Source organism: Cotesia typhae, unplaced genomic scaffold (assembly GCF_013202065.1).
Source record: "Cotesia typhae breed Kobodo isofemale line unplaced genomic scaffold, CoteBio_Ctyphae contig_59, whole genome shotgun sequence".
In the NCBI taxonomy this organism is placed as follows: Eukaryota; Metazoa; Arthropoda; class Insecta; order Hymenoptera; family Braconidae; genus Cotesia; species Cotesia typhae.
In genome coordinates, this window is record NW_027423761.1 from 709,078 (window position 1) to 853,256 (window position 144,179).

The 144,179-nt window shown below is 31.4% G+C and overlaps 14 protein-coding genes and 1 pseudogene across 16 annotated transcripts; 10 read left to right on the forward strand and 5 right to left on the reverse strand.

Annotated features, from left to right (window-relative positions):
• Positions 1-41,096: 41,096 nt before the first annotated feature.
• Positions 41,097-42,604, reverse strand: LOC141532282 (uncharacterized). Its single transcript, XM_074250558.1, has 5 exons — positions 42,319-42,604; positions 41,951-42,151; positions 41,764-41,871; positions 41,535-41,686; positions 41,097-41,468 (listed from the first exon to the last, which is right to left on the reverse strand). The coding sequence occupies exons 2-5, from the start codon at positions 42,045-42,047 to the stop codon at positions 41,268-41,270; spliced, it is 558 nt and encodes a 185-aa protein (XP_074106659.1). The 5' UTR covers positions 42,048-42,151; positions 42,319-42,604; the 3' UTR covers positions 41,097-41,267.
• Positions 42,605-42,739: 135 nt separating this feature from the next.
• On the reverse strand, positions 42,740-45,077 carry LOC141532281 (uncharacterized). The gene is made up of 7 exons (XM_074250557.1): positions 44,462-45,077; positions 44,308-44,397; positions 43,889-43,928; positions 43,648-43,823; positions 43,340-43,566; positions 43,110-43,268; positions 42,740-43,033 (listed from the first exon to the last, which is right to left on the reverse strand). The coding sequence occupies exons 1-7, from the start codon at positions 44,516-44,518 to the stop codon at positions 42,847-42,849; spliced, it is 936 nt and encodes a 311-aa protein (XP_074106658.1). The 5' UTR covers positions 44,519-45,077; the 3' UTR covers positions 42,740-42,846.
• Positions 45,078-49,696: 4,619 nt separating this feature from the next.
• Positions 49,697-60,646, forward strand: LOC141532239 (uncharacterized). Of its 2 annotated transcripts, XM_074250483.1 has the most exons (9): positions 49,697-50,322; positions 50,690-50,834; positions 50,915-51,052; positions 51,154-51,344; positions 51,423-51,661; positions 52,311-52,727; positions 52,796-53,020; positions 60,339-60,444; positions 60,528-60,646. In XM_074250483.1, exons 1-8 carry the CDS (start codon positions 49,762-49,764, stop codon positions 60,376-60,378), a joined length of 1,956 nt encoding a protein of 651 aa, XP_074106584.1. In that variant the 5' UTR covers positions 49,697-49,761; the 3' UTR covers positions 60,379-60,444; positions 60,528-60,646. The 2 variants fall into 2 exon arrangements, with proteins under 2 accessions (XP_074106584.1, XP_074106583.1); XM_074250482.1 differs by lacking the exons at positions 60,339-60,444; positions 60,528-60,646 and having other exon boundaries at positions 52,796-54,212.
• On the forward strand, positions 60,402-64,687 carry LOC141532389 (mast/stem cell growth factor receptor Kit-like). The gene is made up of 16 exons (XM_074250719.1): positions 60,402-60,444; positions 60,528-60,655; positions 61,108-61,321; positions 61,395-61,549; positions 61,622-61,766; positions 61,836-62,159; positions 62,231-62,533; positions 62,599-62,753; positions 62,859-62,994; positions 63,077-63,190; positions 63,270-63,433; positions 63,557-63,692; positions 63,781-63,885; positions 63,960-64,190; positions 64,258-64,413; positions 64,487-64,687. Exons 1-16 carry the CDS (start codon positions 60,402-60,404, stop codon positions 64,552-64,554), a joined length of 2,577 nt encoding a protein of 858 aa, XP_074106820.1. The 3' UTR covers positions 64,555-64,687.
• Positions 64,688-66,933: 2,246 nt separating this feature from the next.
• LOC141532390 (uncharacterized) lies at positions 66,934-67,588 on the forward strand. The gene is made up of 4 exons (XM_074250720.1): positions 66,934-66,981; positions 67,049-67,176; positions 67,238-67,492; positions 67,559-67,588. The coding sequence occupies exons 1-4, from the start codon at positions 66,939-66,941 to the stop codon at positions 67,586-67,588; spliced, it is 456 nt and encodes a 151-aa protein (XP_074106821.1). The 5' UTR covers positions 66,934-66,938.
• Positions 67,589-67,591: 3 nt separating this feature from the next.
• On the forward strand, positions 67,592-81,444 carry LOC141532391 (uncharacterized). Its single transcript, XM_074250721.1, has 3 exons — positions 67,592-67,916; positions 67,994-68,044; positions 81,407-81,444. The coding sequence occupies exons 1-3, from the start codon at positions 67,682-67,684 to the stop codon at positions 81,442-81,444; spliced, it is 324 nt and encodes a 107-aa protein (XP_074106822.1). The 5' UTR covers positions 67,592-67,681.
• A 7,630-nt stretch (positions 81,445-89,074) lies between these two features.
• On the forward strand, positions 89,075-92,406 carry LOC141532198 (uncharacterized). Its single transcript, XM_074250426.1, has 4 exons — positions 89,075-89,251; positions 90,840-90,998; positions 91,130-91,383; positions 91,511-92,406. The coding sequence occupies exons 1-4, from the start codon at positions 89,230-89,232 to the stop codon at positions 92,279-92,281; spliced, it is 1,206 nt and encodes a 401-aa protein (XP_074106527.1). The 5' UTR covers positions 89,075-89,229; the 3' UTR covers positions 92,282-92,406.
• A 130-nt stretch (positions 92,407-92,536) lies between these two features.
• On the reverse strand, positions 92,537-94,806 carry LOC141532197 (uncharacterized). 2 transcript variants are annotated; one of them, XM_074250425.1, is made up of 2 exons: positions 94,638-94,806; positions 92,537-93,971 (listed from the first exon to the last, which is right to left on the reverse strand). In XM_074250425.1, exon 2 carries the CDS (start codon positions 93,939-93,941, stop codon positions 92,709-92,711), a length of 1,233 nt encoding a protein of 410 aa, XP_074106526.1. In that variant the 5' UTR covers positions 93,942-93,971; positions 94,638-94,806; the 3' UTR covers positions 92,537-92,708. The 2 variants fall into 2 exon arrangements, with proteins under 2 accessions (XP_074106526.1, XP_074106525.1); XM_074250424.1 differs by having other exon boundaries at positions 92,537-94,014.
• Positions 94,807-108,653: 13,847 nt separating this feature from the next.
• On the forward strand, positions 108,654-109,297 carry LOC141532254 (uncharacterized). Its single transcript, XM_074250510.1, has one exon. It carries the CDS (start codon positions 108,674-108,676, stop codon positions 109,217-109,219), a length of 546 nt encoding a protein of 181 aa, XP_074106611.1. The 5' UTR covers positions 108,654-108,673; the 3' UTR covers positions 109,220-109,297.
• A 67-nt stretch (positions 109,298-109,364) lies between these two features.
• LOC141532255 (uncharacterized) lies at positions 109,365-110,062 on the forward strand. Its single transcript, XM_074250511.1, has one exon. It carries the CDS (start codon positions 109,381-109,383, stop codon positions 109,972-109,974), a length of 594 nt encoding a protein of 197 aa, XP_074106612.1. The 5' UTR covers positions 109,365-109,380; the 3' UTR covers positions 109,975-110,062.
• A 9,775-nt stretch (positions 110,063-119,837) lies between these two features.
• LOC141532171 (chitooligosaccharidolytic beta-N-acetylglucosaminidase-like) lies at positions 119,838-122,028 on the reverse strand (annotated as a pseudogene).
• Positions 122,029-124,176: 2,148 nt separating this feature from the next.
• Positions 124,177-127,561, forward strand: LOC141532279 (RNA polymerase II-associated factor 1 homolog). Its single transcript, XM_074250555.1, has 5 exons — positions 124,177-124,424; positions 125,070-125,162; positions 125,227-126,013; positions 126,106-126,358; positions 126,448-127,561. The coding sequence occupies exons 1-5, from the start codon at positions 124,354-124,356 to the stop codon at positions 126,822-126,824; spliced, it is 1,581 nt and encodes a 526-aa protein (XP_074106656.1). The 5' UTR covers positions 124,177-124,353; the 3' UTR covers positions 126,825-127,561.
• Positions 127,562-129,395: 1,834 nt separating this feature from the next.
• Positions 129,396-130,011, forward strand: LOC141532316 (uncharacterized). Its single transcript, XM_074250606.1, has 2 exons — positions 129,396-129,631; positions 129,704-130,011. The coding sequence occupies exons 1-2, from the start codon at positions 129,429-129,431 to the stop codon at positions 129,999-130,001; spliced, it is 501 nt and encodes a 166-aa protein (XP_074106707.1). The 5' UTR covers positions 129,396-129,428; the 3' UTR covers positions 130,002-130,011.
• Positions 130,012-130,835: 824 nt separating this feature from the next.
• Positions 130,836-132,657, forward strand: LOC141532259 (adenosine deaminase 2-like). The gene is made up of 3 exons (XM_074250517.1): positions 130,836-131,060; positions 131,163-131,757; positions 131,832-132,657. The coding sequence occupies exons 1-3, from the start codon at positions 130,904-130,906 to the stop codon at positions 132,574-132,576; spliced, it is 1,497 nt and encodes a 498-aa protein (XP_074106618.1). The 5' UTR covers positions 130,836-130,903; the 3' UTR covers positions 132,577-132,657.
• Positions 132,658-135,310: 2,653 nt separating this feature from the next.
• Positions 135,311-137,654, reverse strand: LOC141532325 (uncharacterized). Its single transcript, XM_074250615.1, has 2 exons — positions 137,513-137,654; positions 135,311-136,407 (listed from the first exon to the last, which is right to left on the reverse strand). The coding sequence occupies exons 1-2, from the start codon at positions 137,558-137,560 to the stop codon at positions 136,045-136,047; spliced, it is 411 nt and encodes a 136-aa protein (XP_074106716.1). The 5' UTR covers positions 137,561-137,654; the 3' UTR covers positions 135,311-136,044.
• Positions 137,655-144,179: the final 6,525 nt, after the last annotated feature.

Genomic DNA, 144,179 nt, shown 5'->3' on the forward strand with positions numbered 1-144,179 from the left:
ACCCGCAACGGGTGTGTCTGGATATAGATGAATGGCTTCACCTTCTAGAACGAATAAATATATATGGATATGGATATGGATATGTATTTATTTATATGTGATGGCTATGGTATTTATTGAGCTATCAATGAATGCTCGACATAATAACCCACAGGTTTTTGGCCCTTTGATCTCGCCGCGGTTAAATATTCATGTCCTCTGATTGAATACGATATGATTTTTTGGGTGAGGGCTCAAAGCAGTGATATATTTCAGATTATTTTTTATTTTCATACTTATTATCGCGGCAGTTGAAATTTTATGGTTTTTATGCAGTATTTTTAATTAAAAATATGCGATTAGATTAAATTAAAAAAAAAAAAAATTTTGTTAATGTTACAATAAAATACTGAATTTTATAAAACAAAAATATCAAATTTCAGTTTTTCGAATTCAAGATAAACCAGTTACAGTTGCAGAAAAATGAATGATACTGTGGAAGAATTTGAACGATTATTCAATCCTTCAGCTACGGATGGCTACGTAAATTCACATTTATTAGCGAATGATTTGCTTCAATGATTTTGAAGCATGATATCATTCTGTTCTAAATTATTTTGAGAAATTCACACTATTTATAGACAAATAAAGCCGACCATTCATTTTCGAAAAGATTTCAAAATCATAACATTCGATCATTACATTATAAAAATCAAATGAATAAAATTACCAGATTATTGGTAAAATGATCAATAATTTATATCTAATGTGTGCTATTTCCATTTCATACAAGTAAAATTTGTTACTTTTCCTTTTAGTTAGTTTTAAAACAATGCAGAGAGAATTAGACTAAGTATTAACAAAGCCTAAATAGTGCAAATCGCATATAAAACTAATGATCAATTAGTATCGCACAGATGAAAAAATACACAATGACTTTGATGGCCTAAATAAAGAAGTTTTTAAATTATCAGATGAGCAAATTTTGATGAATAATTAAACATTATTGTGAAATAGTCACTTGTATATTGTAAATGACAATAATGAATGGTGAAATTTGTTAATTTTTTGCATTAAAAGAAGTATTTAATAATTCAAAGATTTTTTAATCAAAATAATCGAGTGGAATTTTAAATGGTACTTAATTACTCGATCTACCAATCTTTAAGTGGGAACTTTAGACAACGCTTCACCACCTAGCGGCCGTCGCGGAACTATTCGTTTTATAAATTATTTTTTTCATAGATTAAATTAAGAATTTTGTAATAATTGTAATTCCAATTAGTTCAATGAGAAAAAATATTTCTATTGTTTGATACATTGGCTCAATATAAGTACATAAATTCATATGAATTAGAGAATAATCTGCTTCGATGATTTTAAATCCAGCAATTTCTGACCAAAATTGATTGGAAAAAGTTTTATTATTTATAAACGAATAAATTCGCCTATCAATGTATTAAAAATTTTTTAAGCCGTCACTGCTGAAATGAAACAAATTAAATTAACCACTCATTGGTAAAATATTAAATAAATTATGTCAAAAATGGGTGTTACTTCCATTATGCACAAGTAAAGTTTGTTTCTTCTCGTTTTAGTCAGTTCGAAAATAATGAGCCTCTATCGATAACAACAACTAATACATAGAGGGAACCAGTTGAAAAAATCATAAATCTTAGAGATTTCGGTGTGATTATAAGAAAAATTTTTTTTCTATTCAACCATTGAAGATTTATCGCTTAAAAATTAGAAGTTAGGATTGTAATGGAAAAAAGCGTTGGGATAACATGAAATTATTTATACCTAATGTGTGCTATTTTCACTACAGCCAAGTAATGTTTTTTACTTTTCATTTTGGTCAGACTTAAAATTATGAGTCTAAAATAATTCCGAAATTATTTAGCGTTGACTAATCTAGTCACAAGACGAAAAAGTAAAATCTTAGAAATTTTTCTAGTACTTTAATTATCATTAAGAAACTCTAAGAATTAGTTAAAAAATACGCAATTACTTCTATTAAAAGAAATAATTAATAATTCAATTAAAACAATCGAGTGGAACTTTAAATGGTACTTAATAATTTGATCTACCAATTTTCAAGTGGAAAGTTTAAACAACACTTCGCCACCTAGCGGCCGTCGCGGAACTATTAATTTTATAAATTATTTTTTTCATGGATTAACTTAAGGATTTTGTAATAATTGTGATTCATATTAAGTTCAATGAGAAAAAAAATTTTTTATTTAATAATTGAAGATTCAAAGCTTAAAAATTATAAATTAAGATTGTGATGGAAAAAAGCAATACCTAAAAGCTCGATACAAAATAATTTAGGTGATGCTTTTACTGGCTGATTTTAGTGAGAGCTTGTCCCGGCCCAGTGAGTTTAATTCGAAGATTCCAAACGAATGGTTCCGAGACTCCAGTACTCAAGCATATATACAATATATAGTAGACGTTTAAAGGACGGTGAGACGTGTACGGGACTAAAACGGGACCGTGGATAAATTTTAGCAGGATGGAAACTCTGGGATGAGTTAACGCCGCGATGGGGTCGGAAAAGAGCCAGGGGGTGAGTGCAAGGGGATGAGACGAGGACTAAGCGTGCTCGAGACAGCCTCGATACCCTCGGATAAACGCTTACGCGAATCGACTTTGACTTGCGACACTAAAATTAAAATTCAATTACGCCAAGCGTGCGCATGACGATTTATTTAATTGATTTTTTTTTATAATTTTATTGACTGTATTTATTAAGATTCGGTTTTTTTTTATCGATTATTTATACAAATTTTACAATTATTACAGAATTCTTAATTTTAATCCTTAAATTATTGCAGAAAAAAAATTTTTACAGCAAATAGTTCCGTGACGGCCGCTAGGTGGCGAAGCGTTTCGTAAATTTCTCACTTGAAGATTGCTAAAAAAATTTATTAAGTATAATTTAAAGCTTCATTCGATAATTTTAATTGAAAAATCTTTGAATTATTAATTATTTCTTTTGATGTAAAGAACTAACAAATTCCAACATAAATTATTGCTGCTTATTATGAAAGAGTTACTCTTCAAGATCATGGAAGTCATTGCATATTTTTTCATTAGTGCGATATTAATTCTTCAATAGATATTTAGTTATAAATTCATTTGAATTTGCAGTATTTCCTCTTTACCAAAGAGTTTTATTTAATAAATGAATGTTAAAGATATCTATAAAATTTTAATCTTCCTCAACCTAATCAGTCTATCCATTTTAGTAAAAATATTAATATTATCTCAATATTATAAGTTTGATAAAAAATAATAAGAACTAAATTTCACTTGACAGTAATGGAAGTAGCACACATTGAGTACAAATTATTCAATATTTTACTAATGAATTCAGTACGGAATATTTAGTATATCTTCAACAAATTTTAATTAATTGATATCGGGGTTTGTTCCATCATCAATTTTTACAAAATTAACAATAATTAATTTACAATAATGCACGATTATCTTTACGGTTTGAAATCACGAAATGAAATTTCTTTCATACGCAAGTTTATGTTGTTGTATCAATTTATTTACGGCAATGATTATATTATCAACACACATGATAAGATAATAAAAAGAAATACAAAATCATATGTAGCTGATAGCGTTTACTAATTTTTTCTATAAAATTTTTCTTGTCGAAACAAAATTTTTTTAAACTTAAGAATTTTTTGTCTTGATTCAAGACAATAAAACTTATTTTTTTGGCATAAGAATTTTTTTTCTTAAATCAAATAAATAATTTTTTTTTGTAAATAAATAATTCAAATAATGAAAGTCAAGATCAGAAAATCGTATTTGAATCAATTTTTTTTTTTATTTTAGCGTATGACTTAACTTTTTACTCAAAATAAATTAAAATAATTAAAATAAAAAATTTTAAGTAAAAATATAAGAAATAATTTAATTTTTTATTTAAGATATTTATAAAATTAAAAATGAAGTAAATATTTATTTTCATGTAACAAGACTTTGTTTATATTAATATAATTTATTTAGAATAAAAAAATTATTTATTAAACTGTAGCAAATATTTTTTTCTCTCAAATAAATGAATAAAAATTTTGTTACTAAATTTAGTACTCCGTACTAAATATATTGATTGTATCAGAAAAAAGTAACTAATTTAATTAATTATACCCTTTTTTTTTTTTGTTTTTTTTTTTGTACATATATTGGAGTAAATCTCTTTGAGGCGTACAATAAGCTGCTTAAATTGACAGGGCTTTTTGCATATAACACACGATATTAATATAAACATTATTACGGGTATTGAATATAAAACGTTAATATAAACCGCGAAGGTGAGAAAGACCCTTCGATATTAAAAAGTTACAAGGCACAAAGATATAACATCTTTCTACCCCACAAGATCTCACCCTCTTTGTACTTTATGATTCCTTTATGTATACACACGTATATATATATATATATATATATATATATTTATGTACGGCATGTCTCTGTGGAGCAACTTGAGCGTCAAAGAGACGCAATTTCTATTCCCATTTACCGAGAACGGGAACGGGAGCACTCATTTTTTTGTGTTGTCGCGTTATAACTCGCGCAATAGTAAAGTAATAACTCAAGCGGTTAAATTATTATGTATCGGCGCTGCTTGGCGGAAAAAAATAAGAAAGAGAGCCGGAGGGGGGTGTAATGACGTAATACACAGTCTGGGCTGAAGAAAGTTGGAAGCTAGGATCAAAGTGAGGATTGATTACAAAAAGGCGAGATAAAGTCGATGGAAAATAATCAATAAGGCTTTAAATTAGTGGGCGTAACTCATAGCGCATAGAGCTGGCAATTAAAAGTAACGCGAGTGCAGGATGCATTCGGGGATGGAGGGTGGGGTAGATAAGAGTGACCCATAAGAAAAATCGACGTTATAAACCGACGCCTCAATGCACTGTTAAGGCACCCCTTCTATTATTTTTTAAACCGTCCTGTTCATTTACTCTTTCACCCACTTGTGTGTTATCCAACTCGCCCCTCGAGCGCCCCGAGTCCTCGCACTGTAGATCTAACGGTGGACATTGCGTGCCGGGTGGTATACTGTTAATCTCGATAAAAGTTTATATGCAATCGTATATACCACGAACGCAAGAGTATTAATAACGACATGTGTGCAAAAAACCCGTTTTATACCACTAGTTTTATTAATTATTTATTTATTGATCTAAGGACGCTATACTTTTACTTTACACTATCAAATGGGCCATTCCACGGATAATCGACCACTTTTAATCTGATTGTTTTTATAATTATTATTGTTATCGGTTTTGCGGGAAAAAAATGTTTTTCTGGCTTATTGGAAATTTTTCATCGTAAATTTTCCAATTTTTTTTTTTTCTAGAAAAAAGTTACCAATTTTTTATAATAATGAATTTTTAGCATGCTTTTATTAAATTGGCTCTATTTTTATACAATCTTAAAAAAAAAAACTTCAAAATTTTCCAAAAATTTTTTTTTCTTAATTAAATTTGAGGAAAATTAAAATAAAATCTTAATTTAAGAACACATACATTAAAAATCTTGTTGAGTAGGTAAAATGTTTGTTACAATGTTAAAAATATATGAAATGTAAACTATTTTACCAAAAAAAAATTGCTTTAATCCAAAAAAGCCAAAATTTCTTTCAAATGACCTTGAACAAGCATGTCCATTTTGAACTGCTGATATCTCGAAAACAGTGCAAGATATCGAAAAACCCAAAGAACACTTTTTTGTAAGGCGGAAAATTTGCAAGCTACTCACCTTCGGACAAATCGATTGCCCAAGTGATTCAAGCAGTGGAGCCCCTTGAAACAGCAGGTGCGATCTTGATATAAAATAATAGTTTTTTACAATATTTATGTTTTGATAGATAAATAAATCAAATAGATAACGTAATGTATAAGTAGTAAATAAAAGTTAAGTAACATTGTTGTGTTGTATAGCAGGTGAAATCGATCGTCGGCAAATTCTCCGCAATGTATTGAGTAGTTTATTGCTTTCATGCATTTGCATGCTAAACAGTTTGCGTGTTACCGAGTAATATCAACCTTCTGATATCATATACACGAGTTTTGCGGTATAAGAATGGCCTTATTTTAAAAATATATATGTATATTCGGTATTCGATATATTCTTAGACTCCGGCGACACTTATCGCTGATTTTATCGCTGAAAATTCAATAAATTAAAAAACAAATAATTGTTCCCTTTCTACGCTGTTGCATAAAAAAAAATAAGAGAAATCGATTGTAAAATTCTTACGGAAGAAAAAAAATGTAAGAAATGTGTTAAATAAAAAATACGGAATGTAAAATTCTTGAAAAAAAAATTCCGTTTTTACGATTCGACTTTTGCGAGTGACGTTCGTAAAAGTGTGATGCGAAAGAAATGGTTTGAGGGTAACAGGAAAAATGGGATGAGAGGAAGGGAAAATAGAAAAAATTGTATGAGATAAAAAAAAAAAAAAAAAAAAAAAAAACGTGAGTTACGGAGGCGTCTAGATGCAATGGTAACTTTCATAGTATATCCAAGAGAAGATACATAATACATGTACGAATAGACGGTTGAGCTTGGATCTAGAATTTTCTCGTAGAATTCATGAAATATAAGAAAATAAAGGAATTGAATAAATAAAAATATAATAAATGACGCTATGGATTTTTTTTTGAAGAAAATAAGGATGATGGATGGTTGTTATTATTATTTTTAGACCAGGTGATTTTTTATAAAAAATTTTTCACTTGAAAATTTCGTCAAATTTTAAACGGATAAAAGTACCTCAATAATTTTTTGTAGAGAATTTTATAAGCTAACAAACGAGTCCTTAAAAGATCTTGTAATAAATTTAATTAAGATCAACAAATTGGAAGAAAATTATTAATTTCTAATTAAATTAATTAACTAGGGCATTAATTAAATAGGGCGCGGATTAATGAAAGCAAACTATAAAAAATCAATAGTCATTAAAAAATAATATAATGGATAAAATGTATTTAAATATTTAATTATTTTTTATCAACTCGACGGTGCGTGCACACACGCGACATTTGTGTGCACGTGTGACGTCATAATACACCTAGTGGCCGCATATGTAAATTAAACATTAACTACCGGAATATATATCTATATTATATACAAATATGAATATATATTGATACGGTTGCTGTAGGTACAAGCTGGGACATGCGGTACCGCTTTTAAATTGCTCCGTTTGATTGGTAGCAGTCCATTAATCGTTATTATGCTAATTTATAAAAACATGCATCAAACGATAAGGGGATAAGTATTTTCTGTTTTGCTGCATTTATTTATAATTAATAAATGCACTTTTCTTTTTTTAATAAATTCACTGTTTCTGGAAAAAATTATTCGGGTTTTAAATTTTTGAAAATTTTTATTAAAATCTCACTTTTGAATCAAAATATTCATATATTTAACGCGCAAGATTGAAAAAAAATTTTTGAGACAGAATTTTGTATTATAGTTCCGCGGCGTCCGCTAGGTGGCGAGAGGTCGCTCAAAGTTTTCACTTGTAGAACTGTAAAATAAGGAATTAAGTACCATTAATAATTTTCTTTCTGCAGAAATAATGTGAAAGTATTTGTCGATAATTTTAAGAGAATTAAATGTAATATTAATTAATATTAAATGAATGAAATTTAAAATTGATTTTTGTCCAATTAAATGCACTTTTCATAATGTCGTAAAATAACCAATTTATTTCATTTTAGTTAAATCACGAAACTGTCTTTAAACATTTATTTAAGAATTAACATTTTTGTTTTAATATCTTCAATAAAGTATTTTTTCCAAATCATTTTCATCAATCGACTTAAATTGTTAATTTTAATCCTCTTCAAATTATTTTTCGTTATTGCATGCATAGGGTTCCATAGATATATTTTGTGAAATAATATACATTTAAATTTTTTAAAAAATTACAAATCCTTAATTTTGTTCTTTTGGTAGTTTTCGACTTTTTCAATAACATAAGTTATAGATTTCTTTTTCATTTCTTGGCTCTATCACCAATTTAGATAAAAAAATTTAACAGTGTCATTTTCTCTTCGACGCATGTTTTTCTATACTTTAAAATTTAGAATTCAAGTCATTTAAAATTTTTAACCCTTTGTGCCGTTTTAGATTGACTATGTTCCAATAAAAATTCTCGCTTATGGTAAATATTGTATCTTTTGGCTCAAATAGATTTTATTTTGAACTATCTTTAATCATTGCACTCACTAATTATTAAGCAAACGATTTTTTGGATAAAATTGAAGAGAAATTCACTTCCCTTAATTTAAAGAGTTACCTTAGTATAATTTTTTATTAGCTCGGCTATTTTCTATGTTCATAAAATTGCACTGCCCATCTCCAATAATTTAATTTACCAATTATTGTTGATTTGCAAAGATGGAATAAAAAAATTTACCATTTTTGACTCTGGGAATCTTGAAAGATAATTAACTTTCTTGTTTTTCTTTTAATATAAGATTGTCGATATAATATTTCTTGTTAACTTAATAAAAAATGAATCAACTTCAATAACAATGTTCAATTTTTCACCAAATTTAACATTACTTTGATCCGTAGAGCGTAGTATCACGATCAGTGCGTCAAGCCCAGTACACGTTCAACATATATGTAATAATGTATTTATACGCGTAAGCGTAATAATAATATTCTCATTCAAATCATTATCCAAATTTCTCATTTAAAAATTGTCATTATAAAAAAATTCAGCTGTATTGAATTTCTTTTTTGATAATAGTCAAATTTTTCCACTTTTGATAGAATCTTATGCACATAGGATAGTTAATCTGTTCATTTTTCATCACAGTGTTGAAACGTTTGAAGAGATAGACCCACGAAAAATTTCTCTCTCTCTCTCTCTTATTATTAAAATCACTTTTCACATTTTCATTTAAATGATCTTCCAAAAAATTTTTGTAATGTTTCGATTAATTCTTCGAGTACCAGATCCATCAACGTCATCCATTTGATGTTGAGACACCAACAAAATTACTTACTTGGAGGTTAAAAAAAAATGCACATGCGGTCTGAAAATATTATTAACATAATATCAATTAATAATAAGCTAATACCTCAAAAATTTTTCTAGCCACTAATTTTTAGATGGTAAAATTATTTGCTGCTATCAATATCATTCCAGACAATTAATCAAATTCAGTGCGATTAAATGCAGCTTTGTAAAATAGCAGATTATAGAATAGTTTAGTGACCGCCGCTAGGTGGCGAGAGAAAGTCAAAAGTTTTCATTTGCAGAGTGGTAGGCTAAGCTTATAAGTACCGTGCAGATTTTCGATTCTACACTTCTTATACCACTTTTAATATTGTACAAGATAAAATACTCAAGGTATGTTAACTCGATCATCAATTATTTTTTATTAGAATTATGAATTGCAAATTACTCTGGAACTTATAAAACATTTTACTATTTATTAAGCTATGTAAAGAATTTAATTGACATTTTGTAGAATGTTGAAGAATTTTATTGAACAATCGTGATGTTGCATCACAATGTTTAAAATGTGAATAATAGAATTAATTTTGTTTATATTAAAAACTTTTGAACACTCAACGATTTTTATTAGCTTTGCTTATGAATTTGAGAAATTCAAACGTATTTATTTTCTGAGTATAACCTGTAAACAATGAATGAGTTGACGCTTGTTAGTTTCAGAATTGAGTTAAGTGAAAGTCTCAAAAGTGACCTCGAATTATTTCAAAATTTCATGATATTCATCGTAACATTGAAAAACATTCATTTTTTCGAAGAAGGTTGTATAGCTTGTGACTTTTTTAATTTTTTAAAAATATTAGTCAGCAATCTCTTCATTTATCCTCAAATGTTTTTAATGTTTTTCTTTAATGAACGTCTGCATCACTTTTTGATTCTTAATTTGATGGTAATGAAATTTTTTGGTATATTCAATAGTCTTATCCATACAAGACATTTATCATGTTTATTATTTATCGCAGATTTAAAATCCCAAAGCGATAAGCTCATGAAAATTTCTTCTCTTTTGCTGTTGAAAATAAATTTTCACTTTATTATTTAAATGATCTTCGTAAAATTTTTTGAGTATCGTTATCATGATCTTTGCTTGTAAGATCGATCAATGTCTTTTCTGTTTGAAATCAAGACACCAAAAAAATCACTGTCCTGGAGGTTAAAAAATACAAATGTGTTCTGAAATTATTATTTAAACAATTCTATAAATTAATAATAAGTTAACTCCTCAAAATATTAAAAACTTTTTTTGGTCACTGATTTTTTTGGGTGGTGAAATTATTTGCTGTAATTATTACCGTCATCGTTTTTATCTGATCGAAATTTTTCAAGACCATTAATAAAATTCAGTATGATTAAATACAACTTTTTAAAATAGTTCCGTTACAACCGCTAGGTGGCGAAAGGTTGTCAAAACTTCTCATAGGTAAAAAAGTAAATTGAATGCTTAAGTGTGCTTTGGAATTTTAATTTTATTATTTTTTTATACGATATTTCTTAAATAATTTTTTCAATAATCTTAACAAGATTTTTTAATATTAAAAATATTTAAATGCGACTTAAAAGTTTTTTTAGAACTTTATACAATATTCAACTGTCGAATAAAGATAAAGTGAATTTTGTGAATGATGTTATTATTTCTGAAAATAAATTTTAAAATATATTTTAATGGGAAAAAATACTTCTGATAAAATTTTACTGATGTGCTATTTAATTGCTAATAGCTTTTAAAATTTGTCACATCTTAACCGGCATTTTGAGACGATCTTTTTGGTCAGCTTTAATCTCTATTTTCCTTATTTCTTCTACCATTTCAGAAAATTGAAAACTAAAAAGTGAATGATCAATTTAACATTAATGATTGCACGCAATTATAGAAGAATTTTTAAATACCTCTCTGTTGACTCTTCTATTGAATTTCCGGGGTAGTATTTGCACCGCTTGGTAGGACACTAATAACAGAAAAAAATTACAATACTTGTGTAATTTTTAAAGTCAAATTTTTTCAAATTTTTTCAAATTTTATATTTTTATCTTTTACATCATTTATTATGAGTTTTGCTGATAACTTATTCTTGGACGCAAAATTAATCAATATCTTAAAGGTTGCGGAGCAGAGTTCTAACGAATTTTATCAACTGCTGATTTAACAAAATGAAACGCTCATTGGTAAAAATTTCGTTATTAAGTTCATCTTTGGCACTACCTTTCATTCAATTTATTTGAAAATGCGCTCACTTACTTTCAAAGAATTAAATTCATTAAATTCATATTAATTGAAACATAATTCCAACATCAGCAGGGTGAGCAATCAAATTGATTTCTGGATGAAATTGTGATACAATTTTATAAGAATTTTTCGTTTTTGTTTAAGCTTTAACAAATATTCATTTATCTAGTCTCTGAAGAATTTATCAGTACGTTTTATTTAATTCTTTCTATTGCGGCAATGTTGACTCCAAATGATTTGTTTCAAAGTTTCCTTTGGGTAACACAAAAGAATATAAATTCCAATATGATACTTATAATTTAGAAATTAGTTCGGTGTCCACCGCTAGATGGCGAGAAGTGACACGAAGCTTTCGTAGGCAGAGTTGCAATTTGAGTAATCAAGTACCATTGCAAGTTTAAATTTTATTATATTCTTCACTGGATACTTATTTTAAATTTTTAGATTAGATACTTTGAAATTTTTTCATTTTTAATTTCTTTCTGGTTCTTTGGCATAAGATTCTAAATTAATTTATGCAGATCCTTTGTAATGATTTGGAATCACCAGAGTTCAACTCAATACTTTTCAATTTGTGCTGATGTCCAGAATTTAATTTGTGATTATTTCTAAAAATGAACTTTATTATGATTTAATGATATTTTTAATGTTGTAAATGATTAAATAATCGAACCATTAATTTTATCATTTGACTCCATTAAAATTGTCAATTGATTTTTATTTTGTAACTAACAAAAGTATTTTATACAAATAGATTAATTTTGAGGATTCCATTATGTAGAACGTCGGCAGCAGAAAAATGTTCCTTAGCCATTCTTTTTTTGGATTATAATGCTTGTTATAATGTTATAATGTTTAACTTTATTTTAAATTTGACACTTTATTGAATCAATAAATTCGTAATATGAATGTTTTTTCATCGGTATTTTAAATCTCGATAAATTTTATCATCTTGGTGTAGGTTAGCTCAAAAAATTATCTTATAAACCTCCGTTTTCTCAGTATAACTTGTAAAAAATTCATGTAAGTCAATTGTCTAACAAATTACCTTAAATTATTTCAAAATTTGTATAATTTTCGATTGCTTTGTGAACATCTGATATATTTAATAAATCATCGACTCACGTTCATGTTAATATAAAAATTCGTTAATTTTTTGGAAAAAGGTTGTGAAACCTTGATTTTTTGTGAATTCTATTTGATCTCTTCATAATTCCCAATGTTTTCTATGTCTTTCCCAAATTGTGTATAAATTTAAAAATTTTGATTTGTCAATGATGCACTCGTCCGTTTGAATTCAGTATTTAAAATAAAAATTTTTTTCTACATTCCCAACTTGTTTCAATATTCACAATTTTTGAAATTATCAACATAAACATTTTACGCTTTATGATAATTGATCTATATCAAAAGTTTCTATCGATTATAATTAATCATAGTTCCACTGCCGCCGCTAGGTGGCGAAAGGTAATTCAAGATTTCCACCTGCAGAATGGTAGACTGAGTAATTAAGTGTAATTTAACAAATTAAATTATTATTCAACTTCACATACCCTCAAATATTTTATCGAACACTATCTAAGGTTCCTATAAGCCTTATCGTTGATTTTTTTTTTGATTAAATTAAGATGAAATATGTCTTAGGTGTATTGAATGCTTTAAAATATAATCTTACTATGTAATTGATTGTATGTTCTTAGAATTGATAAATAACAGTTAGTTTTGATTTATTAGAATTTTTCTGTCATTTTTAACACAATTCAAAATTAAAATTTATTTTTAGTTGTTTTGTAGATTTCATGATAGACTCTCAAAAAATTTAAATATTCCTGAAAATTCTTTTTGAAGGATATTTTCAAAGATGTGCAGTTTAAAATTAAAATCCTTCTGATTAAGTTCTGACTTGTATTCGAATTGATATTATAAATATTTTTTAGTTTTAAAAACACTTCAATTGATAATCGCTGGTAGAATAGAGATAATAATTTCCAAAATTACATGAATAATTCAATTTTATGAGATACAAAAAGTTTTCAAGTACAATTTTATAGACCTAATACTAAAATATTATTCAAATCAAAATTAAAGTGTGATCAATGGAAACAAAAACTTTTGGAATAGCAAGATCTCCATTCTTCTACTTCCTCCATCAATGTACGGACACTATTTATTAATTTATTCCTGAAATCTTTGAAAACAATTTTTGTAGCCTTTAACTAAAAAATTTTATAATTTTGATTGAACTGAAATTTTTCCCATTGCAGTTTAAGTTTTGTGTCTTCTTCTTCTGACTGAATTTATTTTCCATCCTGATTAATATTACGAAATGAAAGATAAAAGTTTGGAAAGAGGAAGAAATTTCCAATTTAATTATTATAATTTTCTAAAATAAAAAAAAATTTTATTCAACCTCTAAAATTCCATTTATCAACTGAGCCATCAAGAATCTAAGCATCAATTCCTTCGAAATAAGAAATAAATAAAACAAAGTATCACAAGCCACCCTCACCATCCATCCTTAGATATAATAAGTCACGTGACATTAATATTTGAACGGTACGTGAATTGCATTCGTACTTGCGCTTCTGAATCCGCAATATTCTTACCCTTCCCCTTCCCTCTCGCAACTCTTTCCCTTTCCCTTTCACCTTTTCTCTATTCCTCTTTCACTAGACACTTCTTTCACCCATTCCCAACCACCCGCCCTCCCACATCTTTTACCTGCTTCTATTTCTCTTTCCACTCAAGTCATCTCGGAAATAAATTGCTCCTATGTATTGACGCGCTCTTTCTCTCTCTTCCTCCCGTATTTTTCTTTATTTCTTCCTCGTACATTTTTTTTATAAAATAAAAGAATAAAAAATTTGACGTTTATTTGCGTAGTAATTTAAATCACTCATTAATGAACGTCAAAGATCTCAAACCTTGGAAATTTTTATGCCGATTACAAATTAATTTTAACTATCATTATTAATTGATGATCAAGCTTTTTTTTTTTTTTTTTTTTAAATCCACTAAAAAAATTAATAGCTTCTGTAGTTGCGGTGATTAAGAACCGAAGTCGGGTTCGTCAGAGCCACAATTTACTTTTTTTCGATTTTTGGTACCGAGGTAATTGATTTTAGAAACTTAAAAAAATTTTTTTTTTTTTTAATTATAATAATATCAAATGTAAAAGGTTAATATATAAGAATGGAATAAATAAAATTTGAGAAATGAGTCTAAAACCGGATTTATTTTATCACTCGTCCTTGGGACTGACCGCCGGGCTCTGATAACGCCAAACACTCGGGATTCGCTTTGTGTTCGATACAAGATCACAGCCTGTGATTAATTGTTACAATATATACTATCTTAACTACCACAATACTCGCTTACTCACTCACACTCACAAACGCATACACTTTGTACTCGACCCAAACGTCCTTATGTATTTATACATAAAATGTATGTGTATATAAAATATACGTGGACGTACAATTCGTGCTTTATTGATTTCCTACGTACTAAAGATTACCAGTATCCTTGCATGTTATTACCGTGCTATTAATTACTATCCAGGTCACTTTGAATAATATAAATTATATTGAATTTTTTTATTAATAATAAACTATTTTTTTTTTTACGTATTTTTGATTTTAGAATTTTGTTGTGAGACTTTATAAAATATTAAGGGTCAGTTTTTCAATTAATAATAATTTAATTTTATTATTGTTTCAAAAAATTGCCTTAGTAATCCTTCTAAAAACAATTTATTATTAAAATTGGTAATTAAAAATTTGACAATTCGAATTACAATTTTTGTTTGAAAATCATTAGCAGCGGCTAATAATCCACGGCTAATTTAATTTTAAATATTTCAAATCAATATATTGAGTCTTAAAAGTTGCAGCTTATAAAAACAAAAAAAAAAAATAAAATTTCTTGGCAAACCGTGGAGATTACCCAAAAAAATAAAGCAATGAACATACCCGAGATTATTTTCTTCAAGTAATACCGGTAGCGTAATTGTCAGTACAGGCATTACTTAGTTATTTTAAAGCATATCAAAGTAAAGGCGGATCGTTTGTAAGTCCTGAAAGTGCTCAGAGTCCTCCGAGTCTTTGAAGAGCCAGGCGTAAGGAGCATCAGTATGACCGAGGTGTATTAACAGAGTAAGAGAAAGAGAAACAGCAGATAATGTTTTGTGGCAACAGGTGAGGAGGCAGGTGTTCGACCTGAATGCCGTGTTGCACGCGTCTAATAACCTCGATCTATGGATCAGGTGTCTCGATTCGTTTGTACTTCTCCGGACAATAATTACTGGACACCCCTCCCGACTCCTGCTCCTCACTTTCCTCTCATCTCCTCGCTCCCTTCTAACCCTCTCTTGTTTCCCCGCCTACTTTCCCCTCTCCTCACTCTCCAACAGCGCGCCTCCTTCCCCCTTCTTTAGCACTCGATTGACGGATTTTTAGTTACGCTCTTTGCCACCTGCCGCGCCACTTACCGGACGCTTGGAGAAATTTAAAGTTCTTTTAAGCAAAAGCTGTAATTAATACTAAATTTTTATTGAGTTTTCTGTATCGAAATTTCATTATAAATTTTTACAATTAAAAATCAAGTAAAGGCTTCCATTATTGACACAATAAGAGTGATCATGAATATTTTAATTTTTTTATCGTGTTTTAAATCAATATTGTCAATTTTTTCTTATAGAACATCTTAATCATTGTTTTTAATTATATAATTTAATTAATTAATTTTAATAGCAATAAATAAATGATTCTATGGTTATTTAGACTATAAATAATCTAAAATAATTTTAAACAACGCAATTACATAAAAAAATAATTGAGAAATTTGGATTTAAAAATAAGGTCTTTTTTAACGATATTATTTAGAATTTACAAACATATAAGCAATTTTGACCTACTTAAAAAAGTGAAATTTAAGACAGATTTTATAAGACATTACTGAGCAGCAAAAATTTTTTTCTGAAGAAAATAAATAATGCTTGAATAGATTAATTAATTAATCACAATATTATCGATTGATTTGTGTGGATTTTTTAAATAAGAAAAATTGTATTGTAATAACAGAAAAGGATATTTTGCGTACGGAAAAATTATATTTTATGAATGCTATGTGAAGTACACGGTCATTGCAAAGATATTGTAGTTTACTGTAATACAATGTGGGTAAGTATAAATGAATGTAACAGAGACGAATGACTGTAACAATGCGTACAATGTAGACAAGGATGGATCGAGTCAAGGCTGTGACGAGTTCAGAGCAGGAAAGTAGGAGGGAAGGTCAAATTTATTTGTATTCGTATTTCCTTTGATTTTTTTACTGATAGTGGAATTTTTAATTAATAAATTTTTTAAAATATTCTGATTTAAATTTTTATCCTAAAAATAATTTAAAAAAATTTTCAAGTCTCAAACTTAAAAATTTCAATTTTTTTGTTGCTAAAAATTGATTTTTATAATTTAGTAATTTATTTAATTTTTTAAGAATTGTTCTTGGTCAAAAGTATCCAAAAAATAGCCCAGATCAACGTTGTAATTAATTTTAAACACTGTTTAGATTACATTTCAAATAATAATAATTTTTTATTTCTTTTTTAAAAAAAATATTTTTAAAAATTGTCAAAAAAATTTATTTAATATAAAATTGTCGTACAAATAGTTGACCTACAATTGCCTAATTGAGCTTTCTCTCTGAAACTGAATAAGAGAAATTTTTACTTTAAAAAATAGTAAATACGAAAAGTACATCAAAATCAGTACTTTCAAAATGAATTTAGTTTAACTTTTAAATTAGTTATTTTTTACTATTTTAAAAAAATTAGATCTCAAAATAATTTTACAATTTGTAAAAAATTTGATTAATTTTAAAAATAAATATTTACTATGAATTTTAGAAATTTAAACTAATCAAAAGTACAAATTTGTGATATTAAATTAGTGTTAGAAAATTTTAATACTTTCAATGCTTTAAAAATAATTATTTAATGTTTAATTAATTTTTTTGGATCATTAATTATTTTTAATTCTACTCAGTACCTCAATCATTTAATAATAATAATTTATTTTTATGAATTACAATTTTAAAATTCTAAAAAATCTATTAAAATTTAAATATTAATAAAAAAATAAAAAGTCCACATTAAATACAATAACAAAAATTTCCAGCAATATTTCATAAAAAACAAAATAATAATATCATTCCATCGGAACCCGAGACCAATTTTCCCACATCTCAACCTGATGCACCAAAAAAACTAATTCCTCTCATAATAGCAGAGCAGTCGAAGCTGCTCACAATTATTGATTAGTTCAGATGCCCAATCAGTCCCGGTAATCCATCAAAACCTCTCACCTTACATTTACCATCAACCTTCCTTCCTCTGGCCTCCCTCTCTTTCCTGGAGTTCCCCTCCTCCTTCTCCTCCCTGGCGGTCTCCCACCAGAATTTTTTCAACCATTTCCTTTATTATTTCCTCTCATTTTTATTTCAAAATGATCATTATTATCATTATTTATCCTCAGATAGCACCGCTTCAATCTCTTCGATCCTTTTTGTCAGACGGTCTTTAAAAACGCATTACCGATCTTATAAAATTTCATTCCTCCTCCAGGTTACTCCTTTTATTTTATTTAATATATGTGTTTGGTTATTGTTATTTTTATTGGCTCCAAGGTCTAAAAATGCCCAATAACCATTCAATTATTTAGCAATCAGCCTTTTTTAAAATAAATAATAAAAATTTAACAATGTTACTTCTTTACGTCTGATACATTTTAGAGTTGCGTGTGAGTTATCATTATTATCTCAATACCCTTTTTATTATAATTATTATCGTATATGTTCTTTTTTTTTTTTTATTTATTTTTTTATTGTAATTAATTTATGATTCGTGAATTTTATACGATGACGAATCGAGCAATTAGAGGCAGATTGAACTTTCTGATTACGGGGGTATTGACCTAAGATCGATATAAAAAGTTATTTACAGGGGACGCAGTCGTTATTTTTAGACTTTATTGGTCGTTTTAAATCGTTAATTTTATTATTGTGCCAATAAATTTTTTTATTCCTTAAGTAGAATATTTAAAAAAAAATTATAGCCAAAAGAAATATTTTTAGGGGCTAATTCTGTTTATAGTTCGACGACGCCCGATAGGTGGCGAAAATATGTCTTAAGTTTCTGCTTGCAGAATTTTCGATCGAATCAATAAATGTTATTTTAAATTTAAAATTTATTAAAAAGGTTTTTTGGAAAAAATGATTTGAAAATGAATATTTATTACCAATATTGGAATTTATTTTGTAAAATAAATTTGTAAGGCACAAATACACGAATATTAATTAGTTGAAGGTCACCAGGAGCTAGAAGCGTAGTTTTTAGGGCAAGATAAAAAATTTTGAAGAATTTGTGTAATTATTTTATAATTATTGACTGACATCAACTTTTATAATAAATTACATGCCTAAATTTTTTTAAATGAAAAATATTTGACTGGAATGATAAATCATTTTGATTTTGTACCAATTTTTGTCAACGACGACTATTTTTACATTATTAAAGAAAATAGCTTGATGCTTTACTATTTCGATAAGATGATTTTTTTTTTTTAAAACAAATTACGCTGCAAGATTCTTTAACTTTTTAAATGTTGACAGAATTGTAAACATTGGAACCTCTTTATAAATTATTAAAGCTAAATTTAAAGCTTAATTGACATTGATAGCTCTGTTAAATTAAATTTAAGTTACTTTTGTAATATTGAGTCGCTTAAAACAGTGACAAAACAATTTTTTTTTTTTAATGATCCAAAATATTTTATAATTTTAGGCATACCATCATCCTTAAAGGAGTAACTTTTTTGGTATACTTACTAACTTTAAGTTTTTCTAATAAAATTTCTGTCCTCAATGACTGACATAAATTCTCTGTATGTTGTCGAGAATTTATTTCAAATTTACTGACTTTGATTTGAAATGAATTAACAAATCATTTTACAAGTTAACAAGTAGATTTATTGACTTCAATTAAATTCAATTAAATTAAACTTCAATTAAATGAAAAATCAAAAATATAACAGAAAATTTATGCAAAAAAAAATTGTGGAATGATCTGGCCGATAGATAGCGAAAGTTCAATGTTATCATTAGTAGAATGATAAATTAAGTAATAAGTACGAGAAAAAAATTCTACTCTTTCCTTCTTTACTTTACTTATTTTTGAATAATTTTTATCATTGGTTGATGTAAGTGAAAAAATTTAAATAACACACAAGCAAAGTAATCGCAACTCTATTTATACAATATTGCAAACAGATGATTCAAAGTTTAATTGGAGCCTATTGTTCCAGCGGAAAAAAAATAATCTACTTCCGAACTTCTGAATTTTTCCCAAAATTGCATCTTGCCACTTTCTGATGATTACTTAAATCTATTTTTTGTGTGAATTGCTGAGACTATTGAAGAGCACAATTATTAGATCAGTTGATGCTTCTACAAATCAAACATTTTTGTTTTTGTTTAATTTTTACAATGGAAGAATATTTACGAATAAAAAAAAATAAAAATTCAGGTGAATTGTGGTACATTTTTAATTTTCTGAGTTTTTTAATAATGACAAATTATTATTGGTGTTAATTATATTAAATTGTAATAAAAGTTTAACTAAGCAAAGTATGTTTCGAAATATTTACGATAAGATTGTTAAATATTTCTTAAGACAGAATAAAATTATTTCCTTGTATTGTATAATTATTTACAACGATATTATATTTAGAATTTATCGATTGCTTAAACTGTTTTCTAATTGGCCTTATAAAATGCAACGTTGACTTTTGAATTCTTTATTAATTAAAATTCATTTCTTGTTCAACATCTTGCCGAAAAAAGAAAATTCTTATGACAAAAAAAAATTTTTGTACTTTTTTTTTAAATCATAATTGATCATTTATTCAAAATTTGAATAAAAAAAGGAGAAATAATAAAAATAGAATAAAACTCTGTGAGGAAAAAAAATCGGTCAATAAACGCATATGCAGAAGAGCAAATAAACAGATGAATAGAAAGGAGCGTTGCAGAATATCGATAAGCGCAGGCATTTAACGCCATGAGTGCACCCTCGTGTGATAAAAAGAGGGATCACAAGGGGAGGTAGTGAATAAGCGAGCGAATGAGGGAGTGAGGAGGTTCGACACCCTCTGTGGACCGATCAAGCCCCGGCTTTGTATCAGATCCTTATTCGCGTACGGGCTGAAACTGGATCGGTAGTTCGAGTGAGAGGATTCCGGGTATGGGAAAGCCATCAATTTGAATGGGCTTTGAAAACCGAACTACTTGTTGCGTCCTCCTCACCCTCTTCGGCTCACCCTCATTGAACCTCAAACCCTCGATATCTACCTCAACCTACCTCAAATAAACCCTCACCTCCCTCTCCCTCACCCTCACCTTCATACTCACACTCCTCTCGATACGCGAGCCGATAGCTTCAACGGCTTTTACTTGCTCCCGTTATTCACCGATTCTACATCCTCTTCCTCTTTCAATCCCGTACCCACCCCTCACCCTCACCCTCTGCTAATAATACCTCGTTGTTATAGAAAGTGTCCCGCTAGAGGAAATCGGTGTTGCCTCCATTTCATTTGACCTTTTTTATCGGGATTTATGTCCGCTATTATTTATGCCACGTTTTTTGAAATTTTATTAAAAAGTTGTTGAAATTTTTTAGTTTTATCATTTTTTTCAGAAAAATGGTCTCGATACATTGGCGTCATCCTGACATTTAAAGGATTCTTCTTTAAGAAAGCTTTTTTTTTTTTTTTGTTAAATAATTTATTCTTCCTTTAAATTCATTAAACCACTATCTTCTTTCTTTTAATTTTTATTATTTATTAATTAAAGCAAGAACCAAGTAATTGAAATTGAACTTCAATAAAAGTGACCAACCATTTTTCTCCATGAATAAAAACCATAAAATTCAATAAAAATCTCTCCACCAAGACTCTTTGGCGAGATTTCGGAGCGTAAAGTCGGTCAAGGCGTCAGACCGAGGGTTAAAAAACGAGGGTGACTTAAAGACACTCCCGAAGGAGTAACACCCCAGTGGCTCGCTCTTGAATCCTTTTTCCGACTAAAGGGATCCAACATTCGGGAGTTGAACGGATTTCCAACTTGTTGCTCGGTAAATAAAATTATTGTTAAAATAATAAGGGGGTTTTAAGGAAGAAAGCAGTTGACAGGAGACGGCGCAAGTCATTATCATCAAGGAGGAAGCGGGCGTCATGTGTGACAAGTGGATTGACAGATCCTGCTCGATTGTTGTTTAAGTTATGCTCGCTGACCATCGGTCGAGACTCGGAGTAATCTCTCTGTTCTGAGGTGGGCAGTGGGTGTAAAACTTTTCTCACGGCGCCTAACGAGGCTCGATCAATAACGAAAGCTAACGAGTGGTTTGCTTGAAAGGTACATTTGCGATCAGAATAAATATCCTGATAGCTACTCGGAAATATAAATTTTTAGCAGTTTTAAAACTCCGCCCTAAGCCCGAGCAACCATCAACATCAACAATAACAACATCAACATCAATGAGGGTTTAAAGGAAGATGCTGCTCCATCGCCTCGGGCTAACTAACGACCGCTAGCCTATGAGAGCTCCGCTGCTAGCAGGATCGCTATGAATAATCTAATGGCTACATTGCATTAGGCTTATTTACATTTAATTCGTCAAATCACTGCAGTACACAGGGTATATTTATTTCATTATCATTATCTAAATTTCGGGAATTTTTTGTTTGATGTGTTTATTTCCTTTTTTTTTTTTCTGGTGAAATGTGCTGAAGTTTCGAGCTTAATGCACTAGCAAATGACCTTCAATAATTTTTTTTTAAAGAAATTTTTTTTTCAAAATTACCATAATGACAGCAATGGTAGAAATTTCACCAAGTTTTTATTATTTTGGAGTTTAAATTTAGAAAATCATTCACATTAAAATTTAACAGTTCTATTTAGAAAAAAAAAAAGTGTAGTTCAATAAATCGCCACTAGGTGGCGCACAGTAGCTTATTGTGTTCCCGAATAGAGTGGCATTATCACTCTTTATACTCCAGATTAAACTAGCTTTCAGTTATTTAGATTTTTTTTTTATTTTTCGATTGTTTGAATAAATGACTCGAGTTCTCGAATGAAAAAAATTTTTGTGTCAAGTTTTGATCGAATTTATTATTACTTTTAATTCATTTTTTTCTGATAAATATTTCTGATAAAAATTTTTTTTTAACATTGTCTGCTTTGAGATTTTGTCAAAATAAAGTACCTTCTTCTAGGAAAGAATGACCAAAAATGCGTCAACCTGGTAGCTCTATCGATTCCCGGGCAAAGTAACGTCCAATCATCGTGGAGCAGCTAATGCATTTTAATTATAAAAAAAGTAAACAAATAAATCCAAGATGATGGTGGACGTAACGTTAAAAATTCAGAACGACGCATTATTATTAGATTACATTTTTAATTCACCGAGGAGCCTTTTCCTCTTGGGTTTCTGGTTACCGGAGTAGTGTGGACATGATCCTTTCCAGCACACACATCCACACATTTACAACTCGAGGATTCCATTCGCGATCCCGTATAAGCTAGCTCTATAATACTACGACGTCCACCTTCCTCGTATTTTCTCTACTTTCGTATTCCAAATGAAATTACTGCGGCGAGATTTTGTTATGCATGCAAAGGCTGATGCTACAAATGATGACATTCTTTCGTATACGTTAGTTCTTTCTTTATTTATTCACTTTTTTCCTACCTCGACACTCCCAGGCTCCTCCGCTCTGTCGACTCGAATTTGTTCTAGAAAGAGATCCTTTTTTCACCATCACTATCATCACTATCACCATCACCATCATCACTATCACCATCACCATCACCATCATCATCACAAAATAACAATTTAAACGAAAATCATCTCAGATGATCATCAACTAAGATTTTCTCCCTCTCAAATTTAACAAAAACCAACCTCAAATGATGTTCACCCGGAACAAGGAGCAGAGTAGACAGGATATGACCCTGGTGGGTCAAAAGTCGTCCTATGCCCCACGTCCCATGTCCGATGTCCGAAATTAGTGCACTTTGACTGTTGAACCACTATTATAAGTGTTTAACGTCCCTCTGCGCTCCAGACTCTTGTCTACTCAGAACACACACAGATGTATAGATATATATACCTTTCTTTTATACGTTATATATCTACTATAGAAAGAGTAATAGGGGATTCCCTGCTCGAGGGCTCTTATGCTAACTTTTTTTTTTTTTACTCACTTGCTAACCTTTTGTTGTTCATCTCACGAAAATTACTTCCGTCATTACTATTCCCTCGTATGTATTCATGTGCATGTCTAGGCATGGGTATATGGATAATTATTAGCACGCTATGGTTGGAAAAATGTCGAAGTCGTTGTAAATTTAATTTATCGTTCGTATGAAAAGTGATGAGTGTAAAATGAAAAGGTCAAAAAATTTTGGTTTGGAATTATCATCGTAAATCATAATTTTATTATTTCATAAATTTAACATCGATCCAAAAATTATTTTGTCTACTTCTTCATAAATATTTGAAAAATTAATATGGTAGCCATCAAAATAATTTTTTTTATAAATCTTACTATCAAAAACATTCACGAAATTTATGTAATATGTTCATGAATAAAGCCAAAATTTTTTCCGTAATATTCGACCACTTTATCCTCCAGCGAATGTCACTAGCTCGCGTGCTTACATCTTAGTGAACCGGACGTAATTTTCTTACCGAGTGACTGGTAATTTCGCGAAAAGCATCACTGAATCTAACCATCATAACAATAAACCCACAACATAACCTAACTAACTCCCTTTTAATGCATCCTCTGACAATTTAGCATTGTCTTCAAGTTCATGACCTTGCTTTTCAACGAATCTACTTGTGGTTGTGTGTAACTATCTTGCTCCTCACCTCTACTTATTTTCTTTCAACCGTAGTCTCTTGGCTATAAATGAATAGATATTTTTATTTCTCAAGAACTTTGACATTTTTATCTTGTGCGTGCTCTAAATTACATATCAAGTTTCTCCAGCTATAATGAAATTGCCAGGTGATTGAAATATAGATCAGCTTCGAGATTCTCATCAGATACTTGTTTTGTTCGAATTAGCTATCAGAAATAATCATTACTTTAGAAACATGTAGACAATGTAGGACTTTGCTAAAAAAATGAATGAGCTTTATGAGGCGTGCACTTTTGAATTTTCTAAATTTATTTAGAAAAAAAAGAATTTTAACGAGAATATAAAACATTTAAATTCAATTTCATAGTACAGATCAACAGAACTGGAAATTGAACTGTTGTAAGGATTGTTGGATCCTTGGAACTAAAGCTGCTACATTATTTAATTCAAGTGGATAAGTTAAGGCGGCGTGTATTTTAATGCTGCTTAAATCTGGAATTCAGCTAATCAACTGCAAGCGCAATGAGAGACAGAAATTGAAGCTCCAGCTCCGGGTCTAGCTCAACGAAAAACAGTAGAAGCAGAAGCAGAAGGTGGATCGCGTTTTAATGAAAGCGGACTCTTTAGAAGATGAAGCTTTCAGCGCTTTCTATCCAACGTCTGGCTCTCACCGGCCTTTACAAATCAAAGCCGGTAATAAGTAGACGGTGTGTTACAGAAAGACGATTTTGTGTGGGTGTTTATGATGCCGGTGGACCAAGGGGTATTGGAGGATAAAGAGACGAGAGTAGTCATGGTGGTGTTATGTGTGAGGATGGAAACTGATGCATTATTAAGTGGACTGTCAGGGGTGTGTAATCGCACACATTCTACTCTTGCTAATGGGCTCGCTTCTGACCGTCTGTTTCATCTCAAGCTCGACGTGTACTTATCATTTTTTTTTTTTTTTTTTATTTTTAGAGGACTTTCCGATTTTTTTATTGGCCTGATATTTAATGAGTGCTAACTGACCTCATAGACAGAAGAGGCTTTTTTGGGAATTACTCTTGTTGCTTATTAGTAATGAATGTCATTCAACTCACTCTGTAAAAGATTTAAATCATTTGTAGGGTTTTTCCAAAATCGGCTTTTATATGTCTGAGTAGGTGATAATTTTTGTTTTATTTATCGCCGACTTCAATGCTCTCCAATTAACAAATTTTTTAGCAGGCGTTAATTTCAAATTAATTTCTGAAGAAAATTTTTTTCTGTACAAAAAAAAAATTTTTGCAATTTTTTTTAAGCTAAAATTATAAATCAATATAATTATAAATAAATTTGAATTGAGAATAGTGTACAGCTATTTTATAAATAGGAACCAAAACAGCTCTAGTTGATGCAAACAATAGCAGATAATGCCGCAATTCTTATAATTAGCATACGTTTCCTTATCCAGCAAGTGAACGAAACTTTCAGAGGAGTGGGAGGTCGAGCTCGCATGAAGAAAGATAGAGAGGAGGCTTCGCACATCAGACAGGCAATTAGCGATTACTGATTAAGTCAAGTGTCGAGATCTTTACTCAAAGTGTTGCCGGATAAACAGAACGGATGAATTGTCTAATCGTGGACTGTTAATCGCAGCACGGATCCACGATCTCGAAATTTGATAGTTTATATTTTTTATTTAAACATTTCTCTGTAGATTTTTATTTAAAAGTCCTTGTGAAATTGTTTGCTAAGCAACCGAAGCATTGTATGCTAATTTTAAGACTGATCTATCTGCCCGATTTACAAGCGAATTATTCTTATTGCCAGTCAACTCTTAACCGATTATAGGCGCGCAGATTAATTACACTAATTACCATTCGTTATTTCGAGTAATTATAGTTATTTACTTTACCTCTTCGCATGGAAACAAATCATGTTTTGAATAAGATGTTCAATAATTTAATGCATATTATTGTATCTCGTGAACTATTGACATTTTTCAAGATATACACGGAAAACAAAATATTGTTACTGAAGCCATCTATTAGATACCTACTCGTAGATTCTTACGGTAGCAATGTGTATTCCTACAAGAGCACTACTCTAGGGCTACTGGAGCGATCTGTTAGTTGGCTAGAATCGCTAACCAACATTTTTCTTACAGCGCCCTCTTACCAGACAAAACGATTTAAATATTTAATATTTTATATTTAATAGCAAAAAATTTTATTATTCTATCGATTTAATCTTTTATTAATTATTATTGAAAAATTATACGGATAAATAAAAAAGAATAAGTAATTAAAAATTATTAAATAGATTACATATTAAATTAACAAGTTTTTGATAATACTTATTTATTTTTCATGGACCATTTAAAAAAAAAATTGTCACAAGAATTTAAGAATTTTCAAAGTTTTATATATTTTTTGATGGTCAATTTTTTAAGAAATTTTTCGGAGGAGTTTTAAATAATTTGTTGGATCTATAAATTTGCTCCCCCACATTTTTCATTAAATTATTCGGATTTGATCCTGTCATTGCACTAATTATTTTCAACTTTATTTAAAAACTACCCAAACTATTAATATCTCTATTGGAAAGAACAAAAAATTAATAAGCCAAAGTTTTTTGTAATCATAATCCATAACTCTCGACAGTCGCATATGAATTACAGTTTGCTAGTAAATAATTATATTAATTTTGGAGGTTATAAAATATGTCAACAAACAAGACTGCGCGCAGAATCTGAGACTTGAACGAGGCATTTACCCCTGACAGCAATCCCGTATGGCTCTCTCAGCGCACCGGATTAGCTATTTAAACCAACTACTGTATTCCTGCCAGAGCGATCTACTAGATGGCTCTAGTAACTCTCTAACAGTTGGTTGAGTGGGGATAGTTACTATAGCATTACAATATTGCTCTGAGAGCGAAATTTTTTTTTCCGTGTACCATATTTTACCATAAAAACCCATTTTATCATATAAATACTAGGGTGGGTCAAAAAAATCGAATAATTTATTTTTGACTTTATACTCTGAAAAATAGGTTCGTAGACACCTAAAAAGAATTCTCTCCAAGTATAAGCTCTTAATTATAACGGGAAGGTCCTCCGCTTTGCGGGTTTCTATTTTTTTCGAATAATCAGATAAAAAAATTTATATCTCGCTTCCAACTGCTTGGAAAAATATTCCGTGGCATAGATTTTGTGAGAAATTGAATGCTTTACAAAAAAGGTCTCTTATGACTTTTTCAAAAACTCAACCGATTAAAAGATATTCATAGTTGAAGTTTGGCTATTTTAAGGAAAATATTCGTTTTTATTATGAATTTTATAAGTCGATGAAAAAAATTATTTCGGATTGCGGAACTCATGATTTTGTAGGAAATTTACTGCTCTACAAAAATGGTCTCTTATGATTTTTTGATTAAGTGAAGCCGTTACGAGATATTCATCGTCAAACATTAACGAATATCAATATTTCCAGTTTTTGATCAATAATTCGATAAATTTTAATTTAAACTATGAGTTTCAGGAAAATTTACATAAATTTGAGTTTCGATCGATAAAGAAATGTTATAAACAATTTTTTTAATATTGTTTTCAGTCTTGAGCTTGTTTGATTGCATTAAAACAAGAAATTAGAGCATTTTTTTCGACATATAGCCAATGATTAGTTTAATTTGAAGTGAATGACATATTTCTTTGTCAAATTTAATATGAAAAGTATTGAATCAAGTAAGAAACAACCAGTATTTAACTTTTTTATAGATAAATTTTTTATTGAATTATCAATTGCAATATAATTGTCTATATTTTTAACATAACAGTACGCTATTACTATAAATAATTTCTTTTATTACAATTTGGGAATGTTTTTGATGTTCTTTGACAACTTGCAATAAGTACTGGAATTGTTCTTCATTTTTGTCAAGCATTGATTATATTCACTGACTAATGCAACAGCTCGCTCTGCTGAATCATTGACAACTTTTAGTTGTTGAAAGTATTCTTTATTTTCGAGATAACTCTCATTAGTAGGCCATAATTCAACATCGACATCAAGAAAGTCATACGGTAGATCGAAGATTTTGAAAAGATTTAATGACTTTTTAGACACAAAGTCACTCAGAGTTCTCTGCGCCAATGAATTCAAATCTTTTTAGCAATTACAAATCATTTAGCTTTAGAATCTGTACCTTCACGAGTATTAACAGCTTCAACAATACTTTTTTACTTCTAATGGAACGCCATCGTCAAACAGTGATAAAATGGCAAGTTCATCGCTCAAATACCATAAGTGCGAAATCATTTTTTCACACGTAGCTGAAGAAATCAAAGGATTAATATGTTTGTACTCCAATAAATTTTTCATAAACTGCAAGTCATGATAAGCAGCAGTTGTTGCAGAAGTTGATGAAAACCAAGCTTTTAAATACAATGTGACTATAAAAATACAGAAATGACGAAGACCATGCAATTCTTTCTGAGAGAGTTTGAATTCATCTCTGAATAGATACATTTTCAAACTATAAATGGCCTTAGCCATCCATCTAGCATGATGAACAGCACCAGGACGTTTGAAAGAAATCTTTTCTTGAGGCATTTCTCCAAGGAAAATCAATGATAATTCCAATAATTCTTTATCTAACTTATTATAACATTTCTTTATCGATCGAAACTCAAATTTATGTAAATTTTCCTGAAACTCATAGTTTAAATTAAAATTTATCGAATTATTGATCAAAAACTGGAAATATTGATATTCGTTAATGTTTGACGATGAATATCTCGTAACGGCTTCACTTAATCAAAAATCATAAGAGACCATTTTTGTAGAGCAGTAAATTTCCTACAAAATCATGAGTTCCGCAATCCGAAATAATTTTTTTCATCGACTTATAAAATTCATAATAAAAACGAATATTTTCCTTAAAATAGCCAAACTTCAACTATGAATATCTTTTAATCGGTTGAGTTTTTGAAAAAGTCATAAGAGACCTTTTTGTAAAGCATTCAATTTCTCACAAAATCTATGCCACGGAATATTTTTCCAAGCAGTTGGAAGCGAGATATAAATTTTTTTATCTGATTATTCGAAAAAATTAGAAACCCGCAAAGCGGAGGACCTTCCCGTTATAATTAAGAGCTTATACTTGGAGAGAATTCTTTTTAGGTGTCTACGAACCTATTTTTCAGAGTATAAAATCAAAAAATAAATTATTCGATTTTTTTGACCCACCCTAATAAATACACTGGCCACAAAATTTTGCTTATTCTCTTAATAATATTGATAACGATAGTAAAAATTCCTTTAATTTTTTACTCGGAAATTTTTAGTTACAGGCAATTTATCATAATACGAAAAAAAAATATATTTACTTATCAAACACAATATTTCTCAGATATCAAACTAGTATCTAAAGTCTTCTACTGGCATCTTTTGATTCTCGTTACCGTTAAATTTATTGTAATTAATTTTACTATCTGGTTAAACGATCGCTATCATCCGGATACGTTAAATCCCATGCATTCCTCACGTACTAACGTCGTTCACTCTTAATCTGTTTGTTTAAACTTACTCCACATTATCTGCTATAATCTATAACATACATATAGACATTGTTTTTTCCGCCATTGTATTTTAATTTAAAAGTTATCTTTAATTTAAATCCTGACTCATTAAACTTTACGAATTATTTTCACGCTTGTGTGATCATTCGTCATTCACAATTCGTTTTTTAATAAAATAATTAAGCAATTTTCCAAAAAAATCCTTCGCCACACATTACACCTAAGTGCGTATTTATTAATGAAGAACCTAAATTAATAATTAAGAGTGAATGAAAACGAGAGAAGAATTATACGAAGAAATAATTAAGACACATGCTAAAATTTGAATAAATGAATATAATAACAGACATATAAATGACTGCTTTAAATAAATAAATATGTTATTTAATTTAAAAATAATAGTCTGGGTTGAGTATATATAACCCAGATCGAGAATCTGAATGCCATACCATTGAATGTAAGCTGAATTCTCATTTGCTCAAGTTTATACACGATCTTGAATTAATTAAAGTTGGATGCAGTCTCAGGTCGTATGTCAAATAAATATGTCTTCCATTCAACCCTTTTCATCCCCGGGTTTTTTTTTCTTCAATTCGACTTATTCTATACATTATTTATTTTCCTTATATGCTTCATATTAATATTATGTATGATATATGAGCTCGAGACTTCTTTCAGTCGATAATTAACTGAAGAAATATACCAAGCCTTTTATTTATGTTAAATCTTATTCAGCTGAACAAATTAAGTTTTTTTAGTGTCGTTACTTTTGTTAGCGACGTATCAACGGTTACTATAAGACCAGTTTAATTATCAACCCTCGGGGGTGGTGATGTTACGCCTTACCTGGAAGCTCAAGGTCTTCATTTTTTAAATTTATAAATATTTTAATTTTTAAAATCGTAAATACTATTATTCACATACTAAGCTTCAATTTCAATCCACACCGAGGTAATATCATAAAATTTCATGAATAAATATTTTTTTTTGAGAACACTCTGGACTGTACCACAGTTTAATAACAATAATTATCATAAATTTCTCAACACACACAGCAAAAAAAAAATTAGTGATAATTATGGAAAGTTGTTGAACAAAACATAGAGGTGGGGATAAGTTAGCCCGGATAGTGTACGTAGTCTATTATCCAAAGTCGAGAAAATAATTTAGACATACAAACAATAGCTTAAATTCATATATAGTCCACACATATTCATATGGAGTTGATAATAAAGCTTACAAACAAGTTAGCCGGGTTATGATTTTACAGAGTGGCAGTCTCATAATTGTTAGCACATAACCTACGAGATAATCGCGTACAAACTTTCGCGACAACCGCTACGACGTTTAACTAGTGCGGTTTTACTAGATGGGTATTTAACCCCTATTGTCGTTTGTCCATGCAGAAATATCATGTTTGCAAGAATATTTTAAACTGTATTCAAAAGTTACGATTATTTAAAAAAAAATACTGACTTTTTACAAACTAATAGTTGTAATTACGAGTATTCAAATGATTAAACATTTTAAAGTGAGGAAAATGAACCGGGTAAGTCGCCCCTATTTCGAGAAAATTTATTAGAATTTATTCTATCTCACCAATAGAATTTAAATATTTTTCCTGGTATTTTCGCCAATTTAAAGTTAAATGTTTCATTAAAATTGCCGGGGATATTACGAGTCGAGATAACTCTCTCTAAGGGGTAAATTAAATTTCCGCCATCTCCGATATCTACGCGACCTATCTGCAGTTCGTCTCTTTTTTATTTTATTTTCTGAGAAATATCAGCGCGCTTGTTGCAAAAAAAAATAAATTTTTGAGCTTTTCATCTTTATATTTCAACTTTAAGACAGAAAATAACTTTTATTCTATCTCTAAATTAATTATTCACATTAATAGCTAATTTAAATTAAAATTCACTCATTGTTTTCATAAATAGAATCGAAACTTTCCAAAGAATAGAAAATTTTCAAGAAACAGATTGAATTCAATGATATCAAACTTTATTATCAGACATTGCTCTGGATAAAGAATCAAATTCAATTAAAAATTCGATTAATAAATTGATAATTTGAAATTTTTAAAAATTACTTATAATAAAACTGTTTCTGATTTTTTTCATTTCAATTTTTGCGTTTCCGGCGAGCTAAACAACGCTGCAGATCGTAACGACGACGCTTCGGCCGCAAATGATGACACTTTTCAAAACAAAAGTGTCAAAATCCAAATAAATAGTCTTAAAGCAATGTGCTGTTTATATTTTCTTATTCTATTGACACCGTCAACAAATATTTTCGAGGGCTTGAAGAAAATCTGAATTAAACATTGAGGTTTTTGATAATTTTTTAAAATCAAAAAACAAAAACTTTGGTCCCTCGAGCCGGAAGACATCATCTACGTCTGTTGTTACACTTACAAACTGCGTTGGAGTTAACGAAATCAAATTTTAGCTAAATAAATTCGAGAGAAGTTGTCATTGCATGAAAATTAATGTAAAATATAAATATTAATACAAAAATTTTTAAATTTTCACTTTTGCCGAGTAATTATTAAAATTTTTCGTTAACTATAGTAATTTTTAATACCGCAGACGATAATAATGAAGTAGATGAATTTGACGATTATATCATTGTAAAATTTCTAAAAATTTACCAAGTCAATTATTCATTGAAATGAAATTTTAAATAGCACTTAATTATTTAGTTTGTCATTCTGCAAACGGAAACTTTTAGTTATTTCTCGCCACCTAGCGAGCTCTTTTGGAACTTTCCTGCAAAAGATTATTTAATTTAAAATTTTCTATAATCCAGATTACAATGAGTATAATCTAGATTACAATGATTATAATCCAGATATCACGCAGTATAATCTGGATTATACCAGCTACTATCTGAAAATTTTTTTCACTACAGATATCACTGAGTATAATCTGGGATGATATCCAGTGTCATCTTGTTCTTTCCATGTACGTTTGCATTTAAGGCATGCAATAAAAGAAAATTTGCATTAATAACCGTCCAGATGAAAAAAAAATTAAATTTTGAGCTTTAATTATACTCTTCAAAGCCAAGACTGCTAATAAATAACTGGATGATGAAAAAAAAAGAACTTTGATTACAAAGGAATAAAAAAATCAATTGTTGAATTGTCTGACAAAGACGACGGGACTGATGTGAGCTAACACCTCGTGACTTATAATCACATTTTCTCACCACTCGGTCTGATATGTCGCGCAAGACAAAACTCCCTTGGTTAATGGCCACTGGGAAAGCTTTTAGCTTAACTGAGTATCCTTCACATTGGATCTCTCACCCACACGATACATGGACCTATATCTATAAACAGAGAGGACATATGTGCTCGGAGGATGGACTGGATACAAAAACTTAAGATAAAGGAAGCCAAATAGGAATAAGACCTCTGATCTATTTGTTGGGTAATCTGTTGATTATACGCGACCATACGCCCGTTTGTTATTGGAAAAGACACATTGGATTTGTTGTATACCAGGTTAATGTTATCTGGAGTCTAAGAGCAATTCAATTCGGGTATCGCAGCCATTTGCTGTATTTTTTTTCCTTTTTTCATTTGTTCCAAATAATTAAAGAAAATTTATTGTCAACAGTTTGACGAAAAATAATTAATAAAATTCTTTATTTCGCAGATAAATAATTCGAGGGAGCAAGAAAAAATTAATTGACTCGAAAAAAAAGCTCATCAAAAGAAAAGGCAATCTCGGTCTTATTAACTGAGCAGTGATTTCTGTAAAATTAAAATAGCCCAAGGTGGTATCATTCGCCATCTTGCATCACGGTAAGACGAGCGCCTCATACCTATTTCTTTATTACTTTTCTTTTTTTTTTTTTTTTATTTTATCAAGACCTTGATCTGAAGATAAGTGGCCCTGGATATTCAACTCGCTCCTGGCGGATATCTATCGATTTTCTGCAGCAGGAAGTGATGAATTCATAATTAAAGCGCTTGGTTAATTAGATAAATTAAGTTCTGTAATTTTTAATTCCTCGTGATGCTTTTTGGGGGTAAATAAATTGGAATAATATTAATTAGTTTGAATTGTCAGATAAAAATAGTTGAATTATTGATTCGGCCACCGCAAAATTTTATTCAAATACATTTTTTATCCAGAGACTATTTTATTTCCGATAATTTTCTTGTGCACCTGCTTCCATTTAATAAAAAAAAAATTAATCAAGATTGTGATATTTTTCGCCCGAAGCAATAACAATCACTCATATTGAAAGTCTACCCTGGTCTTTTTTTTTTTCATCCGTAGTCGCCGATTAAAAACAATTATCGACATTGAACATCGTCATATATCCTTGAGGACTTAGAAGTCATTTAATAGTGCATTCACTAAAAGTATACCACCGAGAGAGAGAGAGAGAGAGAGAGAGAGAGAGAGAGAGAGAGAGAGAGAGAGAGAGAGCAGCGATAAGAGACCAAATAGAGAGGAAAAGATAGTCGAGTATCAAGAGCGAGGGTGAGAGGGGTGGAGAAAAGGAGAGTTTTGATGAAATAGAAGCCTAGCTACGATTTGGCAGTTGTCCCGCGGGCATTCAGTGAAACACGCCATTTCATCCGCAGACTGCCGATATCCGTCCATCTTTACCTTTCCCCTCAACCTGAAGCTTCTATTTCTCAAAATATCTCATTCCGTAGCGCCGTAAGCTCTGAGAATGAATCAAAAATCTATTACTCTTATGTATTACGATTTATACGATATGGAATAGATACGAATTTAATCTTTTAAATTGCGATGGAGATTTTATGATAAAGACTTCACAGTGATCTTAATTTTTTTTTCCTTAATTACAAAAGATTTGTTTTATATTTGTCTACAATACAATACTGTTGTCGCTTCTGACCTTAATATTGTAAAGCGACCAAAGAAAATCTTAAAGTATAAATTTTTTCAGGGCTTTACTATAATTTAACATATTTACAAATGATTCTTTTATCATTTTTCATTAAAATTAGTTAAAGCTGACAACATCGTTGACGAAAAAGTTTTCAGTTTTTCTCCTTGCTCTTAGAAAAAAGGTACTTATATAACGAATGGTCTTACAAAATCAATATTTTTAAAACAGTAGAAAATAATTAAATAAATTTTATAACCAGAGACTTTCTAGTTCTTTAAAACAATTAAAGGTTTGTGATTAATTAACAACAAATAATCATCATGGAATTTTATTTGTTGTAAAAAGTGTTTCAAAAAGTAATCCAGGAATTTTCGATTAAAAAAAACGTATTCTACGGAAAACTATCAACAATATTGGGGAGCATAGATAAACCAGATTTGAGAATTTTTGCCGATTATAAACGAAAAAGATAAAACTAACTGGATGAAATAATCACAATTTATGAAAAATTTGACAAAAAATGAGCAGAGAAAAAAAGACTTTCGCCACGACACTTAGCCTTCAAGAAAAATATTATCAACAACAGCTGATGAGAAAACTCAAGATATTTCAAGATGAGAGAAAAAAAAAGTCGAAATTCAATTTCACTCTCTACAACTCCTGTTAAATGATTAATTCATTAAACATAATGTCCTTATTATTCATTTATTCAACGGAGCCATTTGGCCGATAGTAAGTCACCACTGTTACAAAATATTCTTCGAAATATATAATTACTCTTATCCGATTGAGACTATAAAACCTCTGAATTAACTTTCTAGCAGCGGAAAAATTTCAAGACCATGCGCCATCTGTCGGAGTCTTTCAGTATTTTTATTTAAACTCTGCCCTAGGTCATTTTGGCTTCATAAAAATGTTTTCTAGCTTTTACGACCAAAACTAGAGTTAGCTCTGAAAATTTTAAGATAACCTTGAATATAATAGAAAAATTTAATTTAATATATTTGATAACAAAATTGAAGAAAAATGGTATTCATATTAAAAAACTTCTTGATTTCTTACCTCAGGAATTATTTGGTAAATTATTACTGAATTTTACTACAAACTCATCTGAGTGTGCAGAGTGACCTAAAAAAATTATGCAACTCATCTCTGTAAACATAAGTGTTATCTTGGGTTGCTCATATCTATCTTAAAGATCGACGCATAATCATTGAAAACATACTAAGTAACCTCTCACAACTTGTCATAAATCATTAAACAATTTTTCTTAAATTCGTGAGAACCTTACAGACTTGTACACTATTTTTATTTATTAGAATATTTTTAAGACTCATATTTTTAACACTCATATCAACCAGAAAACGAAGAACTATAAAATTCATTCCATCAACAATAGATAATTTACGACAAGTCACGGCATCATGAAAAAATTAAAAATTCAAATCAATTCTATCGATCTCAAATTTACGGGAAAAAAAAAAATTTTTTTTTCTAATATATTATGCATAATGAATTGTCGAAATTTAAAATTTGTTGATTAAAGATTTCATATAAATCTTAATAGCAATGATTAGTATTGTATTAAAAAAAAAATATTTTAATTCACTGTTATTGTCGCTTTATTAAGAATATAACACCTTCCATTTAACTGTCTACCTAAAGCAAAATTTACCTACCATGCGCCATCTGTTGGATTTTGACGGTATTACTGTCTTTTATCTCAAGCAAGAGCCTAAGAAGTTTTCAGAGCTTGATTAGCTTATTTAGAAAAAAGATTTTTTTTTAAAATAATTTAATTATGTTACAATTATTTTTAATTTTGTTTAAAGAGAATGCGGCATCGGAATTTAATTAGAAATTCTAACAAAAATTGATAATTTTTCACAGTTTGATACATTTAATCAAGTTAGATCTCTAAATCAATTTTTATGTTTAATGTAGTTGAAAATATCTTCAATAATTTGAGGTATAATAAAGCGTAAAGTACGCGATTAACAAGAATAAATTTTATTGAATTGTAGTAATGTGTTATTGGAATATTATTTAAAGAAATAATGTCTCAAAACTATTGTAAAATTAAAATTAGATGTTTATAATGAAGCATGCCATAGACACCAATGATGAGATAGGTCATGACCGATTGAAATGAGAATTTTAAGACTGAATGATTTTTTGAAAATTTATATACTTAATTCCGAAATCACGCCAGTCCAGACTATTAATTACGACTGATATAACAGAGGAGAAATTATCAGAGCTTCAACTCGTTGTTTAAGAGTAAAAAAATATAAAAATCCTACAAATTAATAATAATCATGAAGAAAATGAGAAATTTTGACAAAAATTCTCAATGTGCATCATATTTGAATGAGAAAAAAACAAAAACTAATTCTTATTTGCTTTTTGAATTGGCAACTATGGTATTGGGTGTAATAATTTCAAATGGCGCGATTTCATACCTTATACAATCGTATCTTCGATAAATACATGTTATAAATTCATTGAATTAATTAAAAATCTTAGAATAATATTTTCTGAAAATTATTATAACTTTTGTGTAAAAATAAAAATTCTGAAATTATTTTTTAGAGTTTGATTTGGAATATAAAAATTTTAAGTAACTTTCTACTAACGGGAATATTTATCAGCCATGCGCCACCTGTTGGATTTTTTCGGTACTTTTTTAAATTTCTGGAAAATTTAATATTGAACCAATTTTTTTAAACAAGTATTTTATTTCTGAGTCTTGTTGAAAAATTTTAGCCCAAAATATTGAAAAATAATTGATTATATAATCACATAATTATTTTACTGAAAAAAAAATAAATTTCATCTTTTGAGTAAAGCCAAAATAATAATTTCAACCGAAAAAAAGCTCTTTTTCTCATAAGTCTATTTTACCGCAACCTATAGATAGAAATCAGCAAGTTTTTACGCCTCTATAAAAAGCCACTTTTGCTTTGTTACTCTAGTATTATATTTTAGTTTCCTCTGACAAGACCACTTACTTTTTCCCAAGTTTTATTTCTTATTTACAACTATTTTATTCGCGGATTCCATCTCAATCAGTCCCTTTTATTGCACCGTCCTTAGACCATAGACTAAAAATTATTTACGCCAGTACTGAAATATAAATAAAAATAAAAATAACAATAATAATGGCACCATATATATATATATATATATATATATATATATATATATATATATATATATATATATATAAATACGCATTGAGATTAAGGCGAAAAATAAAAAAGAAGCTGATGAATTTTCACTTCTATTGTTTCCGTTAGAATGAAACCCTGAAGCTCACCCTCTCAATCAGCCCCCCCACTCTAGGTCTCTATTTCTTCTCTAATTTTTTTTATTTTCGGTGACAAATATTATCGTGTCGAACAATGATCTTCAATGTTATGTGTTTTTCCATTTTTTTCTCCTCCTGTTCGTGAAAAATGGTTCATTGAAATGATGAACCATCATGACAAATACTGACATAATAGCAATCTTCGAGATTGTTTTTTTTTTCTCTGATATATTGAAAAAATTTGCCTCAAGACATTTGTTATTAGAAAAAATTGTGATATCGATAATTAAAAACTCAATCTGCTGATTTTAGAGTTATTACTCAGAAAAATAATGTTAAATATTTTTTAAACAACAATACTAATTTGAAAAATGTAAATTTTTTTCTTAGTTAAAAAAATTTTTTTTCAATTTTATTATAAATTTAAATTGCGCGCGCTTTGATTCTAAACCAATAAGGAATCTCCGGTACTAAGCTAACTTCACTTTAGCCATCTTAATAATTATTATTTTAAATAAAAAATTGAAGAAAATGAAAAATCTAAAGATTTTGAAATAACAGAGGTATTATAAAGAAAATAATGAACTTTTTTCATTAGATATTGAAAAAATCTAGAATGTATGATTATGAGAGCACGAGTTTGGGTGAATAGAGGTGGGAAAGGGTATAGAAGCAGTTGGCAGGACAGGGATAACGTATCACGCGATCCGTGAATAATTCGCAGTCGAGAGTTGAGGTCGAGGCATGTCTGCCGGTTAAACAGAGTGTTATAATCTATTTACGTTAACATTACCAACGTTTAACGTGGTTGCTCGACTTCTAGAGGGTCCAGAATGGGCCAAGAGACTGAAGGGAAGTGATTCTGCGGTAGACAGCTTTACCAACAAGAATTGTCGCTAACATATTAGGTTTTTTTCCTGTTTAATTATTATTATTATTATTATTATTATCATTGTGATTCATTTGGATATTTTGTGAATCCAGTGGCTCAAGTGAGCATGGGTAATTTTAATTAGCTTTTACTTTTTTTAATAAAAGTCCAAGTCTCATTCGTGGTAAATTCTGAATATTTCATACGGTTAAAAGATGCAGATAAATTTATTTTGAAATATTTGGGGAAGAAGGGAGGGGGAGAAATTAGATTTTCTGGTAGTTCAATAAAAACCAGTCAGTAATTTTTTTTCCACCCAGAATACACAGTATTTCTGTCCAAATTTTTTTATATCCAATATACGTTTTCTTAATATAAAAAAACTGGTATTTTTCGCCTGAGAATACCTAAGTTTTTTCTAGAGCTAAAACTTTATGCTGCATTTCCATAGCAACCGCAGCGGTGGCGCCGCCAATTCTCTGATTTCCCTCCAATTTCACAGTCCTGGCGTGTTTGTTTACATCATTGGAAAGTTGTATATACTAATTTATTATTTATTGAACAATTACCCAGCTGTATTACAATTGATATTAAGATTTGGATGAATTCTTGGGTACGAAAAAAGTTGCTCAAATGGGATTTACCATCTCTAAAAACAATCTTTGAAGGTAATTGTCTTTTTTAATTGATCTTTTTAAGAGTTATTCATTGTACAAATTCGATTTAATAAAATAAAAATAGAAATCAAGCCGTTGAAATTAATGAAAAATTCAATTTTTCAATAATTTAATTTTTTTTTAATTGAATTATAATTAATTTAATTTGCTTAAATATGATACTGTTAGCTGTCAGCTGTCAATTTTAAAAATTTTTATTACAAATCAATTATCATAAAAAAATGCTACTAAAAATTTTCACTTGTAATTTTTATTAATTTTCACATGAGGAATTTTTTAATTAAATTTTATTTATCATAATTTAATTGCCATAAAATTCTAGAAAAATGTTTAATGTTGTTATAAGTATAGCCATTTGTTACTAGAGGATATTTTTAAGTTATCCTGTAATTTTATAAGAAATTACATGAAAAGTTGGCATACCATAAACGAAAATTCATGAATAACAATTAATATCAACAATACTAATCTTCATAAGAGATAAATGCTCACAAATCCGTGAATTGAGAGTGACTTTGGAAGGATCGCATCAGCGAGCCCCTAATTTACATTAGCATCGCACATCCTCATCCACATTTGGAATTAACAATTCGTAAATTTCTCAAGCTTCTAACACTCAAGCATCTTTATCTCTATTTACATTTTTAAAAACTAAAGAATGCCCATACGAGAAATTTCCCACCGTTCTATACCCTTTTCATCTACATGTTCACACATATGAATGCTTGAACATAGATATACCAGCAGAAAGTACTAAGCAGAATATACAGTAACACGCAATTTTAATCGTGGCTCGAACAAAAACGTGAATCTTCATTCTCGCGTTAATTCCAACACGGTATGCATTTCTTCCCGGTTCTTTTGGTACACATACAAAATATAGTAGAGTAGTTATAGTCATTCTCTTGAGTCTTTAGTCTCTAACATATCGTGACGAGTCTACTCAACACCCTCATATACAGCAGACTCCCTTCCTTCCACCTACAACGGAGCTAAATCTCAGTACAAGTGGAATTTATCAAAAGCTAACTCTCACTTTCATTTAGATTTTAAACACTCTCTTTTATTGTCTTTTTATTTATATATTTCATATGCACTACACATCTCACTGTCGGGCTGTTATTTGTGATCACTATTTTCAATTTACACTCACTCTTTTATTACTCGTTAGTTTTATTTTTATTTTCCTTTTTCATTAGGCTAAAAGGTAAATTATTATTATTTTTATACAGATACATCGGATAAAAATTCGACTGTACACTTTAAAATTAAAAATAACTATTTAAAATCCAAAATGGAATCAGATTTTTAATATTGAATTTTGATTCACGGAATATTACGTAAAAAATAATTTAACTCCCCCCTCCTTCTTCTCAATATCCTTATATAATTAATAAATGTCCCCACAATGTCTCGTATAGCTTAACTGCAAGAGCCCTCTGCGCTCAGCCAAAAAGCCCGGGTTCGATTCCCGGCCTGAGCTGTCCAAATTATTTTTTTGGACTATTTTTCTATATTTAAATAAAAATAGTTGAAGAATTGAAGAACAGCAAGATTTTGTTATCAATTTTATTATCGTATATTCTGATTTATTTATGACCAACAATTTTTACAATTCAAAATTCAATGCAATTTATGTATCGTTGATAATTATCATCAGTACTTGATTATTTTGATGCCTTACTATCAATTTGCATCTGTAGTGGAACTATATTGAAAGACCGACTTATTGTAACGGAACTTTATCCAATTCACTTTCGTCAACTTTCGGTAATTCTCCATCGTCAAGATTACCTTCATTCAATTTTTTGTCCTCGTCGTTTTGCATTTTACGGTCTTTGAATTTATCATATTCTAGCGTAAGTATATACGTACTTGCATTGTTAAAAGCCATCAGAGCGTTGTAAAAACCTTCTTCCAAAGATTTCTGTAACAAAAAAAGTCAATATTAGATCATGGATTTTTCAACTATAGAACACGAAAAAAAAATAACCTTTTCGAAGTTAGCCAATCCATCGTTTATAGAAAAAACGCCAGAATCCATGCCAACTCCTGAGCGACGTACTCCATTAGGTAAGGAAATCTTAACAGTCGACCGACATACAGCAAATCTCATATCCTGCCCCTCGCCGACCTTTTCAGAATCTATCGAGATTCCACAAAATAAAATCGATAAAATAGTTTATAGTATATATTTTAATGATATTTATAAATTAACATACCGCAAGTCTGATATATGTCATGTGACCAATTATCTGCACCGAATACCTTGTCAGCAAAATAATATAATTGGTCTAGGCTGTACCTTATTTTGAGAGAGTATTCTTCAACTATCGATGTCATTAGATATTTGTGTCAAAAAAATTAGCGATACAAATATTTCTTAAATAATTTTCAATTCTAACTTACACCCTCTCGAATCATCTTCATCATTTGTTTGTCCAGTTGAACCAGCTAGGAGTAATGATCCAGTCACTAGTTGAATTATTATTCCATAAGTAGTCATATTGCTTACAATTTATTCGCTCTTTATGAAAAAATAAACTTTTATTGCAATGAAAACAAAAAAAAATAGATTTGTTTATTCTAAATTTTTTTTAATTTTCCCAACTGCGAAATAAATTGAAAAAATTATTAAAAGGCGATGAAAAATAGTTGAAATTTAAATTTAAAATCAGAGCTTTGAATTCTTTCAAAAAGAATTTCCCGAAATTTTTATAAACGTTCAAAAAATTCCAGCTTCAAGTTTTTTATCTAAGAAATAAAAAGTAGCTTACCAGAAATTTACAGATAAAACTACTGAAGTAGCTTCGAAGAAAAACGATCGCTTAAATATTAAAATTCAAGAATATAAGTGGGATGCGTGCAACTCAATGCCGTTAATGACGTAATTTTGCCGCAACTAAGTTACATTATACACTTATATTTTTTAAGAGTTTAAAATAAAAAAAATAAAATCTAAACTGCCAACTTTAAGAGACCCGAAATTTTTAAAAATTTTTTTGGGTATATGGACATGAAAGAAGCTCATTTTGGATGAGAACAAAATTAATTTATAAATTTAGAAGTATTTAACTTTGAAATTTATGCAATACAAATTGCTCAGCCTACGCGATAATGTTTATCGATCACTTTGATCTGTTCCTTTTGAAGAAATTTTTCAACAATCAAAATTATTAGTCGAATCATTTTCATATATTCACGTAAAATAACAGGTTTTATTAGAATGATATAAAAAACTGAATTGAATCGCTTGATTATTCAAAACACGTTTCAAATAAATTGAAGTCTGATGATCATCAAGATCACTCATCTTCATAATCATCATTTGATTGTTTTGCTTTCAAACATTCATATTTGCTCATTCTGTAGTTATTCTGGACAACTTCGACGACTTTTTTTTCCCATTCCTGCTTCTTCGAGCTACGAACGACGATACTGCCCGTGAAATAGGGGTAATCAGTTTTATCTTCGCTATGCGAGACCCCCAATCTGCAAGAAATGTGCCAGAGTGACCTTTTGCGAACTATAGAAGGAGAATATTGATAGTAGCTTTTGTGAAACTTACGCATAAGAAACAGCCATTGCATAGATAGCGTTAGAATCTCCAATCAAATCACTGACAAGCACAATTGGTGTGGACGAACAAATCATTTTCGAAGGTTGTGCTAGACCCATCACTAACTTGGCCCTTGTTTTGTCTGGATTGTTGTCACTTAAATAATATCTGCATGCAAGAAAAGAATTTGTGGTGATTGTTGAAGTTATTTAGCTTTGAGCGAATTGGAAATAACTTACGGAGACATGTATAAGACTACGTGGGCATCGAAAGCTTCCAATTGGTCCTTGATGCTTTCGAACCAAGCGGCGAACTTCTCTAACTCTGAGGTTGCATCACGAAAGTGTACTTCTCTGCGATTTTTGACTATTGCTTCAGCCCGATATTTATCCGTCAGACGATTGTTCCTCAGAGGTTCTATGTCATGGACACTTGCACGTGGGGATGGTTCGTATAAGCCCGAAGACTAGAGAAAATAAGCAGTTGCTTTAAAGTTTTACGTTCATTGAAATATTTGAACGTTATCATGATCAGTGTGAACTTGTACCTTCATTACAATGAGACCACCCAGTAAAATTTCCATAGGTCGATCGGTATCAAGCGTTGAGAACACGGAATTCATTCCATCGATTACTCGTTTTGCTTGGTACTTAAATTCATCCTCCGACTTTCGTTGGATAGAATCATACTCTGTTGCAATCAGCACCTTGAGGAATAGCGCATCTGAAAAATATTATTGTCAAAAATAGGATTCAATAATTGACAGAAATAAATCATAAGTTACGTACTTGCATTTTCTGAGTTACGGGCTTTCTTGTTTTCGAATTTCTGAAATTTTAAATTTATTAATATGAATTAAAAAATACTTCAAATTTTTTTGGATTTGTTATATGAACTATATTTTTCTGTTGTCGTGTTAAACAAAAAATTATTAGACTGAAAGGTAGTTACGGACAATGTCTCGGATAGCTTAACTGAAAGAGCCCTTGGCACGTAACCAAAAGGCCCGGGTTCGATTCCCGGCCTGGGCTGTCCGGACTATTTTTCCATATATACAATAAATAACATTAGATATAAAAAACTTTTATTAAATATTGGTGATTCCAGCTAAATATAGTATCCTAGTTCAGAAAATCATATTTTTCTTTCAAAATCAGAAATTTTTATGAAATGGGTGTCTTGGACGCAATTGTAAAAAATTACTCACATTTTTTACTGTATTGATCTTAACTCCAACTCCATTTTTATCTGGATAGTAAACTGGAGTATTTGAACCGTAGACGTAAGTGTCACTGTCCTAGACACAAAAAATAAACAAATTAATACATCGGTTAATAATAATTTAAGTTTTAAATACTTACGGCTATGGACGTAGCGATAAAAATATTTGCCAGCAACAACGTGAAGAGACCCTTCATTTTTTCCGGAGTTTAACTAACACAAGAACTCACGAATTTGAAAATTAGTAAGTTCACGGGCAAAGATTGATAACTAACGAGAATCGGCGTTTATTCAAAAACACCTTGTCCACGTGATTGTACTGCTATCGATTTCTAATTGGTCGAATCGTGTAAAACGTAATTGACCGACGCGTTTCTTTATTCCGACTAATATATTATTGATAACAAAATTTGACGCATTTTAGTGGAAGAATTTAAGCTAATGGATTTTTAATTTATAATCTTATCATTTTATTTTATAATCTATAAAAATATCTGAAAGCAACAGAATTGTTCCATTCTTTGAAAAATATCGATGTTAAGTTAAAAAACAACTAACTTGAGTTCGGAAGCTGTTGATTACTCGAATTGAGATTTTAAACTGACTGTAATCAGTTTTAGTTCACGGACAGCTTGATTGCGTCATCATCAGCTGTTTTGTTTTGATCTATAAAATTTTATCATGAGAATTGAAAGAAGATTAATTCAACCACGGGTCAATTGGACTGATGAAAAATCGATAAGCCATTTCTATCATTTAAAAAAAAAATTATTTTTTTTTCATAAAATTAACGCTTATTTTTGTCAACGATCTTGGAACAAATAACAGAAAAATAGTATAAGTGATACATTCCGTAAATGGCCGATTAATATGTTATTATAGTTATTTTTATTGCAGCGTATAAAATATAATAATTGAGAAGATAGACGTTAGTCTTTAGCGATCGTCATATCTTATGATTTTGTTCCTATAATAAAACCCATTACTATTTATCAGACTAATGCACTCTTATTACCTCCACACCAACACAATATGACATTACCGAGTAATCTTGTAAGCAATACTAATGGCCTGTAGTATTTTATATTTATAATCGATATATAGTTATCTCTATAGATATATGTAACATTTATATACAACAGTAGGCCACATTTATACGACTAGTGTTAGTATTTCATACTTATCGCCGGTGAAAATAAGTTTCTATTCTTTCTTTATATTCTAACACATACATATAGATCACACAGAAAACGAAAAATAAAAAAATTCAAAATGAAACCACTAGCTCTTATAAAATATCAACAACAAAATATTGAAGCTTTGACAAATAAGTGGATATATTGATATTGCACACTCCATAGTGCGAAGCGGCTGAGGTGATGCTTTATTTTCGCTCTGTCAAGGTCAAGCAATTTTGTGATTTTTAATTGCCTCTATTACAACTATATTGCACTTATAGATTGAAATAAGTAGATTTACATTGAGAAGAGACCTGTAGTAAACCATTTTATACTTTTTAAAAATTTTATGTTATTATTTAAAAAAAAAAATTTCGAAAAAAATTTTACGTAGACGCAAAATTTTATGCCATTTGAAAGAGCTTAACCATACTTAGATTTTGAATACAATTTGAAGCGATTCAAACCGGTAGATTTTGAGAAATCTAAAAAAAAAAATCACAAAAAACGATTTTTTCAAGTATGGTTTTTTTTTTTATAACTTGTAAACGGCTTTATCGATCAATTCCAAAAATTACTCAGCTGTTAACATCGAAAAACTACGTCGATCACCGCCGGTCCGGTCAAAATCGGTTGATTTGTTCGTGAGTTATCGTTATCGAAAGAAAACCAAAAAAAGTGTTTTTTCAAAATTAAAAAATTAGAGTTTTATTAATCTGCTATCAGACTTTTCAGCTCTAAAATGTAACAAGTGCAATTTGGAGCGGGGTATGGAATCAGCGGAAAGTTTCAGAGGTGACCTTGAGGTTTAACCTTATTTTTTTTTCTTTTAAACGTCAATTACACAATTTTTTCCAAAAAAACTAAACGAGCTTTAGGAGGCGTGCAATTTTTTAAGCTTAAAATTTTATTTGAATTAGAAGTAATTCAATTAATTACAACGAAAGAAGGGTATGAAATGCAAAACAATTTAACTCACAGATTATACGTTAATGGTGTGCACCACATACATGTTTGAGTTCCGCATTGCGAACAGTAAATAATTTAATATAATCGCTAATAGTATATAAATAATCTAGAATAACCATTATAGTCAATACGGTGCATGACAATGATTTCGCAATGACTTCTGAAATGAACACACACTGAAATTCACACGCACATATGGTAGTCCGAGTGCATTTAATGTGTCACGTTGTCCATTATTTCCGTTTGCTCATTCATTCGTCATTAATTTTCTCACTAATTAATTAATTAATTAATTTTAGATTTGTTATTAAATAAACACATTTTTCCACGATTTTATCTATACTTGGTATTTATTGTTTGTAATTTACTATTTACATCAATAGAAGACAGTGAGAAGTGCAAGAGAGAGGAAGATACTTGTCAAGTGCTGGGGTGAGGGTGTCGTTATTGATAATGTAATCAGTGAACATGTGAAAGTCATTGAGACGAATTTAACTGGACAATTCGACTGCAGGTGGTGCCAGTGCAATAGTCCGGTAAATTCACAAATCAATAATTTATTATTATTAACATTGGATTAATTAATTTAATTTAATTTGTGCTTTAATAAATTTTAAATTTTCACTTATAACTTCAAAATAATTTTTCCAAATTCGTTCTTATTAAAAACTAATTTTTTAAATATTAATACACTATTACGAATATTTTTAATTTTTTTTTTAGTGTCTTAGAATAACAATAAAATTTTTGTTCAAACTTTAAAATCAAAATTATCAAAAGATTTATTTTCCGCGTTTTGATAACTCGATATGTTATTCTACTCGCGAAAACTTTAGACTGTCTTTCGCCCTCTGTCGGCCTTTTAGGATATTATCAGTTTATTAAAACATTTCTGCTGAAGTGAACATTAACAGAAAAAAAATGTAATTTCTGATCGAAAAATATACGCCAAGAATTTTTGCTTAATTTAACGAATAATTACATTGAAATAAATAAAAATGGTCAAAAATAAAACCCAATTTATTCTGATGTTGTTAACTTGAACAAGATTGACCTATTTATTTTTAAACGGCTGTTTCAAAAATTATCAATATCAAATCGACAAGAGATTTATTATTCAGACAATACCAAAATATTCGTTTCGTTAAAACTTTTAAATTTTGAGATGATTGTTCAAATTTATTGCCAGCATCAATTCAGTTGCAAAAAAAGTTTGAAACGCTCTAAAATTAAATTGAACAAAATTCCATCAATATTTGTTACAGAAAGTTGTTTGTCTTCCAAGCTATAAAAAGAGACTGTTTATATATAATAAATTCATTTTATTCACCGTAAAATTCTGAATGATTTAAGAAAGCGACTTTGGAGTTATCGAAATCTCATTGGCTCAAATAAAATTGACCAAGATATCCAAATTTTCGTTTGATCAAATTGAATGCAAAGACTGTCCACTGAAGTTGAGAATATTTTCAATTAGCTACAATTCTAGGTAACAATTAAAATTTTCGATTTTCGGAAAGTTTCAACGCAAATTTTTTTCATCTATTTTTTTCAACCAAAAAAAAAAGAAAATGCATCGGAGTCAAAATATCGGCGTAAAATATCTCTGAGACAATTCTAATTATACATTTAGGATAATTACTTTATCAAAAATTTTAGTATAGAATCATGTGATCAAATGTAAAGTTAGAATTTCATTAATGAAGAAACTTTACAGTTGATCCAATGCATGATTTACTCGAAGGAATATGTCCACTGGACATTGCTCGTGTACTGTAATATCGAGTAATCACTGTTGACAATAACGTTCATGAAGTTTTAATATTAATCATCTAGGAAAAATATTAAAAGATTTTTTGAAAAATAAAAATTAAGTATTAAATCTTGTGAAAGCTATTCAAAAGCTATATTTATTACTTCGCAAGTGAGAATTTTAAACTATATTGCGCCACCTAGCGATCGCTACAAAACTTCATACGATAAACAGAGATAGTATTATTTTTTTAAGATTTTTTTTAAGCAAATGATAATATTATGTTTTGTGGACCAAAAATCTGGAATAATATTTTTTTTTAATTATTTTTCCTCACAAATATGATAAAGCGACTAAAATAATTAATAGTATAAGTATTTGATGACAGACGAGGAATAAATTCCAAAGACCATTTAATATTTCGAGAATTCATTCTCATTTAATTTGAATTTGATCCACTTGTATACACAATACAAAAAAATGGGATTTTTTTATATTGATAAGCTTTAAAATTATTTTCTTTCCGTCAAATAAAAGAGAAATCAATTTTTTTATTTGTTTTCTGTTCAAAGGCTTAAAAAGTGATTTCAGAAGCACTGTAAAAATTTTTAAAAAAATGTCTGAAGAAAAATAACAAATTTTCAAATTAGATTTTAATCTAACACTTTTAAATAAAATAAACTTTTAAAATTAATATTGTTTCATCATAATTATATGCATGTCAATGTATTTTAAAAAATATTTGTAACTTCATAAGAAAATTACAAGATTAATCAAGAGATTAATGAATTCGATAAATCCCGAATGATGTATTCAAATTTTTGTCCACCTTTGACTATATTTAGCATCAAATAACGAGTTACAATAATTTTACTTGAGAAAATCTAAAAGAATTAGTTTAAAATAAAAATGATTAATAGTAAAGTTTTTGAAGCTTTTTTATCAAAGAAAAATGTAAATTATAAAGACAATTTTCCTTTAAAAAATTTCAATTTTTTAGAGTATTTAATATTTTAATTTAACTTTTTGCAAAGGAGAAATATAAACTATCTTGCGCCATCTGTTGGCCGTCGAGGAACTAAAGATTCACAATAATAAAATTTTTAATAGTACATCGAGTTATTTTTTTATTTTGAATTACTTTTTCAAATACAGATCAAAAATTTGAAATAAAAATCATTTTAAATTTTTCGACCCGGGAAATGAAAAAATATTAATTTTCTTAAAAAAATTTCAATTTTCAACGCAATTTTCTATTTTTAATTCAAAAAATTTTTTAATTAAAAAAAAATAAAATTACCCAGTATTTATCAATTTATTATTTTTTTAAACGCTAGTTATTTCCTCTGACACTAATCGGGTTTTTTACTGTCAATGATAAAAGACCATTCACTGGTTCTTTAATCTAAATTGATAAAAAAAAAAAAAAAACGTACTATTGTCTCAATCATTACTCGTGCAATTAACTTCCAAAATTGAACGTTTGTTAACCAACGTTAAAAATCATATTGAAAAAATTATTGAACAAAAAAATAACAGAATGATAGCAAAAGTAGCAGTAACTTTAATTTTAACATTTTTCGCGATCGATTGTGTGGAACCACTAAAAGAATCAGATATTTACGACACTACAGCAGTAAACAGATTCTTCCAAAGTTTGATGGAAAAAGTGGAAAGAAATACTTACCAATTAAAGAGTAAAACCGACGATGACACAAAGAACAGAATTTTAAAAAATATTTTATCGGATGCAGTTGGAGCGCTGGAAGCACTAAATACGATATCCAGCGACATTTTTGAAGAGTATTGGTATCCACCTTTCCGGATGCTTTTGAAAAATTTACAGGAGGCAGAAGTAAAGGGTGGAGAGGTCAGAAGATCTTTCTTACCGCTAGTAAGTAGCATGGAAGAAACTTGGACAATAATAGATGCTCGTGCTAAGTCGCTGATTTCTTTTCACGAGAGCGATGATTCCGATCATTTGGCTGGTTTGTGTCCGTTGTTGTTTGGAGTGACAAGATTTCTTGAAATTGATTATAGGGCGCAATCTATTGCGACGATTTATAAAAATTTTATTGAGAACGTTCTTCAAGGATTTAGTGTAAGCATTGAAATTTTTATTATTATACGATGTTAGTGCAACATGATTTGTCATGTTTCAATGACATGACAATCATGTTGCGGTAGAATGAGAAAAATCATGTGGCAGCAACATGATTTGTCATGTTTCAACGACATGACAGTCATGTTGGGGTAACATGAGAAAAATCATGTGGCAACAACATGATTTGTCATGTTTTGGCTACATGGCAGTCATGTTGCAGTATCATGACAGTCATGTAACAGCAACATGATTGTCATGTTGCTACCACTAAACTAGTTTTTTTGTTCATAATTCAAAATTCTTTGTAATAACATATTAACTGTACAAGTAATTATTTATAATATTAATAAAATTACTTTTCAAGTTGGAAAATTCTTGGAAATCTTGTGGTCAAAAAAGTTCATTGCGGGAAGGTTTGTTCAAATTTTTCCATAAAGTCATGACTTCATACCTCAAAGAATTCGTCTTGTATTGGTTTGTAAATATTGCAAACGCTCGATGTTTGGACAGTCAGTATCATTAGCAATGTTAACAGTCCAAATATTCTTGATATTCAATTATTTTAATTTGTTTTTTTATTATATTCCAGAAAATAGTCCTGGAATGTTAGGCAAGTTGTTTGGTATCTACTTGAATAAATTTGAGAAAAATTTAAAAATAACTAGAGATACTATTCATTTTTACAAATTTATTGTGTATAGGTGTGACGCAAATAAATTTGATGAATGTAAGTAGTACTACGTTTTTTTAACGTGCACAATAATCTTGGACAGGTCACGAATTATAATGATAAATTTTAATATAATTTATAATTTTATAATTTTGCAGATAATAGAGAATGGTATTATGAATTAGAAAAAATGATCCAAACAGTAATTGTCAATGAAAAAGATATGAGTATCGTAAAATCTTGTAGTCACAACTGTGATGTTTGTTCAATGAAATATCCAATTAATGATCGTGACTGTAGAGAATTCCGTGATTGTCACTTAATAAAAGGTCATTTGGAAGTGTGTAAGGTAATATATTAATTTTTCTCCAACTAAAATTAATAATTCATGAATCAATCATGCATTTGATACCGTATTCTTGATTAGACTTACGAAAAATACAACTCAAGACGCTTCCAGTGGTTCAAAGATTCTGAAGGAGTTGTTTATGGTAATCAAAGTCTCCCATGTTACCAGAAAGAATATTTAAGAAGCTATTATGACGGATGGAAACTCAGAGATTGCGACTACTGCATGTGTACTTGTGTCAAGAAACAAGAGCCTGGATACCATGTTGTGACTGCTATCAGCTTCAGGGAACAAGTATCGAATATTGCAGATAACATGTTGCGTATTTTTTTTATAATGTTAAAACAAGATTAGATCCTGAATATACACTGTATCTTGTTAAATTCACTTAAATTTGATCAGATTTGAGTAGATAAGATCAGATTTAGGGAGAATTGTTTATTTTTTCTGTTAAAAGTGATTAAATCTGACAAAATTTAGCTAATTTGATAGAATTTTGGTGATAATTTGACATAATCTTGTCAAATCTAAAAGTCATGCCAACAGATGAGATCATATTTAAAGAAACTTTATCATATTTTCTGAAAAAATTATTAGGTCTAACAAGATTTGATCAGATTAGAACAAATTTTAAAAAGATTTCACCAAATTTACGGAGAATTTATCATTTTTTCGGTAAAAAAGGATTAAATCTGACAAGATTTAACAAAATCTTTTTAAATTTTGTTAGATGAGGAGCAAATAGAAGTTCTTGACATAATATTGTCAAATCTAAGAGATATTTCATAAGATTAGAGCATATTTTGACAGATTTTATCGAATTTTTTGGAAAAATTGTTAGAAATAACAAGAATTGATCAGATTAGAATGATTTTTGAAAAGATTTCACCAAGATTAGATAATTCATGACATAGAATAAAATGAATTAAATCCTTATTAACATTTAAAAATTATTTTGCATCGCAGGGTAGTCATGGGGGTCAGATTTGTTCGACAAGATTACATGATCCACGTCCAAATAAAAGAAGGTAGACTAGGACTAACAAAATTCAACGGATACGATCCTTGGAAGCCATTAGAAGACATTGGCTACGACGAAAGCACGCAGAAATTTTTTATCAAAGACGGAAACAATACTCCAATGCAACTTGGTCTCGATTATTGGCACCCAGAAAGCATTAATCTTGACGACCTAGTTGCTCCACTTGGGTATGCTGTAACCGGGGTAAGATTTAGGCTTGCTGAAGATTCGCCAGATCATCAACTGAAATTTGATTCAATTGAACTACAAATACGAGTGTCACCCATGGATTTTCTAAGCGGAAGAATTTTAGATGATGATGAACGGACTTATTGGATATCCCCGGAACATAAAGATCAAAGGTTTGTCGATTAGATAGATAATCGTAGATTTCAAGTCTTGATCCTCAATGCTTCCGTTTCATTTTTAGAAGGACCGAACTGATCTTAAGCGAACCAGATCTTCCGACTAAGTCAACCAAAAATCTGTTTGATTCATCAAAAGGACAATTTGTCAAGTTCCAAAAATCTGATTTAAAGAAAGACGCTGGGCAATCAACCGTCCCGTTTTTTGACGCTATGGAGGTAGAAGGTGCTCCAGGGTTTCCAGTGGGAGGCGTTGGAATTGTTCATCGGGGGAAAAAGGGATTTGGGGGGTATTTAGCACTTAAAATTTTTGATTTAGATCTTTCTTACTATTTTAGAGATAGCATGTATGAAATGTCATAAAATTATTAGGGTAACTAATAAATTATACTAATAAAATGATTTAGTTCTATTTAATAAGATTCAGTTATGGTTACTAAATAATTTAGCGCTTCAAATTGTGCTTATTACGTTTTTGAACTCGAAGAGCTCAATAATATAATTCTGATGTAGTTTTGAGCTCTCCGAGCTCAAAAGTCTGATAGAAGTTTAATAAAACACTATTTTTTGAATTTTCAAACCGCAACAACTTTTGAATGAATTAACCGATTTTCACGCAGTTGGCGGCATTCGACGCAGTTTTTCGAATTCTATGATACATTTTTAAACACAAGTTGATAATACCGGAAGTTTCGGTGTAATTCGAAAAAAACGCTTTTATTCGATTTCTTTCGTCAACGATAACTCACGAACGAACCAACCGATTTTGACCGGCTTAGTGACGATCGACGTGGTTTTTCGATGTTAAGAGCTGATTAGTTTTTGGAATTGATCGATCGAGCCGTTTAAAAGTTATTCAAAAAAAACTTGATGAGGTTTACATACATACACACATACACACATACATACATACATAGACACTATCGCGGGAATAGTCAGAGAAGCTTCCTAGGACCTCAAAACGTCAAGATCTGATGAAAACTCGATTTTCGGAAAACGGGGTAAAAACAATAATATCCCGAGTTTTGAAAATTTTCAATTTTTTTAGCGGGAAGTTAAAAAATTATTATTATAAAAAAAAGAGTGTGTGTACTCATGTACACGCGTTAGAAGTTATACTTCTTTGGCGTATAGAAAAAAAAATAACTAAAATTCAGTGGTGATTAACGATAAATATTATACTAAAATTAATTAAAAAGATTACATTTAAATGAAAAACGTTTTATTTACGTGAAAATATGACTACATAGTAAAAATATACAATCATTATGACTATGAATTAAATATATTTATAAATATTTTAAATAAACTATTTTATACTTGTAGATTCTTCTCGTAGTGACTGAATAGGGACGTGAGTAACAAGAGGTTTGTGGTAGCTAAAGTATGATATAAATAGTCTTGTTGAAACTGTAGATAAGTACCTTGTAAATACACCATCAATAGTGGTGCCATGCCGTGTTGATGAAACTGAAGTGTCATTATTAATTGATAGATTTAAATCGTCATTAAAAAATTTTATCAGTGGCTCAGAAGTCTTTGAATTAAAGTTTATATTAAAGTCTCCACTCAAAATCATAGGTAACTTTTATATATGTTTATATAAATATCTCATGTTAAGCTGAGTGCTCGTAATTTTTAGAGTTACTTAATAAAATTTGTTTGTTATAATAAGAATATAAAAAAAATAATTAAAATATCAATAAATCAAATTTAACGAATAGTTAAGAACAAAAACAGTATGAACACTCAGTATTTAGGGTTTATATAAACATGTATAGAAAATAAATTAATTTTTTTTATTTATACTTAAAACTTATTAATGTATCAGAAATAAAACAAAACATAAAAAATCTATTTTTTAAATAATAATAACGTAATAATTTTTGATTAATGATATAAATAAATTATACATACCGACAATCAACCTTAAATCTATAAATGCACTCAAAATAGTTTATTTAAATCAGTTTTATCAATAATATTCAATTTATATATATATATATATATATATATATATATATATATATATATATATATATATATATATATATACATGTATACTAATAAATTATTAGTATATACTATCACCGTCGTGTATAAAATTGATTTAATAAAAACACCAAAATAACGTTTATTTATTCACACTGTTTGATTATACTGTAACGAAACACGTGTTCTAACTTAGGGATGCACGATTCAAAATCGATTCTTACTAGAATCGATCTTTTCCTGTTGTCGATTCGATTATTTAGATCGATTCTTCAGAGTCGGAATCGATCGTCTAAAAATAAAATGGCGACGATGACCGGGAATTTTGAAAGAAAGTATTTTTTAAGTAATTTAAAAACTTGATTCTAAAATTGAGATAAAATTTTTTTTAAATATTATAACAAATTAATTGTAGCAGTTAAAATGAGAAAAATCCCACTTATAGAAATTATTCAAATCAACAAGTGTAATTTTTTAACTCATTTACTATATAAATAAAATACAAATATGGTGAAATATCTAATAAATTCTGTGTCATTGAAAATTTTTATAATCGTATTAGAAAAAAAATTTATCGATAGTCCTTCTCAAGAAGATGAAAACGCAATTGAGTTTTGAACCGAGAAAAAAAAATCTGCACCAGTTTTATCATCGATAGCCTTAGAACACCTCACGATTCCTGCAACTTCTGTCCCGTGTGAAAGACTTTTTTCTATTGCTAGTCATATTGGAAATGCTATCAGAAATCGATTAAGTGCTGACCATTTTCAGCAAATATTGTTCCTTAAATCCCTACCAACAGCGGAATGGTATTTCTAATAAAAAAAACTTAATTTTACTTTCTTTTAATAATTTTATTATTATTTTTGAAACTAGAAAAAAATATTTATTTTTTTATTAAAATATACATTTAACTAATAATACTTTTTATTTTATTAATATTTAATAGCAGTATTAATATTTAATTAAATCAATTTAATTAATAATTAATTAACTCATTTAAATATGAGAAAGCATTTAGTAAAAAAATTATAATTCACTGTTATTAAGTGCAATAAAATATTATTTTCAATCTAGAAGAAATGTCTATTTTAATAATTGAAAATGCATTAGTATAAGCCATATTAATTTTTAAATTAGTTCAATATAATGATATGGATTTCTTTAAACTTGAAAATTACGCCTTCATTCAAACGATCGATTATCAGTGGATCGATTCTTTCACACTCGATTTTATCAAGGATCAATTCTTTCAATAAAATTTATCGCGATTCTCGAGATCGATTTTTCTTTTGGAATCGTGCATCCCTATTCTAACTTAGAACTTCTAACTACAAAAATACTAGAATATACAACTTGAACATAGCTATCGACTTTCATGCCACCTAGAACTAATTTCATACTGTTAAATTTGGGAGTCGGTGTGCGCGCGCATCGTAAAAATTCACCCTCATCAATTTTCTCCAACGCGCCAAAAGAAGTATAACTTCAATAAATTTTTTTTTTTGAATTTCTGCAATAACTTAAAACCCGAGTTATAAATAATAAGTCTTGGTTGTCATAGGTAATTCTTGTCATTGTCTTTACTGGAGCATCGCAATGTGGCCGTTGTACATAAAAAAGGGAAAAAATATAGAAGCATGTAATGATCTGTTGGCGATTGCAAGTACAAAGCGCCGCCATTCAACGTCGGTAGATACTGTTGGTACTGAAGTTGTTGAGTACCACAAGTCGCGGTCTCGCTTCTTCAGTTGCGGTCTCAACTCGGTCTTGGGTTTAAACTTGCTTAGTATATTGCAGTGCAATCTCATACGTTTCATCCTCTCTCTATTTACCACCAGACATGACTATAATTCCGTCTCTCAGTACATGTCATGTCTACGTACTCGTCATTGTCTCCTGCTACTTTGAGGCCTCATACTTTGACCGGCGGTCTTGCCGCGGGACGTTTGATCTTTATAAGCCTTGCCCTCTGGTATAAAAAAATTTCATGGGAGTTGATTCTGCTTGAAACGTACGTTGTATTTGCAATATTGAGTAAATAAATTAATTACTGAATTATTTTTTCTGCTGCATTCACATTGACCGGTAAGGCCGGTCCCTACATTTTATTATCTTGCAAATTGTGCTTTTAAAATGAATCAAAGTCAGTTAAAATTTTTCGATTAAAAACAAAATGTGAAAATTTATTATCCAATGAAAAACAATAGTATCGCGACAATGACAATAATGATCCTCGCCTTCAACGATTCTCTAATTTATAACCCGATAATAATAACGGGCATAGCAATAACAAGGACACTTATAATGCAAATTAACCACTCGCGTCATTTTCATCCAGTATTTAACGTACTTGGGTATACAACAATATTGTCAGCAGGTATAAATATCTACTAGCGTTCTGGCATATAACGTGTGTGGATACGTGTGTGTCGTGTAATGACTAAATAAATGGCAACAACTGGCGCGATGTCAAAACACAATCTGTATCCAAAATATAGTGATACCCTCACTCGTAAACATAAAATAGCCGCACGTTCAACTAACATGTATTGTTATCATAATTGCAGCTAGCGCCAACTAACCTCCAATGTTTGTGTAACTTAAGAATTATAAATGCGTACGTTGACATTTGTCACGGATGTTTTTGATTGAGTTATTGGCTTTTATATTTAACTGTATGATAATTTGACAAATGTACGAAATTGTTATTGTAATCGTAAGCGAACGCTTTTTTGTCGATAGAGATTCGTGTAATCCAAGCTCTTCATCAAACGAAACATGCTAACCAAAACAAGGGGAAGCGATGTAGTGAAACTCTTTAAACAGTTGCACTTGTCATTTTGTTCCTCTCTTTCGCACACTTGACGTACTTTTACGCCCTGCGAAATACATCATACCACTTAATTTAAATGTTCACAGATATGTGCTTCTGATATTATGACCGATGAACGTGACAGCAGTACATGGAGATAAAGTTAAAGAACTTTTACTATTTTACTATCGTTATTTTTAATTTCCCACTAAGAAAATTTAAAATTTTCAAAACTCGGGAAGTTATTGTTTTTACCCCGTTTTTCGAAAATCGAGTTTTCATCAGATCTTGACATTTTGAGGTCCTAGGAACCTTTCCTGACTATTCCCGCGATAGTGTCTGTATGTCTGTATGTATGTGTGTATGTGTGTAAACCTCTCATAACTTTTGAACGGCTTGGCCGATTTGATCGCGGTTGGTGTTATTTGAAAGGGCTTGATCAAACTTAGATTTTAAATACAATTTGGACCGATTCCGACCGGTCGATTTTGAGGAATCTTAAAAAAATTACGAAAAAAAATTTTTTCAAATCAAGTTTTTTTTTAATAACTTTTAAACGGCTTGATCGATCAATTCCAAAAACTATTCAGCTCTTAACATCGAAAAACCACGTCGATCGCCACCAAGCCGGTCAAAATCGGTTGATTCGTTCGTGAGTTATTGTTGACGAAAGAAATCGAATGAAAGCGTTTTTTTCGAATTACACCGATACTTCCGGTCTTATTAATTTGTGTTTAAAAATGTATCATAGAATTTGAAAAACTACGTCGAATGTCGCCAACTGCGTGAAAATCGGTTCATTCATTCAAAAGTTATTGCGGTTTGAAAATTCAAAAAATAGTGTTTTATTAAACTTCTATCAGACTTTTGAGCTCGGAGAGCTCAAAACTACATCAAAATTATATTTTTGAGCTCGAAGAGCTCAAAAATGTAATAAGCGCAATTTTGAGTATATATCTTGATGCTTAACTCAAGACATACAGTAAAATTATCTCGATTGGATTATAATTAATTTTAATTTAATTCAAATTTAACAATAAAGATTATCCTAATAATAAGCTGCTCAAAATAATAAATCTCAGAACAATCGAGAATTTTGTGACTCACAAAACAGACAGCGTTGTCTTTTACAGTCTTCCGGTATCTTGACCAATTTTTATAGGATGTATAGACATAAATATAGACAGATATTAAGTACCGGTATAAATATAATGAGAATAATGATAATGATAAAAAATAATGAGGTATAAAGAAAAGACTCGAGTCGCAGCAAGATGGCGCTGGCTGAGTGGCTATTGAGATCGGTACGAGGAATATTGGAGGCAATGAGCCAAGTTACTTTTAACAAGGCGTACTATCTTCCTCCAGTCGAATGATCCCCTTGGATTTAGAATATGACAACCAAAAGTCAAATATCCTATTCAAACTTATCACAAAGATGCATTATTTACTCACTCGAAGATTTTTATGGTATAAAAAGTTTGGAAACAAATAATTACATATTTTATAAATTTTAAATTTGGTTGTTTATCTTGGTTAATTAAAAAAGACTGTAACAAGAAATTTGCAAAGTGGAAAAATCTAGTTTGAAATATATTATTTAATTTATAAGAAATTACTGTTGTGTTGGAGTTATCAGACGTTAGAGTGCTTTTTTATTAATTATTAGTAACAGTAATATTAAAGTATCATAAAAAATTTTTTTAATGTCGCTAATATAATTATTATCAAATAAATTGTTATCAATAAAAAATAAAAAAAATGTTTTTTCAACAATAAATTTTTTTCTTCTTATTGCTTCTCTTCTCTATTTATGGATTTAAAAGTAATAGAAGAATTGAGAAAAATAAAAACTGCTTTAATTTAATAAAAAATAGATAAGAAAAAAGAGAACAGTCGAGTAAACGTAAAAATGAATGATAACAAATCGATAATTATAAAAATGTAGGTGTGTTATTACTATTTTTACATCGATTGGAGCAAAAAAAATTTTTTTATACACCCTTATGGTTTTAGTAACGCGAAATATTATTATACGAGTTATTCTACTGGAATTGTTTCTCAAACTTTAAACGCGATTTTCTCAAAACTAATTTTTTTGAAGTGATTAACATGATATTTCAAGTTCTACCCGACCGATTCCTTTGAAATTTGGTGGGAATTTTCTTTATATATCTCTCTGTCGCGTCTGTCTTGGATTTTGAAAAATTTCAATTTAGAGTATTTTTAAAATATTCAAAAAGTCGTAAAATAATCTAAAGATCTTTTTAAAAAAATTTTTAAATTTTTAAAATAGTCTTGGTTTGTGTCACGTTACCCTTACTTAGGCTTTATTTCCCGCGGGTACCTTAGTATAATTTTTAAAGTTATTATTTTAAATTATAATTGACTATTTAAGCTAACAGATGCATCAAATTTTGTATCCTTCTTCTTTCTATTTCATCATCCAAATAAACCCTTCATTTTTTTTAGTTCACCTAATTCTTTGTTTCGATTAGTGTCACATTATGTTGCAATCATAAAAATCTAAAAGTTTTAACAATAAACTATTTGTTAAAAATTTTTAAATGAATTCCAGTCAATTATAGCACATGCCTGAAGCAAAGGCGCATGGGTTTGTCATATTTCCAATTAATGAATCATCTATTAATGCAATTAACCAAGACATTAAAGTGACACTAAATTCTTTATCAATGTGTATCATGTCTAAGAACATATGCTGACGTAACAATACTATTTCATCAAAGTCTAATATAGAACTCTAATTTTACGAGCTATAGCATTAGACATATTTTTTTCAGGTATATAAAACCCTCGTTAGATATTAATGGTTCTATTTAGAGATCGAAAATTAAGGAGTAAAAATGTTCAACAAACACTTCATTCTTTTACTGATAAATATTTGTCGTAAGTAAATTATTATCTGAATATCAACGTATTGCACTGACTGGTGATTGTGTAGTAAATGAAAAAAATTTTTTTTTCTACAGTTTGTTCGTCGAAGCTGACCATTTCACCCTGTAACGACATTGAGATAGATCAGGGCGGAAAACTAGAAATAAGCTGTACAGCTTTGGAACCAGTCGATTTCATCTATCCAATATCGATCGAACCTGTGGTAAGTTGGACACTTTAACACTCGTCATAAAAATTAAGGGATGGAAAAAAAATTATAAATTTTTCCGTGTTTTGATAATTTGATAATTTTTTTGACTGAAAAAAAGACGAAAATTTGCATTATTAAGGATTTTTAAATAACTTTGAATTAAAGGGATGAACGAAGGATATCATCAATAACTTTTAAACTTTAAATTGTCCTCTAAGATCCTTGAAAAAATTTTTTTTTCATAGTTCTCCAACGCTTCAAATTCTTTGTTTTCGCAAAAATCGCTATTATGAACAATTTTCCGATTTTTTTAATTAAAAATTTTTTTTTCAATTAGTATTTAAAAGAACACAATAGAATATGTAACAGAGTACCAAATTGCGTCATCAGCATCTTTGTTTAAAATTCACCTTAAATGTGTTTAATGAAAATTGATTAATCTACAAAGACAATTTTTTCCTTAGGCTATCAGATCAGAAGTAAAACTGTCGAACGAACAAGTAAATGGCTTAACTAAGTTCAAATTGACAAGATCTAATTCAGTTTATAACGACAGTGGGTGGTACGGATGTGTCGAGAAGAGCAAGTACAAACCTGGTCCTCATGTTGGTAAAATTGACGTAACGCCACAAAATTATAACGATGCAAATGTAAAATGGATCTACGTCACCGTGAAATGTAACTCAAAATTTTATTTTTTTACAACAGCCTTACCTTTTCCGTAAGGATTTTAATGATACTTTAATTCCAGCACCAATATACAAGTTAGATGTCATGCCATTCTTGCTTGTAAATCCCGATGTTGAATATGTTTTATTGAAAAAAGAGAACGATGATGTAATTCTGCCCTGCCGATCAACTTCTTCCGACTATTCAGTGAAACTTTACAGTTCGATTGATAATACAGTAAGTCATGCTTTGGATATTGATGATCACATGCGTACGTAAGCGACGATGTTAATTCTGTTGTGCTTACAGCTCGTTGATTCATTCGAGTATGATCCAAAAAAAGGAATAACTCTAAAAAACATCAAAAAAGGTAGTCCTTTACGATACTACTGTGTGGCGGAGAAAAAAGATGGAACGAAGGAAGAAATAAAGAAATTTAAAATCGAAATAATAGGTATTGAGCATTACATCGATGTTTGTGGTGTAACTGATTGTAAGTAACGCTTTTTTTCTAAATTCTCAGATAATTATTCGGAAAAGCCTGTAATCACCACCGATAAGTTCACTTTGATGGAGATCGGTAAGGATTTCAGTATGCAGTGCACCAGTCTCATTTCGGATTACGAACGCTTCGTTCTTGATTGGACGGTTCCTCAAACTGATCGCATAATCAAGAATGTAACAACGAGCTTGGAGATTGCTCCTGAAAATGAGAAATTAGATTATAAACGAGTAACGGTTAAACTGACGATTAAAAATGTAGTTAAAGAAGATTTTGGTAATTACGAGTGTCGGCTTTATAAATATGCGTCCGTAGAAGCAGCCAACATCAATCTAACACCCCATGGTGAGTCATTGATCATTAGAGGTGAGTTGATGTAATTAAGAAGTTGACTAATAATTCTGTTGATTCTTCAGAACGGAAGCATCTAGAAATATCGTTGAATGGCCCCAAAACTGTTGACGTAATCAAAAGCGGTGCTTCGCACACGTGGACAATTGACATCGACGCGTTTCCTCTGCCTGAATTACAGTGGACTGACCCTCAAGGAAATAGAATCATTGAACCACTCAAAATGAGACTTTTTTCCGTAAATGATGAAAAATTTTCGATTGATTATACGAAGACCAAATTTACTATCGATGATTTAGGCATACATACTATCCTTGCTAAACATGCAGACATGCAAAAGAAGGTCACTTTCAAGGTTTTGGCTGAAAGTATGTTACTAATATCTAAATAGATAGTTTATATAACAAAATTATTGACGTAAATCTTTCATTAGCATCACCGAAAGTCCTGGAAGTCAAGCAGAATGAAGCGTGCTTATCAAAAGGAGCAACGGTCTTTCAATGCCAAGCCAAAGGTTATCCTGTGCCAGAAGTAACCTGGAGTTGTATGGATAAGGACGGTCTTGTAGGAAACGGAACTGAATTTAAGGTAATTAAATGCTGTTCACAAAGAATTATGATTAGCGGCTCAATCGTGATAAAAGACGAATTATTTCAAGATAATTTTCAATCGGAATCATTGTCTTTGTTTTAGGTCATTAAAGAAGAGCCCAAAGAATTTGAAATATCATCCGTTGTGATGGTAGAAAACTGCCCGCAAGGATTCGTAGTTTGTAAAACGCATAATAATAACGGAGATTATGCTCTGACGAAACCGATCAGTAAACAAGGTATACATTGACTTTTTTTTAGTTTTTTGTTAATCATGAATAGCCGTTTAATTTAATTTCCTATAATGTTCGATCTGAAAAGTTCCTGCTGAAGGCACTGACCAATCTGGCAGTGATGGTTGTCCGTACGTTGAGAAACCGAAGAATAATGATGGTAATAGCACAGATGGTAACTCTTTGAAAAAAAAGATCGAAGGTATCTATTTAAACCAAAAAAATTAATTACAAATGTTTGTAAAGTGAAATATCATTAACTCGTTATAATTTTTCTTCAGTTTCTCCGAAGATCATAAAAATCGAACCAAATAAGAAGACGTATAAGTTACTCGAAGTAGTAGAGTTCTCGTGCCAAGCATCAGGTAACCCTAAGCCGGTTATTACATGGGAGTTTTTGGATGACCGCCATACTCTCATAGAAAATGGGAAGAAATTCTTTGAGGTAATTAGTGCATTTATAAAAATATAGTTATTGAATTCACTAGATGTAATCATTTTGCATTTTTTCGAAGTGTATACTTTTTAATCTGAAAGAATGTTCTAGCAATAATTTTGAATGTTCAAGGTCACTAAAAAAACTTCTGGTGATACTATAGTGACATCGGTTGTAAAAGTCATAATCGTATTGCCTGGTTACGTATCTTGCAAAGCAAAGAACAAGCTTGGCGACGATAACAAACTAGAAAAGGTCGATGTTGAAGGTATATAATCAAGCTTTATGTTGAGATAAATCGATTATACTGAATTGTTTAGATAGAGCTAAATTTTTTTTTCCTTTTTTTTGTGAAGTTACTCAGACTCAAGTTCAACAGCCCAGTGTTCAACCTCCAGTGGCTAGTACCTCAGCGCTAGTTACTAACAATCAAGTTGACGTAACAACAAAGAAGGCCGAAGGTAGGCATTGAATTGGTTTCAACAAGTCAGATGATTGTCAAATAGAAAGTAATGCATGATTTTGTTTTACAAAGTTTCAGGTCCTGCATCCGAGAAGCCTGGTTCTGTAGAAAAAGCATCAAGTACTGAAGCAACGAAGACTGAAGCTAAGCCAGAAGATGGTGATAAATTCAGTTTAGGCACAGAGGACCAAGAAGTGAACGTAACTAAAGGAACTGCCGTTACTTTGCATTGCAACGCATCAACTTCCTTATTCGGCGTTGATGTCAAATGGTACAACGCCTCTAATGTCCTTGCAACTGGTGGTAAGCTTGCTTTTGTTGCTCAGCAACCAATGAATGGGCAACCTTCTGACAAAATTATCAATTTTAGGGAGAGTTGAGATAAAAGAAACCAAAGAAGCAGCTTTGCATTCGCTGCATCTCACTATAACAGACATGCAGAAATGGGACGAAAATGACTACTCTTGCGAAGGAACAAAATTGGACGGTACTGCTGTCAGAAAACTTTATCACGTGCATGTCAATGGTAGGTATCGAGCTTCTGCATATCTTTGCTAAATTTGATGTTAAGATTATCATAAATTATTTATTTGTTTCAGCCTCTGCTGTGTTCACTGCTTCAATCATCTTGCAGTTATCGATAATGTTGCTGGCATATTTCATGTAATTGCTGTCAATCCAAGCAGTGGTTGCCTAGACTCGTGTTAGTTATAAGATAAATTTGTTAGTTACTGTAAGATATGAAATACAAAAAACACCAAAGAAATGATTATGATTTTCAATAATTTAAAAAATTTTGTAAGCACAAAAATTAATAAAACAATTTTTTTAAATTTAATTGTGTTACTAAATGTTTTATTATTTATGAAATTCGTGGAATTTTCCTATCATTTTTCGGATATTAAGACAGTCATTTATTTAATTGATTTTATTTCAAGCACTGACTGAAAATACATGAAATTACCTTGACGAATTCATACTGCAAAGATATGAGGTGAAAGAAAATCATACATTCTAATTTTTGTAATTATAATCAAAAAAGTTTGGAAAATCCAAAAGTGCACGCCCCATAAATTCATTTTCTAAAATAAAATTGATTAATATATAATACATCTACTTTTAAATTTTTTGCGCCATTGTCTATTCAGAAAGGAAAGGTACCGCGCATGTGTTGTAAGCGAACCTCATTTTTTAAAAATTTTGTGTTGAAACTAGTATTTTTCGATCACATTTATCTGTAAATATTATTCTACAAGTGCGATAGAAAATTACTTGTTTTTTGTTAGGCGAGAGTAGAGAACTACCTCATCCTCTTTGCTTATGATGTGTGAAAAATCAAACGGTTTAAGTATTAAGTATAAAAAAAATAATAATATAATAGCCATATATAATAGCTAAATTTGTCATTAAAGACAAATTTGGGAATTAGGGAAATAAAGGATAAGGGGGAAGGGGAGGACCTATACTCAGTAGATTTATATAATATATATTATATAAATCTAATATATTATATATATATATATATTTATTATTTATAAATTATAATAATTTTTATATTTATTATAATGTATGTATTATAATAACTATAATATTTAATATATAATAGCTATATTTATATTATATATATTATAATAGCAGATGACTCAGGGATTTATACTGTCTCGAAGAAGACGACTATCAAGCCTGTGAATTTGAATGACTGTCAGCCAAAGACACGCGTCAAAGGTATGTAAGATTTATTCCACCTGAATCTTCGATTGGGAATTTTTGCGACGTCTTGTTTATTGAAATTCAGGATAATAAACCAACGAAGCCTACCGATGAGCCAGATGATGTTGGTTCATCCAGTTTAGGCACAGTCAACCGAGAAATGATCATAAATGAAGGAATTATTATCACAATGCAATGCAGTGCATCTATTGACAAGTTCCCTGATGATATTAAATGGTACAAGTCTACCAATCTCCTTGCAACTGGTGATAAGCTTGCTTTTGTTGTTCAGCAGCCAATTCATGGATAACCCAATGACAAAATTATCAATTTTAGGAAGAATTGTGATAAAAGAAACCAAAGAAGCGCCTTTGCATTCGTCGCATCTGACCATAGCAGACATCAAAAGGTGGGACGAAGGTAACTACTCTTGCGAAGGAACGGCGAAGAACGGTTCTGTTGTTAAAAATTATTATCAGGTGTATGTCAATGGTAGGTATCGAGCTTTTGCACACCTTAAAGTTCCCTCACGAACATCCGATCTTTGCTTATGTGTTGATATTAAAATTAATTATTTATTTCAGCCTCTGCTGTGTTTTCAGCTTCGGTAATCTTGCAGTTGTCTATAATGCTGTTATTATTTGCTTGATGAAGTCCTGGAAAAAATCTTTTTTTATTTTAACTTAAAAATTGATAAAAAAATAAATTTTCAACTTAAATTTATATTTTCAGCGGAAATTTGAACGATAAAAAATAAAATATAAAAATGTTTTTTTTAACCGATAAACCAGAATTAGAAATCAAGGTCAGCCAACTCCGAGCGATATAAATTATTTATAGAATAAATGGAAGTTTTTCTTTTATTGTGAAAACCATAAATGTGAATTATAAATAAATGAAATTTTGGTTTTTTAAATAATGATTTTCGTGAAATTGCACTGTACTTTTCCAACTCCTGACTTTTTTAAATATATAAGCTCATTCCGATATAACAAAATTTTTAAAATCGTAAACTACAATAGTTACATTTCTAATTGAGTCTACTGATAAGAATTATGAGTGCTTGAGCAATACCTATCGGAATTACCCATGCTTCCTTGTAATAACGATCCATTATTACAATTAACGAATACAATAATCTAAAACTAAATACAATAAAATCTATAATCAGTATGAGTCATTTCCGAGAACAGATATTAACTATTAAATAAAATTCCGTTTGAAAACTAACATAATAGCCCAATTGTGCGTGTTATAACATTAAATATATATTCTTGATGTAACATCAAACTTAATGACGAATCGCACTTCCGTCAAAGGATTGAAAATTAAAGAACGAAAATGCTTATCAAACATTTCATTCTTCTGCTGATGGATCTTTGTCGTAAGTAAATTATTTATCCAATATTTGAAAATTACATTGTAGATAATAATTTTTATTTTTCCTCCAGTCTGTTTATCAGAGCTGACTATCGCTCCAACTGGCCAAATTGTGATAAATCAGAGCGATCTGTTAGAAATAACCTGCACAGCTTCGGAAGACGTCGATTTTTTTTATCCAAAACATCTTTCAGACTGGGTAAGTTGGATATTTTAATCTATTTAGAAGATCACTAGGTAGACGATTGAATATTTTTTAGTTGGACACGTCACCATCATCAATCACCAACGAAACTGCAAATGAAGGATCAAAATTCATATTTAGAAGGCCAAAAGCAGTTTTTAAAGACACTGGATATTATGGATGTGTTGAGGCCAGAAAAAATGAGCGAAAGCTGAATCTCCTGGACACTCGACACTCGAGCTTAAAGCGGAAAGAACCGGAAAACTTGTCTGTAAAGCGTGCAATGAAGCTGGCTGCGTATCTTCCGTTGCCAAAATTATCAACGTACCAGGTAACCATTGACAGTAGATTAAAAAAAATGGTGCAATGCAAAGTAAAATCTTGTATTCTTCTTTAGTGTCTATGGAAGTGGAGCCCGAAGTACTAACGAAGTACTAACCCCGACTTTGAGAAAAAAGTGAGTATTTCTAAAATTGATTCTGGTGCAAGACTCGATGATACTTTTTGGTACTGAAGGTCCATGACCTTGTACATTATGCAGAAGGTGACGTCGCAAGAAATTATAAGGACCTCGGTAACAGACAATGGGCACGCTGGAAGATTTGAACGTCGGCAGACAACCTACGGAGACAGTGGATGGTACGGATGTGCAAATCCGCCCAATAAATACTTAATGCCAGCTCAGACTAAATTTCCTTTTACGCCAGATATCTACGCCGATTCAGACGTCCAGTGGGTCTACGTCTTCGTCAAGTGTAATGCCACAGAAACTTTTTGGAATTTGTTAAAAATCATGTTTTTGCTATAAATTAAACTTCGATGTCTATTTCAGCGGTCTACCACTTGTTCGTTGACTCTCCGTACTTTTACCAAGACCAAGAAGGTAAATATTACGTCGACAGAAAAAAATTTTTCTGTCATCCAGCCAGAAAGCGCTAACTTTCGGGCCGCTGCGCTAAACGAAGTTGCCTCAGAAAAAACAATTCTATAAATAAAAAATTGCTGAAGATAAAAGAAATACGAAATAAAAACAACTTTAGGTCTTAAAAACTAAATTATTTACCTAATATTTTTATTTTTTTAAAATATTACTTATAAAAGACTCAATTATACAAATGTATTATAAAGTACCCAAAACTCGACAAAAAAAAAAATTTTTTTTATTTTTTTTAAATTTTATCAGAAATCACTGAAACGGTCTTGTAACTCCTGCAAGATTTTATAGGAATATTTAGAAGCAATCAATTCTCTGCGTAAAGAATTACCATTACAGATTCGCTGGAGAGTATTTCTCGACAACGCTAGATGGCGACGTCTGCTTCTTTTTATTATTTGTACGCCGTTATAACATTGTCAATCTATTTTCCGAAAAAATTTATGAATAATACCTTTAATTAATTTTTATTTATTTCCATTCAAGAAAATTATCAGAGAATAATAAATTAATTCTTAAATTACATCAAAAAAAATTTTTTTTAGATAGAGGAAACCTTTACCTTCCAACCCTTACCACAGCTTCATGTCTAGATCTCATTTTTTTAGAAAAGTAAAATTTTTTACGAATTAATTTTTTAAAAAGTAAGTTATAATAATTTTTTTTAAGCATAAAAAATTATCACTTATATATTTTTAAATCTCTAATTAATAACATTTTTTTTTTTTTCATGGGATTAATTACCAATAGAATTTTGAAAGAGTTAACTAAAGGATAATAATTTGAATAATAGAGTATTATTTGTCACGATTAGTCGATCTTGGATAAAGCACAAGGCGATATTAAGTAAAATTACTTTCAACCCCTTTAGACCTTAAATCTTCTCGTGCGCATATTTAACACTGCTTAGTTATAGAACAGAGAAAGTTAACTATGGGGCATAGTGTGAGGCGCATATACGAGTATACAGATATATACCGATGAAGGAGCAGAACGCAGAAGGAGAAGGAGGAAGGAGTACTGGGGTTACTTCAAAACTTTTCATTAATTTCCACAGATTCGAATTATTGTCGGTTGTTATACGGACAATTTCAAAATGACAAAGATTCTTACTCCAGAGATTTACTTTGTGTTAGTTCGTACAGGTTCACCGTCTCCTTCCATGTGTAGTTTTGCTGCCACGCTAACACTAATGCACTAATAGGTGTAGTGTCAGTGGTGTGTAGTTGATGGTTAAATACATAAGATTGACGTCGAGGGGCTTGCTGGTGACACTAGAGAGCTTAGATTTGACGACTCGGAGAAGTTATGAATTTACATTTATTATTAAGTATTGAATTTTTGAGTTTTTTTTTTTTTATTTCATAAAAAGTTTTTAATTTGTAATATTAATTTTTTTAAAAAGTATATTACAATTTTCTGCATTGAAATTTTACTATAATTTACCTAGAATCTTTTTTTTTTAACAAGCAAGTTTATTCCAAAAATTATTTTTAAAAAATTAAATTTTTTATTTTTAACAATTTTTTTATAATTTTTTAATGCTAATTCCACATTTAAGCGCTTAAAATTGCACTTATGACGTTTTTAAATTTTAGTTTTAAAAATGACCACCAGGCGGCGCCGAGGCGCTTTTGCTTCTCGCTTGCAGAAACTTTAAACCAAGTTATTATATTCCCTTACATTTTTTTCTACACTAGCTATATTTTGTGCGTCTAATAAATTTCAAATAATTTTTTCATAAGAATAAGAAAATCAATTTTAATTTACGATTTTAACTTTTATGTCTAAAAAATTTCGATATTCTTTCATGTATCTGATTTTTTTTTGTAATTTTGGTCGAATTTTTAGGATAAAACTTTCTGTTTGTCACTTGTGCTTCGTCTATCACAATATACATTTCCATCATTAGTCCGGTTTTTTTTCTTGGGACTGTTGAGACGGTTTTAAAATTAATTTCAAATTAAAAACTAATTTTGAAACTGAGAAAAAGAATTATTAAAGAATTTTATAACATCTTCAATTTTCGGTTCAACACTTTGAATTGCAGTGAGAACTTTTTTTCCACCTAAATTATTCTTAGATTTATCTTTTAGAAGAAAAACAACTCAAAGATCATGAGCTTATTTTATTTTTGCATTTTCAATTTTAGCTATGTCTAAATCACAGATATCATTTGATGGATTTAATTTAAATTTAGTTACCTGCAATTTTTCTGTAAAACTGTTTTGTTTTTTAAGGATTCTTTTATAAACTTCACACAAATAATTAACATACTTAAAAAAATTTTATAAATTTTTGTGAATGACTTTTATTCTTCAGGCGAAACAATTTTAAATTGTAATTGCTAAGTTAATCGGTTGATGTATAAAAAATTTTTAATATAACTGAAAAAGTTTTCTTTCGATTTGTTATTCTGGAAAATATGAAATTTTTGTTTCACTTTGATGTAGAGTAAATTCAAAGAGCCTTTAATACGTGTCTTAAAATTAAAAAAAATTATTGTTTGATACAGCTTACCATACACAAAATAAAATATTTATTAATCAAATATGATTTCAATAAATTTTATAGTATTCGTATTTTGAAAGTTTGAAAAAACCAGCTTCTTTGTCGATACTGTTCCCGCGCAGGAAATAAATCAACAGATAAATAAAGAATCATCAATAAAGCACTAAAATTTTTACCATTTTTAATTACTCTCTCAGATCTGCTCAGAAATTACTCAGCTCCCAATAAAAAAATTTATCTCTCGATTTCATACATCATACTTCCATTACCGAGCTAATAATCTTAAATCATAAATAACGATGAGACTCATTACCCCATTTAGCGATTACTCTAACATTTATATTTTTTTTTTCATATTTCCTCCATAATGACTAATAATCCCGTTATCTCATTTCATTGATCATCAATAATATCTCTAACTTCAATAACCTCACAAGGGATGAAAAAAATCTAATGGAGGGTTCGTTATATGATAACCAAAAGTATACGCCAATATACTAATACTAAAGACATTAAGTGTGTGTATAGACAACCTATTTTCATTTCTTGGTCACCCTAGTGTAGTCCCTGGCAGCAATAGTGCTGGCATTCTCTTTCAGAAATTCGCGTCGCTGGGGTGAGAGCGACAGCAAGAGAAGAGACAAGATGAGAAGAGAAGAAGGGAGGGGAGGGGAGGGGGTTGATACAAGGATGAAAACGACAACGACTAGGCTGGCTCGATTTGGACCATCGGATTTTATTGGCAATATGCTATAATTCCTGACATTAGACGCCGCTGACGCTTTTTTGGACTCATTACCTCGGGCTACTTGTCCCTTACGTGATCTTGTCTTTTTTGTGTTTTGGGGAGGGTAAACAGGATATAAGAGAAAGTGATAGGGGGAACAAGACGACGACCCTGATCTTGATAAGAAATTATGGATAGAAGGTTATGGCTAGGGGATACTCATATTTTCTATCTTGTTTGCTGGATAAATAAAATTCTAGTTTTTGTCATAATCAATTTTGGTAATTTTTAAAAGAATTTGGTCATTTTTGTTCAAAATAGATGACTACTAGCAATTTGCAGTCACTCTGTGACAAAAAACAATGATTAAAGTGTCCTATAAGAAAAAAAATGAATATCGATTTGAAATACGGTTAAAAAATTGAAATATCTATGATCAAGTACTATTTATGATCTTATAATATATTATTGAAGATGATTAGTGTTAATATAAATTATTAGACCACCAGCAAGTCGGCAAACGGCAAAGTGCGAAAAAGAGCTATGTTGTGAATTTAGAAAAAGTGAATTCAAAAGCATAATCAACGTTTGTAGCGGCAATATTCATAGACATATATATACTTGTACACATAGTCGAGTTATGTCAAAAAGTAAGTGGTTATAGAGGGGAACGGAACGCGTGCGATGAGGCGATATAAGTCGGCTCAAAGATCAAAGTTTTAAATACGCAAGTGTAGTGGGGTGTGCGTTAAAGAGCCGCGGAGTTTGTCGATACAAGGAGTCGATTGTTGGATAAAAGAGACCGCCTATACGCTAATACTCCAAGTGTGTGTAATACTACTAAAACAACATTGCTAGAAGATTTCAGATCTTGGATTCATTAATGCGTTAAGCGGTTCAAAGACAACCAAATCGTTGTTTCCGATAGCTTTCGATTGGATTGCTGTACTCGCATCGTTAATTACTTACTATTTTGCACTCAGTCAATTTCGTGCTTTAGAAAAAATTTTTAGAATAGAAAATTGTATCAAATAAATCATATTTTTTTTAGTCATTTTTTTAGTTATTTATTTATTAAAGTTTTTCAGTCACACAGTGACTGCAGATTGTCAGTATGTATTATTTTATTTTATAAAAAATTTTTTGTACGGATAATTTAGTGCTTCATGAAAAAAATCGGTAAATAATGAATATATACGATTTCAATGTCCGTAATGAAAAAAAATTATTAGAATAAATATCTTTGTGGCATAAAAAACCCGATGGTGTATTCTACTGTGGGTAAATTTGTCAGTATTAAATAAATAACCCATAAAAGCAGACATCAATCCCCATAGAAACATTAACGCCCGATACGAGCTGGGCTGTTATTTTTCATACCTCGTAATAAGAAAAAGTAAAGTATTCTTTTTTACAAGTTAGTATTATAACTTCCACCATTATGATACGCACCATCAAAAGTCTCTCAACTCTTATCTCTGCTTTATTGGCCTATAAGTTATTGACTCTCGTTATTTTAAAAACTTATAAGTCACAAGTCATAACTCTTCCTAACATTTTAATTTTATTGCTCGATTACTGTAATTTTCATTGTGACATTGGTACTAATTGCTTTCTTTAATAAATTATCGATAAAAATAATATTGGGTGATTTGGAAGATAATGGTGAGTGCTGTGACTATTTTATTAATTAGAAACTAGCAAAACTTAAAAAAAAGAAATTCTTTTTTTTTTTTTCATTATAATTACTTCGTATTTTTCTTTATAAAGTAAGGTCACAGGAAAGAGCCAATCAATACAGCGTAGCGAAAAAAAGTGAAGTATAATTTCGGCTGTATCAAAAGTTAAGCACACGAAGTGCATTTGGCCATCAAATAACATCGGCGTCGCCTATAACCGGCTTATGCCCAGTCATAAACTTGGCTTGACCCAATCCCTTTTCTCTCTTTCTTTCTATTTAACTTGTTCTTTACTTGAGCTCTTCCCTACACCACTATCCTCAGACTCTTACTTCTTATACTTTTATATGAAAGCTTTCTCCCTCTCTCTCTCTCTCTCTCAGTCTTAAACACACGAACGCAGACTAACGTCTTACATCCCACTATTGTGTTATACAGTAAAGTATAGTATAGTGTACATTTATACAGCTATCTAGAAGCTCACTAACTTGTGATCAGGCGAACGTAACATCCACACGGACGTCGAACTAACGTTGAATCAGGAGTTAAAGCACTTCGGGGAAGCTTAAGCCTCTACGATATCAGTTGATTGGCTAGGTTAACTGCTACTTCATCTCTAAATTAAATTGGAAAAACGTCCGATCATTTTTTTTTTCTTTTTGATTGATTTTTTATTTAATATCTTGTCATTATTCCAGTGAAGATTAGTATACGGAAAAAAATTTCTGGAAAAATTTACGATGCAACTATTGTAAGACTATACTTTCATTAGTATTAATTAGTCAAATATTTTAGAAGAAAATTTACTATTAATTCATGAAATTTTCAAACTTACGATTAGAAAAAGTGCGATATTACTATTGTAAAAAGTGAGAGATTAAAATTGTCCAGTGCTGCCTCTGTATCTTTCCAATAAAAGTCTAACAAATTTTACAATAGTCGCATTGGAATGTTTTTCAATTAGTGTGAGTGATGGCCGTGCACAGCGCTAGACTCCGAGTTTATCTAAGTGTTGAAGGACTTTGGTAGTAGTTTACTTCGGATAGCGTAGAGGGAGAGTCCCCGGGCTGCCAACCAAAGAGTTCTGGGTTCGATTCCCGGATAGGACGAAAAATTTCGATTTTTTTTTTCGGTTACTATAAAACTAGCAATTAGTCCAACCTGCTATCTCTCTCTCTCTCTCTCTCTCTCTCTCTCTCTCCCTAAAACTTCTTTTAAAAAAACCGACTATCAATTTTTACAATAGTTGAATTGTAAAATTCACAAACACATATTGTATAATTAGCTCTGAAGTATTGGACTTTTTGAGTCTCCGCTCGTCTTGTTTGTTGGATAAAATTTACAATAATAGAACGTAAAAATTACTAAATGAGAAGTATAGTCCGTTAATATTTTATGGAATAAAAATTACGATAGTAAAATAGTAAAAATTCCTTCAATTTTCTTCTTTATCGGTTAAAATTAAAGCGCGCGTAGCACGCTATTCAAATTTCCGTGAATAATAAATTTCGATGAATTTTCATATCAAAATTTCCACATGGAAAAGTTTTTCATATTGACCATCGAGGGCTTGATTTTTTTGCAATACCCCGTAAGAAAATTAACAAAAGAAAATTTTAATGAAGTAAATTTAATTGTTAATATTCGCATGCAAAGTAACCGCATAATTCCCGGGAATTCTCTTTTAGTGTGACAGTTAGGACGTAGTATTACTCAAGATAAAAATGATAAAACGTTGTTACATATATATTTTTTGGTTGAAATAAAAGAATATAATATTATAATAATAATAAATACATATTGTGAACATATATCTATAGTGCGGACTTTATATACGTGTAAAAGTGGATCAAAGGAACGCTAAATGTACGAAAAGGACATACGCCTCAAGCATCCACTGAAAATGATTTCCTTTGATAATAATGTAATTTACTTATAATAATAAAGTTTTATTTTATTATTTTTCCTTTTTTTCCTTTCTATGTTATTTAATTTCGTTACAGTTACTCATTATGCATGAGAATTTTTTCTATTTTACTTTACTTATTATTAACAAATTTTTTCACACACTTGAAAGAAATCTATATGTGCTTTTATGACTTTTTTTCTCTTCTTTTTTTTTTGTAAGTGGAATAACCCTCGTGTATCGAGAAAATAAAGATTTGAATCTTGCTATTGTAGTAGACGACATTCAAATGAGACAAATTTATTGAAAATAGCCTTTGGCAGGATCTAATACGACATCTCTTTCATATCATTTTTTTATCTTAATAATAAAAAACCGGCAATAAAATTTATTTTGTCATTTATTTAAATTGATGGATTACTTTTAACTTTTCTCAATTTTTCAAGTTCCCATTATAAATAAAAATGTAAAAAAAGTTAAAAAAAATTTTTTCATGATAAAATAAAGACTGTCGATACACTGAGATTTCTTGACAGAGACAATATTTTGATATGAGATTAAAGTATGTAGTGGGAAGGTTCGAAAACGGTTGACCCTGAAGGCCATCCCTGCAACTTCCCGCTACTTTCGTAATCGAGCAAGCAAAATTGCGATTATTACGTTATCAAACTCGAAGAGCTATACTTATCACGTAGTTTTAAGCTCTCCGAGCTACTTTCATAGTTCGAAACCAAAAATTTTGATCTACGATTTTTGAAGTTTTCGGAAAGTACAAATATCTCCTAAAAAAAAAAAAAGATAGAACCATAAAAGAAGTAGGTTTTCTGAAGAAAATTTCCCGAGGAAAAATTTAAAGTGGTCAGAATTGCATTTAAAGCAATTACTCTAAGAGATATGGCCACTTTGATGGACCGAAGTCGAAATTGTGAATATTTCGAATTTTCTTCAAGGCCCGATATCTCCTAAAAAAATTTTTTTTGTCCCACAAAACACCAAGTTGTTTGTAGAAAATTTCCTGAGGAACAATTTAGAGTGGTCAGAATTGCATTTAGAGCGATTATTTTAGGAGTTATGGCCGCTTTTATGGTCCAGAGTCAAAAATATTAATTTCCGATTCGTCGAAATTCCTTAAAGTCCCGATATATCCTAAAAAAAATTTTATCGACTTATAAAACACACAGTTTCTTGTAGGAAATTTCTTAGGGAACAATTTAGAGTGGTCAGAATTGCATTTAGAGCAATTACTTTAGGAGTTATGGCCACGTCTATGGTCCAGAGTAAAAATTTTAATTTCCGATTTTTCGAAATTTGTTAAAGTCCCGATATATCCTAAAAAAAATTTTATAAACTTATAAAACACCACGTATCTTGTAGGAAATTTCCCGAGGAACAATTTAGAGTGGTCAGAATTGCATTTAGAGCAATTATTTTAGGAATTAGGGCCGCTCAAAGATCCGAAAACACAAACTCAAAATTTCGACGATTTAGAATGGCCTATTTTGCCCCTAAAGTCATTATTTTAGGAGTTATGGCCACTTTTATGTTTTGGAGTCAAAAATTTGAATTTTCGATTTTTCGAATTTTATTCAAGACCCGATATCTCATGAAAAACAATTTTTTAGACTTATAAAACACAATGTTTCTTGTAGGAAATTTCCCGAGGAACAATTTAGAGTGGTCAGAATTGCATTTAGAGCAATTACTTTAGGAGTTATGACCACTTCTATGGTCCAGAGTCAAAAATTTTAATTTCCGATTCTTCGAAATTTGTTAATGTCCGGATATATCCTAAAAAAAATTTTATAAACTTATAAAACACAATATTTCTTGTAGGAAATTTCCCGAGGAACAATTTAGAGTGGTCAGAATTGCATTTAGAGCAATTATTTTAGGAATTAGGGCCGCTGAAAGATCCGAAAACACAAACTCAAAATTTCAACGATTTAGAATGGCCTATTTTGCCCCTAAAGTCATTATTTTCGGAGTTATGGCCACTTTTATGTTTTGGAGTCAAAAATTTGAATTTTCGATTTTTCGAATTTTTTTCAAGACCCGATATATCCTAAAAAAAATTTTATTAACTTATAAAACACAATGTTTCTTGTAGGAAATTTCCCGAGGAACAATTTAGAGTGGTCAGAATTGCATTTAGAGCAATTCCTTTAGGAGTTATGACCACTTCTATGGTCCAGAGTCAAAAATTTTAATTTCCGATTCTTCGAAATTTGTTAAAGTCCCGATTTATCCTAAAAAAATTTTTTTAGACTTATAAAACCCCACGATTCTTGTAGGAAATTTCCCGAGGAACAATTTAGAGTGGTCAGAATTGCATTTAGAGCATCTACTTTAGGAGTTATGACCACTTCTATGGTCCAGAGTCAAAAATTTTAATTTCCGATTTTTCGAAATTTGTTAAAGTCCCGATATATCCTAAAAAAAATTTTTTAGACTTATAAAACACAATGTTTCTTGTAGGAAATTTCCCGAGGAACAATTTAGAGTGGTCAGAATTGCATTTAGAGCAATTACTTTAGGAGTTATGACCACTTCTATGGTCCAGAGTCAAAAATTTTAATTTCCGATTTTTCGAAATTTTTTTCAAGACCCGATATCTCATGAAAAACAATTTTTTAGACTTATAAAACACAATGTTTCTTGTAGAAAATTTCCCGAGGAACAATTTAGAGTGGTCAGAATTGCATTTAGAGCAATTACTTTAGGAGTTATGACCACTTCTATGGTCCAGAGTCAAAAATTTTAATTTCCGATTCTTCGAAATTTGTTAAAGTCCCGATTTATCCTAAAAAAATTTTTTTAGACTTATAAAACCTCACGATTCTTGTAGGAAATTTCCCGAGGAACAATTTAGAGTGGTCAGAATTGCATTTAGAGCATCTACTTTAGGAGTTATGACCACTTCTATGGTCCAGAGTCAAAAATTTTAATTTCCGATTTTTCGAAATTTGTTAAAGTCCCGATTTATCCTAAAAAAAATTTTATAAACTTATAAAACACAACATTTCTTGTAGGAAATTTCCCGAGGAACAATTTAGAGTGGTCAGAATTGCATTTAGAGCTATTATTTTAGGAGATAGGGCCGCTGAACGATCCGAAAACACAAACTCAAAATTTCAACGATTTAGAATGGCCTATTTTGCCCCTAAAGTCATTATTTTAGGAGTTATGGCCACTTTTATGTTTTGGAGTCAAAAATTTGAATTTTCGATTTTTCGAATTTTTTTCAAGACCCGATATATCCTAAAAAAAATTTTATTAACTTATAGAACACAATGTTTCTTGTAGGAAATTTCCCGAGGAAAAATTTAGAGTGGTCAGAATTGCATTTAGAGCAATTATTTTAGGAGTTATGACCACTTCTATGGTCCAGAGTCAAAAATTTTAATTTCCGATTTTTCGAAATTTGTTAAAGTCCGGATATATCCTAAAAAAAATTTTTTAGACTTCCAAAACACAATTTTTCTTGTAGGAAATTTCCCGAGGAACAATTTAGAGTGGTCAGAATTGCATTTAGAGCAATTACTTTAGGAGTTATGACCACTTCTATGGTCCAGAGTCAAAAATTTTAATTTCCGATTTTTCGAAATTTGTTAAAGTCCGGATATATCCTAAAAAAAATTTTTTAGACTTCCAAAACACAATTTTTCTTGTAGGAAATTTCCCGAGGAACAATTTAGAGTGGTCAGAATTGCATTTAGAGCAATTACTTTAGGAGTTATGACCACTTCTATGGTCCAGAGTCAAAAATTTTAATTTCCGATTCTTCGAAATTTGTTAATGTCCCGATATATCCTAAAAAAAATTTTATTAACTTATAAAACACAATGTTTCTCGTAGGAAATTTCCCGAGGAACAATTTAGACTGGTCAATAGAATTGAAAGATTTTCCGAAAAATCATTTTAATTCATTATTTTCTATCCGAATATTCATCAATCGACCCTTTTAGTTCTAACCCTTTAGAAAATATCTCGAAGATTTATAAACAAAGCATATAATAGTAGAGTCTCATGTCAAGATGGTGAGATGTTTGGAGGGATTTCTATACATCAAGTAAAATGAGGGTGGCTGCCGATCCCTGCATTGATTTTGCAATGTAAAACATTTCAGGATAAGAGGCAAACTCAATGCTTAAAAGTAGGATGTTAAAGGGAATGAGAGTCATTGGAAAAGATGTTTAAGGTTGGGTTACAAAAAAGTATGAATACATACATATAAAAATGGGACATTTCTTTCACTCTACCTTTTACTATTTCTTCTGGTTGCTGTGTGGAGAAAGAACGAAGGGTATTGATGGTTACGGGGATTTGATAGCATATTGCTCACGTCTGGAAATACTTGATCGTTTTGTGATGTCTCTGCTTTCCGATCCCACTTGGGGACGCTTCCGTAACTGCTGGAGGGTTTTATTTATTTTTTGGTTTTCAAGTGTCCTTGTGGTATCTTTAAATGATCTCGATATGTAGATAAAAATATACTTTGTTATCGAGCGAGTATTTGAGTGTTTCATTCTTTAGTTATCAAAATTTCAATGGGCGATTTAATTATTTAGTTGCAATTTTTTTAGTACACGGAAAAAAAAATCGTTATTGAAGCCATCTATTCGATACCTACTCCTAGATTATTACTATAGCAATGTGTATTTCTACAAGAGCACTACTCTAGGGCTACTGGAGCGATCTGTTAGTTGGCTAGAATAGCTAACCAACATTTTTCTTACAGCGCCCTCTTACCAGACAAAACGATTTAATTATTTAATATTTTATATTTAATAACAAAAAATTTTATTATTCTATCGATTCAATTTTTTATTAACTATTATTGAAAAATTATACAGAGAAATAAAAAAGAATAAGTAACTAAAAATTATTAAATAGATTGCATATTAAATTAACAAATTTTTGATAATACTTATTTATTTTTCATAGACCATTTAAAAAAGAATTGTCACACGAATTTAAGAATTTTCAAAGTTTTATATATTTTTTGATGGTCAATTTTTTAAGAAATTTTTTCTAGGAGTTTTAAATAATTTGTTGGATCTATAAATTTGCTCCTCCACATGTTTCATTAAATTATTCGGATTTGATCCTGTCATTGCACTAATTATTTTCAACTTTATTTAAAAACTACCCAAACTATTAATATCTCTATTGGAAAGAACAAAAAATTAATAAACCAAAGTTTTTTTTAATTATAATCCATAACTTTCGACTGTTGCATATTAATTACAGGTTAGTAGTAAATAATTATATTAATTTAGGAGGTTATAAAATATGTCAACAAACAAGACTGCGTGCAGAATCTGAGACTTCAACGAGGCATTTACCCCTCCCATCAATTTCGTATGGCTCTCCCAGCGCACCGGATTAGCTATTTTAGCCAACTACTGTATTCCTGCCAAAGCGATCTACTAGATGGCTCTAGTAACTTTCTAACAGTTGGTTGAGTGGGGATAGCTACTTTAGCATTACAATATTGCTCTGAGAGCGATATTTTTTTTTTCGTGTGTTGTCCTTAATAAGTTATTTCATATTTTTCATGTAATTTCATTAATTAAAGACAAAATTAGTAGAAAAAAATAAAATTTCGTATCAACCTTTAATAATAAAACATAATAGTTGATAGAAATCCCTTTCAAGTAAGCTCCGCCTCTGTAAGATATTTTCTATGAGGAACTTTTTATGAGCATCGCAAAATATTGATCATGGTTTAATAGTAAATAAGCGTGTGCAAACGTAAAATCGTATGCTCAACTCATGCAATGACGACGACGACGACGATGTCGTCAACGACATCAGTATCACTGGCTTTGTACAAAGTTTGAAAACTCGTCGAGTGGATTAATATCACCGAGTTCTCGTTACTCGTTGTTGATTTTGTCTACCGTGCCGCGTTTCGCCCTGCTACTGTACTTGCTCCATTCCACGGTCACAGCGTAACCTCTTTTACCTTACCCACGCCCCCACCCAGCCACCCAACCACCCTCTACTTTAGAATCCTGTCAACCCCTTTGCGATATCATCTCACTCTTTCAGGCTGTCGTGCTTTATATCTTGAATTCTCTAAAACCTACCCCGCCATATACCTTTCCTTCGAAACCTCTCGTTCACTTTCGTGCCTCTCCCTCAGAAGCTCCCCTAACCCTTCACCCTCTGCTCCGTCCCTACTCCCCCCAATGTCTAGCTGCGTCCTTAATGTCAGAAACTCAAATGTCTCTAATGAACCGGTTTGTGTGCTTATTTCTGCGGCAGCATAACCGCTTTATTTTATCATGTTATATTTACAGATACACAAGTTAATTTTAATATTAAAAAGCTCTTTTATTATTCTACACAGGTGATGATCATGAATGAAAAATTAAAGGTCGTAGTTAGTCTTCATTCGAATCAAAGTTTTTATTCCCGTAAAGGTTCAAATTTATTAACTTTTAAAATTAAAAAGTAGTAAACTTTAATTTTTTGTGTTTTAGATGAACCGTCATCAAGTCAGCAACATCCAACTTTTTGAGGTGCCGTTAATTTAGATAAAAAATTAAAAAAATAAATTTAGATATTTTTTGTGTTATTCAAAAGTGTATTTGTTGAGCTGAATAAATTTTCTATTAATATCTAAAAATATTATGATGTTTGTCTAGAATGAATAAATAAAATACATTATATATATTGCCGTGTCAATATGCACATTACGCCTTATGACTCACCTAAAAATTTAATAACGAATTAATGGGACTCGGAAACCATAAATACAAACTATTAAAATATTTCGTATGCATTAAAATTGTTAATACACTTTTTTATGGATGGAATTGGTCTCTTTATAGACGATAAAAATGTCCTCAAAATAATTTTGATTAGAAAATCATAAAAAAGCTCTGGGTTTTATAAAAATTATCCATAACTCACAGCCGGATTTCCTTGATAAAAAATTCTAAAGTCATCTCGTGAATAAAAAAAATCAATCCTTAAACCAACACATTAATTACCGTGCCCTAAAAATTAAAACGAACGAATCTCGTGAAAGAGGAAGCTTACGAAATTTATTAAAATAAGAATTAAAAAGGGAAAGAAAAATAATTTTAATCAATGACCATAATAAATTGCTTGAAAGTCATTAAGGGATGAAAAAACGGCGAAAATTATTTATGGACTTAGAGAAGGCGGTAAAGCCTGGTGGATACTGGTGGTGATGGTGCTGGTGGTGATGGTGGTGGTGGTTGAGATAAAAATTTATATCGGATATTTTGTTGGCTCGGGAATAGTGAATTCAAACGGGCGTGTAATTGGCAGTATCGTAAAAAAAAAATAGTCTGAGCAGAGCCATTGGGGTTGAATAAGGATGCGGATTGAAGGAAAGAGTCGGGGGTACCAAGTTAAAAGTGTGGGGTTAGTCAAGACGAAAAGTGAAAGGGGAATCGGGGATGAGTCAAGACCTTAATAATTTTTTATCCGTAAAACCGCTAAGACTTTATTCTTTATTATTATTTTTTTTTATTTTGCTATGAGAATAAGCCGTTGTTCTCTCTGTTCTCGGTTATTCCGTTATGTCTCGGTTCGTTCGAACGATATTGTTAATATGCAAAGGAGCATCGGAATGATGGGGTGGCAAGAAAATAACGGCATAACCGAAACTCGTGCTTTATAGAGAGGGATCAACAAACTTGCCCGATACTTTCCCGAGTTTTGATAGGATGGAGTAAGCGAGACGTCTTTGAGATTAGCGCGATACTTAAGTGAAAGTTAGTAGATTGAAAATATGCTAAATTTGTTCGGTTATTATTATTATTATTTGTATTTTTTTATTATTGTTAAAATTAATAATTTTCAAGGGAAAATCTTTAGAAAAAATTAAACTATTAAAATTGACCAAAATATTGATTTAATTAATCAAAATTACAATAGACAAATATGTCAAAAATAAATGAATACTAAAACGATGAAATATGTATGTGGTCATAGAATTTTCAAAGAAGACATTACAGAATAAGGTGGAAAGATATAAAAGAAGAAGAAGAAACATGAATGCTATCGTCACGCTAATTTATAGCACCCAAGTGTTCCATTATACGAATATTTATCCGTACCGGGTTTAATCTAAACTTCGAGAGTCCCTGTGTCTTCGTAACGGGAGATCTTGCCGCAGCTTTCTCACTACCCTATATACACACATATATATATATATAAATATAGTTTAGCATTTTCACCAACTACCAGTACCTTCACCTACAACCGTCTTGTGCGCTTTAACGACGTATTGTCCTGGCGACTTATCAAAACAATTCGTTAAACTCAACAAACTCACGCCGCGAAAACATTTTCACCGTTCGCCCTTGATTAAACCTACACACCGTGATTTTATAGATACCATTGTAAACTTACTTTTTAGATGTTAAGATTATTTCAGTTTCTTGGTAGTTTTCAAGAAAATTTCAGAATGCAACCAACTATTTTATAAATTTAAATATTTATCAAAGAACAGATTATTTGAAAAAAAAAAAAAAAAAAAATATTTGTTAATTTTTGAACACTTAGAAAAAATAAATTGATTCAAGCGTCAAAAAATCTTGAGTCAAAAAATCTTTAGAACAATTTTAGGACAGTTTTATGACAATTTTTTTTTACACGGGAAGTTAAATTTTTTTAAGCCAAGAAAATCATAATAGTTATTATTAATATTTTTATAGATGGAATAATAATAATAATAATAATATATACTTATTAATAATAAGTATATAATTAATTAATAAGTATAATTAATTCCATCCGTAAGATGGACGGTGGTGTTTATTACTCGATAGGCCTTATTAGGTGACTGAATAGTAATTACGGACAGTGTCTCGGATAGCTTAACTGGTAGAGCCTTTGGCGCGTAACCAAACGATCCGGGTTCGATTCCCGGTCTGGGCTGTCCGAATTACTTTTTCAGTTACCGAAAATTCCTACTGAGTAAAGGTCCTCCCCTTCCCCCTTTATCCTTTATTTCCCCCAGTTCCCAAAAATTTGTCTTTAATGACAAATTTAGCTATTATATATGGCTAAACTGAACAAGTGTACTCTTCAGTTCACTAACTGCCTTGTTGTGCGGAGTGGTCCAGCAGTAACGGATGGAGCTCAGACTGGGCCCTCGGAGAATCGGACTCCGGGGATAACCCCCCTGAGCATTTAATAGCAAAATAATAATAATAATAATAATAATAATAATAATAATAATAATAATAATAATAATAAAATATAATTATAGAAGCAGTAATAATTAAAAATAATAATGAAATTTAGTTAGGGGTTGAAGACAGAAGTTCAAAGCTCCTTTTTTTACTTTAAATATTTTTTTTTCTCATAGCAACATCGCGTTTACATAACGAACAAACGTTTCTAGAATACCGGGTAACTACGGAGGTGGAAAGAAAAAATACAAAACATCATATCCGGACCTCGTCCTTGGAGTACGATATGTAGAAAATACATCCACATATTTATATATATATATGGAAACATATATGAGGAGTAGAGACCAGCAAGGGTTGAATTTTAATTATTTTCCCTTTGCTAAGTGTAATATTTCAATGCTCTGGCACAAGCTCGGCTCACTCGCCGCCATTTCTGTCAAGTAATGTTATTATAATTATACATATATGCCCAGCTCGGAGCTCGGTCATTTCTTGCCCTCATACTACCTCCATTTTCCATCCTCACTCTTTTAACCTCCCCTTTACTCCCTCTCACTGACGATCCATGGCCCCAACCTCGGAAAACCCCCATCGACCCCTTTTCCGCCCTCATCCTCATCCTCATCCTCTGGTGCAGCAACCCCCTTGGCCTCCTTCGTGGTCGTCACCCGTGGGCTCCGTACTCTTACATACATTACTACTCACGCACCCTCACGCACACTAGCCAGCCATTGTGCAATTAAAATTTTGCAATTATCAAGCGCGTAATTAAATTCATCCCGAATCTTCATAGAACAAATTCTTTTGATTTCTTCACTTGGATTTTGTTTATTAAATTTTTTCGAGTTTATTATGAATATACAAAATTATTTTTCATACATGTCCTTTTATTGGAAAACTTTTTATGGATAAAAAAAGGTATTTATCAGACATATAGTCACATTTTATTATCAAAATCTATTAACAATTTTTCAAATATATCAATAATGTTTTTACATTGAAATTTTAAACTCAAAAATATGTATTAATATTTTTAATAAAAATTCATTTTTTTTTCCTCTCTGTGTATACGTTATTTTCATTTAAAACCACAGTATATTAATTTCACTCGTAAGGATAGCTATGTAAATTAGTAATTGGAATAAGAATTGATTACTTCAGCATTAATTTTAATAAAGATTCGGAAGAAGAGAGTCGTGACGATAATAATAACAATGATAATAATGTTTGTAAAAATGAGAATGAGGGTGTGAGACAAAAGAATTAATGACTGTAGAGTACGCCAAAAAGACCCTACTCCTCATTTCACAGACACCATTTTAGTGGCTATCAATGCCCGTCAAACGCCATTGGTTATAATTTATTCAAATTATCCCCGGGAATATTCATTAAAAAGTTATATAAACGTACTCTTGGGCTCGGGGACGAAATTTTTGAGATTAAGATTTTGAGATTGGAACAAAGGATTTATTACTCTTGAGTTATTATGGATATTTCTGTTTTGTATTGATTTTCTGGATATAGTAAAGTTTTGTGGTGGGAAGAATTATTTCGTATATATTTAAAATATAGGCAATACTTTAGTCAATTAATGAGAATATAATATTGAATTAACTGACAATTAAAGAGTCTTTAAAGCTAAAGGTAAAAATTTTAATCCCAAAAATGCTGCAACGTTTAAAGTTCAACAAATTAAAGACTAAAAATAAAAATAGGAAAATTGACTCATAAATAAAGATGAAATATGTAGCCAAACAACTTATTGAAAAATTTTAAGCTAGATGAATTTATAATACTGATAATTCTTTCCATAGATTTATGACTGTAACAATGAAGGAAGATTTATAATGAGTTGCGAAGAAAATCGGCATTTTAAAGAGAATGACTCGAAGAAACCGGCATTTTAAAGAGAACGTTATTTTTCTTGGCTGCTTATTCTTACATTGAGATTTTCATTTGATAATTGTCTTTAGTAACTTATAATAATTCAGGAAAATAGCAATAGGCTTTAAAAATCTTGATAAATTTATTTTTAACGATTATTATATACCAATTGCATAGTTTTCCTTTCTTCTACAAAATTTTAAAATTAGAGTTGATAACTTAATTATTTTTTAAACTCATATTGATTTAAATTTCATTTAAAAATCGCCGAAAAAAAAGTTCATTTAATTTTCAGAAAATTTTAGTATATTTTAATCTTCAAGAAAATTTTACAAGTTAGCAAAAAAATAATTCTACAAATATTTTTAAGATTTAAAGGAATATATTGCTTGCTAGGTTTTCTAATTAGCACTAAATAAAAATTTCTTGTATCGATCTGAATAAATTTCCAAATTAAACATAAATAATGACACATTGGAGCTAACAAATCCAAATTAAATGTAACATGAGGCGTCCAACCCTTTGTAAGGTACATTCGTTCGTAAATTGAGTAGGGTATACTGAGTAAACTCGAAGAATACGACGATGGGTGGGGAGATTGAATACTAAAGATGCCACAACGCTCTTGTCTATATATACATGAATATATACGTATATAGAGCGCGAGTATTGAGCAAGTATTCTAGTAACGATTTCATCCCCCGATCGTACCTAGGTATCTTCACCCATTGCTTCTTGTGCAGCTCTTTACTCCATTCCTTATTCCTCAGACTCGTTACTCTAGTCGTGGCTCCTGAGTCGTGACTCTCACTCCGAGACGCCCCGCACTAATCCAAGCATAAATATACATGTATATGTATCGCTGTATCTTCCTGTATCTGTATTTGTTCTCTTATCCGTGATCTCTTTTGCGTCTTAGTAACTCATTCCATTTAACGGGCGACAAATAAGCAGCAAACGAATGTCACCCTGGAAGCAAGGATCCCCTTCATCAGCCTTCCGGCGACAGTCTTCAGTTGAAAATTTTCACTCTGTTTGGCTGACGATTTCACGTTTTGTTCAAGGATTATAAATATGTCGATAGCTTATTTTGTGAATATGGATAATCAATTATATTTTGAGTATCAGGCATCTTGATCCCCCGACAAAATATCCCTGGATTTCATAATTTTTTAATTTTTTCAATTTAATGATCAATTTAAAATTTTATAAATTTCTTAAATAAAAAATTATAATTTAATTTGGTCCGAAACGATAAAATTAATTTAATAAAAAAATAATTTTACTGGTTGTGCCAGGACTCTCCTGCTGCATGGCGCGAAACACTCGATGAGGTCAGATGAGATTTGTGATCCTATCCTGGTTGCTGTCTATAAAGGCCACCTGGGAATGGCAACCCTGCTTTTCGAACACGGTGGGGACCTCAACAGCCGGTTCACCAACAACTTCTTCGGACTCTTCAAGACCTCGCTGCATCCTGATGCCTGGAAGAACCAAGGTCTTCCGTTGCTACACTTTGCAACCCTCATAAAGTCCTGGAGTATGGTGGCATTCTTGTGGATTCGTGGTGCGAACACTGAAATCAAGACCAAGAGTGGAAAATCGACATTAATGCAAGCCGTCGATGCCGAAAACTATGAAATGGTCAGGCTTTTGATGGTGATATGAAGCCATCTTAATTTTGGTGAGTTTGAGAATTTGAAATTTGTGATATTATTTTAAGTCATTTTGTATGAAAATTGAATAAATTATATTTATAACTTTAAAAGATTTTGTATTTCTTTTTTTTTTTTTTTTTTTGTATAATTATAATTAGCTATAGGAAAATTTTTTTAGAAGGAAAGGTAAGATTTGAGAGCTGCAAGACACTCAGGTAGTCGCAATAATGACAAGCAATCGATTTTTTAAATAAAAAAAATTATCCGCAATCATCATCAACTATTTTCATATTTTGCATCGACTGACAAAGACTTGACTCATAAGTTAGCAGAAATTAAATAATAAAATCGATTTTCAAGGCTCAGCTAATTCTTATTCCCCTTGATGTCTTTCGGAGTTAACGGTTTTAACGGATAAAAGACGATCGCTCCCTTATTCTATAAAAGACAGAGCACTGGCTAATGGTATTCGTCTTTAAGCTCGCGGAGGAAGGAGACGGGTACAAAGAAGAGGATGATGAAAGAGGTGAGTGCAGAAGATGGTAGAGGTGAACCAAGAAATTGAGAATAGCATACGTAAAATGAATTGCCCATTATTTTAACGAATATTTTACCTTTTTTTCCTATCCAGAGTAATCTGCTAGCGCTGCCTATTGCCTTTATATTTTTTATGCTCTTTTTCAATTTAACCACCCTGATAAGTTCGAGAACGAAAGACGCCTCTGTTAAGTCATCAACTCCCCAGATTCACATAAAATTTGTATTACCATACAAGAGTAAGAGTTACTAGGTGAGTAGATAGTTGGGAAGAATTAATTATTTTCAGGGGAATTTAAATCGTAAAAAAAAAAAAAAAAAAAATTAAAAATTACTTTTTTCATGAATTTTTTTTTTTTTTTTTTTTAATAAAATAATTTAAAAAAATTTTTTCTACTAATATTTTCAAATAAATCTTGTAAGAAGACACTTTAGTCATCAAAATTAATAATAGAAAATTATTAAAAATAAAAAAAAATTAATGAATGAAAACTTTTTTTTGCAAAAAATTTATCTTGAAAAAACACTTAATTATTTCAAGGTTAGTAAACACATAATTAGAAAAGAATAATAAGGAAAATAATCAATATTGATAAACATTACGTCAGCTTATTCTTATCAAGTATTACAAAAAAAATGGATAAATATAAATAGAATTAAATTGTTGCAATGACAGAAGCGATTGAGCGAAAAATTAATAAAGTAATTATTAAAACTTACGTGGATAAAAATAAAATGTTATGTAACTGATAAACTAATTGTTTCCGCGTTGATGCTGATTATTAATAAATAGGGATCACGGAAACATCCACGATAATTGATGGTTTGAAATGAATTGAGCCTTGTGTGATGTGTATATGTATGCAGAGGGAAAGAAAGAGGGATAGAGACATTGCAAAAATAAGTATGACAATATATTGCACTTATAAAGTGAGAAGCAAGTGCATTGATTATCATCGTCTCCTTGAATGGCCAACACTTTAATAAGGCAATCGCAAAGTTTATCGGAATAGTTCCTCGTTGGCCTAGGCCTAGTGCACTACTGTTCAAATGGAGCGCAGAAGTGTGTCAGGTACTATTATTGTTTGAAAGAAAAAAAATTTTTTTTTAATGATTTTTATGAAAATTATTGGAAAGTTTCGAAGAATTTTTCTTCGATTTGGGAAATTTTTCGAACTTAAAAACTGAAGTGATGTTTCGGGAAAATTTAAGGATGGTGTGATCGTAAAAATTTTTTTTTTTCATGAAAAAAATTAAGTAAAATTTCAAATTTTTGTTGAGTTTTAAAAGCTTAAAAAGTGTTTGAAAATATGTGCGAAATTTATAATATTTTTTTTTTTTTTTATTTAAAAATGCTTTTTTCAAAACAAAACGCTCGTTTTTACCATCAACAGCTGATTTTAACTGAATTGAAATGATGGAAGTTATTTCTAATGTCTATAATTATTATTATTCATCGTATTCAATGACAGAAGTTTTTTTTGGGATTTATTAAATTTTTTTCTCACGTAAAAAAAAAAATATATTTTAAAAAATAATATTTTTCTATTTTTGCGACTAAATTCTGGTCAAACACCTGGTTAATTTTTCTTTAATTATAAATAAATTAATCTTGAGGCTCAGTTGCTTTTAATTTAATAGTTTAATAAAAATTTAGTAAGCTAAATAAAAAAAAAAAAAAAAGAAAAAAAAAACTGAGCACAATAATACACTTAAATATTAAAAATATTAATTGGTGTACGGCGGACTCGAACCCGGTCCAATGTTTTGGTAAGCAACAGCCGGATCCAATAGGCTACTGCGCGCAAAACAAAATTTTCAATTACAAATTTAATAACAATTTTTTGGTAAAAGCTTCTCAGAATAATTTTATTTAAAAAATTATTTTTCTCTATTTAATTATTAAAAAATTTCAAAAATCAAAAACAACAATTTTTAAAATTAAGATCCTTTAATGAATTTTAAGTCAATAATATTGTACGTGACTCACAATTTTTTTTTCTATATAGAATTAAACACCAAATGATCAATGCGTCATAAAGTACACCTGACTAACAAGAATGATTATTGATATTTTTTTAACACTAACAGATGAATTTTTCCGATATTAATAAGCGATAAAAAAGTTTCCTTGATCATGACTCGCAAGTAATTAAATGCAGTAATAAATTACAATTAATAATAATTGTAAGGCATCATAGAGATTGCGAGAACCAATAAATTGATGTCATTGACGGAAGATCAAGGTTGAGAAAAATTACCGCTTTGAGAAGCATTCGTGCAAGGACGGCGACAACTTATATAATTGAAGTTGCACTTACTCACCTATTTCCCGTATCTGACACGTTCTGATCTGTGATTATACCGAGCAATCATTTTCTTTTTAACAAAACTTGCAATAGACAAGGTTAAATAAATAACCGTCTATCTTATTGACTTTGCTGACGACATATAAGTACTTTGGCAGGACCAAAAGAGCGTAAAAAAATTTTTTTTCAACATACGTCTTTTTGGCTTAAGGAAAAAAAATGATTTTCAAGTTTTTAATAATGAGTTACTTGATATCTTCAAATATATATTTTTTTATGCGAGTTATCAGTAGCAATCAGCAAGATTGATGTTACTTTTATTTTATTTGTTTATTTGATGATTTGTTTTAGAAGCCAAAGAATTTTTCCAAACTATTTTAAGAAAGCATGAGAACGACCCGAAGTTGGAGGTAACTAGTTGCACTGATGAAGCTGGAAGCAAGATTGGAGACAATTATCTGTCAGTTGTTATCCGCACGACTATCAATGGAAAATTCGGAAATGGAAAAAGTTTGTATTTTATGCAAAAAATTGCTAATTATTTTTAAATTTGGAAAATCTAGAAATAAACGCTTTAGATAGTTCATTTATAAAATTATTTATTCGTAGTTTGAAATAAATTATATATATTTATTTTGCAGGTTACAACAAGACAGTAGTAACAAAACACTGCCCCCACTGGCGCCCAACGGCAAAATTGGTCCGCAATGCTGAAGTATTCCAAAACGAGGCTCATGTTTATCAAAATATACTTCCACACTTTAAAAATGTAGCGCCACCGTGCATTTACGCTAGCCTTGATGAGATTGTTATGGATGATCTTCGACTAGAAGGTTATGTTGTGCAACCGAGAAGCAATCTTCTTGACATGGAACACTGCACAGCTGTTGTTCAGGTAACAGAAAAAATTGTTTAACTAACTAAATTTTCCCAAGTTAGAATTTTTATAGGGTGGTGTATAATGATTAATGACGGATATATTTTTATACCGACTTCGTATATAAACGTCAAATTTGTTCCAGAAATTGGCATCGTTCCATGCATCATCTCTGGCCTTGAAACTCAGCAACCCTTCACTCTTCACGGAGCTTATGGCACCTCTGCAAGAAATACTATTCCCGCAAGACGAGACACCTTCCCTCGGACAATCAATCGAAATGAGCATCGACCTGGCAGTAAAGCATCTAAAGTCGCTCGAACAAACTTCCGAGTTAGTCAAAGCCATAGAATTCTTAGATTCCCAACGACCAGCTGTTTTAGAAACAATGAAAGCTCTCACAAAGCCTGCACAAGACAAATACAACCTTATGAGCCACGGAGATTGCTGGAACAACAACATATTGTTCAAGCACGACGCCAGTGGGCGTGTATGCGACGTCAAGCTGATTGACTTCCAGATTGTCCGACATGTGTCTCCCGCGATCGACTTCCACTATTTCGTCTATTCGAGTGCTCAGTCGCCGATCATTAATAGTCAATACGACGAGCTGGTCCAGATCTATTACCGGCATTTCACCAAAATTTTGAGAGAGTTACGTGTCAATGACGCTGACGTCCAAGCGCTCTCGTTGGACTGGTTCAGGAACCAGCTCAAACATCATGCGCCGTACGGATTGTTCACCAGCGCTTGGTTGGTCAATGCGGTTCTTGCCGAAGATGAGGATCTCATCAACATGGATGACCTTGATATGGAGTTCTTCCAAAATCGCCAGGAAGATATGGTTCCGATCAAAGCAAACAAAGCGCACAGAATCAAGTGCATTGTTCTGCATTACATGCGAACTTATGTGTAAATATTTAGGGTGGAGGAAATTTTACCGGTGGAAAGTATTTTTTTTTAGGTTTTTAATTGTTTAATTTATATTTTGCAATTTGTAAATATAGTTAAAGAAAATAAAATGGGTATTTTATCTGAAAATTCTTTAAGTGGATTTCTTTAGAAGAACTTTAGTAGAAGTTTTTCTAATTTAGTTTTCAAATTATTATTTATTCTTTTTAGATAAATTAACTAAATTGTATAATTTAATCAAATAAATTGTAATTTTTACAAAAAAAAATTTATTAATTTATTAATTCAAAAATTCAGTATAAGAATTGTATTTTAAAAAAATACGTACATAGTATAAAAATAAAAAAATACATTTCATTGAAAAATGATCAAGGATTATTAGTTAAAAATACACTGTCACAGTTCGCCATCTAGCGGCACATTAAAAAAACTCAACCACGGAATTTCTTTAGCCGATAAAACAGCATGCGTCCATACAGCGGATACTCTTCCAAAGACTCCATAGATTTCTTAACATCAATTTTTTTCATCCGCTTCTTCGCGACTTTTCCAAACAACACATCAAAGAGCGTAACATTACTGCCTTCCAACTTTGTGTTCTTCAACTCTTCTAGTTCAGCCTCACACTCCTGCCTTAGATCAGCGAACTCCGGGTCTTGAACGGCTTGGAGGTTCTTTGCACAAACTTCTTGGCCAGCAGCCACCAACTTAACGACGTGTTTCTTGACCAGTATCTTGTTGTCACTAAGATCGAAGGTCCTGGTCATCTCAATCGGCAGCTTGTTGTTGTCCGATAGACTGTTGATGTCACTACCAGCATCCAGCAGCTCTTGGATGACAGGGCCATTATTCGCTCTGACCATAACCGCGAAGGCGAGCGTTGAGCAGGCTAGATCTCCCAAGGGTGCTGTGAGGTCTACGTCGAATCTCTCCAGCAAGTGCTTCAGGATCTGGACGTTACCTGTGCAGACGACCTCGTTGATGATCGACTTGCGACCGTTCCACTTTGACTCAGGTATCAACAGCTCAACACGAGCACCGTGATCCAGCAGAAGCTTCATGATCTCCAGCTTCCCACTTGAAGCTGCTACCGTCACTGGAGTATCCTGTTCGCTGTCCTCAGCTTTGACGTCAGCACCGTTCTCTACCAGCAGCTTCACCATGTCTTCTGATCCGCCTATCACGGCTTCCATCAACGGAGTAGTTTCGCAGTGGCTGCCGTGTCCTGGCATGTTGACGTCGGCTCCCTTCTCCACTAGGAACTTGGCTATCTCGTAGTAGCCTTTCTCCACAGCAAAGTGCAGCAGTGGTTGGCCTTCATGCTCCACGGAATCAGTGTCATTCACGCTAGCACCGTGTTCAACCAACTTTCGGAGGATACTGAAGTCTTGGTTGCTCAGCGCGCGGTGCACGGCGCTTTCATGGTGCTTGATGAAGAAGCCGCCTTTGTCTGCAAAAACGCTGCTCAGCTTGGGAAGGATCAAGTCCACGCATTCCTCGTCAGCGTTCATCACTGCGGCGTACAACAGGGTGCATGACAGCGGCTTGTGCAGCCCTATGTCGTACTTACGCAGAGCGTAGAAGTCAAAGAAGCGACGGTTCACGAGTTCCGATACTGTGACCACGTTGACGTCGTTCAAACTTAGGTAACGATCTTTACCCATTTTTAAGTTCTTGATATATTTTTGGTCAAACTGAAAAGTTTATTGGTCCAGCCGAATTGAATAAATATTTAATCTAAAATATTAAAATTAATTGTCAAATTTTTTCGACGACTAAACAACGTCTTACTTATTTTCATGATTTTTTTTTTTGCACAAGTTTTTTTTTTAATTAATTCAAGAGTGTTTTTTTATTTGAGAAGCAACAATATTGAGCCAAAAGCACTAAATTGAAGAAAAAAATTTTGAAAATTTTATTTTTTTTTTTCAATACGAAAAATAAAAAGGGAAAAATTACATTGTATGAAATAATTACAGTTTTAGATCGTAATTTTTATAATTTTTGTAAAAATTACATCGCAAAATTTAAGTATTACTATGAAAATTAATATTTAAAGTTTGCATAGAAAAAATGTTATTTAAAATTGAAATTTTGCTGGTTTTAAATTAGAAGCGAAATTATTTACTATTTTTAATGTAATTTTTCCATTTCTTTTTTTTATTTTTTTTTTTTACGTGAATTTTTGTGAGTTATACTAAATAAATAGAAAAATGTTTTGGTTGTTATAACTTTGTTTACAATTTTACTGACAAAGCAAAAATTAATTGAACAAAATTGAAAACATAAAGTGACATTTTCAAATTTATAATCGGCGAATTTACAATTTATTTAGAACGATAAATATTTTTACTACTTACATTTCCGGGTCTAGCAGTGGGAATAATTATTTAGATGATAGACACTAATACAATTAAAAATACTAGCAACACTCAGTTAATTGTAGTGCAATTAAGATTAATTTACTTCAGTGTTTAGTGTTATTTAGTAACAAAGTTAATCACCACGTGCGCCTGTAATTATAGTCGTGTGGAATGTTTTTCGGAACAGCTGAGTACAGTGAGTTGTGCGCATGCGGTTCATGAGCATAGATATGAATTGAAATGGAAGGAATTACTGCTAGTAGTACGCAAGCGGGATTCTGACATTCACAGGAGAAATTTCTATAGAAATCGGCTATGAAGTTTTACAGCTGAAAATAACAAGTTCCAAACAATGCGCGAAGAAAAATATTTACTTTAGCTTAAAAAAAAAAAATTTTTTTTAATTTTATAGAAACTTATAAAATTTTGTAAAATTTTACGATAATGTATAATTAAGTTCGGAAGATTGTTATTTTGAATTTAATAGAACTTTAGGTAATTTAGAGGAATTTTAAAAAATTTTATTCAATAGTCGTACTTCTAACTTTTAAGAACTTAAAAAAATTTGCAAGACTTTTTAATGAATTTAACAAAATTTGATAAAATGATGAAATTTTTAGATTTTATAATCTATTGTGATCATAATTAATATATTAAATTTAATTACTATCAGAACAATAATTTTACAGCCGCCACTTCTTCCAAAAAGGTTTTAAACTTTTTACACGCTTTCTATTAGCTTCACCTGTATGTTTGTTTGTACGTTTGTAACCGACTTCTTTGGGTGCGATTTTGACCCACTTAAAACGGCCAGATTTCGTTCAAACTCTGTAGATGTATCGAGGACCGATGACAATACACTATTTTGACAAAATTATTCCATTTTTCATTTTGCAAAAATGAAAGTGTTAAAAATTTTGATAAATATAAATTAATTATAGTGGAAATAAGAATAAAATATATTTTATTTTAAAAAAAGCGTGGGGGGCATGGTGTCAATAGTTATAAATATTTTATTAACAGATATGAGTAAGCTATAATTTTATTTTTTTAATTTAACCGTGAATCTCAGCAGATTGTTAGCATAGATTTAAAATTTAGTTCACTTTATAGAATTATTGATTGACCAAATTCAAAAAAGAAGGTCAAAATCGAATATCCTTCAATAAATCTCGGACTAATCCCCTGAGTAGCTATCTAACCTATCCGAATTCTAAGCTAAGCTCGGGTAAAACATATCCTGTACCTCAGCGAAATAATAAATAACAACTTAATATTTGATGGTATCCCAGAATTCGCAACAAAAACGAAAGCTCTCGAACAAAAAGAAAGGAAGCCGTCGACAGTACAAAAATATACATCCACCTGAGTTCGTCTCAGCTAAAACTCGTAACGGGTCGTTCATTATGATTTACTACAAACACAGTGGTAATGTCGTTAGAGAGACTCTCGCGTATAAATAATTCGCGTGGCCGGACGCGTACCCCCGCGAGAACCGTGGAACCATGGGTAGCAGAATAAGAGTTGGAAACTGGGAGGAGGGGGAGGGTTTTGCTCGTATAGAGCAAGAGGATGAACAGAGCCGTAGGAGGCTGGGGAGGGTCGCGGATGAGGATGAGGGAAAGGATGAAGAAAACGCGAACTAAGCGGGGGGTGGAGGGAAGGTAGGATTTTTAATGCGGCGTCTCTGGGGGCGACGAGGATTACCGAGGCTAAAAAGGAAGTTTTTAATAATTTTTCATTTTCTCTATATTTATTATCGCACGCTTCCTAACCAGGGTCCTGGTGGTAGTGCCGGGGCGGTGAAGGGCCAGGCGCCACGAATGAGAACTGGGGTGATGGGAAGGAGTGTTAAAAGGAAGAGAATCACGTTGTAGGCCCTGGAACTACTGTACTGCGGGTGGCTATACGAGGAATAGGGGATAAGGCATGAAGGGGCAAAAAGGACGGAGAGACAATGGAGGATCACCCGCGGGGTTGCCCAGACTACTGAGAGAACTCGGTGGATAAATGCGCGATTGTCAGTTGTCGTTGTTAAATTTTAATTCATTCTCATATCTTGTGTCTTTCTTTATGTATATTTTTTCCTCTTCCTTTATCTGGCTCAAGCTCTTACTCTTTCTCGTTGGACGGAGAGCCAAAAAAGAAAATCAAGTGGGAATTTAAATGAAATAAAATAAAAACATATAAAAATAAATGCCGGACCCTCTTCCGATTCACGTACAAAGGCACCTACGCCGCCGGCTCTTGTTAAAGGGGATGAATTATGGCTAGAGGTAATTTTCCGTAGATGGAAAAGGATTCTGATGGAAGCCACGATGGCTTTAGGAAAATCTTTCGATCATTGACGGACTTGGAAAGTAAAGATAATTGTTAAAAAAATTTTATATATTTTATTTATATTAATCCTCAGCAAAAGAGAAAATATAATCCATTGGAATCTAGGACTCGAGGACTCAGAATGGTAAAAAGTAACTAAAGGGTGAGGATTGGAAGCAGCTCCTACTGGTACTGGTATATTAGATTTGCTTCCTAGGACACTTTAATCAGAATGTACCTATGTAAATTTTTGAATACATATCCTCGTCTCCAGCTCGGGCGATATTTGTATAGGTCAGCCAAAGGTATTTTCCTGTGCTGGACCAAAGAGACGTTAAGGGGGATGTGGATCCCTCACCCTTTCCTTGCGCTGATGATATGCGGGCTTCGTATAACGGGATGAATGAAGGTGAGTATAGAGTAACCACGGGCTGTATATGTTTGAATCTATATACATCTAACATGCATCTTTATATAAGTATATGCTCTGCTGTACGACACGTCCGGAGAATTAAAGAATTTGCAATTCTGAATTTCTGGCGATGGAGGAGTATATGCATATACATTATATACGTTATTCTGCATAGCTTTATTCTCAGCGACGTGCTGCCCGAGAAACAAGTGTCCTTCTGTATATCTGTCTCTTTTTATTTCCTTCTCTTTTGCTCTCTAGTTCACATATTGCTAAGATTTTAAAAGGAATATTTATTATTATTATCTTTATTTCTATCAAAATTTTTTAAAAATCCATTAACATTGCTTAAAATTCACTCCATACTTAATTACAAAGCTGTAGAAATTTTTTTGGAATTAGTTTTTAAAGTCACCGCTATGTGGCGCCGTGGTGCTTTTTCTTCTCGCTTGCAGAATTTTTTTTCGAAGTTTTTGTTATTATTTTTATACGAATTGTAAAAAATTTAAATACTTAACTAATTAAAATAAATTTACAGAATTGAACAAAAAAAATGATCCGAAGAATAAAATACTTTCAATAGTATTGTCAAGTTAATTAAATTATAACCAACGACCCAGAAAATAAAGATACTTTTTTATTTATTTTTCTTTCAATTCATCTTCCATTCCCACAATATATATAAGTATCCATGAATAACCATTTGGTATTTCCAATTAACTTTTGCTAATAAGACGCCCCCAATGCGCTGTCCTTTCTGTCCGTAAACCAGAATAAAATGAAAATCAACAAACTGAAATAAAAATCCACCGGAATAAAATGAAATAGAATAATAAACAACACAATAATGACGACGAGGACAGTACAAACCTCATCCGTACCGCCCACGAGGGAAATAAAGAAAAGCACCGTTCAAGTATGACAATCATAGCTATGATTTTATATGATACCATGGCAATTAAAAATAAAAAATAATAATACATCGACCGAACAAAAAGAATAATAAAAGTTCATTTGTGCTTACTATTTTTTTTTTTCTGACCCGTGCATTTAGTATTAATAGAATAGGGGAGTATTATTGTTTTGATATTCATTATTGTGCATAAATTTTGGGATTCATTGCGGAAAATGAATGAAAATAGAGTTTAAGCATTAACAGTAGTTACCGAATGCGTGTAGAATTTTCCAGGTTTGGGTACACCCATTACCAGGAGGAAATGTATTCTATACCAAATATTTAAATTGAATATCATAGAATTGGTAATGTCTGTTATAATTAAATCTTTTACTTACTTTTACTCGAATGTCATGGGAATAAATTTCAATTTTGGCTACAATCGAACTTTATTTTCTTGTAATTACACACTTCAAGATATCAAGAAGTAAAGTGACTGTAGCAAACACACAACTAAGCAACGACTACTGATATTTAAGGATTACTACAGTATAAATATGCTCATTTAATATTTTTAAACTCCAAAAGAGGTTTCAGGATTGGAAGGAATAATTTCCTCGATAGAAGAAATATTCCTTAGGTGTGATCTAAGTTCTATACGGATCCGTCTTTTGATCAGAGTTTTCCGGCAACGTTTCTTGTACTTGTGAAAAAGCAGCTCCAGCCCAAAAGCAACCAGTCCCCATATTGACAGTCCAAAAATGATCATGTAGCTCAATATTAAGGTATCGAAATCAATAAACTCAAAACTAGCACGCTCTTCAATCCGTTTCTTTTCTCTGAGTCTTTTTGAAAAATACTTGATATCTTGATGTATAGTACCATCAGTGTACCCTGCTTCAGTGATCCAAGAACTGGCTCTATCAAGTTTGTCTTTGAGATTCCAATCTTTCCTAACCCAATAAACGAAATACTTTTCAAAAATAACGTCTTTTGATACATGCAACTTCGTTGTTCGCGATGCATACCATAGTTGTAAATACCTGTGAGAAATACAAGCAACCTTAGAGTTAGATAACGCCTCGATGGCGCATTCCTTTAGCTCAGAATGATTAGATTGGTGCAAGTACTGCTTGTCCTCATCAGTAACCCATAAGTTTTTATTCATTATATCTCTCGCTAATAATCCATCGAAGTAAACATGATACTTGTTCTCATAAAGATCTTTTAATGACTCGACGTTGCGCCTCAACGATTCCGCCAGGATAGCAGACACTTGACCTTGGAATTCAGGCATTACGGTAAAGACAAAAATAAATCCGGAGATGTAAATGATCCGCATCGATAAACGGTCCAGAGGCGTGATCAGTCCCATGCCTGCTGTCAGATTCATAACATCTAGGATACCCCGACTGATGTCAAACTTGTTGTTAATTACGATTATCAATCCAATCAACATTAACATGATGATCGTCAAAAACAAAAACTGATAATTGCAAGCAATTTGATTAATCGCCGTCAAATAGTTCGAATTTTTCGTAAGAATAGTGAAACCACCTACAATATACAGTGCTGAAGTATCTATGAGTTTGTAGTTAGTGTCAGCAAACTGGCACCTTTTGCCTCCGAGATCAATTGACTTATCAGCTAATTGTTCGAGATATCCCTTTGAAAGGGATTTATCTTTAATTGAAGAAGAAAAGAACAATGTTTTTGCTTCGGCTTCGATCAGCGATAACATGGTGTAGATTGTAATGGTGTATTTTGGTTTTTTCATCTTAAAATAATTATTTATCTCATGGGACAATTCATCCTGAGTGAATTTTTTGACATTAATAAAACCTGCTAACTTCACCTCATGGCCATTCAATTTTGTAGTCTTATCAAAAGTTAACTGTCTGCAAATATTGCGGTCTGAAAAAAATTTAATCAAATCTTAGTCAAAAATGATGAAAGCTATACCTACTTAGTAAGATTAAAACGACTGATCGCGGTTTGGTATCTGACTTGGTTATTAAAAAAAAATAATAATTAAGCTAATACATAATCAGAGGCGTAGGAAGTCAAGTTTCAATCTTTTCGAGTAACAGCAAATAAAGTATTCGAAACAATTGGTTTACCTTTTGTATATTTCATAGCAAAAAGTGTCGATTTCTTTCCATTATTGCTGAATTCATGGACAAAAAACCATGGTGCTGGAGCCTGGGTTGCAAATGGATTTAACGTGAAAACACTCGTCGTATCTTGATCACTACACAGATAATATACGGCCAATAGATCCTGCTTCCACATAAATTGCAATACTTTCTTAGCATTGAAACACAATAATTTCCTTTCAACGATGAAAAATGGAGACTTGATGGTCTCTCATGGTCAATCACAACCCACGAATTACCACCTGGATCCCAATCATTGCCTAGTAGATCCGCGGAGATAAAAACTGGATTCCAATTACTCTTAAAACACATTTCAGCCAACTCTTTCTGAAGTTGAAAACAAATTCGTCAATCAATGTTAATTATTAAAAGTATTGAATAATTTACCGCGTCGCGATGGAGCTGCGGAGAAATTCCGGTCTGTTGTATAATTTTTATTCCATCATACGACACATTACAGATAAACAAGAGACAACAACACAAAGTAGCTTTCATTACCCACATAATAAAACTATTTAAATCTAGATGACTGATTGTTACACTAAATTTTGCAGTGCGTCGAACATTGAAGCACATCTTCTTGCTTAGGAATAAAAAGCGCAACTGGGTTAGCCACGTCCTAAGCAACGAGGCTTTATTGCCGCAACAAACTCGATCGTAAAAGTGAATTTTTGATGCGAACAAAATGTAGGTAAAATTTTTCCATCTAACTCGAAGCCTGCATGCTTTTTATTGCTCGTTAGCCACTAGCAATTAGCAACGTTGCAGGTAACCATCGACTGATGTACTCAGTGTATTCAAAAAGCTATGATTATTATTTTGACCTGGCAGACTATTTTCACATCGATATAGCGACAGTTTTGATGCACTTGACATTAAAATAAAAGAATATTGCAAAGCTGTCGGTCTATGGTGCCTTAGTTTAAATAAATTAGAATGCTATTGTAGAAAGTAAGAGATTAAAATTTCTAATGCTGCCTCTGTATCTTTCCAATAGAAGTATAACAAATTTTACAATAGTCGCATTGGAATGTTATTCAATTAGTGTGAGTGATGGCCGTGCACAGCGCTAGACTCCGAATTTATCTAAAATATATATATATATATATATATATATATATATATATATATATATATATATATATATATATATTATTATATATTAGCCATATATAATAGCTAAATTTGTCATTAAAGACAAATTTGGGAATTAGGGAAATAAAGGATAAGGGGAAAGGGGAGGACTTTGGTAGTAGTTTACTTCGGATAGCGTAGAGGGAGAGTCCCCGGGCTGCCAACCAAAGAGTTCTGGGTTCGATTCCCGGATAGGACGAAAAATTTCGATTTCTTTTTTCGGTTACTGTAAAAGTAGCAATTAGCCCAACCTCCTATCTCTTTTTCTCCCTAAAACTTCTTTTAAAAAAACCGACTAACAATTTTTACAATAGTTGAATTGTAAAGTTCACAAACACATATTGTATAATTAGCTGTATAGTATTGGACTTTTTGAGTCTCTCGTTGGTCTTGTTTGTTGGATAAAATTTCCAATAGTAGATCGTAAAAATTACTAAATGAGAAGTATAGTCCATTACTATTTTATAAAATAAAAATTACGATAGTAAAATAGTAAAAATTCCTTCAATTTTCTTTCCGTGGATAATTTAAAAAATTAAAAACTGAAAATATCTCCATATTGATCAACATGCACATTTCTGTGTACCAAACTTTATCTTTATTTAAGTAATTCTATTTACAAGAGTCCATCTATTGACGTATTCAATATAAATTCTCCCGAGAAGTAGATGGAACGTAAGAAATAATTAACTAGAATCTTATTAAGCACTAGTAAAACCGGAGGTTCCAGGTAGTTGATTTGCATCAGAGAACTTTATTCCGAACTAAATTATTAGTAAGTCTAAATAAAAAAGGGAAAAAAGTGAAATATGTAGATGAGGATAAATATTTAAATAACTTAGTTATTATGAATGTAGGCGGCTATATATAGAGGAAGGCAATCACATCCCGTCGTTTGGTAACTGATGAAACGTAGTACCGTGGTATTAATCAGGGCTTTATGAGTCCTGAAATATTGCGCTCGGATGTCGTGCGATACACACCGGTATATTATATATAGAGGACAGAAAGCTCGAACGAGGGGTGACGATAAAGCGAAGAGCAAAGTGACTCCGAGCTGAGTGAGAGTGAGAGTATAAGAGCAGATCCGGTACATCGACGATGTTAACTGGGGCCAGGTTCCAAGTATGAGTGAAATAGTAAATGAGAAATTGGTATAAGAGATAAAATAAGCACCAAAGAGCCAGTCGGAGTAGTTCGACCATCATAGGAACCAAGACATCAATGTCAATAATAATTCATTGATTACTTAATTCACTGTTTCCATGACAACCGACTTCCCTTGGCACTTTGTGTTCTCTTTTACTCTACGTTACAAGCTATTGCGTTTTATGAATTTCTTCATCAATATTTAAGATATTTCCGTCATCTGACGATGCTTTGATCAGATTGGATTCAAGCTTTTGGGCTTAGTAGAGACAAAAATCAATTAATAAAAATTTTAGTAAAAATTAGAAAAATTGCAACTAATATTAATTTAGATAACATATGAGTGCTTGAAGCACATTTGAATTAAAAATAATTAAAACGTTAAATTAAATCGATATTTACTAAAAAAAAAAAAAAAAAAATTAATTGATAAAAAAAGACATATTAAGAAAATTTTTCATTGAAAGATGAAAGAAGCGAACGGATATGAAAAGCGTAACCGAATGATGAGAACGAGAATAAAATAAAACAGGTTCACGAAAGCAAACAAAAGTATGAAAACTGAAAGGTAAAAAAGCGAATCGTTGGGAAAGAAAAGTATCTGTATTAAGCTTATATTTTCTCCAGATAATTAGGACTTTTTTAGCCCCAACCAATTTAGATGAATAATTGATTTCATTTCCGTCAACGCTTTCCCTCTCCTCCGCTCATTCTTTTCCTCTGCCTTCACGTATTTGCTGTTACTATTACCGTGGAGCAAACTCAAGTATTTTAAGTTCCTCCTTAAAATTCGAATGACAATTACGTATTAAAAAAAATGATCATAATAAAAACTGGGTTTTTTTTTTTTTTTTTTTTTTTTTTCAAGGTGAATTAAATATTCAGAGATGAACGAATCGTAGATGAACCGTGATGGAGTCAAAGGAATTTTTATACGCGTGAAAAGTAATTGAAAGTTACATTATTAATTCATTTTTTTAGGGTTTGTAGGAATCTAAATATTGCACTTAAATTACGATTTTATAATTAGGTAGATTTTTTTTTTTTTTTTTTTTTTTCAATAATTCAAATTTATACATTAATTTATTTTGAGAAAATAAATTTATGTACTTAACAAATTTGTTGGTTGGAACGTAAGATAGTTAGAAAAAATTCCAACAGGTGGCACAAAATCACAAAAATTTTGCGCTGAAAAATAAAAATCTGTAAAATTCTTAAGAAAATTTTTAATTTTGTACATTTAAAAACAGAAGAGCTCAAAATTACATCAAAATTATATTGACTTAACTAATAATAATTATCGAAAGCAAATGAAATCATTAATCGAATTACCGCAAAAATATTCCCCTATTCCTTAATTATTTATACCTTTGATAAAATGTCTGTAAAACTTCAGCAGGATCGCGATCCTTAAAAAAAAAAGAGCAAAGAAAAGAGAATGATGAATAAAAAAAAAAAAAAAAAATAAAGATCTAGACAATTCAAGCGCTCAGTGACATTTCATTCTCCGCACACCCGTCGAGCGTACGATTACTTTCTTTTTGTTTTCATTTAATTACAGATGTCAAGGGGTTGTATATCTTACCTTCTTTATTCCCCTTCCCACGCTAATATTTTTTTTAAAATGTCGTATTCTTTGCTCTCGACATCCCTCTATTATTCTTTTATTTATTCCAATTATCCGCACGACGTGAATTTGTCATTGCCCTTGATTTTTTCAACCCTCGCTCGGCAGGAGAGGGGGCAGGGCAGACGAGAAATTAGTGGGAAATTATTAAAAGTTTGTTTTTTCACGGTAAATTTTTACAGATCTAGTCTGACGTCGGATCAGCTGAAAGCACTCGAGGAGAAGGTTACCTTTGGGACGGTATCTGATCAACATCAGGATAAAACTGAAGAGAGGCTGCGGAAATCTCGGATGACAGCGAGGAATCGGAGGGAGGATGAGTGCTCGATAGGGTGAGTACTTTCGTGATATAAAAGATGACAATGCAAACGTCCATATGGTTCTATTGAAAATATTGCGGAAATAATTATTGTTTCAACGGAGTGTATTGCACTTTTCCAGAGACAGCAATGATTTTTTTTTTTTAATTATTTTAAAGATATTTTCTGAAAAGTTTTGCAGCAGGATAGAAATTACTTTTAAAGTAATTTTCTTGAATCTCAGAATATAAAATTATTTTCTCGTAATCGGGGGGAGTAGAGGTCTGTCAGTATTTTTTTTTTTTTACTTAAGACAATTTACAAAATTAATTAAAATCAAATAAATCAAAACAAGAAAAAATTTTTGAAGAAAATACTTTTCGTAAAATAAATATTTTTTACACGCTCTCTATTTTATTTTTTATTTATTTTTTTATTATTAATTTCAATTTAATAGAACTTTAGGTAATTTAGAGTAATTTTTAAAAATTTTATTCAATAGTCGTACTTCTAACTTTTAAGAACTTATGATTATTTTTCATATGCTTCCTCACTAATTTAAGGAAAAATAATAATAACTTGTATTAAAGATGAAGCACTTTTAATACCAATTGGAATTGGCAGATAAGGATTAAATGACAGAAACGGAAAACAAAGAGATTGAAAGAGTGAATTTTCCCTTTGGTTACGGTCGCGGTTCTTGGTCTTAGGCGGGTGGGGGTGGAGGTAAAAGGGAGTAGAAGGTTTTAAAGAGAGAAAGTAAAATATATAAATCGTAAAGTTGTGTGTATAGATATATATAAACGTTTTGTGAAGATGAGAAAACGTAAATGGAGAAACGAAGACGACTTTATCTCAATCGAGGCGTAACGAGTCAGTCCGTTTCCGTAGTTGTTTCCAGTTTACGCTCTAAGTGCCTCTCAATCCTATCATTGAAAAAATAAGACCTGACGTACTACCAAAACAAACAAATTATGAATTAAAGCAAAGCTCTCTTTGCTTATTATATATTATTTATCATTAGGACATGAATATTTGTCTAGACTGTGCAAATTTTTACACGGTTTTAATTTACATCATTAACATTATTGTACATATGATTTTTTTTCAGGAGATATCAAGACTTGAAAAAAATTCGAAAAATCGAAAATTAAAATTTTTGACTCTGGACCATAAAAGTAGCTATAACTCCAAAAATAATTGCTCTAAATGCAATTCTGACCACTTTAAATTGTTCCTCGGGAAATTTCCTTCAGGAAACATTGTGTTTTATAAGTCTAAAAAATTTAATTGCTCGGATGATAATGAGACAGAGTTTAATCATAAAATCATCAACTCCTCTCTAAAATATTTTAAAGTAATGAAAAATAAATACATAAAATAAAAATAGCGTGCTAGAAAGATGAAGGGGTTAACGGGGACGGCGTCGCAAAGTAACAGTAGGTGATGAGGGGGTTAGTAATGAGAGTGGATGACGACCACGAACGTCTGCAGAACCAGAAACCGTTAGTTTTTTATGTTCTCCTTTTAACGGACCGTGTATCGAAACGAGGAAAAAAATATGCTAAAATGAGAAGGAAAAAATGAAAAAGCCTCGGTTGGGTGCCGAGTAAATGGGAGAGGAAGGGGCAGGAAGAAGAGGAGGGGAGCAAAGCCAACGATGGAGGGTGTGAAGGTAAAGGAAACGGGTAAAAGAAAGTTGGGAATGTGAAATAAAAATAAAAACAAGTAAACACTATGCATTCTGTGCTTTACGTGCAGACGATGTGACTTAAGAGTAGCAGCTCGTCGAGTGGGTGGGGTGAAAACGGGGTTTCAAGGATAGAGGGATCGTTTCCGAGTGCCTTTTCGCAGCGACAAAGGGCGTTTTTAGAATATTGATATCGAAGAGAAGGTTTCTTTTTTTTTTTTTTTTTTTGTTTGGTGATTATTAAAAACGCCATTACTGAGGGAATAAACCGACGGATTGTGATCAGGGCTGTAATCACTAATTGATTAGTTATCATGATCACCGTCATCAAGGGAGCAGCATTTTTCTTCGTTTTTGCGGAATTTTTTGCTCCGCGAAAAATAAAAAATGAATAATGGCGTCGGTTAAATGTGTATCGAAAAGCGTAGATGATATATGAAGACAATATGGTGCAATATTTCCGTGGCTGTCGTCTAGAGGATTAAGCTTATACTTTTTTCTTCTACACCACTGAATATCTTTGGCAGTTGTCACGTACCTACTGGCATATTTATTTATTTTGGTTAAGTTTCTTTTGCTTTTTATACCCATCCATTTCTCACTTTGCTTCGAGCTTTTTTTCCCAACCGAGCTTTTTTATTGACTAGTTTATTGGCTTTTATACTGCAAGAGGATTAATTTCGATGCTTGTTTCTGTTTTTCACTCTGATTTTTTTGCACTGGTTAAGAATTTTTTTTTTTTCTTTAATTGAAAATCTTGTAAATTAGAAAAATCTCACGACAATTATTTTTATACACCACTGTTTAATTTTAAAAATCACGATTTTGCTGTATGAAATAAAACTTATTAATCCCTTATCTCGCAAGATGAAATTCGTGTAAAGTTTGAACCTGCTATAAAAAACTGTGAATTTGAACAGCCCTTTTCATCTTCCAGTAGCAGTTCATAATATTGCTAAAAAATAAGTATAATAAAAAATAAAAATGGTATTTCCGACGTCAATGCATCATTCCGTCATTCGCAAAAAAAATATATAAAACGAACAGCAATTACCCCTGTTGGAGTTAAATCAAATGAAATAAAATTACACTTGCCAACATGCTATGAAACGATCAATCATTCTTATTCTCATTTTCATTTTAACGTGCAACCAACGAACCCTCTTTATCAACCCCTCTGTCAATAAAGGGAAAAACTTCCGTAAATATATTGAAAAAAATAATAACAATTTTATTAAGTGGGACATTTTATATTTATTAATTTTCGAATTTTCTTAGTATTTAATAAAATATGAATCCACCGACGCGCATAAAATTATAACAGCGCTCAGAAAAAAATCAAGTGTACATGCACTTGATATATACATATATATTTTTTATAATAGACGTACAGAAGGTATAGAAGTAGTCAAGAAGGTGCTCGAAGGCATTGCCGAGCACAAGCGACGGCATATAAGGGGTATATAATTCACTAGCTTGAGCGGTTTGTCGGCATCTACATCAAGTCGTTGGCTGTTGTCAAGTTGGTTAGCGTTAATTGCAATGCTTCTTGGTCTATACACGATTACACGATTAAATAATTCCTCATTCATGAAGTTGAGTTGTGAATTAAGTTTCTGGATTATGTTTATGCTTTAAATCGTTTAAGTCGCGACAATTACCGACTTTTGGGTTAATAACAAGTTAAATTTTATGTTTTTACAGAAAAATTGTTGTCATCGATGATTCGTTTGACGGATTTTCCTTTCCAATTAACAAAACCACTCAAAGAAACCAACAATTCGCAATAAATAATCAAATTGACTTACGTAAACAATAAATTTTCATTGAAGGCACCAAGACTATTCGTTAGAATAATTCTGTAAGAGACATGTCGGATTTGTAGAGAAAAGGAAAATTGCTAGAAGCAGCCTCCATCTATCTATACCACAATACCGCGTTATTAATTATGAGAGATTATGATAAGACACGGACAATGAGCCCGTATTGAATTTAGCTCTGAGCACAAGTATTGAAATATGTATGTGTATAGAATCCTACCTCTGGAGTATGTTTGAAGATGTAGGATGTTGGATCCAAGAACTACGAGAATCTTAATGTCAGCTGAGATTGTCTTACATTGCACCGAAATTGGCTTAGACCTCCATCTAGACAATTGATGTATAGATTTTACTAAAGATTTCGTTTCAAGAACACGTTCAACATCAAATGCAGACTTCGTATTCATTCAACCGAGTTGATAATATCAAGAACTAATTAGAATGGGGTTACAGAATGCTTCAAGAATTTCTGTTAATTTTTTTTTTTTTTTTCAGAGAGTATTATTAGATGCAAAACTAATTTCTTAGAAGCATGTCGGTTAGCATTTATAATTCTCCGATCGTGATTATTGATTTCAATGGTTACTACGACCCCAGCAGGGAGTTTACTATCAGAGAGCTGTATATTGTCAGCTTAACTTTGGATCCAAGTGAAAGACGCGTTGATAAACACATTATTTTCAAAGAATGGAGAAATTGGAAAGAGTGGCCGAAAAGGAATTTAATAAATTTGAAGAAATACTTACTTGACTACGGGATTCCTTTGCACAGAGAAGATTCGTATCCTAATCAGAAAAAGTATCTCATGAAAATTTTAAATAAGGACTCGATCATTTTCGTTGAAACTACCGTGAAGAAAATAATATTGCGAACAATTATTGGCAAAGATTATGATATTGAGTCTTTAAGTACCTTGAAGTATCAACCGGATCATAAACGCGGAATGATGCTCGCGTGTCAGTTTCATACCGATGAAGGAAAACGAAATTGCGCCAGAGCTCAAGGAATTTTGATGCGCCAATGGTTTAGTAGTGACAGAAATCAGTTGGCAGTTTTATTTAGACAAAAGCACACTTAATTGAGTCGTTGATAGAAAGATTTTAGTTCTATTTAATAGTATTTGCTTACTAAATTCTTTTTTCAGTGCACAAATTATAAAATGACTCATTAAATGACATTTAAAAAATTTTTTTTCATTATTTATTAGACAAACAATCATTTTCTGCAAACCTGTTAAAAATGTGGAATTCCGAAACTTCTGACGTGAAAATCGACGTCCTTGTAGACTTCAACGGATATTTGAACAGCGACGACGATTTCGTTTTAAGAGAGTGCTTCATTACAAGCTTGCAATCAAACGCTCCAGAGAAACTTTTTGTTTTCAAAGATAAAAAAGATTTGGCCCACATGAGTTATGTTCAACGCCTGAGGATTAAAGAGTATGTTAAAAAGTACGGGATTGACTTGAAGGCCGGTTGGTACCAAGTGAAAAAGCAGAAAGCGCTGTTGAAGAAACATGCTAAGTGTTTTAAGACTATTTGGGTTCGCGATGAAGATAAACGGGATGTGTTTCGATCGGTTGTGGGTAAGAAAGTGGACATTAAATGGTTAAGTGACTTGGGGTATGATGGAGGGACCAGGGTGGAGGACGAGAGGTGTGGGTACCATGGAAAATCAGAGGACACTGAGTGTGCTAGAGAAGAGGCGGTCAAGATGAAGAGTTGGTTGATTCCAAAGCTGGAGACTATCAAATTGAAAGTTGATGATGATAATGACGTTCTGAAAAATCTTGATAAGTTTAATCAAAATCTTACGGATTTGCCGTACATGTAAGCGCTCTTGTCTCGTGATGAATGATTAAAATTTGAATATACAAATTTTTATTTTATCCTTTTTTTTAAGGTAGACAAAAATTAATTTTTAACTTCCCGCTAAGAAAATTGGAAATTTGCAAAAATCGGGAATTAATTTAATGACAAAACGTGCTCGCGCTAAAGACCTGCAAAAACATTCAGATGCGGAAAAGCTGAAAAAAAAAAAAGTCGTCAATAATTACACATCTCATAAATATTTTTTTTCCGACCACGGGAGTGATAATCATAGTCGAAGAGCAAAAGAGCTGATGAAAAATGAGTTTAAATAAAGTATAGAATACAAAGGTTTTTTAGTCATGCGATTCGACAATAAAACTTGTGAGTTTAGCAGAGCTATATCGTAAACTCATCCCACTTTGTCTATAAGATAACTTGTTCTTTTTCTCTTACACTTAAACATATAATTAATTGCAATTGCTCCTTGGCACCCAACAAAAAGAAATAAAATAAAATATAATCAATAAGAGAAACTGAAACAAAAAATTGGAAAATAAACCCGTTGGTGAATCCGCGTACGTATGAGAGTAGAAGAGGATCATTGGAGCACTCTTGTCTTGAAGCCTTTTTACGAGCCCTTAACCAGGATCTGTAGCCTTATCAGTTATACGCAGCAGCCATTTTACGAGGGTGCAAGATACGACGTATCCTCTTTCTCTCTTTCGTTCTCGTTCTTCGGAAGTAGAAGCTGCGAGCAGAACATGCTACCTATCATCATCTACATCTTCATCTCTGGAGCTTTTTCGCGGTGTACTAAATTTTCATCTCTCTCGCTGACTACGCGGCATTAACATTAGCTACATCTCTAGCTTTTGCTTGAATCTCAAAGCTTGCTGACGACGAAGACCTACCATCGCACTCTTATTCGCTAGACTTGTTCACGTTTCCTTTGATGAACTATCGACTTGCATGCGACGGAATGGAAATTTGATTTCACCCATCGGCTGTTATTGCACTACATTGTTAGTTACCTTTTGGATGTACGAGCTGAGTCAAATATAATTTTAATTTATTGGCTTACTTACTTCAAGGGTAGGTGAGTGTTAATTTTCGAAGTTTTTGATTACAAAAAGAGTTTTTAATTTGAAGATTTTGTAATTTTAACAAAACATGCATGATGATGCATGATTTGAGCATGATGATACATGATTCGAACATGATGACGCATGATAGTAAATGATTCGAGCATGATGGTTCATGATAATACATAAGTGAATTATTCATGCATGATTGTCATGAACCAAACATGTTTATTTTTTTCCTGCGCATGTTAATGCATAAACATGATTAATGGTGCATGTTTGTTTATCATAGTTTATGTTTTGTACATAATTATGAATATTAATGAATCGTCTATGCTCAATTTATGAATAACAATGCATGATTGCCAATGATTCATACATGATTGTGCATGATTTAATCATAATCATTAACTCTGCATGACTGATGTTTTCTCCTCACAGATGTTTCATGCCAGAAATCAGAAATATAGTATGTGGCGCTATCTACCGGAAAATGCCAGAACTACTGGGAAATCATTGAATTAGATTACTGAATGTCCAGTAGTCATATGTCAAAGAAGTATTTTCAAAATGAAACGGAAAGAATTTACGATAGTGGTCAGAAGAATTTGAATATCCAATAGAGAATAACAGTATTTTGTAAGACATATTGTTAGTAGGCAAACAAGACGATACAAGAGCGTAAGGTAAATGGAGTGTCTTTGGAATCCAGACAATTTCGACGTGAAAGCTGGCGTTTTGTTGCCGTTTTAGTTGTAGTTGGTGATGTTGTTGTATTTGCCGCTGTGATGAGATAAGGGAGAATTCGATTGAGAAGGACATAAGACGGCTCATCTCCCCTCATTGGTTCTCGCTAAATCGGGAGAATTTCAAGTATTCACGGTTATACAAATACTGAATCTTGATTCCCCTTTACGACGAATACTCCGACTTCTTAAGGATCCACTCAGACTCTGAGAAATTGGCTAGATGTTTCTTAATATTTCGTTTTTCAACGAAAAATCAATTATTTACCTTCAAATATTTATTTTATCGCAGGATTTTTCAGAGGATATTGAGGATCCTTGAGCTTGCTATTGATAATTAATATGTATTGAAGGCTATGATACTTGTGATTTTGTATCCAAACAATATGATGCTGCAATAACATAATTTCTTTAGCTATTTTTAGTTAAAAATCGGCAAAGTAGAAAAAATAATTCGGACAGCCCGGGCCGGGAATCGAACCCGGATCTTTTGGTCACGCACCAAGGGCTCTTCCAGTCAAGCTATCCGAGACATTATCCGTAAGTACCTTTCAGTCACCTGATAATTTTTTGTTCAACACAATAGAAAAATATTTATTAAAATATAGTTCATATGACTATTTATCAATGCTTAAGGGGTAAAATGGGTTTCACGGTTTCAAAAAATTTTTTTTAATGTTTTAAAAAATTATTTTTCTACAATACACTTTTGTGACATTGTAGACATGATTTTCAAAGATAAATTTAATAAAATGAATATTAATCTAAACAAACTATCAGAATATATTGAATAAAAGCAAAAACGTAATTATCTGACGTTAATAAAACCTGGTGAGAATTAATGATGGTAATTGAATCAACAATAGAGCAATAACTGACAAGTATAAGTAGCGTCTGTCGCCATTGTTTCCTGTTAAATCAAAACCAGTCAAATTTCCATTGTTGTGGTGGTATAAATGTATATGGTATAGTTGTAGAAATGAAAATAACGACATCTAGAAAGCGCATTGGCGTTATAGCATATAGCATACACCTATACACTATATTATGGTGTTAACGTAGCGAGTGAGATAGATAGAGAAGCGACGAGAAAAGCCACCAAGATAAACTGTATATAGATATATAGAGTGATCTCTTTTTGTTGAAATCTCCAGGCCCTCCCATCAGTTCCCTATTGCTACCCCATCTACGCCTTCATACACCCATCCTACGTCTTTTGTTGTGTTAGAGGATTGTATTACATATGTACGTTACTGTATTGTAAGCTCGTGAATTGGTACGAATCCCGACTGACAGATCTGCACAAACAATAGCCGTTTGATTGTACAAGATTTAGTATTGCTTTACTACCACTGAATTTCGAATTCGCGGTATTTTATCCTCCTATCACTATTTACATTTCAATTCAACTCAAGCTTTTATATATTATTTATAAATATCGTGGTATTTGTAGTAAGAAGATATATAAGATTAAAATTCGACTTTTGTCAAAGATCTTTTAATTCTGAAGAGTAGGGTCAACCAAATACGGAATAATTTTTTTAACTTATACTTCTTTAGGCGCGTTATGAAAAAATGAGGAGAGTAGAATTTTAAAATGCGCGCGCATCACTGTAACACAAAAGTAACAGGTTAAAGTTGGCCACAGAATAGAATTAAAAGTATATATTTTTTTAAATGACTATGTTAACTCATATACAGGTTAGTCGCAAAGTATCCAACGAAACGTTGTTATTTTCAAATTCGATAGAAATACCATTTAATATGAAATATATTATTCATATTAATAATCAATTTAAAAAAATGGTCAATTAAATATTTTAGTTTTTATTTAACTTGGTAATAATTTTTTTTAATTAATATTATTTCAAAAATAATAATAATTTCATGAATTAAAATATTTAAACTAAAATATAAATATTGTAGCTCATATTATATTTAGGTATCTTTTTATTGAGTTCATAATTTTTTAATACATACTTAATCATTTTGTTTATCAAATCTAGTAATTCTATCCATATTTTTTTTAATTTATATTACAGACCATTTTAATAATTTTCCGGAATTTTATTGGAAACAAAATCTAGTTTCGTACTACAATATTTGTCTTTTAATTCATGTAATTAATATTATTTTTGAATAAATATTAATTAAAAAGATATCATCACTAGGTAAAATAATAAATAATGAACTATTTTATAAGAAACATATATTTTAAATAAATAATTAAAATATTTTATAATTATCAATTGTAAACTATTGATACTTTGCAACTCCAAAATTAGTTGATTCAGAAAAATCTTAAATAATATTGAATTAAATTCATATGATAATTAATGATTTTATATTTATACGATATAGCTAAATTTTTATTCTAATAAAACTTTTTTGATTATTTTTAATATTTTTACATGTGAAATTTTTTCAATTAATTTTTTTAAATAATTTTTTCAATAAAAAAGACGGAAAGTACAAGATGACACTGGATATCATCCCAGATTATACTCAGTGATGTCTGTGGTGAAAAAAAATTTCAGATAGTAGCTAGTATAATCCAGATTATACTGAGTGATATCTAGATTATACTCATTGTAATCTGGATTATACTAGCTACTATCTAAAAATTTTTTTCACCACAGACATCACTGAGTATAATCTGGGATGATATTCAGTGTCATCTTGTTCTTTTTGTGAAGTGAAGCTTTTTTTCTGCTACCTTTTAAAAAATTTTCACTTAAAAAAAATTTTGTATAATTAAATTTGGATTTCCATAAAATATCAAACCTCTTTAGTTGAAATAATAGACAAGACGAAAATCCATTAGCTTAAGATAAAAAAAATTCATTGCCTTCTAAAGAGAAAAATAATTATTCAGAAACTCATAGCTAATATAAAAAGGAAAAAAAAGAAAAACTTGGATTATAAAGCTCGTACTGAGAGCTATCGTGAACTATATACTAAGAGCGAATGAGTTATGAGGACAAAGAACATTGACGACGATGTAGACGCTACAGAGATCCACGGATGCTCTATAGACACGCTCATGCGACAGTAGTACATATTCGTGATACGAGAACGGGCGTTCAACGAAGACACCGAGTATAAAAGGGACACGAGTATGTATTAATATTTAGCGACGTAGAGTTCGTGTCATATTTAAGTATTTTATTTTTTTTTTTTTTTTTTTTTTCCCCACTTATACTCAACTTTATCCCGCTCCATTGGTCGCAGCCTCCATATCAACTCAAGCTAAAATATTCAAATTTATTCAATAATTTTGAAAAAATTCCCTCAGTTGTCATAATTAATTATTAAGGCAAAAGCACTAAAGCAGATATAACGTATGTTATGTAACTTATGCAGAAGTTAACAATTAGAACATGTGTTAAGCAAAATTTGGTATTTTAATTTGATTGAAAGACAAATTTTTAAATTTAAACCTTAAGCGGGTATTCTGATCTAGAAGCCTAAATTTTACCTTAGTAAATTGTAATTAATACAGTATTCCTTGCGAAAAAATAAATAAATACATCTACCGGCTCCATTATGAGCCCGATAAGACAAAAAATGAGGTGAACCGTGAATAAAAGCTCAAAGCTGCATACACGAAGATGCATACAGGCTGATGAAAAACAAACAGTGATGGAGGTGCCGTTTGATCTTCGAGCTATTCAGTTCCACAAAAAATTTATACGCGACTCATGTCGTACCAAGCCTTCGCCTATTATCTATTGACTATATGTGAAATATATGTGTTCGTGTGTATATATATACCAGACAGAGACGGAGTATTGAAAATGATGACGGTAACACTGACCATGAACGTGTGATGGTTCTTTTGACAGTTGCAACGCATTTGGGAATAGCTTTTTGAGTATTCCCGCTGCATCACTCAGTTTTATCTTAATTGCAACAAAGATTTTTTAGGAAATTGAGGCTTAATGGCTGCTATTATACTGCTCTAATTAAAATTTCTAAAGGGTCTAGAAATTTGAAAAAAAATTTTTTTTTGCATATTTTTAAAATTTAGACCCTTAAAAATATGTCCTTAAATGGATTTTTCAAAGTCGAATTATTTTCGGAGATATAGTGGATTTTGTGAATCGCCGATCAATTCAAAGGATATATTAAATATTATGGATTTTGAAGAATTTCAATTTGGAGTATTTTTAAAAAATTCGAAAAGGGAAAAAAAAATTAATATTTCATGTTTTTTACCTTATCCATATTTTTTAATAAAATAAATAATTTATTTTCTCTGTGTACCATGTAATTTAAAAAAAAAATTTATATTCCTGTATTTTTGACATTTAAAACTCTTTCTCCTTATCGCAACCTATGAATCTTACACAGCTTTGATCACGAGGTTAAGAAGTGAATAATATTAATTAAAAAGTTCTTTAGCAACTCGCGCTTTTTCATTCAACCTTAATATCTATATACATAATATATATATATTTTTTTTTTCACCAAACATTTCCTCTTTCTCCATCTCATTCTTAGTTATCGTCGCAGTCGCAATCCCTTGTCTGATATTTATTCATTCGTATTTATTTATACCTCAAGGTACTCAGACTTTACTTATTTGCGCCGGGTTTTTCTTTAAATGTTGCGCACTCTGCCCCAGCTCGAACTCTTTAATGTTCACCCTCAACATTTTTAACTCCTTTCTCACTCTTTCTTCTCTCCCCGTCTCCTCTTTCTTTCTCTTCCCTCAATTTCAAGTGGCCCTTTATTTCTTTATTTTTACTTTTATTTAACGAATAGAATGAATTTTTATTAATTGAATCGCACGCAACGAGTGACACGATCTCTCACTCTTTTGGCGGTTCTCTAACCCCTTGCAATAATAAATATATTTTTTATTTAAAATGACTTGTTGCGATTCGTCTTATTTGTTCTTTCCATTTTTTTCCGTCAATGCCTTCTTTGACTTTCTCTCTGAGGGTTTTATTATTTATTTATTTTTATTCACCCTTAACTCGTTGACGAAACCAAAGAAAGACTATCAATTGCCCTTTCCACGTCGATGCTCGTTCGGTTATATTTATTTTTTTTTTTTTTCCACCTGACATTGAAAAATTTCGTTATAATAATTATGTAATTGTATTTTTGAATTTCGAAAATTATTTTTATGAATAATTAATTATTTTATTAATAATTAATTATTTGTGAGTATGGATTTAATTGTCGACATCATTATAATTGCCATGAAAAGTTTTTATGGATTAAATAAATTATTTCCCGAAGTTTAACAATGTAGATCATATAGGCAGTGGTATTAACGTTGATGCTTGTATTCAATTTGTTTGCCCGAAATTACTGCTGTTAGGCGGCAGGGTGCAGGGTGAGGGACTTGAGGGTAAGAAATATACAAGATGTGAGAGATGTCGAAAGAGTCTCAGTAAATAAGGACGCTTATGAGTGAGAGTAAGAGTAAAAGTGACGGCGAAGGGGTAAGAAAAGGGAAGGGGTGCAGCGAGAGCGAAAGTCAAAGAGAAGGAAATGAAGAAAATTGTTTAAGGTTAATTCATATCATTGTGTACGTGAAATTTGTTGAGGAAAATTTATTCTATTTATGTCTTAATTTTAATCTTAAATTTTTTGCGTCGCTGTAATTAAATGAAATCGAATAATTTTATTTTGGACAAAGATTTTTAAACAATTTTCATAATTCAAAAATTAAAAAAAATAATTGATAAATCTAAATGTCCAAGAAAAAAATAATTATTTACTGTAATTTGCAATAAAAAAATTGAAATACGATTTTAATAATTAATTAATTAATTTTTACATTTAAATGGAAGAACTTCAAAAATATTATTTATTTCTAAATAAACTCAACGCCCTCTTGCATTTTAAGTGAGTAATAGAAAGAACCAATTGTGAACTGTGTTACCAGCGGTCAGCAGGTTACGGGACAATTGAGTAATGCACAAGCTGCAGCTTGTTTGATTGTAACTTGTATTCAAGTTGCGGCCGTAGATTTCCGTCAATTTGCTTACAACTGTTGTTGAAAGAAGAATTACCGCCAACTTGATGTATAAATTAACCGTAACTGCTGGAAGTCAACACTTACTGAGAAAGCGCTGGCTATCAGGGTGACTTCAAAAAATAATATAAATGGCTGCCTAAAAAATAAAATTAAATAAAATATGATTTTTAATTCCATTATCAAAAAAATTTCAATATAAAGATTAAAAAAAAATATTGTTTGGAAAAAAAGAAATTTTCCACCGTGGAATCAAATTTTTGATTTAGTAAAAAAAAACCCAAATCATAAAATAGTATATTTTCAATTTTCTCGCTCAAAAATTTTTTGTCATAGAGGCCACTCTCAGAAATATAGAGTTTAGACTCCCACTTCTAAACAGATTGTATATATTTACTTTATTATCTTATACCCTGATAGCCAGCGCTTTCTCAGTAAGTGTTGACTCCCAGCAGTTACGGTTAAGTTATACATCAAGTTGGCGGTAATTCTTCACTCAACAACAGTTGTAAGCAAATTGACAGAAATCTACGGCCGCAACTTGAATACAAGTTAACAATCAAACTTGTAGTTAAATTTCCTTTCAACTTTATTACAATTTGAAGGAAATACTTGTACACCAAGTTTTGACGTCTATTTGCAGAGTAAGTTATAGGTAACTAATAGGTAATCGCTCGCTTTGCCAACTCTTTCCGTCAAGTTTGCTTCAAATTGCGGACGTAGATTGACAGTAAGTTATAGGTACGGTGGCTATCAGGGTACTTCACGACGTCTATTGCCTAGGCCAACAGCAGGCAATGTACCATGAATCATCTTGTATCTTAAGTATTCTCAAAAATAGTAAACAAATTTTTACTATCAGTACTATCAAAAACTCCAACAGTTTCAAAAATAATTTTGGAAAATTTTTTTAGACACACAAGAGGTAAGTACTTTATATTCTAAAACAGTATTTAAAGATTCAATTTAAAATTTTCAACTTTACCCAATCATCTTTATTTTCGAGAAATACAAAATAACTCTTTTTTTTTTTTAAGTTCAATTGCACGCTCTCATAAAATTTTTAATAATGAATCCTCGAATTACAACAGGTGCCAATTTGAAAAAATGGTTTTACAAGAATCGAATAGAGGGCTTCCGTTGTGTGACCAAGCTATAAACGATCAAAAATGGATGGACATCAAACAGATGATAATCAACGGATCACCCTTTAACGTAAACGCCGCCATAATGACGACTGGGCCTTTCTCCGGATACACCGCATGCCTAGTTGCATTTTGCATGCCTAGAAGATCACAACTACTTCGTGAATTCACTGATAAATAAACAACTACGACGCGGATGTCAATAAAGTAGCTGATGATAGCACCAGACCTATTCATTTGGCAGGTCTTCTTGACCACGAATGTCAGGTGGTGTATTTACTGAGAGCCATTGCTGACGTAGACGCTGTGTTCAATCAATCCGTTCTTTTAAAATACGTCAACTGTGCAAAGTGGTGTTCTGATTTTAGAGAAGAAATAAATCTGTTGACTTTTGCAGTCATCCATAACAAAGGAGCCCTAGCTGGAGTCTTGCTGGAGTATAACCCAAGTTTGAGGGTTAGAGACATTCACAACAACACATTACTCACATATGCTCTCGATAAAGAAAAATATAACATCGCTACGGTGATTGCGATGAAAATGGTTAATTGTCAAGGAATGCCTCACAGTGAGAACCGCCGTATAACCGTGGATGTGAGAAAAAAAATAATCAGGGTTGCAGTGTATGCTTCAGGGGTAAATTCACGGCGTCTGCCATCAATGTCTTTGAAGAATGAAATATTTGATTACCAAGGCAAAAATATAAGTTACTATGAACTTGCGGTCAAATGCTTCAACGATTCAACGCTTTGGCTGATGACCAAAGATAGGAAACTTGTTGAGGCGATTACTAAATCGTTATGTAATCTTGAATGTAAGATTAAAGATGGATACATCAGTATGAGTAAGTTTATCATTGTTCTGAGAGCAAGAATTTTTGTATTTGAAAAAAATTTGAGGCTTATAGAAAAACTTGGAAGAATTATTTAGAATTATTTATTAGAGCATTTTATATTTAGTTTTATTTTTTTATGATTTTACGAATAATATAGTGTATGTTTCTACAACTATAGTTTAATTACAGTGGCCTTGATTCTGCTGACACCATTCAGGTTCAGTAGTATCAGCTAAAATTCCTCTCTTAACTAATCGTTCACGATGAAGAATCAATCTTTGCTCAGCAGCCTTCCAATTTGAACCTGGCTCGGCCCACAATCTTTCAGCCATTGCGGCTGATCTAGGCCACAGACGATTGTCCACTGACGAACTGCCAGCAATTTCAGTCCAAAGGGCAGCTTCTCCTCCTAAAAATGAATATATCATATCAAGCTAATGAATTCTAATTTAAATTGAAGAAATATTTACCTAGAATCAGGTGTTTCTTGCTCGTAACTCCTTGGCTTCGAGCGATTCGTAGAGGTGAGTTATCGTAAATTTTTTGCCAAGTTTTGTAGGGTGAACACCATCCGTTTCCGGCTCCAATCCAAGCCCCGAAGCTTAAAATAAGATTTTTTTAAATCTACACGTGTTAAGATTGCTAAAAATTTTTATTTTCTTACCCACAATCAAGATAAAGTGCGTCATAATTGGAAAAAATAACTTGAAACTTATTGTCCAACAATCTTTTAATCGTCTTATCTTTTACATCTGTCCATATCTGTATAATATACTTCTGAGGATCCAAGTGTCTCAAGTAATTCTGATCCGTAAGTGTACTCGTCCATAAAACAGCCTTTATATCCTTCCCCCCATTAGCAATCTGTAATTGTTCATAAGCTCGCGTCTAAAAATGACTCCAAAGTTTCATATAATCAGCGGTGGACGTGCTCCAATTCTTCTGTCTCATCCATCTTTTAATCAACTCTGATGACTGCCAACAACTAAGTCTAACTTCGTCTCCATCCATATGAAAAATGTCAGGCTTGAAGTCTTCCAGCATATCTTTGTAGAGTCCCTGCAGCACTTCGTAGACCTTCTCACTAGTTGGATTTAAATTTCCACATGGAGGTCCTGCACAATAACGATAATAAGGTTTGGCGCGAAAGCAGACAACAGAATCGTTGCCAACCCATTGCCAGCCTTCACCCACATGAGCTGGCGCATCCAACTCTGGAATCACTCGCACACCATGATAAATACCAGCTTCAACAATTTCTTTTACATCATCAGCAGTGTAGACTTTTTCAGGCGAATAGGCTCCGTATCGGGACATGTTCGGCCATGTGCGACTCTCGTAAGCAAAACTTGGAGAATCTGTTATGTGCCTGTGGAACGTGTTCAATTTGGACATCCCCATTGCTTCGAGTGTCTTCAGTATGGTTTTCTTGTTTATGTAATTGCGGCTGGTGTCTAGTAAGATTCCGCGGTACGGATAAACAGGAGCGTCGGTGATCGAAACATTTGTTAGCATCTGGTATTCCTTGGTCAAGTAGTTGAAGGCTATCAACTGCGACAACGTCTCCAGAGCGTTGCGCACTCCAAAGTAAGTTTCCCCTCTAATTGTTACGGGAATGGACGAAGAGTTTTTCTGCTGTATGTTCAACGTGTAACTTTCGTTGGTGTTAAGAGTCAAAGCAGTATCATCGTAGTTCTTCAAGCCTGTGATGGTGATATTAAGACCGACCTTATTAAAAGTGGTTGACTTCACTCCAAGCTTCTGAAAGTTTAACATCAAGTTCTTAACCTTGCGTAAGAGCAATATTCCGCCTTTAGATGTTGAGTTAGCCAAACGTAGCCTTATTATTTCCGGGTTCATGATTTCTATCGAAGTGCTGAGGGAATATGGACCTGTTGGTCTCGGCCACAATCCACCTGCGTCACCGCAAAGTAGCTGACATACTTCCAAAGATTTTGGCGAACGTACTTCTGGTGTTATTTCATATTTATTGCAGCGGCCATTTACGCATTTGAAGTGCCATGGTGAACTACAATAATTAATTAATAAAAAAAAATTGAAGGAAGAAGTCAAAGATCCTTACTTGTAGACTTGACCCTGGACCCAAGTTTGCAAAATGAAAAAAATTAGCAAGCAACGCATTATCAACTGGTAGTTTGTAATCGTACTGAAAGTGTGCGTCACAAAGCTTTGTTTTATACTCCAAGAAATATTATTTATTTTTCAATGATTTTTATTTATAGATTAGCTTGTTACGATGTATGATTCATTTAACCGTGTAAAAGTATTTTTTATATGTAAGACAAAAAATAAACGTGTAGAAACCTTAATGCTGTGATAGTTATATTTTTTTTTCATTGGATAAAATGAAATTAAATTTATGTTATCTTTTGCATGAATTTTTTTTTTAGACAAGTTTTGGAATTATTTTTTTACAAATATTATATCGTTTATATACATAAAAATGCTTCAATATATAAAACTATAATTCAAAATTTATGTTTTTATAAATTGGAAGAAAAAATTATCACAAATAAAAAAAGCAACTACGTAAAAATAAAAAATAAAATTTATCAAAGTTTATATTCATCGGCCAAGTGCGAGAGAGAAGATATAAGATGCTACTGAGATAGTAAGCGCAAAATATAGTGTAGAGTATCCTTGAAATCTAGAGAAGAGTAAGAGAGTAAGCGTGATGCATAATGTCAAAGTTTTGAGTAAAGTGGGGAGAAGGGTGCGAGGACAGAGGGTCAGTTTTCTGACCTGGGAAGGACTAAATCTATCAAACATACAATTTAAATAGTTGTAACGAATGTATTGTGTTTAAATAAATTTATTTTAAACAAAATATTTTTTTTTTATTTAAGTAATAATCAGAGCGAAAAATGATTTATTAAAAATACAATTTTGATTTTTTCATGTCTTATTTTTAAAAAAATTTCCTTATTTCACCAAAATTATAGAAAATTTTTTAAAAAAAATTCAGATCATACTATACCATTTCTGAATAATTAATTTTTTAAAAACGATCGAGTTAATTTTTGAAAGAAAATTTGTATAATTTCGGTGAAAAATAAATTTTGCAAAGGAACTACCTTAAAATTAATTTTAACAATGATTGCGATCGATTGCTTGAAGTTCATACATATGAGCCCGGTACCTGTATTTATATTTCACAGGAGTACACAGGCAGTACACAATCAAAAGTGCTGCGAGACCAAAAATAGTCACTGGAATTACCCACCACCACCACATTATTGAAAATTACAATTACACTGTTTTTGATGATGTATTGTTATCGCTAAAATATCACTGAGACAACAGGAGCTCTTCTTAGTGTTGGCTAGAATTAAAAGCGCCGAAAAAATTATAAAAATTATGTCAAAATCAAAAAAAAAAATTACTGTACCTTTTTTGAATCCTTGGTCACTTTTTTTGGTTAGATCAAAAATTAAGAATTTAAATTTGATAAAATCTTTGACAGTTTCAAATTTGTTTTTTAGTACTCAAAGGAAAACTTTGGAGAGTGTTACGATGTTACCTGTCAGTCGCAAAGTAACAATGAGAAAATTTTAGTGACGGACTCCGGTTTACTGTACCTTAGAGTTGAGAATATAAACAGCGTCTGGGACGTCTGGGTAAGGTAGTATAGAAACTATACATAGTTTTCATAGTAAATAGTATGAATTGTACATGAATAAAAGAAAATTTTCATAAAAAATTATTCATATTTTTGTCAATCGTAAAACAAAATGTTATTTTTAGTAAATTTCATAGAAATTTAACTTTTGTATTGGTTCTCATGATGGAACTTTTGAAAAACTTTGCTATATTTTGACTCAGCTCGTCGATTAGTTTATAAATGATAACAATTTCAAAAATCTCAAAAAATTTTCACTTTTACCGTATTTTCGTGCAATAAAAATCAATTTACCCGTAGAGGTATAGAGAGACGGTAAAGCTATTATGAAATCTTCCGTACCACTCGAGTGGGCCAGATACTGCTAATTTCTTGCTCAAAAATAATTTTGATCTTTTTCAAAATTTTCTAGGCACAAAAAAAAATTTTTTTCTGTTCACTTATTTTGAAAAAAAAATTCGACACTTATTGTGCGATGACCTTAAAGATTATTTACTTATTTTTTGATGAAGCTCATAAAAAAATTTATTTATATCAAATTTTCAATGTTTACATTAAGCTTAAAATGTATGTAAAAAATTATTTACGTCCAAAATTTAGATAAAATTTTATGTAATGTTAAATAATTAAAATTGCCATCCAAAATTTATTTTTCCGGGTAATGCGTTTGAAATTTTCCACGTCACGCTTTACGTCACCTATAGCCAATGACTTTCAAAACGAATACTAGAGGTCGCAACAGCTTATACCGTTTATATTGTCGGTTCTGCTCTATAGTCTGCAGTCTTTCCCACGTGTCGTTTCAAGTTGTAGTCAAACTTTTGAGTAAATACATTTGAAACTCTCAATTTGGACAGTGTTGTAACACTAACAGTGATTTTGTAGAATTTTTATAGCACAGTAAGAGAGGTTGATGTTATTTTTAATTTTTTGGAAGCAAAATTATTAATTTGTCTGAAAAATGGCGCCAACAATCCAAATTAATAGAGCTTTGAGTGATCGAGTAAAGCGACCGGGGACGCAAGAGAAAAGGTATGATTAATATTTATTTGTTATCAAAAGGATTTCAGTCCAGTCAGTAATAAAAAAAGCGCTTCGTTGGAATTTGAGTCTTTGCTTTTAATTTTTTTTTTTTTTGAAGACAAAAATTAGTTATTTAATTGTAATTATTAAAAAAAATTTGTTATAATAATTTTTATGAATCTAATAACAATCAAATAGGCTTTTGCGGAAGCCTGTATGACCATTTGTCGCTGAGTCATTAATCAGTGAAGCTCAAAAAATAAGAGGGGGTAATTTTGGCGTTGTGTAAATAAACACAAGGCTGTAATTCAAAAACAAATGTAGATTTGGGAAATTTTTTCTTTTAATTATGTAATTGAGGAATTTATCTATCAGCAAAAAATTAAAAAAAAATTTTTTTGGATTTTAATTTTGAAAAAAGTGAAAATTAACTGTTAAAAAATTTTTAAATAAAATAGAATCCTACTAAAATTGTATTTTAATCTCCAGAATTTTTGAAGTGGTTGAAATTACGCTCTATGAATTTAACATGACTAAAGATTAACATTAAATTGTGAATTTTCACGTCATTATTCGCTATAAATATTTTTACTTTCAAATTGTTTAAAAAAAAATTTTTTTAATTTCCAAAAAAAAAATAAATTTATTTTTCAGATCAGAATTGCTATCCCGAGTGAAGTATTGCAACACACTACCGGACCTACCGTTTGATGTGAAGTTCATCAAGTACCCCTTCAACGCAACGAGGTACAGTGCCAAAATAACTTCCCTATGACTTGAATTGACCATTAAACACATCTTTAATTTCCAGATTCGTTCAATACAATCCAACAACATTAGAGAGCAGCCACAAGCACGAGATTCTGACCGAGCACGACTTGGGTGTAGAAATAGACCTGATAAACCGTGATATATACGCGCTAGATCCTTGTACCGAGTTGCACCCAGACGATGAAAGACTGCTAGAGGACGAAGTTTTCATGCCCCAGGATTCAGTGCGATCGCGCTACCATGCGAAAAATGTATCTTGGCTGCGAAGAACAGAGTATATTTCAACAGAGAAGACCCGGTTCAATCCGCAAACCATGGACAAAGTCGAGGCTAAGGTTGGATTCACCTTAAAGAAGAACTTTGTTTCGGAGAACCTTTACAAGGACCGCGACAGCCAGATACGAGCTATCGACAAAACCTTTGAAGACACTAAGAAACCCATCAAGAAGCACTACAGAAAAGCTGGCGTCGTGCCAGTAGAAATATTGCCAGTGCTTCCAGACTTCGACATGTGGAAGCATCCTTGCGCTCATGTCATCTTCGAGACTGAAGCTGCGGTGAAGAAAACTTCGCCAGCTGAGTACGAAGCTACGTCTCAAGCTGTGCTTCGGGGTGTTAAGGATGAAAATAGTCAACAGTTTGTTGCCTACTTCCTCCCTCTGGAGGAGACCATGGAAAAACGCAGAAGAGACTTTGCTGCCGGGGTTGAGTACGAAGATGATGAAGAGTATAAATACAAGATGGCCAAAGAGTACAATTGGAATGTGATTCAGAAAGGGGCTAATGGCAATGAAGATAATTATTTCTTAGTCATGAGAAATGATGGCGTAAGTTCATTTTTGGTTGACTTTTTGGCTTTAAGATTTTTTTTTTTTTTTTTGGAATTTTGACTATTATATTAATTCTAATTTGTTTGAAGGTGTACTACAATGAACTTGACACTCTCGTTCGACTCCGTAAGCGTCGTCAAGTACCTGGACAGCAGCAGAACAACACACTTTTGGTTGTCAAACATCGTCCGGTTGATGCAAGTGAGCACAATATGCATCGCAATCGAGAAAGACAACTCGAACCACCCAATGATGATGATGACGAAGAAGAAGAAGAAGAAGAAGAGGAAGGTCAAGAACAAGAAGAAGAACAGGCTGAAGACCAGGAAAACGGTCAAAATGGTTAGTGTCTTCTATGTTTTGATGGTTTATTGGCTTATTGATCAAAAATGTTCCTAATTGTAATAATCATCATTGTGTTTATTTTGCAGAAGGCTCTCAAGCTTCTTCTAGAGCATCATCTCGCTCTAAAAGCCGTTCAAGGTCACGGTCTAAATTACGCTCTCGATCAAAGTCTCAATCACGATCTAGATCACGTTCAAAATCCCAATCACGGTCTAAATCACGTTCAAAGTCTCAATCACGATCTAGACCGCACTCCCCTTCAAAGTCACGATCTAGATCTCATTCTAGAGCTAGATCTCACTCTCGATCAAAATCAAATTCTGTCAGTCCAGCAAAGTCTTATAAATCTAGATCAGCAACTCCTCAGTTACGAACACCATCACCATCACCATCATCTGCACGTTCAAGATCTGCCTCAAGGTCACCATCTAGATCACGCTCAAGGTCAAGATCTGCCAGTTGAAGTGGAAGTGGTAGCGGTAGTGGAAGTGACAGTGGCTCTGAAAGCGACTAAATTAGTTATTTTATTTAAATAATTGTAATTATTTTTTTTATCACTTTTTATTCGACATTTTTAATTTACTTTTTATGAACAATAATTTTTTTGATCAATCATATTTCACGTAATCTGTATTTGGTATATAATCCTATAATTTTCTAAAAAGTTATCATTTGATAATGATTTTAATAAAATGCTCTAGTATTTACTTTATTTAGTATTTTATAAAAAATTGTAAAAAAGTTGAATCTAAAATATTTATTAATTTTTTTATGCATTTATTTATTGAAATTAAATAATAGTAATGTCTCCTTAATTCAAAATTTTATTTTAATTATTAATTTAAAAAAAATTGGAGTTTTTATTAAAAACAAGTTTTAAAAACCGAATTTTTAAACAGATAAAATAATCATTAATATTATAGATACTGCGGGGAATTTTAAAATATTTTTGAATGAATAAAAAAAATCTATGAATTTTTTTAGAAGCAGATGATACCGTTTCTATACACATAAAATATTAACGGTTTTGATCAGTTTATATTTTTTTGTAATGACTTTTCTAAATACATGTGTGTTTTAAAAATGTAATTTCATTTCATCAATAAGACGTTTGCGTTATCGTAATTTATAAGCTGCGTGTTCTGACAAGTAGAAATGACGTCACAAATAAATAACCAAATTTAAAAATAGAAAAAATAATTATTTATCAATTAAGTGTGACAGTAAACCTGAAAACTTAACGACTCCCGATTGTATAGTACATAAATAGATTTAAACTGGCAGGTCATAGGAAATCCCATATTATCAAGATTGCCGGTGGGTCTAGTGAGTGGAATTCAACAGTATACATGTGTATAACAGTATCTATTCTATTACGCACTTCGTCATCGACAGCTGCGTTTGTAAGCTTGTTTGTTAGTCTTAAACAGCCGGCTGAGAGCCGACTGAAATCGAACAGTATTGGCATTGATGGATCATTTGCGGGCTTTTGATAACATAACAAATCGACTAAACTCATATGCTGATAAATTAATTAATTTACGGAATGATTTTGACTACAATTTGGTTAAATATTGTCCGGCAGTTTTGAATCTCACGCGAAGTATTGCTATTGAAGGTAAAGAAGATATTCTTGATAAACATCGGCAAATTGAAAATCGTTGGTGGGAAATCTATATGAGTATATCCTCTGAGTTAAAAAGTAAACAATTTATCTCACAATTTTAATCTAACTTGCCCAAATTATTTTAATTAGCTACAACATGCACACCAACCATTTTCCTATCACTATCGGAACCCTTCCTGTGGCAAAAGACTCCTAAATGAACAAGTGATCTACAAATTCTACCGACAGTTGGTAACTTTTTATTTGAAAAGCTATGTACTTCGATATTATCTGGATGTCATCAACTCATAATGTCCTCATCGTAAGTACTGATCATAAATTATTCTCATAACTTTTAATTGATCATATCATATGTTTGTACTGACCTGATCTTTATAAAAATAGAAAACCTAGCAAGTATCAGAATGGATGAATTCATATTCATGAACAGTTTGCAGCAAAAAATATCATTAATGATTAACGTGGACACAAGAATCGATTTCCTTTACAGATGTGATCCACAAAATTATAATGATAGTGAGTATAGTAATAATCATTCTTTGATAATTTTGCTAATCATGACTTATACCTAAGAGTTAATATAAATCAAAGATGTCTTTTGTGAATTCAGGTGACGAAAAAGCGTATTACAAGTTGACAAGATTCCAAGCTGTGATAGTAAAAGAGGAAGATCTGAATCTCAATCAATCTTGTAGTCATAATTGTGACTTATCGTACATTCGAGATTCAATAAATTTCACGGAATGTGATGGATATTGCAACTGTTGATACGTCGGCAGTAGTTACGAGATATGTGAACCAGTAAGTAGTTTAATTTTGTTTTATTGAAAGATACGTTGATTAGAAATGTAACATGATTCATCATCCAGTCGGCCAGCGATCATTCTCCACGAAGATATCAGTGGTTCAAAGACGGGCATAGAAAAGTCTATGGTTATAACAGCACAGAATGTAAGACACCCGTTAAAAAAGTGTCCAGTACTTTCTGAGTGTCAAAGCTTCGTTCATGTGATTACTGCCTGTGTAATTGCATCAAAAGAAATGTTTCGGAGGAAGACAATGTCCTGTTTGTCAGTTTCAGGGAACAGGTTACTGACATCGAGAAAAATATGTAAGCAACTATGTTTGATAATCCTTAACCTTGAACAGTCAACAACTTTGAGGAAACGCGTCATAGGTGTGAGCTGTTTAGCTGATTTCAAATGATATTCATTTTTATCGCAGGGTGATCGTAGGAGTGAGGTTCGTCAAGAAGAACAACATGATACATGTGCAAATAAAAGAAGCTGAGTTGAAGCCCAACGGACTGACGGAAAATCAAGGTGGAAGAAACTGGAAGATTTTAGTTTCAACAAATCAACTGACAGCTTCTACGTTAGACATTCCAACGGCTCCCAGATCTTTCTTATAGAAGACATTGACTATGGACGCCCGTTTCAGATGTATTTAGAAAATTTGAACGCACCCGCGGGTTTTGTGATTACGGGGGTCGCGTTTCAGTGTTCGAAAGAACCTAGTCCAGAGGGAGGCTGTTTTGGATTACTAGAATTGAAAATTCGTGTCACGCTTTTCGATTATTTTGAAGGCAGATTGATTGAGGATAGCCGAACGGAATGGCGTATCAATACGCATGATCCTGTGACGTAAGTATTTTTGTGTGTAGCTTATATTTTTGATCAAGTCGCGTTTAACATTACTAACATTGGTGTTCCTAGAGGGCCTATTGAAATCCGGCTGGATAATTCCGATTTGCCGACTAAGTCACCGAAGAATCGAGTAGACTGGGCGTATGGTCACTACGTTAAATTCCAACGATCTGATTTGTCAAAGGACGCTGCGCAATCGATGGTACCATTTTTTGACGTTCAAGATGTCGAAGGCGAACTTGAATTTCCTTTAGGCGCAATTGGAATCCTTCATCGTGGTCATGAAGGTTATGGTGGATTTCTTGCTTTTAAAATTAATACGATACATGTTGGGCAGTATTTCAAAATGAAGTTCGATGAAGATTAAGAATCTTTTAATGGTTGTAAGAATTTATAATTCTGTATTGGCTAAATATTTATAGTTTTAATTAGCTTACCGTTTGTAAAAATTATTTTTAATATATATTTATTTTTAATAATTGACTGGTTACTTTTGTATAAAGAATAAATTTTATATTTAACTTATTGAAATAAACTTGTTTGTCTAAAAATCGTTTTTTGTTAAATTCTAATCCATATTATTTTCAATAAAAATGAGTCAAAAAGTCATTATTTTTATGACTGTTATTTTGAATTAACAGATAACGTTCTAAAAGAATTAAAAAAATCATTTTTATTAGAAAATTTTTATACTCATGGTAGAAATCTAAAATTTTAATTGGTATCAGCCACTTTAACGACAGCACATTTAATATCATTTTCAACACACTATTTTTTTAATTAGATTACAAATTAATTACTTTTTTTGACGTCTAAAACTTTAGAAACAAATTAGAACTGTGATAAGAAAAACAAAAAATTCTTTAAGTAGGTCTTAAATATTTTATAATAATTTTTTGTTCAATAAAAAATACACTAAATGAAAAAATTATAATTTTTATTCTTTTAATAGCCGCAATTTTATAAAAAAAAAATTTTTTTCGACTTTTGTTAAAATATTATCAATACCTCATGAGTTTTAACGATAATGTGACCACGTCATACTTTTTAATAGCCTTCAGCACGACAACTTTGATCTCATTTATTGCGCACTATTAACGGTATATATAGTGATTGTTTTCGTCGAAAAATTCAGTCGTAGGAGTTTTTAATTTTTCACTGTCTTACATTTTACCATTCTTTGGTTTATCCGTCAAGATGGTCTTGTTTACTTTTAAAGTACAAATAATTTTAATATTGGCATGTCCAATTATTGTACCGACTAGAAACATGAAATTCAACGCAACGGATTTCCGGATCAAACGTTACAACCTTATAGAAGAAGAAAAGTTATTGGCATTCGGTGGAAGAACACCTTATAATTCTGAAAGCGAAGTTCGAGCAAATGATATACTAATGAAGTATAAGTCATCTGAAATAGACGTAGGTATAAAAATAGATTTCAAAATATTCATTTTATATAATTAAATTAGGGTTTTTTTTTTTTTTTTTTTTTTTCAAATATCTAATTTAAAAATAATTATTTCAGCTTTCTTCAATTCATCTGAATTTATTCCTTCGCGTAATTTTGTGAGCGTAAGAAAAAGCATCGAGGACTCAAACGTCTTCAAAGTAATTAAAAAAATGCCCAAAGGTGCAGTGCTGAATGTCCATGCATCAGCGCTTGTTTCAGCTGAGTGGATCTATGATAACGTAACCTTCCGCGACAACGTATACGTTTGTATTCGTCCTGAAAAATTACTGCTACGCATTTTCGATAAACCCGCTGATGATTGTAACTGGCAACTGCTCAGCGATTTACGCAATGCTAACGAAACGGCCCGAACGCAAATAAACTCACGCATCCTAAGACAACTCACATTAGGTACGGAAGATCCAGCTGAATCTTATTCTGGTAAAAGTGACCTGTGGGCAAAGTTCAAAAAAGTTTTCGATCTTAGAGTTCCATTGCTTCGATACAAACCATTATTTGAAGAATATCTTTATCAAGGTCTTAAAGAATTGTATGATGACAACGTTTTCTTCCTAGAAATAAGGACACCGCTATTGGAAATGTATGATCTTGATAAAAAGAAGTACGATGAGGAAGATTCGGTTCAAGTTTATATTAATGTTACTAACAGGTAAAAAAATAAAATTCTTGTATTTTAATTACTTTTATATATTCCTATTTCATTACTTAATTGTATTTTTTAAGATTCATCAAAGATCATCCCGATTTCATGGGAGTTAAAATAATTTATTCAATCTGGCGAAAAATGGAACCATCAAAATTGACAAAAAATATCGCCAAAATAATCGAATTAAAGCAGAAATATCCAGATGCAATTGCTGGAATTGACCTGATTGGTCAAGAAGACCTGGGCTATCCTCTCCAAAACTGGATATCAGTTCTGGAGCCTTTCATCAACAAAATAGACTTCTATTTCCATGCCGGTGAGACAAACTGGTATGGTCTCGAATCCGACGAAAATCTATTTGACGCAGTTCTACTGAACTCGAAGCGTATTGGCCACGGCTATGCGATTGTGAAGCACCCGGCGATAATGGAGCTGATGAAGAAGAAAAGAATTGCCGTTGAAGTGTGTCCAATAGCTAACCAAGTTCTGTCGCTAATTACTGACCTTCGCAATCATCCGGCTAGTATATTGTTTGCTCAAAACTTCCCAATCGTCATCTCAAACAATGATCCAGGCGTTTGGGGAGCATCTGCTCTCAGCTACGATTTCTATGAAGCTTTCATGGGCTTGATGTCTAAGCACGCTGATCTTAGGGCGCTCAAACAACTGGCAATCAATTCTATTTACTACAGCAGCATGAATGACGGACAGAGAGAGCGCGCTTACGAAATTTGGGTTAAAAAATGGAAACATTTTGTAGATAGTTTAGTTAATGGACAGTCAGGGTACGATTTCTTGAAGACATTATTGACTTGCCACTAAAAATATTTCTTGTGAGCCCCTTTAAGATTTTAATTGTTTTTATTAAAAATAAAAAAATTAACTCGCATTTTTCCAAAGTGATCTCTATTAGATTTTTATTTTTTTTCTAGCTTAATTTCTCGATATACAATTGAAAAATTTTTGTTATTTTCTACTTCATAAAAAAATTAAAACGCCTTCTTTTCATGTCAGATACATCTTAGTTTCTAAACCGTATAGAGGTCAGAAACGAGATGAACAAGTGATAATCTTCGAGGCAGTAACAAAAGCTTTCAATTATTCTACTAAAAAGTCTTTTGAAAGTAGCACCGGAGCGTGATCAGCGATCCAATTTCTCTAAAAATAAAACAAAACAGAAAAGTTAAAGATCGTTTGTTGAGATGGATCGTGCAAGATACTTAAACTTGGGTACCACTAACATCACCCCTCCCAGCCGGGCGATGCTCAATTCACAAATAGGGATGAGCATGTTTCGCAAATAGTTAAGAAAAGGATCTAACGCCGGGATAAAGTGGTATCGGAACGAGACGATCGTCGAACAGATGCCGGAGTAATAAAACAAGAGCTTCCTTTCTCTGTTCTTAGGTCTTACCACCAATCCCCCGATCTTCCATCCATACAATTTCCCCGCTGGTGGTTGCAACTCCACCCACTCACGCGTTTTCCCATTTCGCTGGTACATATACATACTACGAGCAAAGAAATAACAACGAAGCAGCAACAACACCAACAACGGAAACAACAACAACGAGGACGTTAAGTCTATAAGGTTGGGCGAGGAAAGAGCAGCCAACTAGCGTTTCTCTTAATGGGGCAAGACAAACTGCACGCCGTACGGTGTTTAGTGTTTCGGGTTCCATTTCATCGTCAGGGGTTAACATGAAAATGCTCCTTTGCTGGGATCTAGCTTGTTGTAGATGGCTGAGTTAACTGATGCCCATCTTTGTTTCGGGGTGACTTTCCGATCTTGCCAATGTCCCTCAATCTCTTACCAAACTATACATTTTCTTCCCACTTATCGCTTCGGGTATCTATTGCCATTCAGTCATTTGTCTTCTAGAGGACGGAACTCGAGCTGCAAGTGAGAGATAAAGTTATTGGCGATATAAAGAAACTCGAATAATGTCGATAGTATCACTAACTTTAAAAGAAAGTTGTTTCTCAGTTTTTGTTGTTTAAGAGTCGACATTTTTTTTTTTTAGACATAAATTAATAAGTTTTTTTGACAGTATCTCGACCAAGTATCAAGATTAGACATTTAAAAATTTATTTTTTTTTTTAGATAGATTTCTTTAGATTTCATTAATAACATTAATGTTGAGTATCAATTGTTGTAGTACGTGCAATTAAAATATTTATTCTCTACTTACTAATTACTTACAACCTTTCATACCAACAAAATTGCAATTAACGACAGAAAAAGCTCCTAAATGAATAACAAGCAATCTAGAAAACAACCGTTGGTTAAAAAATAAAAATAACAATAACTTATTACATTTTAAAATTCACCACTCATTTCATTTCTCATTCCCCGATAGAAAAACATATCCATAGCAAGTTATAGCGGTGAAAAGGGGGGAAAGAGAGGTAGCGATTGGTGGGTCGTTTTCCCTTGGCATCGTTCGCTCAGAAACCCCTTTGCTATTCCAGTTTCCAGCGCCTTACACGCTCTTATATAGCAGAAGTAGCAGCCGGTACTTTTGCGAGTCGGAGTCGAGTCATATATGGGTTTCCGCGTTATTCCCATATAGACAAAGTATCAGAGAGCATTATCTTCGTGCATAATGCAAACACCCGGCGCACGAAGCCTCTTCCACCCCGTGGCCCTCCCCCAGTGGCGCCCATTCCAAAGCCAGTGTGCCTCCCACGTTACCCGAACTCCTTCAACCCTCCACCCTCTACCTTGCTATCTTTATACCTACGCAAGCGCCAAAGAATACATCCACACTCGTTCCCTTGGAATCTCTCACGTGGAATTCTCTTCTACCCCCTTCTAAAGTATTTCGTATGTTATTTTATTGTGTTGTGACTCAATAGTATTGCTCGGGAGTACGACTGCTTTTCCCCGTTTCTGTATTACGTATGCCTACTATCCAGGAACTTTAGTACCCCGCTCCAGCATCCAGACCGTAAACCGGCATCCCCTTCTTACCTACTCACTTCTACCACCTAAAACACAAGCAATGTATGCAGATACAACTCAGTACTTAGCATTAAGTATTAAAACGCAAAAAGGGATCACGTATTATCACTGACTACCGCAGAGCAGGCATCATATCATACGTGCCAGCTTGGGACCAGAATTTATTTATTGCCACTGAATTTTTATTTCAAAGTATTATTCCTTTTTCTGATATTACGGGTGGAATTCCCACCAAATTCAATTGTGATTAAATTTAAAAATTATTTCAGAAAAAAGAGCCGAAAAACGTTGATGTAAAATTTTTTCAAATTTTCAAAATCATGGAATTAATTAAAAAAATAATCAAAACCAGACAAATGATAGTTTAAATTAAAGGTAATTAAATGAAGTTTAAGATAAATTTGATAGATTTTATCTATCTGTTATATCTGGAAAATTATTTTCATAAAAAGTACGAAATTCAAAATTTTTTTAAAATGAAAAAAATTTTCAAACACCCACAACTTGTAAACTAACCAGCCGATTTCGCTGATCTTTGAAATAGATCTTGGTATTGATCCACCGAATGAGCCCACAAAATTTCATATAGATCGGTTGAGAACTGTGGGCGCAATCCTGCTTACATTTGTATTCACAATCCTACAATCATTTTAACTGATCGATTTAAGTGTTTCGCTGTAACAAAATTTTAAAGGCTTCGATTCAGCAAATCCCGAACATACCTACGTCAAACTTAACATAAAGGAATTATTATTATTATTATTCTCATTAAAGTCAAGAGGTTTCATTAGAAAGAATAACAATAATGAGACGCAAAGAGACGATAAATCACAATGAGCGAAAAATATAAAAATAAATAAAGAGAAATGTTCGACAAATAAGTGAATCAGGTACATGTATTATACATGCGTACATAAGGGTTGTCGGTTGAGTGTAATTGAGAGGTGTCACTTTGTGGTGGGCAAAATATCGTTTGTATTTTCCCGCCAAGAGTCATTATACCGGATTATACATTGCTTTACACCTCGCAGTAAGGCTCGTTATTGTTGCTCAAACCACCGCGCGATAAGTGTTTTATGCAGTCATACAAGAAATTTCAATAATTACAATTCTTTTTTCATTGAAATTTTACTTCGTTCCTGCGAATTGCAGAGAAAAATTACAATATATAAATTTGGGTGGTGCAAAAAAATACATTTAAATAAATACTTTTAAATAAATAGTATGTATCTCAAATTATCAATAATAATACATAACATTAAATTAGCCACAAAATAATATATGATAAACATATACAGTTAATTAAACTAGATTATTTCTTATGTCTAATTGGATAAAAGTGCAACAAGATCTTCGACCAAAGCAAGCGCATCCTGACCGAGTTTTTCGAACTTAGTGCCGCCTATTTTCTTGAGTATTTCTACAAGAATTGTCTTGACATACGGTAACATAGAAGACAAGCTGGGCAAGATCAAAGATTTGTCAGAATCCTTCGTTTCGTGTTTCTTTGAAAGTGCGCGCCGGGATGACGCGGCAGGAGCGTCATCGACGTCCATGTCAGAGGTATCCCATTTGGCATCTACATGGTCCACGTGTCTTTGATTTCCACGGCTGATGTGGCCGTGTAAGCCCTTCATTGATCTGCGTGCTGGTATTACGTCTTCACCATCAGAGTCTTCGAACTCTGCCTGGAAAAATTTATATTAGATCGATTTAATGTCATTTTTATCATATTCGTAACGAAAATTGCACGCCTTATAGCGCGAAAGGTACACGGAAAAAATTTCTGGGAAAATTTGCGATACTATTGTAAGACGATACTTTCATTAGTATTAATTGTCAAATATTTTAGAAGAAAATTTACTATTTATTCATGAAATTTTACAACTTACGATTAAAAAAAGTGCGATATTACTATTGTAAAAAGTGAGAGATTAAAATTGTCCAGTGCTGCCTCTGTATCTTTCCAATAGAAGTATAACAAATTTTACAATAGTCGCATTGGAATGTTTTTCAATTAGTGTGAGTGATGGCCGTGCACAGCGCTAGACTCCGAGTTTATCTAAATGTTGAAGAACTTTGATAGCAGTTTACTTCGGATAGCGTAGAGGGAGAGTCCCCGGGCTGCCAACCAAAGAGTTCTGGGTTCGATTCCCGGATAGGAGGAAAAATTTCGATTTCTTTTTTCGGTTACTGTAAAAGTAGCAATTAGTCCAACCTCCTATCTCTCTCTCTCTCTCCCTAAAACTTCTTTTAAAAAAACCGACTATCAATTTTTACAATAGTTGAATTGGAAAGTTCACAAACACATATTGTATAATTAGCTGTATAGTATTGGACTTTTTGAGTCTCTCGCTGGTCTTGTTTGTTGGATAAAATTTACAATAGTAGATCGTGAAAATTACTAAATGAGAAGTATAGTTTACTATTTTATGAAATAAAAATTACGATAGTAAAATAGTAAAAATTCCTTCAATTTTCTTCCCGTGTACAAAAAAAATTTTTTTCAAATTTGGTTCTTTTGGATATTATATTTTTGAGCTCGAAGAGCTCAAAAACGTAATAAGTGCAATTTTGAGTATAGAATTATAAAATAGGGTCGAAATCGTTTTCTTAATTTTTTCACTACAAATTTCACTGAATATAATCTGGAATCTTATCCAGTGTAATTTTATTCTTTCCGTGTACTCAATATTTTTTATTTTCAATACTTAAAAAAAATCAAAATCTTATCCAAGTATTTTATATTGTAGTGTCAATAATGTGTGTTTTTTCCTTTGACTTTTGACTTACTTGTACTAACACCGTCGCAATTGCCAGAAACAGAATGATAATCTTCATGACGAACTACCAGCGAACAAAAAGAAACGTATTAATCACATCCGCCGAACAAACGTAGTATATAAAGATGTCGTGTAAACGTAATAAAATTCAAAGTTTTCAATACATTCAGTTCCACAGTACTAAATATTGCTACACCTATTTTCGTTTAGTGTCACGATTAAAAAACGACAATAAGATTATTCGTCACGCGATAACGATCCGTATGATCGTATACATTGAAAAACAATAAAAATCAATTCGTTTATGTATTCACATCTGTTTTTTTAATCTCAATTATCGTAAAATGTAGAATCGATCAACTACAAGAGATTTCAATGTTATTTTTCATACCGAGTACTTGGTCATAGTAATCGATGATGGAATCGTCTTAATCGTGAGAGGCGATGAGCACTGAGGGAGCTTATTGGTCCAATTAAATTAGTGTTTTAAGGTGATGTGCAATAAAAGCGTCATTAATAACACTATATTGTAACTTTACTAGTACTCAAAGATTTGGATGGCTGTAATAAATCATTATTGAATCATTCTACACGGAAAAAAAATCTTTAAAAATTTTATTTTGCACGGCTCGTAATGAGAAGCTTCAATTCAAGCAATAATTGCATGCCTTAAGCGCGAAGCGCGCAGGTATGCTCTACTCTCGCCTAAAAATCATGATTTCGATTAAAACGTGATTTTTATAATTTAAACGAAAAAAATTATATATAAAAAACATATTGAGATAAATAATAATAACTACAGAACAAGTTAATAAATATTTTTATCGATTAAATAAGATTTCTCAGGAAAAACTCGTTTTTCTGACGAATTAAATGAATAAGAGTGTGGTATTTACAGGAGCACTGGGCTTGATAACACCACAACTTTGTCAAAAATCATTTTCACGATTTAATTTTTTTTTGTTTCATTCCTTAGGAAATTTGCCAAAACCCTTGTGAAAATTGCGTGTCAAAATAATTCCGTTTCAATACAGTTAATTTTTTTCGACTGTCAGTTCGGTGACTTTTTCTGCGATTTCGGCAGTCATATGTATTATTTTTCATAAAATAGGATTGAAATAACTATAAACAAGCAGAAACTATACATACATGATGGTACAATTACTAACTGTTTTATCATCTGTTGAGATTTTTTTTATCTCGACCTACAGAGGAGATAACACCACTTGCGGGAAAATTCAAACAAAAAAAAAACGAATAAAAAAAAAAAATAGAAGTCTTTATGAAAAATTTAACAAATCATAATGTAAACATTCAATCTAAATAATTTGTGTATGACATGAGCGCTTGAGGCATGCTCATTTAAATTTTCCAAATTTTTTTTTTTTATATTTCTTTTATCTTGTTAAGCCGATCTTCAGATTAATTTGTTATTAATTTTTTACATTTTAAGATAATTAGATTTTGTAAATACAAATTTTTTTTTACACTTTTATTGGATTGTACTTAAGTATCTCATCAAACTTTTCGTATAAAAAAATACTTCGGCAATTTCACGACGTTGAATTAAAAAAAATAAATATACCCAGAAGCTGTACAAAGTATAATAATAATACAAGAAAAATGAATTAAAATCTGATCAAACTTTTGCGAATATTATGGGGAAAACGACGATGAAAGTGATGGCGTGGGTCGGAGTTCCCCGTCTGATTTTTCTCCTCACTTGTTACGATTAGTATTACTATTTTTTTATTTGCCTTCCAACGACTTACAAGTTTCGGACAGTATTTTGTTTAACATCATCGATTCTGAAGTCTCTTAATAAATTTTTTTATTTTGACATGTATTTTAATTACATTAATTCGATATAATAATCATTTATCTTCCAAAATAAATTCTTAGATCAAGAAAATATCTCTTGAGTCAACATAAATTTTCCATCAGTGTATCAACCTTAAATAATTTTTGTGCAACTAAACTAATTCGTCAACGAAAATGATAACTCTCACCACTTACAACAGAGCGATTGTTGTCAGCTGGTGACTGACTGATAAAAAAATAATCACTCATTGTAGTAAAACAAACAGAGGAATTCGAGTGTAAGTTTAATTAATATCGTTGGATTCATATGTCTTAAGGAAATTCAACAGGCGGCTTAAACAAATAAAACATCACTTATGTTAGTTAACAGACACTGAGTACTTAGCTTATTCAGAAACTATGGCGCTTAAGTTGCGACAGACAATGGGAATATGACATCTGTCTTTAGCAGTGCGCTTGTGTCTTTACTGCGTCTATAAACGCTCTATGCTAATTCATTTTGTGTGAAGCACTTAAAGACCACGCAGTAGATCCAAAAAATTTTCCACGTGTGTTTGTACAATTAAATACGTTACGACAGATTTTGTTTAAATAGTTTTCCACTGTTAAAAATTCAACTTTGGGTCCTAAAATTTTTTACCTTTATTTTTCTGAGTTCTGCCAGTGCGTGAGCAGTTTAGTAATAAAATGCAAAGCATAAGAAAATTCGAACGAGAGCTCATTGTCGCTGAATTTTTTAACACGCGAACGACTTTTTAAGTGAAATTTTCCTCCACGCTAAACTCCAAGGATAAATTTTATTTTTTAAAGAATTTACGGTTTGCGTTCATGCGAGTATTGTCGCGACAAGAGGTCATTACAATTTTTTTTTTGCAAAACCTTCGACGTTTAAAGAAATAAAATTTTTCTAAAAATTTACACTGACATAAAATAAAAATCTTTGAAAAAAGGATTAAATTTTAAAAAATTCAAAATGTATTCAAGGCTAATAAATTCTCGTCAATCGTAAAAGCTAGCAATTAAAAATTCCCTTTATCCTCTCATCATTAATGACCTGATTGTCTTAAATCACCCTTCACTCTAAAACAACCAACAGAACACTAACATATTCCTCAACATTGTACTAGATCTTGAGCGTGCTTTGATCTTGATAAACAGTGAAACAATTGACCAGCTGTCGGACTTGCAACTTACCGGAGACTCTCTGAATCATTGAGGAAGCCGTCGGACTTGAAGAATCACTCCTAGATGACGACGATCAAGACAATTTACTCTTAAATGGCGTAAAAAAATTGCTGGGAGATGAGCCCAGGCCGTTGGAGCTTCTCGGAGCCAAGACAGTAGTTTATCAGCGGTCGGAATGAAGGTAAGGAGTTGTATAAAAGGGAGACACGATAGTTGATGTCCAAAGGTGGTTCTCACACTGGGAAGTGGCTTGGACTTAGCAAATTGTACAATAACAATCGTATATACTGGTAGTGCACTAGAAATAGTGTTACTCGCGTCATCAGTCTCTTTGTCTTGCCTCCAACAATCGGGGATCTCGCTCTTGCTCCTGGTAAGACAGTAGCGGCCGGATTGCTCGTCTTATTTCACGCTCGTCTTTGCCTCTTGTATCTTCTCTTATCATCTCTTCTCTTCTATTCTGTTGTGTACATTAACGGATGCTCTCAAGACAAGACAAACGGAATATTACACAAATATTCGCAGTGTATCTAGCAGGCATCCTAAGGCATAAATGCCCGCCGGAGTAGTACATCCTTGAGAAACGTTTCATCTTGTACTTACTCCAACTGGAGAAATGGACTCCAAAGGCTTTTCCGTAACATACAACCAGTGTATCAACTTTAACCCCCTTGCGTTCCTCATTTACAAACCATCTATTTTCTCTCTTAGGAACATTACACCCCTCATTTGCCGGCTCGTTTCGACAATTTCAAACTACTGGTCTTGGTCTACTTACTGTCTACGTAATTTGGATATGCCATCAAAGTACTAACTATCCCGGCTCTTGGTTCCTCGTTGTCATTTTGCTTGAATTAAACTTTGATTAGGCTTCCTTTGTTTATTACTACAGTCTTTTTATCCGAGTTACTTTATTGTCTGCTAATTGCGGAGTTTAACAGATTTACAAATATTTTAGTGGGAGGCAATATTGTTGACCCTCAAAATCATCCTTGCAACTTCCCGCCAATTCCATACCTACACGGAAAAAAAAAAAAATATCGCTCTCGGAGCAATATTGTAATGGTATAGTAGCTATCCCCACTTAACCAACTGTTAGAGAGTTACTAGAGCCATCTATTAGATCGTTCTGGCAGGAATACAGTAGTTGGCTAAAATAGCTAAACCGGTGCGCTGGGAGAGCCAAACGGGATTGCTGTCAGGGGTAAATGCCTCGTTCAAGTCTCAGATTCTGCGCGCAGTCTTGTTTGTTGATATATTTTATAACCTCCTAAATTAATATAATTATTTACTAGCAACCTGTGATTCATATGCGACTGTCGAGAGTTATGGATTATGATTAAAAAAAACTTTGGCTTATTAATTTTTTGTTCTTTCCAATAGAGATATTAATAGTGTGGGTAGTTTTTAAATAAAGTTGAAAATAATTAGTGCAATGACAGGATCAAATCCGAATAATTTAATGAAAAATGTAGTGGAGCAAATTTATAGATCCAACAAATTATTTAAAACTCCTCCAAAAAATTTCTTAAAAAATTGACCATCAAAAAATATATAAAACTTTGAAAATTCTTAAATTCATGTGACAATTTTTTTTTTTTAAATGGTCCATGAAAAATAAATAAGTATTATCAAAAACTTGTTAATTTAATATGTAATCTATTTAATAATTTTTAATTACTTATTCTTTTTTATTTATCCGTATAATTTTTCAATAATAATTAATAAAAGATTAAATCGATAGAATAATAAAATTTTTTGTTATTAAATATAAAATATTAAATATTTAAATCGTTTTGTCTGGTAAAAGGGCTCTGTAAGAATAATGTTGGTTAGCGATTCTAGCCATCTAACAGATCGCTCCAGTAGCCCTACAGTAGTGCTCTTGTAGAAATACACATTGCTACAGTAAGAATCTACAAGTAGATATCTAATAGATGGCTTCAATAACAAAATTTTTTTTTTTCGTGTAAGCGCTTGAAATTGCACTCGTGACGTTTTTGAGCTCTTCGAGCTCAAAAATACAATTTGTATGTATTAACAGTGCAAATTCCGTGATTCAGTGATCCTTAATAATAAAAAATCCCAGTAATATTAACATAAAAAGTTAGTAAGGATTGAGGATTTATTTAATTGATGATTGGCAAGAGCCTAAGGGAAACCTCGGATATATCTTGACAGAGATTTAGGAATCACAAGAATATATAATATAACACATAAGAATTCAGTGTTGGTAAGGGTATGAAATGGTTGTGCACGAGTTCGGACGTTTTGGCATCCCGACAAGCAGACAATCAACTCATCGAGGCGTGTGGATGCATTTTTATTATATATTATAGACTGCCCGATTCATCTTACCCTTTTTTTCTTCCCTTTACCCTCTTTTACATATACAGACATGAAGATATATGTATGTATATATAAATCGTACGTCACTCACGTATGTCAGTCGCTAACGTACCGTCTCGAACATATTTTACCCCGGTATAAATTTACAAATAGTAATATCGAGGCCCATCGGGCCTCATCATATCAACCATTATATATACATAATTACCATTTGATAGAGTTTTATTAGTGTGTCTGTGTATGCGCTCACTATAATACATTTAATATTTTACAACACTTGTATTTATAAATGTATAAATTTATCGTCATGTTTTTTGTTATTTATTTTTTAGACACGTCAAAGCACTCAAGTATCAAGTATATCAAGTTTGTGGCAGTAGGACGGGCTTCAAGTAGGGGCCTGCAGGCCCCATGCAGTTGTTGGATAACTCCCCCACCTTCAGTACCAATCGTCTGATGGGCAGAGGCTATAACGTCACGGTGATTGCTAAAAAATAATACTGGATGAGTTTAAAATAAAAACATAGGTACTGGATTCCGATCGGCCAGCGAATGATGAGGAATTGCTTCGCGATGGCCGGGATACTTTTTTCACTCACCATTTTATTTCATTTCATTTGTTGACATTGATAATTATCTTTAATCTGATTTTAAAGCTCCTTTTTATCCGGAAAGAAAATTTTTTTTTTTAATTTCAAAGGGTGGGTATTTAAATTTTACTATTTTTTAATTTTTAAAGTATGTAAAAATTTGTAATCCAAATTTAAATTGAACAAATTTCTTCATACACTTTTCACAAAAATTAAGGGAGCAAAAAAAAATCCAAATTTTTAGAGGATTTTCAACAGGCTGTAATTTATATAAAAATGGTCGTACAGCAAAAAAAAAAAAGCAAATTGTAGCTCCAATTATCTAGTTTTTAGATCTGAGCTTAAAAAATTTTTTTTCAAAATTGTTTTCGAGTAATTTAAAAAAAAAAAACACCGAAAAAAAAATTTCTAAAATTTTTTTGGTTTTTTTTTTTTAATCTACGGACGGAGAAAAAAATTTTTTTGACTTAATCTTCATATGGATTGGATAGCTTAGTTATTCAGCTTTAATTTGGTTTTTTAAAAATCTCAATCCGAGCATTTCTCACTGAAATATCGGTGTTTGAATGGAAAAAGATCGTTTTGTCTTTGATTACCAATATCTCAGCAACCAATGACCGCACAGAAATTTTGAGGTCGGTTTTGAAAACTTGAATAAATTCTCTACAAGGATTGGCTATTAATTTTTGAAAAAAAAATTTTTTTTCAATCATTACATGAACTTGAAAAAGC

Coding starts and splice junctions, on each gene's coding strand:
- LOC141532282 (XM_074250558.1), bottom strand. CDS start 42,047: ATGACTACTTATGGAATAATAATTCAACTAGTGACTGGATCATTACTC. Junction 41,687..41,763: donor TGACATATATCAGACTTGCG/GTATGTTAATTT, acceptor GAATCTCGATAG/ATTCTGAAAAGGTCGGCGAG. Junction 41,469..41,534: donor GATTGGCTAACTTCGAAAAG/GTTATTTTTTTT, acceptor TTTTTGTTACAG/AAATCTTTGGAAGAAGGTTT.
- LOC141532281 (XM_074250557.1), bottom strand. CDS start 44,518: ATGAAGGGTCTCTTCACGTTGTTGCTGGCAAATATTTTTATCGCTACG. Junction 43,567..43,647: donor GTGGTCTCATTGTAATGAAG/GTACAAGTTCAC, acceptor TATTTTCTCTAG/TCTTCGGGCTTATACGAACC. Junction 43,269..43,339: donor GTAGTCTTATACATGTCTCC/GTAAGTTATTTC, acceptor TCTTGCATGCAG/ATATTATTTAAGTGACAACA.
- LOC141532239 (XM_074250482.1), top strand. CDS start 49,762: ATGATAGCAAAAGTAGCAGTAACTTTAATTTTAACATTTTTCGCGATC. Junction 51,053..51,153: donor CGCAAATAAATTTGATGAAT/GTAAGTAGTACT, acceptor ATAATTTTGCAG/ATAATAGAGAATGGTATTAT. Junction 51,662..52,310: donor TCGAATATTGCAGATAACAT/GTTGCGTATTTT, acceptor TTTGCATCGCAG/GGTAGTCATGGGGGTCAGAT.
- LOC141532389 (XM_074250719.1), top strand. CDS start 60,402: ATGTTCAACAAACACTTCATTCTTTTACTGATAAATATTTGTC. Junction 63,693..63,780: donor AGAAAAGGTCGATGTTGAAG/GTATATAATCAA, acceptor TTTTTTGTGAAG/TTACTCAGACTCAAGTTCAA. Junction 64,191..64,257: donor TAATGTCCTTGCAACTGGTG/GTAAGCTTGCTT, acceptor TATCAATTTTAG/GGAGAGTTGAGATAAAAGAA.
- LOC141532390 (XM_074250720.1), top strand. CDS start 66,939: ATGCTTATCAAACATTTCATTCTTCTGCTGATGGATCTTTGTC. Junction 66,982..67,048: donor TCTGCTGATGGATCTTTGTC/GTAAGTAAATTA, acceptor TTTTTCCTCCAG/TCTGTTTATCAGAGCTGACT. Junction 67,177..67,237: donor CAAAACATCTTTCAGACTGG/GTAAGTTGGATA, acceptor AATATTTTTTAG/TTGGACACGTCACCATCATC.
- LOC141532391 (XM_074250721.1), top strand. CDS start 67,682: ATGACCTTGTACATTATGCAGAAGGTGACGTCGCAAGAAATTATAAGG. Junction 67,917..67,993: donor GGTCTACGTCTTCGTCAAGT/GTAATGCCACAG, acceptor TGTCTATTTCAG/CGGTCTACCACTTGTTCGTT. Junction 68,045..81,406: donor CTTTTACCAAGACCAAGAAG/GTAAATATTACG, acceptor TTTGTGTTTTAG/ATGAACCGTCATCAAGTCAG.
- LOC141532198 (XM_074250426.1), top strand. CDS start 89,230: ATGGAGCGCAGAAGTGTGTCAG. Junction 90,999..91,129: donor AAAATTCGGAAATGGAAAAA/GTTTGTATTTTA, acceptor TTTATTTTGCAG/GTTACAACAAGACAGTAGTA. Junction 91,384..91,510: donor ACTGCACAGCTGTTGTTCAG/GTAACAGAAAAA, acceptor AATTTGTTCCAG/AAATTGGCATCGTTCCATGC.
- LOC141532197 (XM_074250425.1), bottom strand. CDS start 93,941: ATGGGTAAAGATCGTTACCTAAGTTTGAACGACGTCAACGTGGTCACA.
- LOC141532254 (XM_074250510.1), top strand. CDS start 108,674: ATGTCGGTTAGCATTTATAATTCTCCGATCGTGATTATTGATTTCAAT.
- LOC141532255 (XM_074250511.1), top strand. CDS start 109,381: ATGTGGAATTCCGAAACTTCTGACGTGAAAATCGACGTCCTTGTAGAC.
- LOC141532279 (XM_074250555.1), top strand. CDS start 124,354: ATGGCGCCAACAATCCAAATTAATAGAGCTTTGAGTGATCGAGTAAAG. Junction 125,163..125,226: donor TACCCCTTCAACGCAACGAG/GTACAGTGCCAA, acceptor TTTAATTTCCAG/ATTCGTTCAATACAATCCAA. Junction 126,359..126,447: donor CCAGGAAAACGGTCAAAATG/GTTAGTGTCTTC, acceptor TTTATTTTGCAG/AAGGCTCTCAAGCTTCTTCT.
- LOC141532316 (XM_074250606.1), top strand. CDS start 129,429: ATGTATTTAGAAAATTTGAACGCACCCGCGGGTTTTGTGATTACGGGG. Junction 129,632..129,703: donor AATACGCATGATCCTGTGAC/GTAAGTATTTTT, acceptor TGGTGTTCCTAG/AGGGCCTATTGAAATCCGGC.
- LOC141532259 (XM_074250517.1), top strand. CDS start 130,904: ATGAAATTCAACGCAACGGATTTCCGGATCAAACGTTACAACCTTATA. Junction 131,061..131,162: donor GTCATCTGAAATAGACGTAG/GTATAAAAATAG, acceptor TAATTATTTCAG/CTTTCTTCAATTCATCTGAA. Junction 131,758..131,831: donor TATATTAATGTTACTAACAG/GTAAAAAAATAA, acceptor GTATTTTTTAAG/ATTCATCAAAGATCATCCCG.
- LOC141532325 (XM_074250615.1), bottom strand. CDS start 137,560: ATGAAGATTATCATTCTGTTTCTGGCAATTGCGACGGTGTTAGTACAA. Junction 136,408..137,512: donor TTGCGACGGTGTTAGTACAA/GTAAGTCAAAAG, acceptor AAATTTTTCCAG/GCAGAGTTCGAAGACTCTGA.